Below are 144179 nucleotides of genomic sequence, written 5' to 3' on the forward strand. Positions count from 1 at the left end.
ATAGGCTATAATTTATGACGATCTGTGACAAACGAAATTTCACGCGGGTGAAGCCGCGGGCAAAAGCTAGTAACACAATAAATAAGTTAGCCATTTCTTAAAATGGCCTATCTTCAAGTTGCCCCACAACTTGCACCTTCACTGCGCAATACGAGGCAAAGTTCAGCTTAATGGAACAAAAAACAACAGATCTATAACAATAGTTGTTATCATTACGGGTAATGACAACAGCTTTCTATTACTACCATGATAACTCGTCGTTAGTTAGAATTGTCTTTGGACGTTCAGCATTTGGTATTTAGTTGTTTTGTAGATAATTGCAATTACAAGTAGGTACTTGTAACTCGGTGTTTCTTTACGAGATCGAATCAGAAATGAGGAGGTCCGTGAACGAACTAAAGTCGCTGACATAGCCCGACGGATCAGCAAGCTGAAGTGGCAATCGGCAGGGCAGAACTGACGGCCGATGGGGCAGCAAGGTTCTGGAGTGGAGGCCGCATACCGAAAAACGCAGCGTGAGACGTCCACCCACAAGGTGGACCGACGACATCATAAAGGTAGCAGGAAAGCGCTGGACGCAGGCCGCTACCAACCGGGTAACATGGAAAGCATTGGGGGAGGCCTATGTTCAGCAGTGGACGTCCTATGGCTGAGATAATGATGATGATGACTTGTAACTAGAATTATCTTTACAGTAAGATCTTTGTTTGACTCTACTTCGTTAATTAGAACTACGAATAACTATGTAGAGATTGTTGAGTATTGAATTGCTCCTTACGGGATCCAAACCTATGACCGTTGGGTTTTTTGTCTGAAATAGTATATTCTTAGTTATTAGAGTATGCGATAAAATAAACTGTCACTTCCCAGTTATCTCAGAAAATACTGTGTGGGCGTAAGTCTGTTTTATGACCACTTGGTTAATTCTTTGGTTATCAAATTACTTTTTTTGAATTAAGAACTTATATATTCGAATAATTTTTGAAAAAAATTAACAATAAGTATGTAGGTGTATTATTATGCATTATACATTTTGTGTATTTTTTACAAGTGAGCATACCTTATCTAAACTCATGGTAAGCACAATGTGTGTCCTCTACCTGTACTTGTACCTTTGTATAAAAGGAGAATAATTTCCCCAAAACTTTCCTATGTTATGATTCTTAGAAATACCCTTAATCAAATAACTGTAGTAGTCGCTAATGAGTTAAGTATAAAACAAAACCCGATATCTGCGCAATTTGCGACGTATCGCGTAGCCATTGTTATAATAATAATGTAAACATAATTGTTATTAAAGCGCTTTTTCGCTTACAAACACTCTGAAACGTAATAGTTCAGTGTTTATAGTAAACAGTGGAACTGCGTAATTAAATTATTAAAACGTAAGAATTACGTTTGTATTGTGAAAAAGCACATAAGTTGCAGGATTAAAATGTGATGCACAAATAAGTAGTTAGTTATTTTTTATTAGCATGGTTGTCTCCTGAAATTCCCTATACTGAGAAATTCTAAAAATATACATTAAGCAGTAAATTAAACATAAATCTAAATTAAAAGGAGAAACTGACTGACTGACTGGCTGACACAGCCTAAACGGCTAAACGTAGCCACTTGAAATTTGGAAGGGACGTAGCTTAAGTACCGTAGAGGTGCACTAAGAAAGGGATTCCCGAAATTCTCACGGGAACGGGAATTAGCGAAAAAATCCTTTTGTATGAAAAATCTAAACCGCTTAAGTTAGACGCTTGAAATTTGGCATGGAGGTACCTTAGTAAACTTAAAGCTTAGTTACAACAGGATATTGCAAAATTCCCACGGGGACGGGAATTCGCGGGAAAATCCTTTTGTATGAAAAATCTAAACCGCGTAAGATAGATGAAGGGGGGTAAAACGGGATCCACGCGTACGAAGTCGCGGGCGGCCGCTAGTCTGTTATAATTACGCTTTTTTTTCTACGTCAATCTCACTTTTACACAAAAGTACCAGTAACTATTTACTTCTCGTCTAATGTCATCCACTGCTGGACAAAAGCCTCCCTCATGGATTTCCACAATGACTACTGCCGCACCCAAGTGCTTACCGATACCTTCATGATCGTCGGTCTAACTAGTGGGATAAGTAATAACCATCAGTTTTTCGTCTATATTTTCACACTTAGATAAAAAAAGGTTAAAGGTGATTGAGTTTCTTCCGCCACTTCTTTCTTTTCAGCACCAGCCTATATGTTGTCCCGAAGTAGTGGTAGGGCAAGTTGTATTAGTTAAAACGTATGTAAGTTTCCCGAAAAGGGCCTAAGAGCACATAGTAATAAAGAACTTGAATATAATATTTAATTTCACTTTCATGTAAAGTGTATAGTCACCACAAAGTTCACTCATTTAGTAGTTTCACCTGGACAGTTTTCCAGGAGTTTTGAAAATTGGTACATAGATTTTGATGTACCTACTCTTTCTGAATTTTGTGACCTTCTATCGTTGCCGCGAGTGCTGCCATTTGAAAAAACAGCTCCTAATAGTAGATTTTATAATATCTTCTTCCCTATTCATTTAATGACAGATCCACCCTTTGAACTTTTGTAGTAAAATTACATCTATTACAGCTTCATAAGCTTTAGTATACAGCTTGATATGCCGTACATAATATTTTCCCCGCGTAACCCGTTGACTGCTCGCAGCGCGCACCGCACCGCATTTTATTCTGACCACCGTCCAGCGTTGGTAGAGCCCTCGCTCGGCCATTAACATCTGAAATACGAAACACACTGGTCAGTAATAGGTATGAAATCCTAACTTTTTATGGAATTATTTGGTACACTCGAGTAGCTTTGAAGCCTTTTATGAAATATTTTCCTATAAAACATTAATTGTAGCATTTTCAATATAGGTCACAGGTTTTTTAAATTAATTCGAAAGAAAATCAGCGTGAGATAATCTTCGAATAAATATTTTGAAATAAATCTTGACTAAGGAATTATTGATTTTTTTTACGTATGCTTAGCAGTGCAGAATATTTTTGTTAAATAACTAAACAAACATGGCCTAAACGTTATAAAATTATTATTTCAGTTGGTTTTTCCGTTTTAGTAATCCTACAGTTACTTTTTACCCGACTGCGCCAGAAGGAGGGTTATGTTTTTAAGCATTGAAGTCATCTAATACAATTCCTCTAGATTATTAGACTCTTATGTAACTAAAAAGGCGTCATTACTATTATTCCACTGAATTTAGTACACAACATCAAGTTTATCATGGATTTAACAAATGGAGTTGCAAGCGGTCTCCAGAGAGCTCAACTTAACCTGGTCGCCGACGGACTTTGACGATTCACAGCTCGCTTTGATTTAGTTTTAATGGCTCCAAGTTAAATTTACATGAACGATAAATCAATATGCAATGGTTAACTTCCATTTATGTGGGTTTTGAATGGGTTAAGATTTAAAGAAAGGTTTTCGGAGATTTTAATGGCGTTTAAAGTTCGGACCGCGAATGAGTTGAGACGATGAAAAAGTATTCTTAGCACGTTTATGGTATTACGAGTACTTCATTATGTAGAGATTCTTAAACTCAATAATTTTGTGTGTTAAAAAGTGAATTAAACGATTTAAATTCGTATTTTTCCGTGGTTAAATTTTTATTGCGGAATACGTAACGGTAAACGTTTATGCTGAAATCATTTTTATGGGATGATCGCACTAAAAAAATAACCTTTACAGGTTACCCACATCCACATAGCTATTGTAGGTATTACAGTAACAAACAAGTCTTACAATAATTATATTATTTAGTCTCTACACATACATAATAGCATTTTTCACTTGGTCTGTAATATAATGGTAATATAATTTGGCTAGAAGTTCAAACGCTGGGAGAAATCATGAGACCACAGAGAATTTTACAGAGTTAGAGACTTGATCACATACCAAATGTCTAACTAAAACAATAAACTAGATGACCAAAAGCTGTCTTCGTATAAAGTTTCTTCACAACACAATCAAATTGCATCTATGAACTTTCCGAACTCATACAAACGTGAAGTAAAACGAAATTTCTAAACACTCCACTCGATTTGCATACAGACAGATATCCCGAAACATAGTTATATGTTGTATTATTTTGTTAATCCACAAGATAATGCCATCTTCGTTCGCGTCTGCGTGTCGTATTTGCACAAGCTGCCGCAAAGTTTGTTTACGGCAGTGGTTCTCAAAGTTTGCTATATTAAAGGACTGAAGGCACTTTCAGTCATTCAGCATTCATGAAAAATGGACGAGTGTCCTTCCTTGGGGGCACACAAATATACATTGTATTGAGCCGAAAGACGTCCACTGCTGGACAAAGGCCTCCCCGCCGAGGATTTCCACAAAGACCGATCCTGCGCCGCTCGCATCCAGGCACCTCCCGCGACCTTCACCAGATCGTTGGTCGACCTAGTGGGAAGCCTGCCCACGCTACGTCTTCCGGCTTGTGATCGCCACCCAAGAACTTTCCTGACAAGTCAGGTCCGCAATCGTACCTTAAATTTTCCTTAAGACACGTTGTTCTCAAATTAGGTAACTATATCAAAAGTACCTAGTGTAGTATTTTTATCGTCGAGTGTACATAAAACAATGAACTGCTATGATACACATTTGATTTGACTCCTATTGACTACCAACTACGTAACAGTACACTAAACTCGACAATATCTATAATTATGTTTTTGCCTAGTGCAATTTCTGCACATAGTGCTCTCACCCACTTTGCACCCCACGCGAAAGTTTGAACACCGCTGCCTCCCAAATGGGGTAACGCCTCGCTTGTCGTATCAATTCCAATGCTAGCATAGTGCGTATTATAAATAACTGATATTGTCGTGTATGTAAATATTTGGCCAGAGGGACCGGTGGATTCAATTAAGAGACCGTGTGTTAGTAAGGGGAGCGGGTTTGAGTGTGGGTGTAAGGTGTATATAGATATTACTATATGTCACTACTATTGTGATTATTTTGATAGTCTATATAAATACTAGCTGGCCTGGTGAACTTCGTATTACCCCATATCTACAGCAATATCGACAGCAACGCCACCGGGTCCAAAAGTGTTTTCAAACTATCTAGGTACCCATTGATATATCAACCAAATCGGTCCAGTCGTATAAGAGGAGCAAAGTGACAATCACACGTATGGAGAACATTCTTATCAGTCAAAAAACGTCCACTGCTGAACATAGGCCCCCAATGATTTGCATATTGTACGGTTGATAGCGGCCTGCATGTAGCGCATTGCTGCCTTAATGAGGTCGTCAGTTCACCTAGTAGGTGACATAGTAGTAGTTTTGAATGAACAAATTACAGACAACAATACTAGTAATACAAGTACCCAAACAATTCCCAACAAAACAATCCAAACTAAATTACAACTGCTTGTACATTTCACATGGATCGCCTGAATCTCGGTCTACATAATAAAACTCAATTAGAGCCGACTCATACGTCGCGTACGTATTCTGGGACTAGAAAACTAAAGCTAGAACTAACTGGCTTAGATAAAAATGTGGGCAATTTGTTTTAAAGAGCCTTTATTTTGTTGTGGATTATGTGGTTTTATTTAATGGAATGAACATCGAGATAAGCAATGTGGTTGGTTATGTAGTTGTAATAAGTATTATGTAGTATTTTGCAACAGTTAATCAATCGGTCTATTCCACTTTGAGTGGACTCCAGGTGACACTTTGGGGTCTTTAATCACCTAGATCAAACTGGACTTCTTTTCCATAGATAATCAAAGGTCCGCTGCTACTCATATGTAGCCAGGATCTACAGCTTAACCGCCAATAAAACCCAGTTGCAGGTTACTTACAAATTGTCAAACTTTGCTCCTCTCTGGGCCCTTAGGTGTCTATTTTTTACCCTTCCAACCTTTCTTGGCAAATATTTAGCAAGTGCTGAGAAGAAGTATTTTAATAATTTTCTCAATAATACCAAATTTGTATGCCGATCTTGGGCCAAACATAGAGTTATACTGACTGCCTAATTTCTAACACCTACATATTGTTACCTATGCTTAACAAATAAACATTTTTGATTTGATGGTTAAAACTTGACCGCGATAACCTCAGTCATCGCCGGCATAGGTATGATAGTTGGAAGAAATTAATTAATTATGAATAGTCTAGCCAGAATACGGTCGTGCGAGGTGCTAATTGAAACGATCCTGTCAAGAACACACCTGCGTCTTGTTTTAGACTGGACGAGGACCGCAGTCTGGAGGAGCTCGGAATCGTCTGGATGTTTGCGATGGTTCTCTTTATTAATTGAAGAAATTGCGCTGGTGGTGGAAAGAATTGCTTGAAAAGAGGTTGATCTTCGTCTAGGACAAGTAGTCCTTGGCAGCAAAAGCTGGGCCACCTCCAGTTGCTTCCACCTATTTAATATAAGTTTTTTTTGTATCTAATGCCTTTTTTGTAAAGCAAGCAATAAACGATTTTTAATTTATTTATTTATCTTCTTTGGGGCACATCTTAATGTAGCCCACAATTGTCACCCCTTAATTATAGTATTTTGGAATTGTCTGAAATTTATTTATTTATTCATTTATTTATTTATTTAATGAGTCTGTAGTCTTTCAGTGTTGACTATTATGCCGATCTCTGAAGGTCCATCATTGTCATCAGTGTATTATTACCTACTATAAAACGATCGCGTCACATTTGTCCAACACGTAAGTAAACGCAACTGATATCAAATTTAAGGTGACGTAAAATCAATTTTAACATGTTCAAAACTATGGCACACATTTTACACACATCTGTGCATGGTCTCAATCTTATGTAAGACCACAGCTTCTATGACCTAGCTACGAGTAGAAGTCCACTTTTGAAGCGCACTAATCCAGAAGCATAGCTCGCGTTGCAAGCAATTAGATAACAACGATGTCCAACAAAACCCCCCGCTGCAACAAATCTCCGAAACAGTTGCAAGTCGTAACGAATAGCTGTAATTTCGAACCACTCTCTAATTCACAATTAATGTCCGCTCTAAACCGGTTAAGGCCCGGTTTAAACTGGTTAAGAGCCGGTTTAAACCGGTTAAGGAGCACCTAACTAATGGTTAGTTACTTACCGCTAAATTAAAACGGATTGGTGTTTGCAAAAACCCGCGGATTGTTTACGTTTGTTTGGTCGGACTACGAGAGTGGTAATGAAGACAATGTGTGTTTTGTTTACATGACTGTCCCAATCCAAATAATAAAAATGTAATTTTGTTACTCTAAATCCACTCTTGGAAGTTTAACAGTTTCAGTTATTCAGCTCTCAGCTTAAATAAGTACTTAAAAGATCTTCAGTATTTAACTACTCACGAGCTGGCTTCCATTTTAACTAAAATTACAGTTAACCGTAATTTTTATAGTTACTTAATTAATATAACATAATTTTTCGCTTTAGATGACATCAGAGCTATTGATTAAACTTAAAATAATTTGTAACTTGTCTCATTAAAGATTTCTTCGAAAATATCAGAGGATAAAAATAACAATTACATAATTTTTTAATTATAATTAATAATCTCTGTATAATAGTCGAAAACTGTATTTTTGGAAATCACAAACTCTGAGAGAAAAAAATGGGGTTTAAAACAGACTTAGAAGCGGGGTGCGCTAGTTACCAAAATTCTCATAGCAAGACATATTGGTAAAGCATAAATATTATATCTATAGGAAGGACAGTGGCAAATCTTCCCCAAATCAGGGAAGCTATGATCGATGGGGGTGTCGGGCTGGAATCTGGTGCTGTGATTGAAGATGCGATGGAAACTTATCCCTTGTGTAGGCTTTTCGGACAAAAGGCGTATGACATGAATTTGGGACGTATTCCACTTTGCACCCGCCCAAATAGCACTAGTGTGCTGTGTTGTAGGTGCTGTAAGTGAAATAAATCGTAAAAATAAATCTAATTTCTCTTAGAGCACCTGTACAAAATATCGATAGGTGCTCTAAGTGAAATAGGCTAGGCGCTATTCGTGAAGGTGCTATTTGAACGGGTGCTCAGTGGTGGAATACCTCGAATTTGGGATATAGGAAAAATATAGACTGCTAGCTTTTGCACGTGGCTTCACCCGGGATACCTTTCTATCACAAAAAGTCTTGTCACCCTTCCAAAAACCGGGATAAAAAGTATCGAAAGTTTATAAAAAGTATCTTGATACCAAATTGCGAGTATATTAAAATCCATTTATCCATCTATGTATTTTGACAAACTCAGTACTTAGTTTTCATTTGTAGAATTCGACTCTATGATCTTTTAAAAATAATTGACTGCAAAAAGGAATACCTCCGTCAATGAAAATAAGTTCTTTATTATATTGTTCAAAAGCACGCCGAAACCCATACTAAAGTCGCAACAACTTTGTTATTTCTTTCGAATACCATCCTTTGTTTTATTAAAAGCTCCTAATTGTAGTAACAAAGCTTTCAGGACAACCGTCACCTACAAAGCGGGGCTAATTGAGCCATATTCGGAATCCCCTGCATATTACTTGAGGCTTCGCGAAAATTAATCAAAGAGAAATATTCATGGCGACACATGCCATGAAATGATAATGAACTCGGATCGTGGGGTGTCGAGGCATGAGCGACAGCGTTTTATAAATAATCGCTAGTAGATATTTTTACATCAAGTTGATTGACTCGTGCGTGATCACAACCTCACCTGAAGAGGGAGTATAGATGCAATCTAAAGTTAAGCTTTAGAAAGAAAGAAAGAAAGAAAAAGTATTTATTCGATGCTAGTACAAAATAAAATAACAAATAGATATAACAAAACCAAACAGTAAAGTACATGCACCAAAATGGCATCTGCTCAGTATAAGCCGTGACGGCTGAGAGCGCGTCACGACCACTGGTATTCTGCGGATGCCAGTTGAGCAAAAGGGCGCAGCCCGCCCAAGAACAATCGGTTTACAATTAAGTTATTTTAAAAATTAATACAGCTTTGACAGGTAATTTAATTAAACAGCTTATGCGAAATTTTGATTATTAAATAGTAGCTTAGTTAGACAAATATTATGTAACAAAGAGTAGGTACAGCCATGAACAAAATAACTTAAGTAAAGAAAGTATGTAGTTCCTTCGAATATTTCTTTTAAAATTATGACATGATGGAGAATCCATTGAGTTTTTAATTGAAAGGTAGGTACTATTTTATAAATAAATTCCACATTATTATGTATGCTTTTGCAAGTTTAAAATATACTTTTTATAATTTAATTTAAAAGAATTCAATGTATTTAGAGTAGGTACTTTAAGGCTTTTAGGTGTCTTTAATTCAGGTAGTTGCTAATTGCTCATAAGATAGGCCCCCTTAATTTAATTTATTGTCCGTGGTGCATAATCTTTTCTTAAAGGTTTTAAACCTTTGTTTGTCACCTGTCATCCGCTTTGCAATGGAGGGAAGTCGAACCTTAATTTCGAACTGCTCCTATGTTCTTCTGATTAATTTCGTTGCGGGTCCAATGACAGTTTAACTTTCCCCCTTGACAAACTTGACCTTCATTGGTTGGGTTTTTGTGGCGGTCAAGCTGTAGATCCTGGCTACACAGGAGTTGCAGTGGTGGGAACGAGAGGCGGGAATAGTCCCGTTTTAGGTGACTTTAGAATCTTTGTAAATCATCTCATTTTCGTTCACGATCGCCGAACGGTGAAAGGGTCAAACAGGCCGACTCATCATTCGAGAAACGCGGGTTTTACTAGGAGCTATCGGGACTGTTAGTAATCTGTGCGAAAAACAAATTACTAATATTCTGTATAAAAAAGATAATACGTTTTTTTACTTTTTTCGTTTAGACAGCTGAAGACAGGTACTTTTCTGACCCAAAGACAAGATGAAATCACCTGCTTTAGATGAGATACATACAAATCCAAAACAAAATCCTCTATTGCTCTTGAAGATAATATCAAAAAAGATTTTTCAACAATATCTTTTCTAAAATTAAATATGATTACCAGTTACCACAAACTAATATTCTCAGAATTAACCTTACATTAATAAAATTATGCATTGTAAGTCAGGCTAAATTTTACCCAATGTCACTTGGACCACGCACCCGTCCGGAGTAGCGCGCCGCGTAAACAATACAGCGATGTGAAATTCCTCTGCTTCATTAATTAGTATAGAAACAGCACAACATATTCGACGATCCTGTTATAAAAGTGTCCTATTTATAAAATATTTTATTATAATCTAATTAACTTTGCTCGCAAGCTCATACTTCGTACTTTTTCTAATCATTTTGTCCTGTTAATTAAAACCTTTCATTTACATGACCCTGTGCAAGAATTTTGACCAATGTGGTTAACAGTCTGCAAAGTCCCTACTAATAGACAGGCAAACTTCTAAAGCTAGACTAATTAATATACATAATAATAAGACTGATTGACATTGAAACGAAACTTTCTAAAGCCCTAGTGTTTTGAGTGCCAATCACTCAAGTGAAATGCTGTCAAGAACTATGAGTCTCTAATTAAGTTTATTTATCGTTCGTTCGTTCGTTCGTTTCAGCCGAAAGACGTACACTGCTGGACAAAGGCCTCCCCCAAGGATTTCCACAAAACCCGGTCCTGCGCCGCTCGCATCCAGGCACCTCCCGCGACCTTCACCAGATCGTCGGTCCACCTAGTGGGAGGCCTGCCTACGCTACGTCTTCCGGCTCGTGGTCGCCACTCAAGAACTATGTAATTATACTGATAATGTATAGTCTGATATGCTGTCGACGGTACAAAATTGCTAACGTCTATAATAATAATAAATAATAATAATAAATTTATTTATTTCGACCACATACAGATCATAGTGTTAGTAAATAAGTACTTAAAAATTATATGGTTAGTAAGAGATACAGTTGGTTTGAGTTAAAATTTAAAAATAAGCATCAGCGGTCTGCCAGCACATGAATCATTGCGCAATGATTCAGGTACCGACAGTCAAACCTCGACGCAAACATGCTCAGCACGCTGTTGGATTGTTGTTGTTGTTCTATCTATATATTTTTTTGCTATGTACAATTGTACACTTGTATTAAAACTTTTCTAGCAAAGTCCACCGACGAAAGACTAACTTGTAACTGACTGAGGCAACCCCAGGTGCATTTTCTTTTGAAACTTTAGTTTCGTTTATCCTCTTAACAGGCATAGTGAGATAAAAATGTAGGTATATTTTTGGAACTCAAAATAAGTAATAAGTTTATAACAAATGGTGTTGCTGGCCATAATTTAGTTGGTTAATAATTTATGAATAAAAAGATTTATGACACTTGAAAAACTGTTAAACTTTTTTTAATTTCCAACTTACAATCGAACCTATTTTAATTTAATTTTGAAAAAAAAACCTGCTTTAATTGCTGCCTGCCAGTTATGTTCCTCTTTATAAAGCATAGTTAATTATGAAAATAAAGTAAAATACATACAAACAATCATCTATTATCTATGTAAAAAACGCAAATGCTAACACACTTCCTACACCTCTTTAGCAGATAAAGAAGCTAGACTAATTCGTAACAGTGGAGGCACGCAAACTATTATTAATTTTAAAACAACAAACTCTACATATTTCCTCATCAACGTCAGTTGTGATGCACCTTTACTGCAGCGCAGGGGCGAACTAAGGAGGTCTTACATTTCTGGTATCCAAGTTAGTACTTACCTAAAAATTTATTTATTTATCAGAAACTCAACTGGCTATTTTTTATTTTACATATTAGCTTAATTATCATTACGGAAACTTAAGCCAATCACAGTCTTTTAGATGCTTAATCAAAATCAAAATCAAAAATAAAAATCAAAAATATTTATTCAGTTTAGACCACAAGTGGCACTTATGAACGTCAATAGAAAATAATAAAAAAAGAAAAAGGTAGCCCTTATGGGGCACTTTACATGTCTCCTCCAATTAATTAGTAATACATTAATGCTTGTAGTAAGTAGTGTCTGCGTTATGGCATCACATCAATATTACGAGTATATCGTTACTCATTAAGTAGTAAACTCAAAATTACACTTTGGAAAAATAAACTTTTGCATCCAACTTACTTCTTCTAAGGCGGAGTTGCACCACCTTATTTTAACCGTAACAATAACCGGTGCATTATGTATGGAGTTTGACAGATTTTTGACATTTGTCAAAGTTAAAGTAAGATGGTGCAACTCAGCCTATGAATGGTCTACGAAATAATAATTTCGATCACATTATTCAAATTTTAAAGTCGTGACTGAATTGTACTCAATCTTTTTCAGTCATTGAATTTCAATAACGAATATAACGACCTAGCTTGTATATCCTGAATATACAGGAGTTGCAGTGGAAACAAGAAGCTATCGATATCATTTTGTACTTAGTGTACAGCGTCAAGATTTTTTTTTACCTTTTTCGGATTTACCTTTCGACATTAATCATCTACCTAAACAAATCAAAACCCCGTAGTCCCTGAGTCCGTCCCGCTGCACCTCAACAGTGAACAACACTTACTGAATTTAATTTAGCCGAGACAAGGACCCGGCGAGTGGTTAATTGAAAACGGCTGTCACCAGCGCCTCAGGTGCTTATTGCAGGATGACGGAGCTGGGTTACTGTCTGGAGGTATGTGCGAGTTTCGCTGATATACCTACCTACTTACTAATAATATAAATAGGACAGATAGTTGGGTATTTGGTATAGTTAGAGTTTGATACCTAGGGAAAGACAGGACAGCTTTTACTCCGGTTTTGCGATAAGATTTTCTGTGATAGACGAAAATTCACGCAGGCTAAGTCACAGGCAAAAACTAGTATATACAGGGTGGAAACGATAAGTGATCTCAATCGATTATTTCTAAAGTATACAAGATATCCAAAAACTGGTTACTGAACCTGAAAGTGCTTTACGAGCTCTATCCAACGGTACCAATAATAGATTACAAAATAAACTGGATCTATCTGAAAATTCAATGTTTCCAGCCTCCATACATTTAGTAAAACCACAGTATATTAAAAACTATACAAGATATCCTAAAACCCGTTACTGATCCTGAAAGTACTTCATGAGTTCTATCCAACGGTACCAATACTAAGTTATAAAATAAACTGGATCTATCCGAAAATTCAATGTTTCCAGCTTCCATACATTTAGTACTGCCACAGTCATGGCACTCATGTCTTAATAATATTATAGCAAGTAAAGCCTAAAACCAATGTTCTCTATTAATCATTTTAAATAAGAATGCAATTTACGAGTTAATTTTAAGTGTTTATTATCTAAAATAAAAAAAATAACACTTCTAATATTGTGTGGCTGGCATAGTGGCATACATTTAGTATGGAAGCTGAAAACATTGAATTTTCGGATAGATCCAGTTAATTCTGTAACCTATTACTGATATCGTTTGAAAGAACTCGTGAAGCATTTTCAGGATCAGTTATCAGTTTTTCGATATCTTGTATAGTTTAGAAATAATCGAGTGAGATCACTTATCGTTTCCACCCTGTATAGGTAACAAAACTAACAAGGCTTAGTTCTACCTCTTGTTCAAGCGTTAGCATAAAACGTCTGTCACCAGCGCCTCAGGTGCTTATTGCAGGATGACGGAGCTGGGTTACTGGCAGCGCTGCTGTCTGGAGGTTTGTGCGAGTTTCGCTGATCTATCTATGTAGACTGTATATTTAACTTGCTAATATGTATTAAAGTGAAAATATCTGAGGATGGATAGTTGGATGAAATATGGTACACAGATAGTTTGTGACCCAAGGAAAGATAGTTTGGCCATCGCACTAAATAATTTAATTTACACGTGTTTTCATGCAATGGCCAAGTCAATATATTTATGTAAAACGTTAATTAAAGATTTCCTGGCCTGGACTTGGTATTACATGGATCTCACAACTTTTTACCGTAGAACAACTGAGTTGCGAGACTTGGTTTTTTTGACAAGTATTGTTTTTGATGGGATCTCATTTCTTTTTGTATTTTGTAGACAGCAGTTATGTATCTAGAAAACTGGACCGAAATTGAAAAATTTTACTCGACTTGGCGGTTGCACTACCGTGCCCCCAAATATTTTAGTTTTTCCTTGATTCATACACCAAACACTACTTATATTCCAAATTTGAAGCTTCTAGGTCTGCTAGAAGTGCCTTAGAGTTTTGATGATCGGTGAGTCAGTGAGTGAGTCAGTGAGTCAGTGAGTCAGTCAGTGAGTGACAAAATTAAGTAACTTTGACCCGTTATAATTCTTAAACTACTGGTTCAAATTGAATGAAATTTTAAATATACCGTGTCTTTACAATGCCTGCATAGCTAATGAAAATTCAGCCTTCTAGTTTTATCCACAACGAAGTTACAGGCAGTCGAAAATGGCCTGAATTGCTACGAGAAAAGGATGGTACGGCCGTGCCGCTTTTTTGTTCGACTTGGTGGGGGCACTGCCGTGCCCCCAGATCACACTAATTTATTATAACAGTCAATAGCACACATCAGATTAATATAGTTTTTGCTACAAAACAGTTTCTTTTAACTACTTATTTGTCAAAATGTTTGAAAACTCAATGCAATATAGTGTGATTGGTCCAAATTACAAATTGAAAAACCAATCAAATGTCTCAATCAGTTGGGTTTTTAATGCGATCGAACTTTGTAGTTTCTCCCAGGCTCTATACTCTGAATGCTGCAGTATTGATTGTTTAATGATCATAGTTTGGGAGATATGTCAATTTTTATACCCCATGATTATTCCAAAATTTGTCACGTCTATTTGGATATCGCTCCTAGTAAATTCGATTTGTTCTTAGAACATTCCAGTCCCCTGTATTATAATTATGCTACAAAATCTTATATTTGTACATTTCTAGCCATCACCATTTTCGCAATCCCATTTAAACGCCAATAATACGCCTAATTANTAGTGGCCTACTTCTTCTTCTCCTCTATGGCTATTGTGTTTCCACGTTTGCCAATGTCACGTGAGCATAGCCATTACACGGTATAAAAAGTTATAAGGCCTAATTCACGTATTTTGAAACAGTCAAATTGTCGGTGACGTTTAGAAGTTGTCCTATTGAAAAACAGTTTTAAATCCATATTCACGTGTCATTTCGATAGAACGATTTGTCACTTGACGTTTAATCACTGGCACCAAACTTCAAGAAATGTAATAGGTGAATACCGCGGAGGCACGATCGAATACGCATAAAAACGAAATCAAAACAAAATCGGGCGATTACAGTGTGATTACAGTAAGTGACACATCGCTTGCATGTCGTTGAAGTTAGACACCTAGGGAAAGTCAGGACAGTTTTTACTCCGGTTTTGCGATAAGATTTTCTGTGATAGACGAAAATTCACGCAGGTGAAGTCACGGGCAAAAACTAGTATACCATTATATGTATAGGTAACAAGACTAACAAGGCTTAGTTCTTCCTCTTGTTCAAGCGTTAGCATAAAACGTCTGTCACCAGCGTCTCAGGTGCTTATTGCAGGATGACGGAGCTGGGTTACTGGCAGCTCTGCTGTCTGGAGGTATGTGCGAGTTTCGCTGATATACCTATCTACTTACTAATATTATAAATATTGAGAGGTAAGACAGACTGGATGGTTATTTGGTATTGTTAGAGTTTGACACCTAGGGAAAAAAGGACAGCTTTTACTCAGGTTTTGCGATAGGATTTTCTTGCTTGGTTACTGGCAGCTCTGCTGTCTGGAGGTATGTGCGAGTTTCGCTGATACATACTGATGAGGAAATATACTCAGTAATATTATAAAATATGTGACATTTTGAGAGGATGGATGGATTGATGAAATTTGGGATAGAGAAAGTTTGAGACCCAGGGATACGGATATGATTTTGGAAGGGGAATACACTTGCAATAGCGCCTGCACTAGACTGAACATCACGTGGGCTAAGCTACTCGTATGGGCAAAAGCTAGTGTACCTTATAAAACCTAGGTTGAGTTTTTGACATGTTTAGAAAGAAAGAAAGAAGTTTTGGCACTATAATATAAAATTAATACAAAAATTCGGCATTCACCTTCTGCAAACTGGCCCCGAACACACTTTGAAATAAGTGGTACTTAGTCCGATCGCATTAAGGTAGTAATTACACTTTATTGATTTTAAATTAAAGTGCGGCTCACTTGAAACCCGAATTCGTTGTAATTTATGCATTAGGTCATTGAGATAGTTAATTTTATCATTCGACAGGTGAGTAATGTTTCCAGCGTGTTCAATAATGAAATTAATTAATTTAATATTTAATTAAAGTAATGTTAACAGCTGGGCCAAATAAGTACTAAGCCGTAAATGATTCAAGTGCATCTCATGCATTTGATAATAGTATAAAGACTTGTTCCTAAAGTATCTATCACAATAATTACAATAACAATCAATAGCACATCAGACTTTACTGTTTTGTTACATAAATAGAACTTATTTACTGTTTTATTACGATCCACAATTTTTTTAACTCAATTAGATATCTGCCATAGATTTTGTCATGTAGTTGGTACAAGTATCGAAATTTTAACAATCAAAAGTCCAAAGCTGAAGAATAATTGACTGTTCAGCATCTTACGTTGTTGATTGGAATATGGGCGTAAAAGAATTACCAAAAGAACTTTGAAGTATATAACAATATAGTTACCCGAGCTTAGATTAAGGCTGGGTTGCACCATCTTACTTTAACTTTGACAAACGTCAAACATTTGTCAAATTCCATACAAAAGCACCGGTTACCGTCATAGTTACCGTTAAAGTTAGGTGGTGCAATTCAGCCTAAAAGCTGACATACAACTTTATTTACGCTTTTATCTTAATTACGCTGTAAAATCTTAGGATAATTTCTATTTCCAACTATTACTATTTGCGCAATCACATTTAAACGCCAATAATACACCTAATTAGTACTTCTGTTCGTCACAGCAGCACGTGCGTCATGAGTAAGCAACAATGTTGGCAATGCAGCCGACTCACACGCCGAATATGGGTAATTTTACTGCCCGCTTGAGCACCTGGTGGTCCCGTAATAAGGTACAGAGGTACAGATACTCAGTAAGGTAAATTGTATGATCGCGGCCATACGCTACACCTTATAAAAATTTGGTGTATATGTTACGGTTAATGTGATAAATTGAAAATTATTAATAATAACCGGTTATTATGAATAATTCCCGACAGTCGCGGTGAAAGTGATAAATTAATCACATTTAACAGTGATTATTTAATAATTCAACCTTAGTACTAACAAATTTCATAAAAGAGAACAACATCTTGTGTACGTGTTCGTGTACAGCCAAACTTTTGAACGTTTTGATATCATGTATTAATATAATTTGGCATAATGAGTTTGGAATGTTTCTTGCATAATATTACTTTTCCATGATGCCTTTAACATAATGTTTTGATTTAAAGTGAAAAATAGGTTAAGGTGCGGCGGAGGTGGCCCTTAGCCGCCTATTTAGTTTTATACACACATAAATGACCTCATATTAATCACATTTACCATATCATGCGGTAATTATTCATAATAACCGGCGATTATTCATAATTTTCACATTTATCACTTTGACCGTAACATATATGACTCTATCGGAGTCCCTTTTTCACTGAGAGAAACTCACATTTTTTTCATTCAAAACTCTTTAAGCGATTTTGGTGGCGAACATTCGTACAAAAATATTTTTGTTACTCGAGCATTACCCTCAGAAATAAGACAGTTAACAAGCACATGATCAATCTAGGGAGACTATAGGATCTGATCTACAACATTTTCACTTCTAAATATGCTAGGTTATGGAAATCAAACCCAAACCTTAAAGATTCTTAAGTTCCTCTAAAGAAGCTAAAAGTTGCCTGTTGTTCAGCACATACTACTAGTAGAGATAATAACGTCAAAGTTAGTTTATTATAATAAGTGAAACTACCGACCATTAGTATGTTATAAGCATCTTATTACTATATTCAAGGCTACGCGACGTATACTCATTAGCGATATATTGATTATGGTTAAAATAACTCATCACGGCTACGGTCAGTGAAGGCTGTCACTTGATCACATTGCCAAGAGAAGAATAATGAAGTGTGGCTAAACCATTTTGGTACTAAACGTTTGTACTATCTTGGCATTTTTTAAAAGGTGAGGTTTTGTAGATAAGCTCTAGATCGTTTGATTAGACTAGAGCGACAGTTCGCTCACTACTGTGTGCTTACCATGAATGAAATTACGTTAGATGTGCTCGCTAGTGACTGTATAAAAAAAATTAAATGTACCTACGACATATTGTGAGCTGCCCCTAGCGGCTACTTTCAAGAATTAAAATCTTCATAGATTTTTTGACGTACTCGCTAGCGAGCACACCTAACGTAAACTCGTGGTAAGCACACTGATAGTTTTTCAAACATCACACTATCGTAATGGTGCGTCCAGACTGGGCGAACGGGCTCGCGCGGCACACTGGTCATCCTGCTCACCCTGCTCTTGAGCGAGCAGGATTTCGAGTTCGCCCAGTCTGGACGCACCATAATGTGCATGTACACGTGCAAACAAGTAAAGTTCACTTGCCTTCTACTTATTAACACATTCATTTACATACAGGATTCAATAATATTTATTAGATATGAAGTAGTGTTGACTGCTGATTTATATATGACATCTACCTCTATCCATTTGAAGATTGTCAAAAACAAACCTCTCCTACCAAATCCCCCAAAAATGTGCATGTAAATTATTTAAGCCATTGCCTATTAGGGCGACTTCAGCGAAACACGTACCTGCCTAAATTATTCTGTGCATGTAAGTGAATTCTGTAAAGTGACGTTTAAGCAAAGCAGAAAGTCAAACAGCGCTGACAGCAATCAAAGTGCCCAGGACTAACGCGATTTGGGAAACGACAACATGCAACAACAACAGTTTTATCTGTTTGTTGTGGAGCCGGAGCTACGAAAATCTGTGCATGCACGTCCCTGTATTAAATAATTGTATTAACTTTAGTTTACCGTCACTTTTTATCTCCTATCGGTTTTAATAACTCCCTTAGAAAAGTCGCATTCGTGATTAAGTTGTTTTTATGTCAAAACTAGCTGACCCGGCGAACTTTGTTCCGCCTTAATGGCAATAAATAAGCAGACTTTTTTTATTTCGAACGGGATAAAAAGTATCCTATGTCCTTCTCCTGGCTCTAAACTACCTCCCTGACAATTTTCAGCTAAATCGGTTCAGCCGTTCTTGAGTTATAAGCGAAGTAACTAACACGACTTTCTTTTAACTCGCTAAAAACGCCGGAACGAAGGGATTTCAGAATTATAAGTGTCACATCTTATTTCGTCTAGGAGAGTTTAGTACTTAGTAGTATCAGACTTTGTGTTATAAGCCTTACCTAAGTATCTTAGGCTTAGTTGCACCACCTAATTTTAACTGTAACGATAACCGGTGTTTTTGTATGGAGTTTGACAGATTTTTGCCGTTTGTTAATGTTAAAGTAAGAAAATGTGCACCATCTTAGATATATCAAAGGCTGAGTATATTTCCTTGTCATTGGGTTTTGAAACATTGAGGTTGATTCAATCATGCTAACATCCTAACACAGGGAACAACAGATTTATCAATTTGTCCCTACCGGGAATCAAACCGAAAAACAAACGAAATCAAACCGAAAGTGCGACCAAATGGCAGTCCCAAAACACGCATGCCATACCGCAGATTTATTTATACCCTCCCCTCGGAATCCGCCATAGTATGTACAGTCGCGGAATGAAAAGGTTCGTCACCTTAGTATTGGTTTTCGCTTGCACTAGGTACTGTAAGAGTCAAACCTGCCAACATAACAGTGCCAGAAACAGTGCTGCTAATATTTAAATAAATATGACGTTTGCTAACGAATAAGGTTTTGCTTGTTTATTTTTCTATCCCATCAGTGTACCTACCATGAGTTTACGTTAGGTGTGCTCGCTAGCGAGTGTGTCAAAAATCTCTATGAAGATTTTGTTTCTTGAAAGTAGCCGCTAGGGGCGCTGCACAATATGTCATACAATTAATGTCATTTTTTACGCAGTCGCTAGCGAGCACACCTAACGTAAACTCATGGTAAGCACTAAGCACACAGTGCAATGCAATGATGACATTGACCAATTGACAATTTTTTTTTTCTTTAATAGAAATAATAATGGCAGCTTGAACCAACAAGAAGGTTTTACTTTATCAATCATAATAATCTTCTTGACAAGATAAATCGTCAAACAACTTTGATCTGAATAATTTTGGACTTTACTGACGAACAGTTAAAGATTATTTTCTTTAACTCGAGATTATTCTGTAACATAGTTTCAAAAGGTAATATTATGTGCTCGCGATTCGTTGAAGGAATCAATTTGAAAACTGACGAACCTTTTCATTCCGTGACTGTACATCCTGCTGTTCGCACCCTCCATGCTTCGCGCTCCCTGGTCCCGTGTCCCGGAAATTCCGTCCCCAATTAATTACAGGACAGCTTTGCGATTTAACTTGCAAGTGCATTGCTTATACTCGACCCGGGAGCTCGGGGGGAATTCCCGATGTGCGATTGTCTTTTGCATTGAATTAATATTTTGATTAGGCTTTTGGATTATGGTGATGATGCGTTTTTGTAGAGTACGTGAGCATTTAATTTTATCTATACTAATATTATAAATGCGAAAGTAACTCTGTCTTGCTTTCACGCCTAAACCACTGAAGCGATTTTGATTAAATTTGGCATAGAGATAGTTTGAGTCCCCGGAAAGGACATAGGATAGTTTTTATCCCGGATTTTGGAACAGGGACGCGCGCGATAAAGTTTTTCTGAGACAGACAAAATTCCACGCGGGCGAAGCCGCGGGCGGAAAGCTAACTATAATAGCAATAATGGTACAATTACACGTCATGCTCATAAAATGTCCCGCTTATTTTAGCATGCTTAAGACAAGCGTGCTCAAAAACTAGAAATGAGCATGCTTATTATTAGCGATGTTTCGACACCCTTGCTACTAAGTAGCGATGGCTCAATAGTGACATGCTTTCGTGCATGTGTCACTGTACCTTAACATGTCACACATAATAATGATACCCTCCCCTACTGCTCCTATACCTCAACCACTGACTAAGTTAAGTCTAAACCTATAACTGGAATGTGTCTGTGCTGTGCTGTATTATAAAATATCATTTAAACAGCTGGCAATAATCATAACCCATCTGGAAGCGACAAATGTTATGACCGCTTCGACTAGTACTAAACCAAATGACGATTGCTACTAAACTAGTTGTTTTAATGCGTTATGAGAAATTAAGTCATTAAATTCATAATCGTGGTCATAATAGACTAATAAACATAATGAGTTATGATGGATGGAACAAATCATAGCGTTTATGAATACAAATTGTATTTGCTAAGGTGGTTATTGTAACTTACATTTTAACAGGTATATAGTAAGTCGTACAAAAAACATGCTTTTTCTGATCAGGTACTATTCTTGAAATACATATCTGAAGGATGTTTACAGATCAATAGAGATGTACTCGTATACTGGTCCAAGACCAAGTTATTGATAGTAAATATTTATAAAGTGAGTGTCTGAATTCAATCTCCACTCCAATAAAACATTGTTTGGTAAAATATTTTTCGAGCCGGATGTCTATTATTAGACGCTTTGTTAATTTATGTAAGCTGCGTATTTATCCATATAGCTTTTTAATAAGGAATCCAATCTACACCATTCCGAAGCCCGACTATTTAGAATTGACCCCAGGCATGCACCCGAATGGGCCAGAAAGAAAAAACGTCTACGCACACATAGCCACCGCTGCACATGGTCGTACAAAAAACAAACTATGAACACGGTTTACGCTAATTATGGAGATTTACCAAGGGAATTTGGATTCAAAATTAATCAAGATTGGGTCGGATTTTGAGTGGTAGAGATAGTTGTGTTTATGATAAAGCATCAGCTGTTTAGACGGCTCTCGGAAAGGGCATGGAGGATGCAAACGTGTGATAATTTGGGCCAAACATTTGGACCGTGAGATGAATAGTAAGAGCTTAATTGGACCAAATGTTGGTGGATCTCCAGCACTAGATGTACTCGTGTAATGGTACATGCAGCACATGTTATGAATTAGTAAGCATGAGTTCCAAAATAAAAACAAATTAATAAAAAAAGCAGGTATCAATCTCACTGGTGGTGGCACAATGACCACATTCGTTTACCTATACGTTCTACCTATTATTATGTATTCAAGCCTGTTTCTCCATTATCCAGGATAAGTTTTGTTTTGATCGGTGCTAGGTAATAGGTAACTGTTTCTCAACTAATGTTCTATACTTTACAGTACAAAAGCTTTCAGTTTGTTGTTGTGAAAGTACTCGTAGATAAAGCTTGTTAGTTTCGTTTTCATTTTTAAGCTGAAATCACTGAACTATGTAGTTTTGGTGGGCCAACTTGGGTTTAGAGATTAGTGAAAGGATGAATGATAGGGAATTTTTAAAACCTACCTCTCAAAAATTTTCAAATTCACATTTAAAGTTTTTGGTAAAGAATAAAGACTTTCTGTGAAAGACAAAAAGCATGGCAAGTAAAGTCGTGGTTACAGCTATGTAGTTCAAATATTAAATCTATTCGTAGATTTACCCCTTTGCTTACATACCAACATACATACTTATAGCCCCCGGTTAATAGTTTGGCTTCTCCAAGCATAATAGCTTTGAGTTACAAATAATAACTATAAATTACACTTTAGAAATGAAAGCTGACTTCACAAATGACCTGATTGTAATTGTCACAGTTTGAAATTACCTTTACCCCATTGAGCGATAACAATTGAATGGCTCTTATTGCTTTGATTATAAAGTTGGGGATCGCTTGATGGGGAATTGTAAAGGTGCCATGTATGGGAGGCCGTTGAATGGAGTCGGACTCGAAACTTGAAGCGTATTGTTGGAGTTGGAACACTCTATACAGCTATTTACTGGGACGTAATGCTCACGTGTTGGGTAGAGGTGCGCGTTGGTTTGCGCGAGCATTTCCAGAATATTCGAGAACAGTTTCCTTTATGATGGGTATGTAATGTAATGTAATATACCTACATAATATCGTATATCGTAGAGTGACGACCACGGGCTGGAAGACGTAGCGTGGGCAGGCCTCCTACTAGGTGGACCGACGATCTCGTAAAGGTCGCGGGAAGAGCCTGGATGCGGGCAGCGCAGGACCGTGCATTGTGGAAAACCTTGGAGGAGGCCTTTGTCCAGCAGTGGACGTCATTTGGCTGAAACGAACGAACGAACGAATATCGTATACTACTTAGAAGATATAATATCAAATTATATTAAATCAGGCAGGCATATCACCTTTATCATTTATCCTTTGGGAATCCCCTCCCCCAAGAAATGCTACAAAACACGATTCCCCGATTTTTTGCCTTTAGCTTCAGCTTTTGCCTTCAGCCACGCTGTCAGCCATCTTCCTGATGTCGTCGGTCCATCGAACAGGTGGCTATAGATGGTAGATTATAGGCTAAAGGATTGGTTAAGAAGTTGTTAATTAAGATTTTCGAAATAACTACACGCAAACAAAGTCACACACGTCCGCCAAGAAATCTAATTTCCATTTATTAAATGCTAACCTTCCTACATTATGTTTCTGCGCTTTACTACAGTTCTATCTCACACTTTTGAAATATTAACCCTAGCCGCAAATGAGAAATTCCGAGTTCTATATTCCAAAAAATGCTCGCCTAAACCAACGCGCAGCTTTATCCACGTGTAAACATCACGTGCTCCGGCTTTGTGACCACTAACCAAACACAGGGAAATGCTTTAAGGTGACCCCTATTCGGAACAGTGCTGGTACTATGGAATAAAAGTACACCTCTAATAACGATCCTTACAACAAAATAACTAATAACTTAAGGTACAAAATATTTTGAGCACATTGACGACAAACCTTAGTTTTACAATTTTTCAATAAAGTAATTTCTTTAATTTTGATTGATGATAAAAGAAATGTAGTCACTTACAAGAGCAAAACACATTAAATTAGGTTCACATAAGATTGTTTGTACCTTTAATTTAAAAGTTTTAAAGCTCTTTAAGTTATTTTGTTCTGATTCTAAATACATACCTATTAAAAGAAAAGAACTGCTGTAAAATGCTAAGTTCATTTGTAAATTTAAAACCTTGTACATAAATAAAAATAAACGTCTATAAAGTATGGAGACTACAAGTTTGCTCGTAGACATTAGCGAGAAACTACCACCACTTGCTCTAAAAAGAATACATTATTGATTTCATACTCAACAAATTGTTTTCTCTGAAACCGAACTCCGGCAATTTCAGCCGGAGATTAAAAAAAAAAACCTACCTATATTTCCTTGACATCTTTTTAAAAAGACCAAGAAACATATCAATCATAATTCATACCTACTCAATTTACTTAAAGGGAATAGGTATTATAATTACATAGATTCGTTCTTGCTAATGGTACCATACAAGTAAAACGTTTGGTTTGTGAAAGGGTGAACACTAGAACATCATAGAGCGGCTCAATGATCTGCTACACAAGTAAATGCTCTATTATCACCTTAAGGTAGTAAAGCTACTGTCATCAGTCTGTATAGTCTAGGCTCTAGATCATCACCTTTAAATTAATCTGTCAAATTCTAACAACAAGATCGAAAGACATTAACACGTTCGTCGCCTACTCGCCCTGATCGATACCACTACCGACTACCGATTATTTATTGCTTTATTTTCACGAATATCGGCTCTCATAACCAAGAAACATCTCAACCATTCTCACATCTTAGTAAATTCACTGTTCTCAGCCTGTATAGTCTAGATTCTTTCATCACCTTTGAAAGTCTAAATTTATCCTGTCAAAAAGGTAGTAAAGTCACTGTTCTCAGTCTTTAATATATTCTAGAGATCATCACCTTTGGATGTCGAAATTCTGCCAACAAGATTGAAAGACATTAACACGTTCGTCGCCTACTCGCCCTAGTCGATACCATTACCGCCTACCGATTATTTATTGCTTTATTTTCACGAATATCGGCTCTCATAACCAAGAAACCTCTCAACCATTCTCAATCACCTTAGTAAATTCACTGTTCTCAGCCTGTATAGTCTAGATTCTTTCATCACCTTTGAAAGTCTAAATTTATCCTGTCAAAAAGGTAGTAAAGTCACTGTTCTCAGTCTTTAATATATTCTAGAGATCCTATCATCACCTTTGGATGTCGAAATTCTACCAACAAGATCGAAAGACATTAACACGTTCGTCGCCTACTCGCCCTAATCGATACCACGCCATTATTTATGCACACCGTAAATTTTACACATGCGATCGCCATGTCACTTGCAGTGGAATTTCGCCCACTGAATTATTTAGTGCCCGAGATAGACTATCATGAAATTGGAAAAATAATTAAGTAATGGAATTAATTTATAGGCAATATGCTTACACGCTTAACCTTGATCAAAATAGAGACTTAAATTCGCTGAATTCGATACTAAGTTTCTACTTAGCAATTAGGCTTAATACGTATAATACTCGTATACTGAAAGTTTAAACGTAAAGCTTTACAATCTTAACAGCAAATAGATACTATTTGCTGTTAAGTCATTAAGGTATTTGTGTCATAATAATAATAAAATTTTCTTTCAGATCTATGGAAAGACATTTCCGATTTTTTTTATTATCAATGAGTTAGTGGTTCAAGAATAATGAATGAACCTATGTTTTCAATTATTAGGTCTAATTTCAAAAATATTGATAACGATAAGTAAAAGCAAAGTTGTGTAGTCACTATTCATTCCATACACGTGGAGTGACCATATACGTTCTAAGAAATCACAGACCATTTCTAAGAACTACCTGTCGCTCGAAAAAAAAAAAGGATATCGTATAAAAAAATCTGCTCCAACCATACACGAGGTTTCATCTACAAATACAAAATGATCCCTTATTAGAACTGTGAAGAGTTCAAAATTGAGTGAAGTAGAAAAAAATGGGGCAGGTTTAAAAAAAATAGACAAAAGGGAAGATCGTTGGGAAGGCCCAAACGATTCAATAAATCAGTATGGTGTAACAAAAAAAAAACAAAACCATTAGAATTGAGAGTTATGCTCGCTTTTATAATTACTGGGAACAGCTAATAATAATTCGGATTGGAGAATAATTAATTAAAATAACATATTGATTTTACGGTACGGGAGGCTCGTAAGATCTAGTAAGAGGTTCCAGTAAAATAAAATCATTTGTAAAGTTTTTAAGTAATACACAAGCATTTTAGGTACACATACTCAATACTAGCACGAAAGCATGCCACTATTGAGCAAATTGCTACTTAGTAGCAGTTGATGTGTGTCGAAACATTGCTATTATTAAGCATACTTATTTCGACTTGTTCGAGCACGCTTGGTTTAAGCATGCTAATAAGCATGTCATTAAAATGGCCACGTGTAACTGAACCTTATAAACCTTTTACTTGCAAAATATGCTTGAAGCTTTAGAAAAAACCTTGGTCGAAAAGAAACATAAGAACTGAAAACAGAAAATAAGTTACTATAAACGATACCACAAAACCACACGAGTCCTTAAACGCCAATGAACGGCAAACGGCGAAACTAGTCGACTCCAAAACAAATAAAAGTCAACTTCTGCCGAAACTCGCTGGAACAAATCAGCACGAACCAACTTCGGGAATATTCAAAAAAGGTTTTACCAAATAAAATTTCATCTCACGACCAGTGCCCGAACTTGCCACCAACTCCTTCCAGTCTCCTATAAAGTGATGTAACATCTGTTGGACGAACGTTTGGGCAAACTTTTCGGTGCTATCACATTGGACTCTAACTTTAGAGCATAAATGCTATTTTCCTTTGTGCTGAACATGGTGTATGTTGGTCAAAACTAGTTCGGTTTGTGCTCTCGATGGAGTTGGAGCTTGTTCATAAAAATGAGAGCTACTTGCGAATGACTGAGACTAATATGAGTCTGAGTCGCATTCATCAATCAATTGGGTAGGGTTATGATTACTTTGTTAAAATATCAATTAAGATATCTTAGCCTTTAGGGGAAGTCTACAAGCAACGATAATAGCACGTGGTCTCTCAATAGGTCCCTTTTTGAAACTCAATTTATAAGTACTGCTCAAAACTCGTTTCTGTCTACAAATTTACTTTAATGCGACTTACGCCCGTATTCACAAACATTACTATGAGGTCTCACAGTACGCGTGGCCGCACAGGGTGACACACGAACTAATCACAGAGCTTTATTCAATGCTGTGCGTTCGATTTAATGCTTGACTTAAGTAAGTATCGTTTGTGAATACGCGCGTTACGATTAATCTTTGAATCTTTGCTAAAGCAAGATATTAAAATATGGCTTCACGAAACTCCACTTTTATTGTAAAGTAAATATAACTGGGTTCTAAACTGAAATCCGTCTGTAAGACGGTAAATTATTTCTTCAAACACTTCAACAGGTATTTTGGAAGTCTTAACATTTTCTCTTAATAATCTTTTTGTGTCAATACTTGTACAGATTCCCTTGTTAGTTTTTCTCTCAAACCTAATACTTCCTAAAGCATTATCCTAATGTTAAATACATTTCGCCGAACTCACACAATCTGATCCCCAGAATCCAATTTAGCTTAAGCCTCTAAGTCCATGGAATAAAGTCGATTATGGTCGAACTTTCTGGAAAGGACTCGTTTTGGTGTTAAAAAATATTTACCTGATCACTTTTTTTATTACTCGATGACATGGTATTTCAGAAATTATAATTTCTTACAGGAGCTCCTTGATTGCACTAAAAATTATATTAATATTGATTTTAAATTGATAATGAATAATTTGAGCCCTCAACAAATACACTTTTTTGCCATTTTGAGCTATAAGTCTACGGGATAGAGTTGTTATTTGCTTGAAGTGATTGCTTGCCACGTGCTAAATTACTTAAGGGAGTGGAATACTCGTTTTAATCGTTTTTCTATTAATTGTAACTATGAAATAATTCTCGTTTAAGAATTTACTTTACTTATAGAAGTAAGTAATTCGCCTCTGTGGTCTTTAAAATATGTTTCGATATCCTAAAGTTTTATTCCCACGTGGAAGAAATTGAAAACTACTCGACTGAGCATGGTAAGACATTACAAAAAGTAAATTTACCTAAATATTATTTTCTGAGAAGGAGACATTATTATGATTTCATGTCTAATACCTAAGTAGGTATATGAAGTCAGAAGCCTACGATGTCTCATAGAGTCTGATACCAGAAATATCATCTCACTTGTATTAACTTTCACAATGGATGGAAGTTTACACTTTAATTTCCATTGAATATCTTTTAAAATCACAATCGTACTCCATTAATTAAATAAATATCAATAGCCATTCATTTATCCCCTTTTTAAGTTGAAAACTTTAATTTAAACAATCGTTCCCCGGGCAATTACAACTGTTTACATTTGTAATTAATCGGCAACCAGAATGGCGATTAAACAATAAATACGACCTGTGAAAAACATGTCGAATACATAAATTTACCGCAAATAAATCTCTTTACTTTGTTAAAACTAGCACTGTCAGTTTTTTTCCTGGTAATTCGTTACGAAAATAACGAAAAAACACTACACTAAGTCTAGACGCAGACCATCGCTTTTTCGTCGGCCGATAGTTTAGTTGGGCAGTCGATCAGTATGAGCATGTATGGAAGTGCGCACATTACACCGATTTGATTTGGCCGATTCTTCATACAATTTAAAATCGGGCACAACTATCGGCCAACTAAAAATCGGTGGTCTGCGCATAGTCTAAACAGTGTTTTTGATGTGATAAATTAGGTGAAAACGATTAAACATACTAACATAAATAAATACCTAAGTAAATAGGTACAAACCTACTAACCTACATTCTTTAATATTGCCAAAGTTTATGAATTTCGATTTGCTTTCGCTGGATTCTAGCCCGTACCTAGTAGTTTGCGTATCACTCATCATGAAACGTCAAGAACTACAAGTCTCAAATTTTCCATGGGGGTTCCTCTTGGAGCGTAGGTGCTCACTAAGACGGGATTTTGAAAAAAAAAAACAACTCCTAAAGGGGTTACGCTAGTAATGCAAATAGGGCTAGTTTTAAAACAATTACCGGATAAGTATTATGGAAGAATCCAATCATTATGAACTAGCTGACCCGGCGAACTTCGTACCGCCTTAGCGTAGAGATTTTCTTAATATTTTTTTCCGTAAGAACCATCCTTGGACTTCCACAAACATTTAAAAAAAAGAATTATCGAAATCGGTTCAGCCGTTCACACGTGATGCCGTGACAACGCGAAACGGGTTTCATTTTTATATATATAGATAATAAGTTATTATCTATATATATAAAAATGAAACCAATAAAAATGAATATTATTAATAACTGTCACTTTCTTCACTGTCACCATTGATCCAAAGTTGTTCATAATCATGATCATCACACATGATGAAATCATGACGAAGTAATAATTTAAGTATTTAACTCATCTCCATTCCAAAAGAAATGCATGGGAACCGTACTGTTGGAATAAATTTCAGCTCTCAAACGGGTCATATCCCAAAAATGTAACACCTGTGGCTCTACATATGGTATGCAATTAAGTATTGAAAAGCCCGAGAAATGTCAGTAATTTCGGTAACCTTCTACAATTATGCACATAATGCATTAAAATGCATGCCTGAATTTCAATGGGAGGACTTTCGGTTATGTGGCAATTGTTGCTATGTAGTACGAGCTTGGGGACGAATGTAGAAGAAGGTTCAATATGGCATCTTCTATACATTATAATACGAATTACTATGATGTAACCTAACTAGATCAGTAAAGTCCGATTAAAGCATTGGATCCTTGATACATTATGTGCATGCATTATAAATGCATAACTTAAAACTGCATGCCTTGAATTTTAGTGTCTGGACTATGGTTTCGTATAATTTAATATCTATTTACTTTATAGACATGTACATAATCCCACGTTCAAACCAGCAACTAACTACTGGCATTCTAAATAACTACACATAGAACTTACATCAAATTATAAGTAAGAAAACTACAACAATACAAAATTTATTGAATCAGCCCTTTGGGAGTCGTTGCCAAAACGAAATCATCCAAAACTGTCACACACAAAATAACGTCATTCAGTTACAAATGCTAATATTAATCACTCGACAGGGACCCGATGGACGGACGGAATCATCAGTCAGACGCTATTATAGATAAGTAAGCGAATGCCAACTCACGTTGTGACGTTATTCTTTCGTAAACGACAGAATACAGGGTGTCTAAGTCCGTGGATCAAAAGATTACAAAACTAAACATGCTTTCAGAAGCTTATTTACAACTTGAAAATTTATTTGGGGTCGGTTTTTAATCGTCAAATAATATCTGCTGCTGAATAAGTTACACATATTAATTGACAAGATTTTCATAGACAATTTTATTTTTAAAGTTTCCTGGTTATCGAAAATCATTAGTAGTAATTTGCTTATGTTTTACTAGTAATTAAAATAAAGAAGGATGGGAGTGAAACGATTTATGTGTGAAACTAAATAATGTAAAACAATAGGTACGTTTATTTCTTACGGCAAAAGCTTAGAATGCTTGACATATTTTTATGATGTCGGTTATTATCTGAGAATGAATTCATATACAAAATCGCCCCCCACTAAGATAACCTTCACTTAAAATCAACTAGTAAGGGTCTCTAGATTTTGACAATATCTCATTTCACAATAAATTATTACAATTCAAATGATTTGTATTTTAACACCCTGTATATAGACAGATGATGCGTCAAGCAATAACGATAACGATCTAATAGGCTCATGTCGACTCAAACTTCAGAAGGTAACTGAAATAATAAATAAGCTAGAGTTAGAACAAATAACTTTAAGCCAAACACGGATTTGTAAGATGTGTTACGTTTTCGATAAAAGCTTATTGAGATTTAAAGCTAAACTTAAATAAGCTGCATTTTTTCTGAAATAGATAAGTATAATTTTACGAGATTGTAATAATATATAGAATCCATTATTGGCTGTAAGAACAAAAATACCTGTTTGTATTATTATTATAAAGAGCTGTGGTTTTCTGAATAAAGAAAAATAAAATAAATAAAATAAAAATTATAATTGTGGACCGACGACCTGATAAAGGTAGCGGGAAGGCGCTGGATGCAGGCCGCTACCAACCGTGCGATGTGGAAGTCATTGGGGGAGGCCTATGTTCAGCAGTGGACGTCCTGTGGCTGAAATGATGATAATGATGATGAATTATAATTGTGGGGATAAACATACTACGTGGTACACTTCTGAGTTGTGACGTCGACATGTTTTTAGAAATATATTTGTCATTCATTATGCTTGAATCATGCTCAGATCAGAGCTGTTTTTTTTTTTAATTTAAGCTTTACCCCAATGGTCCAGTGGATAGAAAAGTATTATATATAATACTTTAAGGTTTGAGACCCAGATGGGACACAGACCTCAGAAAATTTAAAATGACGTATATTGTAGGATTATTAACATGAACAAAATACTGAATGATGTAATAGGTATCCAATGCAGGAGCAATTTATTCATTCATTAATATTAATTTCAGTTTGATTTATATTTTAAGAATACTGTCTGTATCTCGTTACATAAATTGCAAAGAAGTTAGCCTATGCTAATCGTCAAGTTAAATGTGATCACTATCTAATATAGAAAAGTAAAAGGTCACTGACTGACTCACTCACACATCACGAAATCTCAGAAACTACAAGTCTCTAATTATTTGCATGGGGGTTCCTTTTAGAATGTAGGTGCTGACTAAGACGGGATTTTGCAAAATTCAATCCCTAGGGGGGTAAAATGGGATCCACGCGTACGAAGTCGCGGGTGACCGCTAGTTATTATCTTAACAAATCTTGTATTACTTTAATAAACCTTTTTCTATCATTAGGTACTATTATCGAATATGCACGACTTAGCTAATTGTAGTCCTCTAAGTGGCCCAAGTGTAGGTTACGGAGCCGATAGTGATCGAGGGGCATCTGTGGCTGTAACCATCCTCACTTGTTACTATCTTAAAATGGGTTACTACTACACGCAAACGAGAATGGTGCTCTTTGTACGGCACGACTTGACGATCGAATCGTGGTCATGTCGTAATGATGTAGCGTGAATCGAAACAAGCTGTAACGTCTAAAAGCAAGCTTTTTTATGAAGATTCTGGGTTTCTTGCAATAATAAAATCATTTTTAATAACTTAACTATCATAATTATCATAAGATTAAGTGAAATTAAAGACCATTTACGATATCTCTCGATCGATCCATCTCCAGCATCTCATCATGCAAGCAACTCAACCATCTAGGTATACATATTCTTCACATATCGGTTTTGGTATAATCGAATTTTTTTAAAATTTTTCTGAGATCTATGCTTCAATTAGTTTTCCGTCTCTATGTTATTACAAATTTTGGGATTCTGCAGTACCTAAATCTCGTATTCTGACGTAGGTACTTTATAACCCTATTTCATTGTAAGAAGAATTATGAAATATCGGTTTAATAGAATCGCTGTGTGGTCAAAAAATTGTTACGACATTAAAACAAAAGAATACTCTACTACTCCGGATACAACGAAGTCGTCCCGTCTCTACCGTCCTTTCCCGTTGTCAAGCAACGCGCGTGTGTGCGTGGGCGGCGATAACTTGTGTGCGTCTGTCAGGTAACATCAGCTGTTGCCCAGGCGCATCCCATATGACTTCAAGGACGCCCTGTCCGAGCCGTTTTTTGTCCACTTCTGGTTTCTGTACGAGTTATACAGACGGGGGAACTGTGAGCAGCTTTCTGAAGCTGTGACGCGTTCAGAATACAAATGAGACTCATTATGCACGATAAAATGTTAAGATAAGACTGTGTAAGACATACCTAATAACAATCTATTAGTTCTGTATTGACAGTGAGAAAAATACTTTGTATCATAATGCATGTTTACACGTGGTAATAAGAAAAATTGTAATTAAGTGGACGCGGTCACGATATCGATTTATCATTATTAAAGTTACTGTGTGAGTGGTATAAGATATTTTTTATTTATTTGCCAATATANCCGATATAATACAATGGTCTGGTGAAAAAGGGGCATACAGCGCCATCTGGTGTAGGTACAATTATTATAAACCTCTAGTAAAAAAATGGCTCAAGTACATATTATGTTGGTTTACGATAATTAAATATGGCCCTTATTATAATTTAAAGCCCTCGAATTGCCCTAGAATTTTAAATGAACTTTGAAAACATAATTTGATAGCAGATATTATGCAAACAGCAATATAAGTAGGAGGACCATGGTAATTGCAAAAATACTAAAAAAAGCTACTAATTCACCGATTCTCAGGGAGTGTTGCTTTCATTAGGATTAATCTATGTATGTTTCAACTACTTAAAACAATGGATAAATCTTCTGTACTGAGTGACATTACTTGCACTAAGTTAACTCTTTCTATACCTACTTTTAGGTTGGAACTTAATGATTTTAGTATTAACTCATCTTCTCTCTAAAACCCAAGCTTTAAAAATAGCATTACCTCCAGTGCCATTACTAATTCTATCACATCGACGGTCCCTACGTATAGTTCAGTATCTACCAGTTCCGTGATTTGCTGTTTTTGTTTGCAAAACCTTCAGAGCACCCAACAGTTTCGGCTCAGTTAAAAAAACATACAGTTTTTATTCAAATTGAACCTTAAAACGTCAAAAAACAAATCCCGCAACTACAAAATTAGAACGATTTCCGCAGTAAAATTGCATTAGTGGGAGTTAAGAAATTTTACGTTGGACCGCACGCCTTAATCCGCGCGCCCAGCCCCGCAACTGCCACTTTCATCCGCGCAGATCGAGTAAATTGATACGTAATTTATGAAGGAAATAGGTATAATTATGATTTCTGACTTAATTTATTTCAGTCAACATTAAACCAACGGTAAATTAATCAGTTAACTGTAGGCATAACGTAGTTGCGTTCTTTTACTCGGGAAAATTAAAGTTACTATTATAAGTAGGTGGCACTTACTTATTTTTACGTCGGAAAATTCAAGAATCTTCTAGCCGTAACTGCCACTATAAATGTTTTACTTTGGAAAAGTTTGTTTTATGTCTATAAGTTAGTGCCAGTAACGGTGTTTTACGCTGAGAAATTGTATTTTAGCAATATTTGGTGGACACAAAAGTGAAGANGTCGATAATTAAAATACTTTCTTTAATTTTTCATTTCAATGTGTTTGAAATCTTTAAGTGGGCAATAGCTATACGGTTTACCCTACGTACAATGGTCTGGTGAAAAAAGGGACATACAGCGCCATCTGGTGTACAATTATTATAAACCTCTAGTAAAAAAATGGCTCAAGTACATAATGATATTGGTTTATGATTAATAAATATCGCCCTTATTACTTTTAATTTAAAGCTCTCGAATTTCCTAAGAATTTTAAATTTACTTTGAAAACATAATTTGATAGCAGATATTATGCAACACAGAAATATCAGTAAGAGGACCATGGTAAGTACTTACAAAAATCCTAAAAAAGCTACTAACTCACTGAATTGCTATTCTCGGTGAGTGATGCTTTGATAAGGATTTATTTTATGTTTCAACTAATCAAGACATTGGAGGAATCTCGTGTACTGACTGACATCACTTGTACTAACGTACTTTTTTATGCTTTTAGGTTTGAACTTAATGATTTTACATATTAGGGGTTCACTTTTCTTCTCTCTAAAAGCCAAGCTTTAAAAATAGCATTACCTCCAGTGCCATTGCTAATTCTATCGCATATTGTACCTCCACAGTGAAAGATAAAAACTTAAAAGCAATATTTTTAGTCTCTATCTTCATTGCTTTCTTTCACACACAGTGTCAGGACAGTTACACACAGTCAGTGTGTAATCATTAAATGACTTGCTCATTACATATCACCACACCTAACCTCAAAATGTTATGGAAAAGTCTCTAACTTCATGATATTTTCACACACTGTGTCAGGGCAGTTACACACGGTCAGTGTGTAATTGTGTATTCATTGAATGACTTGCTCATTACATTATATCATCACAACTAACCTCTATGGGAAAAGCAACTTATTTTTTGAGTTTTTTTGTGAGTTTTACACTTGATGTATTAATGTTACATAAGCTAACTAAAATATTATGTATTGATCAACGTATGCAGCGATGTTACAGCCTAATCTATGCTATTAATATACGCCCGTATTGACAAATGATGCTTGCTTAAGTGAAGCAGCAAATCGAACGCACAGCCTTGAATAGAGTTCTGTGATTGGTTCATGTGTCACCCTGTGCGTCCACGCGCACTGTGAGACCTCATAGTCATTTTTGTGAATACGAGCGTTTCTCTGACTATAGCTTAGCAAGTAGCAACTGTGCTATGTATATTGTTTTTATAGATTTCGTTGGTTTTGCTTAGTACGGGATTGTTTTACAGTTACATCNACATATTGTACCTCCACAGTGAAAGATAAAAACTTAAAAGCAATATTTTTACTCTCTATCTTCATAGCTTTCTTTCACACACAGTGTCAGGACAGTTACACACAGTCAGTGTGTAATCATTAAATGACTTGCTCATTCATTTATCACCACACCTAACCTAACCTCTAAATTTAATGTGGAAGTTTTTGAGTTTTTGTGAGCTTTACACTAGATAAAATAATGTTACATAAGCCAACTAAAATATTATGTATTGATCAACGTATGCATCGATGTTACAGCTACAGAATACGCCCGTATTCACAAATGATGCTAGCTTTAGTGAAGCAACAAATCGAACGCACAGCCTTGAATAGAGTTCTGTGATTGGTTCATGTGTCACCCTGTGCGTCCACGCGCACTGTGAGACCTCATAGTCATTTTTGTGAATACGAGCGTTTCTCTGACTATAGCTTAGCAAGTAGCAACTGTGCTATGTATATTATTTTTGATTGTTTAATAGTTACATCAAAAATCTCGTTTCTTTTACTAAAGGATAAAGCATAGCTTACAGCTATATCAAAGTAAAGCTTTACGTGGCACTGCATCTATGCTATCGCCACATGCCTTCCGCAGGAACACACGCACACCACACGTGCTCGCCTTGTACAGATTTGCCAGCTGACTACGCACACATGCGCGGCGTGTAAACTTGTGTATATGTCGCAGGCAAATTGTATGATTCCGCATTTTACAAACGGCGTCGTCAGTTCACAAACGCTCGCTGTTCTATGAAATGCCGAAGGCAAAATGTAAATTGCCTTGGCACTTTATAATATGCCACAAAATTTGATAGCCAATTCAATCGCCGTTTACAAAATGCCGCGGCAAATTGAAGAATTTAGTTCTTTTTCTTACCACGCGAGGCGCTGCCAATCAAAACAAGAAAAATGGCGTCGAGTAGGTAGTGGTGTTGTGATACTGAAAAATATTGAAAACAGTGCAAATTCTACGTATTCAAAGGACTTTTTACAAAAAATACAACACTTAAGAAGATGCAGGGTTGTCCACGAGATGTAGATGTTAGAAATAGTATACAGTATAATAGTAATTAATTAATTACACAGTTACTACCCACAACAAAATGGAGAGGAGAGGAAATGTCTTGAAATAACCAATCAGATTTCCGAACCTGAGACGAGCGGAGAGGTTATGTGGAAATAATAATATGAGTGGTTATAAAAACAGTCATCTCTTCTTTGGTGGAAACTAGGCTTAAATACTATTTTGATCTTAAAGAACTTAAGCACCAGTGTCTTTATTATGTTTTATCGCCCTCATGACACAAGCATATTTTATCTAAATACTCGAATTAATAATTACAGTCCACCATCATACAACTCCAGTCCAAGTAAAGTACCTATTTGCCTATAATTATGTAGGTTTCATGACTGTCACTAATAAAACTTTTTTCTCGATACTAAAACTAAATTACTAAGTAAACTACATGCCTGAGGCGCAACTATAGAATTGTCATTTATACGAAAGCTCGTTTAAAAGCTAGATTTTATCGCCAGCCCTATCCGAGCCTGTAGTCGTAGGATGTTGACTGTTCGTAACGTAATGAGCGGGTTTCGAAAAAAATACAAGAGATGTGGGGTGGTGAGAGCAGGACGCCACATTAGCCACGTATGCACACGTCATAAGTGCGAGCGGGACCGCCTGCTTTTATTTTTGCGACGTCAAATTGTTCCTTTTTCGAAAGCCACGGGAGGCAAGGTGCGTTCGATTTTTAAATTGACCTGAGTGATGTGTGACGGAGTCAACTCGTTTTTTTTATCATACTGGCTGGATAGCGAAATGAGTTTCAATTCAAATGCATTTAGAGATACTGGCCACTTAGTTTAGTAGCCTCTTTTGCTGCATTTTGAATTTCTTTACTAAAAGAAAAAGAATAATTTCATAAGCCTAGATGCAGACCACCGACTTTAGTTGGTCGATAGTTAGATCAGTTGTTAATCAGTATAGAGATGTATGAAAGTGCGCACATTACACCGATTTGGTGTCGGCCGATTCTTCATACAAATTAAAATCGGGCCCAACTATCGGCCAACTAATAGTCGGTGGTCTGCGCCCAGGCTAAATATCAACACACGAAGCAATACACTGTTACTGTAAATCTTTAGTTATCGTAATAGTTGCTATTATGCAAATAAAATGAGTCTCAATGTGTGACTATTTTCTAGTAGACACCATTCACATTCGATATTTGTATTCGATTTAGTATTACCGTGGTAATGCGACGGTAATACACTTAGAGTAGGTAATTTTGTTAAATTCCGGCTGCTATAAACTTACTTATATTAAGGTTAATCGCTCGACTGTATAATATTGCCTTTTGCGTAGAATATACGTACATAAGTACAAAATATGTACGAGTAGCTACGAAAGTTATTTGTATGTAATGAAAGATTATTTTAGTTAATTAGGTCTATGTCAGTTAAGAATAGGGTTTCTGCTCGAGCTTTCTCGAACTCGAGAAAACTCGAGAAATTTGGCTTCATTCGAGACGAGAAAAAAATTACCGGAGCTCGAGAATTCTCGAGTTTTGATTTTGAAGCTTTAATATTCTTGAAAGCCGATTTTCTATTATTTAATAGGTCAACGTTGCTTTTAGACTAGCCTAGTCTTTCTTTTTTTAACTGATTTGATTTGTAAGTCATGATCTCAATCGAAACTAAGTAATAATGTTCACCAACGAGTATGCTATATTCATTATGTAGGTATGTTTAATCTGACTGAAAAATTTTGTTAACTAGACAGTTACCCTACCTAACAGATGTTAGGTTAGGTACTCGTGCCTCCTCGTAAAGTTTATTCAAGTCGTTATCTGTAAGAAATTTAAAAATTTATTAAAAAGTTTTTTTTTGTTCATAAAAAAAACTATTATTTATTTATTTAAGGACAGCTAACAAGACATACACAATTAACTGGAAAAAACATTGAAAACAATACGTGTTTATCGTGTAGCCTTAATTAAAAGCTGCCACGACATGTGCATAGATTGCGTGGAAGCGTGGTATCGACTAGTCTAAAATTTATTTATTTATTTATCGTAATTTTGCTATTTAGACTTTTGTTCTTTAGAAAACAAGTGATTCAATTGTAGCTCCAGATTTTTATTGTTATTTATCCTTAAAGTGCACGCGACTTTATGACTTTTGTTATGATTATTAGTAAAAATGTTAATTATGAAAGAAGATTTTATTTTTCTTGTTTATTTCCTTACCAAAATAAGTGGTACTAAATTCTAATATTGATTGTTGTGCATAAAAGTAGGTGTATTAGATTAAAAAACCTGTGTTTTTATTAAATTTCAACCGATTTCAGCAGTTTTCATTAAAAGACTCGAGACCCGAGAAAACTCGAGACTGGCCTCGAGAATTCTCGAAACTCGAGAAAAAAAATAGGTCGAGAAATCAGAAACCCTAGTTAAGAACCAGTTTTGAAAACCTTTCATAACGATCAACATACCTAATTTGTGTCAAAGATTTATACAGTCGTTTTAATAAAAACACCGCGAATACATACGACGTATAAGTCTTAAAAACTGAGGTCTCAAAGTCACAATACAACCATAATGTCAAGCTTTATCAGCATCTAATCGAGCCTTATAAAGCCTGGAATCATACTAATACGTTACCTAATTTTGGTGAATCGAGTTGTTTCAAACTTATCCTCATTGAGAATACCTAATCACAATCTGGTAGCTTATTAATTTCAAAACAAAAGCACATGTTCTCTCTAATCATTTTTTTGATAAGAGATGAAATGTTACTATGTAACTATATTCCACGTAGATCATCATGCAATAAGTGAGTAAAGACAATCCATGATGATGATGGTAATGACATTTTGATCAGTCAAAGTTGCGTAGGTATTACAGAACGAAGCTTAAAAAGCTCCATTCAATTTCAAGGCTAGAACGACGCTTGGTTGAATTTTAATTTTATAGGACAGATCTATGAGACTGAATCGACTTTAGTGCGTTGTTTTGTTGACTTTAGTGCCTTATTTTGCTATACAAATCAAAGAGTTGAAAAGCAAAAGTTTAAATACAGAAAATTACCAGTAATAAATAGGTTCAATCAACAACAGCACATCAGAAAATACATTTTTATTGCAAAATAACCTGTATGACAACGACATACAAATAAGATGCCACTGCTTAACTTCATGAGTTGTCTTCCATACACCAAACAATTTTAAAATTAGAGTGCACTAAAATGTGAAGTGAACAAAACTGTGATCAGACTTTTTCGATAGGTATCACTTATTCCAAAGTATTAAAACCCTATTTCCGTAATAAAAAGGCGTGTTATCACCAATTTCTCGATGTAAAACATCGGCCGTGACGCCGGCATTCCTGGCAGCTGTCAGACGATCAGCTGATCGCGTACACGGGCGCGTGTGTGCGTGAGGCAAAAACTTACTACGCAAGCTTGTGGTATCCGTTGGGGGCATAGAGTAGCGGGCAGAGCGGTCAAATAAGTTTTGGAATGTTATGCCTATGCTTTGAAAAACTTTAAGAGGCATTTTTTATTACATTCTAGGCTTTGCTATTAATTTCCTCAAGGTAACTGATCTTCAAAAACGGTCTTCTGATCATGGTGATAAATAATAATATAANGAGTCTCAATGTGTGACTATTTTCTAGTAGACACCATTCACATTCGATATTTGTATTCGATTTAGTATTACCGTGGTAATACGACGGTAATACACCTAGAGTAGGTGCAGGTATGTAATTTCGTTAAATTCCGGCTGCTATAAACTTTTTAGAAGGTTAATCCCTCGACTGTATTATAGTGTTTTGCGTAGAATACATAATATTATGTACGAATAGCTACGAGAGTTATTTGTATGTAATGAAAGATTAAGTTAATAAGGTCTGTCCAGATAAGAACCAGTTCTGAAAACCTTTCATAAATTTACATATTTGTGTAAAAGTTTTATACAGTCGTTTTGAAATCACCCAGTTGTTTTAACAACTGTAGTCTCAATACAACCATAATGTCAAGCTTCATCAGCATCTAATCGAGCCTTATAAAGCCTGGAATCATACTAATACGTTATCTAATTTTGGTAAATCGAGTTGTTTCAAACTTACCTATGCTTATTGAAAATAATCACAATTTGGTAGCTCATTAATTTCAAAACAAAAGTACATATTCTCTCTAATCATTGATTTAATTAACGATAAAAGTTTATGTAAAACCCCATGCAAGAAGTGGGTAAAGACTCATAATGATGATGATGGTTATGACATTTTGTTCAGTCAAACTTGCGTATCACAGAGCGAAACTTAAAACTCTACAAGCATAGAGAGGTTGGTTGAATTTCAATTTTATAGGACAGGTCTAAAAATTAAAATTGACTTTATTGGTGCGTTGATTTGCTACACACATCAAAGAGTAAAAAGCAACAGTTTAAATACATACTAGCTATATAGGAAGTATACCGAAATCGTTTTAAAATAGTGTCCTCATAAAAAATGAAATGAACAAAACTGAGAACTGGCTTTTTCGATAGGTATCACTTATTCCAAAGTATTAAAACCCTATTTCCGTGATAAAAAGGCGTGTTATCACCAATTTCTCGATGTAAAACATCGGCCGTGACGCCGGCATTCCTGGCAGCTGTCAGACGATCAGCTGATCGCGTTCACGGGCGCGTGTGTGCGTGAGGCAAAAACTTACTACGCAAGCTTGTGGTATCCGTTGGGGGCATAGAGTAGCGGGCAGAGCGGTCAAATAAATTTTGGGATGTTATGCCTATGCTTTGAAAAACTTTAAGAGACATTTTTTATTACATTCTAGGCTTAGCTATTAATTTCCTCAAGGTAACTGATCTTGAAAAACGTTCTTCTGATCATGGTGATAAAAAATAAATAATACTTAATATAAATGATACATTTAGGCTAGGTTGCACCATGTTACTTTAACTTTAACAAAATAGTATCAAAAATTTGTCAAACATACGAATAACACCAGTTATCTTTATAATTTCGGAATACTGAATTAAAAACACACACTTTTTTATCACTTATAAGTAAGGAGACTACTGAAATTTTTCATGATACCAGGTTCATTTCGCTGTTGTGTTGCATTTAATTTTCTTAGATTTCTATATAAAATATCAAAAATTACCTCATAAAAGATGAGATTGCAAAATTAAATAAAAATTCTGGAATTCGTTTTTCCATTTATAAAAAAAAGCTTAGATGGACAAAAATAATAATTTTCTAGTGCCGTTTCAACATTTTCTGCTTACTTCAATTAACGCGGACCCAATCTAAAACCAACATTGACCCTCGGCGGCTTTCCAACTGTGAAATGCTTATTCTATTAAAACCTTAGGCATAAACTGATTAAACAATCGCCCTTCTGCCCCCATAATCTTTGGCGTCTATTTTTTCTTTCCGACCCTATGTGAATGCCACATCGCATGCCCGAACCATGCCATACTGATTTCCCTTCGGACGTAACCTACCTGCTGGCTCCTTTCAATATGATGGGCTTGGAAGATTGAGTGGCTCAAAAGACCTAAAACCGGTAGTTCTTTATAGTGATTGATCGAGGAATTTGTAAAGATTGTGATGTATCGCCAAGATTGTTGTTTCGGGAGTAGTGCGAAGGTTTTCTAGTGTGACTTATGCTGGAAATAGAATATATTTCGTGTATTTTCAATTCTTGTTATTTAAATGTGACGTCCTTAACTAGGACTGAATAAATCGTAGAAGTATCAGCACTTATGCTGATTGAAAGAAACTAGTAACTAATTTGATTTTTTTTAACTTTACCTACTCCATGTTGGTAATAAAAAAATATTATGCTTTTTCCACCAGTAAAGTCTACCTACATTAATACTTAATATCTATGGTCCGTAATCAAGTAAGCCCTTTAGTTAGTGGATAGTGAAATAAGGGATATCACAGTTTCAGTTCATTTTATAACCCTTCAACGAGCACACTGAGAGAAAAGAATGGTCAAATAAATATGACAGGTATACGTTTTTGTACAGTATCTGCTACATACATTTATTTGTGCTAAACTTAACATTGTGACACGTGACGTGGTTGTAAATAGTGGCTATTTTGGAACAAGCAATGTACCATGCTTCCTTCGACTGTATAATGATTATTTGAAACAAAATATTTTTTTCATAATTCTTTCCATAAGCATTTACAGCACACCCCAGTCACCTTTCAGGGCCGTAAGCCTCTCAGTAATGTAGAACAATAATTTTAAATTAAAATTCTCACACCTACATTCTGAGTCTCCATTTTGACCCGGTGTCCCAGTGAGCTTTGGCGGGCTTTGCTCTAAAATACGATGGTGCGACACGCGAGCTTGCACCCGCATCTAGTAGAGATGTTCCAGGCAAGAAACTATCGATAGGACATCGACTTTTAGTAAAAAATCACCTTACGAACATTGTTGGTTATGAAAAACAAGAATCCCAAATAGCAGACGCAATAATAAAATTAATCTGGGAGTAAAAATAAAGACTTAGGCTGAGTTGCACCACCTAATTTTGACGATAACCGGTGCCGCTAAAACACCGGTTATCGTTAAAGTTACGGTCAAAGTTAGTAGTGCAACTCAGCCTAAGTGTTTTCGACCAAGAGTTAGGTTTTCGACGAAAGGTTAGGTTTACACCGGAAAGTTAGGTTTTCGACGAAAAGTTAGGTTTTCGACGAAGAGACAAATTCGGGTCATACCGGGTTGCAATCTCTAGTAGGATGTAACTAGATGTCTAGTAATGCTCGGGTCCGCTGGGTAGTACCCTAAAAGAGCACCGGGCCCGGGAAATAGCCGGTTAGCAATCTTTTGTCACACCTTGCCTTAAAATACCTCGATATCGATATTATTTTCTTTACCCAACAGATCCACATCACTACCTTTACATTGTTTGCGAAACTTAGGGAAAGAATTACAAGAAACCATTTGCTTGCAATTCCTAAGCCTTTGCCTTTTTCTTGTTACTGGGGAATCGCTGTTTGTTGCAAATGTTCACGTACGACGGATAACATTTTTTGTCAAGTATTCAAATACTCGTAAGTACATACTTTCGTGCTCTATCATGAAAAAACGCGTCAAGTTTCAAAATTTTGAAACCCTAAATATTGATTTTTTTATCCATAACGAGGAAGCTCTTGGCCGGTATCTCACCTGATGGTAAATGATGATCAGGCCGAAGGTGGAAGCGAGCTTCACCCGGAATCCTCAGGAGGAACTGGCTATCTTACCTCTAACTGCCGGAACACAACAATGCCGTTAACATTGTTGTTATGGCGACAAACTTAGGTAAGATGGTGGTAGCTAGCCAGGCGGACTTAGAACAAGCCCTACCACCAACCAAACCGAACAGAAAAATCTGCCCCACTGGGAATCGAACCCGGGACCTCTGCGTCTGAAGCAGGTGGTCTTACCACTAGACCACAGAGGCGGTTAAGATAGATAGGATACCAAATTATCATTTTATCTATTAGATAATATTCATTTACATGCTTAAACCTATATTAAATTGCGATGTAATGTTAAAATTCTAGTTACAGCCAAATTACTAGTTTCTATTACTATAATAATTCATCTTTAGAAGAACTTAAAAATAACCATCTGATCCTAGTATTCCTGACTACGTGCTATGCAGATGGTTCGAATCTCGGATAAACCAAAGTATACAAATATAAAGAGCTCCCAGAATGTATAAGAGTTATCCCACCAAAAACATTNCTAAATATTTTCATGGCTTTATTTAAGATTTGGATTATAAAAAATATATGTTTATGTAAGCAACTACTCGTATAGATTGACGAATCGTATGATTGGGCTTTATACGTGTCGTAGTTTTGCATATACGCCTATTTGCCTAAAATTTTATTTTGTATCTAATGGAAAAAAAAATTTTTTTTCTTACTGATGTTATAGATTAGAGCAAAGTGAAATCATTGCTTAAATAATTGGAAAAAGGCGTAAGCGGCAGTTTCGCCCTTATACGTAGGAGCCATCGATATTCACAAACGATGCTTGTTTAAATGAAATAGCAAATAGAACGCACAGCGTTGAATAGAGCTCTGTGATTGGTTTGTGTATCACCCTGTGCGTTCACGCGCACTGTGAGACCTCATAGTAATGGTTGTATGTACCTAAGTGTTTTCGACTAAGAGTTAAGTTTTCGACAAAGAGATAAATTACTCCCTATTGCGAACTGGGCCCGGGTTGGCAACGTCATACCTGGTTGCAATCTCTAGTAGTAGGATGTAACTAATGTCTAGTAATGCTCGGGCCCGCTGGGTGCCCTAAAAGTGCACCGGGCTCGGGCAATGGCCAGTTAGCAATATTTTGTCACACCTTGCCTTAAAATACCTCGATATCGATATTGTTTTCTTTACCTACATCCACAACACTACCTTTACATTGTTTGCGAAACTTAGGGAAAGAATTACAAGAAACCATTTGCTTGCAATGCCTAAGCCTGTGCCTTTTTCTTGTTACTGGGGAATCGCTGTTTGTTGCAAATGTTCACGTACGACGGATAACATTTTTTGTCAAGTATTCAAATACTCGTAAGTACATACTTTCGTGCTCTATCATGAAAAAACGCGTCAAGGGAAACTAGCAAAATTTTGAAACCATAATTATTGATGTTTTTTTATCCATAACGAGGAAGCTCTTGGCCGGTATCTCACCTGATGGTAAGTGATGATCAGGCGGAAGGTAGAAGCGAGCTTCACCCGGAATCCTCAACCACGGAGGAACTGGCTATCTTACCACTAACTGACGAAACACAACAATGCTGTTAACATTGTTGTTATGGCGACAAACTTAGGTAAGATGGTGGTAGCTAGCCAGGCGGACTTAGAACAAGCCCTACCACCAACCAAACCGAACAGAAAAATCTGCCCCACTGGGAATCGAACCCGGGACCTCTGCGTCTGAAGCAGGTGGTCTTACCACTAGACCACAGAGGCGGTTAAGATAGATAGGATACCAGATTATCATTTTATCTATTAGATAATATTCATTTACATGCTTAAACCTATATTAAATTGCGATGTAATGTTAAAATTCTAGTTACAGCCAAATTACTAGTTTCTATTACTATAATAATTCATCTTTAGAAGAACTTAAAAATAACCATCTGATCCTAGTATTCCTGACTACGTGCTATGCAGATGGTTCGAATCTCGGATAAACCAAAGTATACAAATATAAAGAGCTCCCAGAATGTATAAGAGTTATTTAGATAATTATCAACAAGATAATATTAAGAGGTATGATGGTATGCAAGACGGCACATCAAGATAACCACTGTAGCGTCCTATGTATATTGTAATAAGGTTTATTTTGCAAGAATTTTGATGTGCTATCGTGTGCACAGAAATTATTTTATTCAGTTACGATTACCATTCATCATTTTGAACATTAGTAATGCAAGTAAAACAATTAATTTTGTTTGCCAACTGAATTATAGCTGAAATTAACAAAAATTCTTATTTATAGCGCTGCTTCAGAATAAATTAGCTGCCATAACAAAAATGTTAAACCGAAAATGATAAGGTCTATAAATCAGCGTATCACAATTGAAAATGTCGTATAAATCTTGGAACAAAAGTGATCGCGCTTACGGAAACTATTACCATAAAACAAGTAATAATTTTAATGAGTGCATTAATTGTTATGCCTCCATTCGAAATGGCCGGCGGCGTTTTAAAACTATTGTATAAAAATACATAAAAACTATTTGGATTTAGTTATGGCTCGCGTGCGATAAAAAAGAGTTGAAATAAAAATTGTTACATTTTGTTTTTATTTCAACTCGATTCTAAAGCACACGATAGAAATGGAGCGTTTGTGAAAAATGGGTTATGATTTTAGCAGTTTTTTATATTGTTATTTAAATATTTACATTTACAGCCAAATGTACTGTCGAAAGTACATCAGGTTATACATTTTTGTAGCAAAATAGAACTTATTAACACTGCAAAAAATGCCGCACTGTATTTACTTAACTTGATTTGCCAGAGTCTATTGGTAACGACGATGGTTTTAAAACAGATCAAATATTTTGAGTGTCTGGGCTTGTGTAAAGCTTAATACTCAATATGTTTATTGCTTCCTTAAGTACATTTAGGTGTTACAAATATATTTGGAGATCATTAAGGACCCTGTTGGGCGCTGCAAGCTTGGTTTTCACTAAAGCGAAGAGGAGAGGTGATGTGGAAGGAAAAAAACGAAATCTTCAAATGCATCTCCTCTCGTCTCCTCTGTAAACTAGGCCTAATTTGTTTTGGTATTAAAAAAATATAAGTAATTTAAAAAAAAACCTCTTTTCATCAGCTTTTGAATGCAGTGAAAATTGATGACATCACGCAATACCTACACGTAAAATATGAGGAACTAAAATAAATAAGATATAATTAATTTTTGTGCTGAACTTTTAAGGGGTCACTAAAGGAGGTTTTAAGTATTAATGTGATGAACGATAAACAAATATGTCGTTTTGGTTAATTTACAGCTGAGTTTATTTGCATTTCAATTGTTTTATTTTTATTTATGGTGCTTAATGTTTCACTTTGGGTTTTAATCAAGTTATCTAGTGAAGTTTTATCATATATTATTTGGAAAAGTTGCAAGGCAACTGACTCATGTCATGATCATGACGATTTCATAATCGTATCTTAACATGTGTGTCAAAGATTTATTTCATGTTTAGTTTCTAGATAGCTCAAAATAAGCAAAATTTATATAATAACATTTGTATGAAGGTCATCAGACAGACATTATAATTATTTATTAGTTAAAAGTTAAACCGATACACTATGTACCCCAACCAAAATCTACTACACCCTACCCCATAACAACTGAATAGAAATAATTCAACTCACAAACCATGATATCACCCTTACATCAATAACTTTGATATAATTGACATAATTATTAAAGTCTCATTACTTTCTCATTATATTATAAGAATTATTAATAGTTATTAATAACTCACACTCTCCTCTGAAACCAAAGACGTGTTTACGTACGAATTATCGCATACGCTACGAGAACAAAATTTACTGTTAGTTTTTTTCTTCGTTTACTGAGGACATGTGGCTACCATGGAAATAGGTCGCCATGTAGGGTAAAAGCACTTATTATAGGCAATTGCTCTAATAACGTGTTACATAAAATGCTTAACCTTTATAAGTGAAAGGGCGCTTTAGCGACACGATGTTAAGTAAAACGTGATTCTTGCGTAAAAAATAAATTAAATTTTATATTTATTACAAACTGGACTCTACAGGAAAAAATATCTTGCATACTTAAATAAATCAACAATATTTAATATTCAGTATTATATTTTATGAATTAATAGGTTAATTATCATTCAATTATCTGTTTTCGTAGTAATTTTCATGCATCATGATACAAGACATTGACTTTTCTTACATAATAAGAAAAACACAAGTACTACAACAGTAACGTTTACCCGGCTCTATGATGTATAGGGTCAAAGCCCGCAGTTTTGTTAGTATTACCACATTAGTTAAACATTTGTGTGTGCTTGTGAGAATGCAGTTTTGTTACAAAAAAGAAAAATATACAGTGTATATTGTTGCAGTGATATCATTTGATAGCTTAATGATGCGATTATTGAACTGAATGGTTATTACATTGAAGAATTTAAATTATGTAGGTAATTAAAATGACAAAATAATAATTGAGACCATTTATTTTTGGGGTAGGCTCCAAAATCCAACATCCTACAACCCAAACAAACATTTTTGAGTCGAGCCGCCAACTTAACCCTTAACCAGGCTCAAAAAAATAAGTCATTACTTTTCACCCGTATCTTCACAGCATAAATTTCAAATTTATGTGGGCTCTATGGCTCTACCAGAGCCAGGTTAAGGGTTAAAGGTGTTATTTATTTAGATTTTTCGAACTATTTATAACTTTTGAAGTATTTCTTTCTTTAAAAATATTCCATCTCAATTTCGAATATTTACTTTTCTTCTTAAATAAGCACATCACTTCTAACAACGTCACACACACACCTCCAAAAAGCCGACAAATACCTATACTCATCTAAATCATCTAATTGTCCCCGATCGCATTGTCTCAAGCCTACAATCACGGTGCTTTGTCCCCATAAATAAAATATGGGGCAGTTAAAAGTGAGTTATGACTGGCCCCAAAAATTTTAAAGGAACACACAATAAGTTAGACGGGATAATGTAAACCCCTGTATTCTGGTGTGATCAGGGAGTTAAAATAATGTAAACAATACACACGCAGTCAGTCTTCGAGTGTGAATTATTAGTTTTGTAATGTTACCTAGTTTGGTTACAACTTTGCGGGTTTGAATCAACCTGAATGCACGAAAAGAAATATGATTCTATGCTTCAGTGTCTTAAAACAGGCAACCACGTCAGACTCGATAATTGCCTTTAGTCATATTAATTATAACAACTCCAGTATATATTAATATGTTATGTCAGCATTTTTGAGAATTTTAGAAGTAATAAAATAAAATTTTACAACAATTTTTAGAACGTAAAGAATTAACGAGTTAGATAACATGTAAGTATAAAAAATTAACTAGTCACCTAACTAAGCTTATTTTAAGCAGCCTTCAATTAAAAATTAAATTCTTTATTGCTTCATATTATTAATCCTACTAATTTCTGAGCTAAACTAAATACCCTAGACACCTAAGAAAAAAAAGATTAACAAAACTACTCTTTAAATCAGTTATTTATTAAAGACTTACTTATCCTGCCAACCAGCTGCTCGATACAAATTTCACTTTCATACAACCAGTAGAATAGATTTGCATCCATATCATAACTTGGAAACGTCTACTAAAGTCTGTTTAAAAGTGTTTATAACCACCATTAAGAGGCACATGTGCGTTTTTATACAGGGTGATTTCGTTATCAGTATCTAAATTTTTAGGAGCGTCTCAGAATCAGTAACTTAATCGATTTACGTAAAAAAAAACAATTCATTTTTTTTCATATTTAATTATTTTTATCCGCTGCTCGCGGTTTCAAAATTGACTCGCGTGGACAATTTGCTTCGTTTATAGAATAATACGTTCACACCGTTTACTACAAAGCTTAATGGATATTATTTATTATTTATATAATGGTACGCGAAAATAAGCCTTAACCTTTAAAGTTTAAGATATGGGCACCCGCAAATTAGATTTTAAATATGTTTTATGTGAAAAATACCGCGATTAAGAATAATTTAGGTAAAGTGGTATTTTTATTGTTCTATTAATAGAGCTTATTAAAAAAATTTGATACTGATAACAAAATCACCCCACCCTGTATCATTTGATAGTGCCCGATCGTTTTGAGATAATATTGTTTAAAAACCACGTAATAACTTAGCGACTGCAAGATGTTCGCTTAAATTGGCAATTTTTGCTGATATTTATAAAACTAAAGCCTATAAAATTAAGGCTTAACCTATAAAATTAAATAAGAGCTTAATAATTTGTTGTTGAAATGACAAACCCATTTTCAATACTATTTGGAATTCACCACATTAATTAAACCTGAAATAATTAACTTTTACTTGTTGGTTACTTACTCTATTTAAATAATGATAGTAGATACATTAGTCGTGTATTTTCTTTAATACGTGGGTTAAAGTACTAAAATTATTATTTTAGATTTGTTTTTTATTTACAACGAGGAAGATCTTGGCCCGTATCTCACCTGATGGTAAGTGATGATCAGGCTGAAGGTGGAAGCGAGCTTATTATTATTATTATAGGCATATCTTAACGTATAAAAGATATTCTTTTATAGTATAGTCTTCGAGATAGTAATTACCTATTAGATTTCTAGAATCGCCAGTCCGATACTACGTAGCCTTTGAGCTATTGTAGCATCAGCCAAATTATTATATTATTATCCAAAAATAATAATTATATAAAAGATTTTATCCACATAGTTTTTATACTGTCGCGGAAATGAGAACCGATTTTTCCCATTGTCTTTACTACAATCGTTAATAATGGCGTCAATAACCGTCACGTAGGTATCGCGTCGTAACACAAACAGTCAGACAAATCAATATGGAATTATTGGAAGCGGAAAACCGGAAGTCGGTGATTGCCCGGTCAGTAATATCCGCTGGGTTTTATGCGCCCGCCCGCCTCCAGCTATGTGGCTCATAACCGGGTGGTTTACCCTGTTTTTACCGATTGCAGAAAAGTGGGAGTAAAATGTGTGTGTGTAGGTAATTTTACGAAAAATCATCATTCATTAGTCCATGATTTTAATTGACTAATCGACATCACACGTTCTGTTTATTTTGTCGTCGTTTCAGAAGGCCTCCCCCAAGGTTTTCCATAATGAACGGTCCTGCGCTGCTGGAAGACGTAGCGTGGGCAGGCCTCCTACTAGGTGGACCGACGATCTGGTGAAGGTCGCGGGAAGAGCCTGGATGCGGGCAGCGCAGGACCGTTTGTTATATTATGTAGATAAAATCTATTACAACCTATGCTTAGTTTTGTGATTTGATGGAAAAAGGAATTCAATTGATTGATGGTGACAATTTATGATTTAGGCCCAGTTTCGAAATACAGCTTTCCACTTAAGCATGCTCATCTTATACTCAAGAAAGTACTTATTAACTTTTCATATTAAATTCATCCTTAAATAAAAGATGAGCACACTCAAGATGTAATTCTCAATTCAGAAACCGGGCCTTAATCTGATATAATTCGTAAATCTATTTCTTTGGTACTTGACCTTTGAATGACAGACATTCCAACGCTGCGCTTTATTTCAATACTTTTCTACTAACGTAATAGAATAGAAACGAGGCGATTCCTCGCTAAAAGCTTCGATCGGTGATGGATGGAGCCATCGGTCTTGCGCCGGTGACCGTCGACAAAGAGAAAAAAATAACGAATTTCAGGTCGAAAGAGAAGTAAATACATAGACTAAGGCTATGGTTACACGGTGTGGTGTAACGAAAATTGACGTGAAAATGCAGCAGTGTCATCTAAGTATGATAAATCAATCACGATAATCAATGATGATGCTATTACAATCTTTAAGGATTGTGGTATTAAAATTATACTAATTTATGTTTGTGTCTCTAAATAAAAAGTAAATAAAATAAATAATGTAGATTTATTCGATCTTAGAGTTGCTATCGATTTTTTATCATTGAAGGAGTTATTTATTTGTCGAATTGGTAGGTAGGTATGCCTACATATTTTTTAAATCGATGATATTGGATGGCTATACGAAATCGTTTTGTTTTTCAGGGTTGGTAACCTGAGACACAGGAATCTTCCTAGTTCAGGTATCAACCCACCAACATTCTTACTTTGTTTTTTTCTGATTGTTTGTTACATAATATTATCTGTTATATTGGTGAGAAATAAACATTACTTTACTATTATTTTACTTTTATAAAACTCAAATTAGAAATCTCAATGAAACCAGATTTGCGTATGATAGTCAGTCATCGACAGCTTACAAAGACTGTTATAAAAAAGTCTTATTCAATCCATAAGATAGAAAACCTCAATAGATCTATTCCATCATCTAAATAGACACCTCGGATGATGAGGTGTCTATCCAGACATTTGTGATGCTCAATCTAATTTTGTGGAAGTGTTTAGTGCAGGGGTCTCCAAACCACGGCCCGCGGGCCATAACCGGCCCGCCACTGTCATCAATACGGCCCACGACAGCTTAAGACTAAGCCTATGTTTGCATAGGTGGGCAGAAAAATTAAAATTGTTATGGCCCTTGCAATATACCGAAAAAAATATTATGGCCCCAAGGTTTCAAAGTTTGGAGACCCCTGGGCCCCGATTACGCTAAAAATTTTCATCTTCAACGTGCCCGGACGACGAACGAACATCAGCTGTTTTGACAAATCCATATCGCGGTGTCGTTTTGACACTAGTTGAAACGAAGCATAGACGGAAACGTAAAGCTCAATATCTCATGTGACAATGAAAATACTAGGAAGGTACGTCCATTACCGTGATACCGAATTTGCACCTCAGCTGGAATGAAAAACGGACCGCAACTGGAGAAGTAGCGCATATTAATTACTTATTATAATTATAATTATAAAACTTTATTGCACAATAAAATAGTACAAAAGGTGGACTTAATGCTATTTGAGCATTCTCAGCTAGTCGACCCCTGGGTTATGCAGAAAGCTGTGAGTGCATATATATTGGAGACGTTAAAAATTAGCGTAATCGGGGCCCCGGTCTAGTGTGTTCTAAGCCTAACAGCAGGTGCATCGCTATCTGGAGATCTAGTCGGCGCCAATAAATACGCCTGACAGCCGATATGCCTGATACCTGACTTGTTTATGACTTATTTAAAGATACCCTCAGTGACCGCTCAATCGGTATACGTAGCACATAACGAAATGTAGAGACGACCGGAGTAGGGAGTAACGTGATAGGTTTCTGTGTTGGTTTAGTTATAAACAATTAGATTTTCATTTGATACTTCTCTACACAAACCTTCCTTAGACACACGAAGGACATACCCTACCTGTGGGACACGTCCCAACACTTTTGAAACAGTGGAAATCCTTGGCCTCTGTCCAGTAGTGGACGTCCTTGGGCTGAAATCATGATGATGATGAAATTTTGAAACAGATGTCCACTTTCAGGAAGGGCTCTAGCTACTCATAATATTGATAAAAAATCTGCTGTTTCATACAAAAACTCTTAATTGATTGAACAAAAATATTTAGTACAGATTTTTTCTTACTGTAACGATTATGTAATCCCTTAGTAAAAGTAGTTGATAATCATGATTGACACCTTCCTGAAGCAACTATTATTATGACTATATAGGAAATAAATAAATTAGTAATTACTCATACAAAACTAAGCTTAACTTTTGTCTGTCAACTGCTGAAATTGTAAATATTATTTGCGATTGCAATAATGCTTACTTACCTACTATACTAGGTATAGTTTTTATCCTTACCATCCATATCGTGAATATATTTATGACACGTATAAAGCTATTTTAAACGAGCTAAGTGCATTTCCATGACGCGTTTTGGACTAACGTTACATCTTTTAAGTAATAAAATACCGACACAATTTCTGTTACGATTACTTACGTTTATGGCTTATAAAATTGTTATTATAAACTAGTTCGGCCACATGATTATGCTTACGCAAAGTTGTTCTGGAAAGTTAGCTAAAGTCTAGCGAATTTAGTTCTAAAGTTTAGACGTAACTTTTACTTATCCCTAAATTACGTATTTAAAATATTATGTACTAGCTTTCCGCCCGCGGCTTCGCCCGCGTGGAATTTTGTCTGTCACAGAAAAACAATATCGCGCGCGTATTACCTACCCTGGACTACTACAAACATTTTAAAACCAAAATCAGCTCAATCGGCCCAGCCGTTCTCGAGTTTAAATCAGACTAACGAACATCAATTCATTTTTATTTATATAGATTTATAAGTGGGTTTTGCGACCTTATAGAGTTAAAATTCATAAAGAGTGTATTCATAGAGATTGATGTTATAAATAAATAATAATTCTTTGGACAATTTCACACAGCGCCAGCTAGCCCCAAAGTAAGCAACTTAATGCTTGTGTTATGGGTGCTAGCTTAACGGATATACTACTTATATACTTTTTTTTTTTTTTAAATACATAAATATTATACATAGTCACACCCAGACCCGTCACAGAAATTAAAATTCATCATTTCAATTTCTGCCCGGCCGGGGACCTCTCGGCATAATAGTCCGTTCTGAACCACTACACCAAACGGCCGACTAATAATGATGTTATGAGACAGTTTCAATCAAAAAATTACACAAACTAATTGAGTTGAGTTGGGCGACCTCATAAAGGTAGCAGGAAGGCGCTGGATGCAGGCCGCTACCAACCGTGCGATGTGGAAGTCATTGGGGGAGGCCTATGTTCAGCAGTGGACGTCCTGTGGCTGAAATGATGATGATGATGATAAAGGTAGCAGGAAGGCGCTGGATGCAGGCCGCTACCAACCGGTCGTTATGGAAATCGTTGGGAGAGGCCTATATTCAGCAGTGGACGTCCTATGGCTGAAATTAATGATGATGATGATGAAACTGAGGGATTGCTTGATCTATTTTCTCTTGAAAATAATTCTGTATCGGGAACTGAACTGCGACCTTTCACTTGCCCTATCATTTGTCCTACCTGAGGCACTTGAAAATTACAAGTAAAGTCATGTTTTAGATATTATGCACTTAGCATTTGTAATGGCTGGTTGGTAAAAATATCATTAAAGTATAAATGATTTACTGAAAACTATCTATGTATTATCGACGACGACATACGACATCCTACAGGTAGCAGGAAGGCGCTGGACGCAGGCCGCTACCAACCGGGTAACATGGAAAGCATTGGGGGAGGCCTATGTTCAGCAGTGGACGTCCTGTGGCTGAGATGATGATGATGATCGATGTATTTGAAACTTATTCTGCAATCTTTGCGAAAATGTACGTTTTAGAATATTTTAATTTTAAATTGACTATATATCTGTTTATGAAATCTCAGTATAACTTCTTAAATAAAAACCTGACGATTCAGTTGCTATCGCGTGTGGTGACTACGAAACAAAGCTACAGACAGACAAATTCCGTTTTGTAATATTAATATTAGAAGGGATAAAACGACTTTTTATATAATTATCCTGCTTTCGCCTCCGNGGAACCAAACTGTAAACAAGACTTAGATTTTTTAAATTACTTCGTCCAAAAAATAATGTTTTTTTAATACCCGTCGTTTCGACGGATGGTTAGCTTAAACAGGGTACGCCGGAAGGTTAGCTATCTAGGGTTAAAACAGATCAAAACGATCGAAATAATATACGATCTCGCCAAAATGTATCAAAATATGTATTTTGAGTGTCTGGGCTAGTGTAAAGCTTGGTTTTCACTAAAGCGAAGAGGAGAGGTGATATTGTGGAAAGGTAAAAACGAAATCTTCTCTCGTCTCCTTTGTAAACTATGCCTAATTTGTTTTGGTATTCAAAAAATCTATACTTATAATAAATCTGTAGAGAGGTCATTTCTGTACATGAAATATCTTTTCAAAATAACTATCAGGGGGTGATTAGTGATCGATACTGATGCCAAAAATGCAATCAGTAAAATTTTTGTCTGTCTGTCTGTATGTTCCTTATAGAAACAAAAACTACTCGACGGATTTTAACGAACTTGGTACAATTATTCTTCATACTCCTGGGCAGGTTATAGTATACTTAGGAATTCCCACGAGAACGGGAATTAGCGGGAAAATCCTTTTGTATGAAAAATGTAAACCGCTTAAGTTATAGACGCTTGAAATTTGGCATGCAGATACCTTAGTAAACTTAAAGCTTAGTTACAACAGGATATTGCAAAATTCCCACGGGAACGGGAGTTAGCGGGAATAAGCATTTGTATGAAAAAATCTAAACCGCGTAAGATAGATGAAGGGGGTAAAATGGGATCCACGCGTACAAAGTCGCGGGCGGCCGCTAGTATTAAAATAAAAAAGTCTTTTCATTAGATTTTGTGTATGCAGTGAAAATTGATGAGAACACGCAATACACGTAAAATATGAGGAACAAATATAAATAAAATAAAGAATTTTTGTGCTAAACTTTTATGGGGTTACTAAAGGGGGTTTTAAGTATTAATGTGATGAACGATAAACAAATATGTCGTTTTGGTTAATTTACAGCTGAGTTTATTTGCATTTCCATTGTTTTATTTTTATTTATGATGCTTAAATAAATGTTTTACTTTGGGTAGGTAATCAAGTTATCTAGTGAAGTTTTATCATTTCAAAAAGTTGCAACTGACTCACTGATTTTATAATCGTACTATGTTAACATGTTTGTCAAAGATTTATTTTATGTTTGTTTAGTTTATAGATAGCTCAAAATACACGACCAAGCTTATTTTGAGGTTTTGTTATTACATATTAACATTTATATGGAGGTCATCAGACAGACATTATTTATTAGTTAAAAGTTAAACCGATACACTATGTACCCCAACTAAAATCTACTACACCCTACCCCATAACATCTGAATAGAAATAATTCAACTTCAAACCACGACACTACCCTTACATCAATAACTTTGATATAATTGACATAATTATTAAAGTCTCATTACTTTCTCATTATATTATAAGAATTATTAATAGTTATTAATAACTCACACTCTCCTCTGAAACCAAAGACGTGTTTACGTACGAATTATCGCATACGCTACGAGAACAAAATTTACTGTTAGTTTTTTTCTTCGTTTACTGAGGACATGTGGCTACCATGGAAATAGGTCGCCATGTAGGGTAAAAGCACTTATTACAGGCAATTGCTCTAATAACGTGTTACATAAAATGTTTAACCTTTATAAGTGAAAGGGCGCTTTAGAGACATGATGTTAAGTAAAACGTGATTCTTGCGTAAAAAATAAATTAAATTTTATATTTATTACAAACTGGACTCTACAGGAAAAAATATCTTGCATACTTCAATAAATCAACAATATTTAATATTCAGTATTAGATTTTATGAATTAATAGTTTAATTATCTGTTTTCGTAGTAATTTTCATGCATCATGATACAAGACATTGACTTTTCTTACATAATAAGAAAAACACAAGTACTGCAACAGTAACGTTTACCCGATTCTATGATGTATAGGGTCAAAGCCCGCTGTTTTGTTAGTATTACCACATTAGTTAAACATTTGTGTGAGTTTGTGAGAATGCAGTTTTGTTACAAAAAATAAAAATATACAGTGTATACAGTGTGAGTCACGTTAAAGTGTACATATGAAAATAGATGAAACTAGACCTATTTTTATCGACAAAAAAGAGGTCAAAAAATTTTTGAGATTTTTTTTAAATTTTTTATAGAATTTTTTGTCCTCCAATCACTTATTGTAAAGAAAACGTAGTAACTTTTAAACTAAGAGGTATATCCTGATAAAATAAAAACAGTAATAATGCTAAATAACAGGCAATACTAAAACAATACATAAAATACACAAAAAATGCCAACAAATAATAAAAAATGATACTTTTTGAAAAAAATCTGCTTAAAAATTCGTATTTTTTTGGTTATTTGATAAATTTCTCCAAAAAATGCCCCTATAACAGACGATTTTTATTACTTTTTATTATTCTCTATCGTATTACTTTTGTAAAACTAAAAATCGCATGTCTCTATCCCTATCACAACATTTGCTATGATCGTTTGAACAAAGGCCTGCCACCACATTTTTCTCCGCTACAGGTAGAGACAATTTTAAATTTAACTAAAATGTTTATTTTACTTCGGAATCTTTTGTTTTTATTTGAAATCTAACTTGTCTTTATCAAAATTACAAATCTAGAGTCACTTTCAGTTTCGTTGTTCACGAAGCGTTGAATGGCGCGCCCGGAGAGGCTTAGTTCAAACGATCATTGCAAACGTTGTGATAGGGATAGAGACATGCGATTTTTCGTTTTCGTTTTTATACAGGGTGATTTTGTTATCAGTATCCAAATTTTTAGGAGCGTCTCAGAATCAGTAACTTAATCGATTTACGTAAAAAATTTTTTTTTTTATATTTAATTATTTTTATCCGCTGTACGCGGTTTCAAAATTGACTAGCGTGGACAATTTGCTTCGTTTATAGAATAATACGTTCACACCGTTTAATACAAAGCTTAATGGATATTGTTTATTATTTATACACTCGGCATCAAATAAATCGCTCCTCCCGCGACAAGCACTTATCAAACGTATGCATCCCCACTTCCCACCAACATTGGTACCATTTGAAAACCTAGGTCTAAACTTCATTTCATTAAAGGAAAGGTTTTTACCCCAAAAATATGTCTTTACAAGGATCCAGAGTCACTTCTTCAAAAAATAGGTAGTTACGCTATAGCCATTTTTTATGACTATAAAACTGTTAAGTTGGGATTAATCGCTATCCATCTGTTAAAGAGGACACGTGAGATCTTTATTTGGTTTTATAACCATAAAAATTGGTCTAATTGATCCCAGAGGTGAGCCCAAAGTGAGGTCTATTTTCAAGTCACATTTATGGTAGGTATATGTTAATCATTTATTTAGAAATGAAATGTATTTTTCTTTAAGGATATTTATTGGGCTTTCAAATAACACCAATATTGTTGGGGTACCATGATTGTGTCAGAAGAAAATCTTTATAGTTCGCGTCGCGGAAGGTGCGGTTTATTTGATGTGGAGTGTATAATGGTACGCGAAAATAAGCCTTAACCTTTAAAGTTTAAGATATGGGCACTCGCGAATTAGATTTTATATATGTTTTTTGTGAAAAATACCGCGATTAAGAATAATTTAGGTATTTTTAAATTGTTCTATTAATAGAGCTTATTAAAAAAATTGGATACTGATAACAAAATCACCCCACCCTGTATCATTTGATAGTGCCCGATCGTTTTGAGATAATATTGTTTAAAAACCTCGTGATAACTTAGCGACTGCAAGATGTTCGCTTAAATTGGCAATTTTTTGCTGATATTTAAACTGAAAACTTAAGCCTATAAAATTAAGGCTTTAAGGCTTAACCTATAAAATTAAATATGAGCTTAATAAGTTGTTGAAATGACAAACCCATTTTTAATACTATTTGGATTTCTCCACATTTATTAAACCTGAAATAATTAACTTTTATTTCTAGGTAATCTATTTCAATAATGATAGTCGATACCGTAGTCGTGTATTTTCTTAACAACGTGGATTAAGGTACTAAAATTATTGTTTTATACCATAAGCTTATCTACATTGTATCTATTATAATAAATAGTTTTCGAGATAGTAATTATTACATTCCTGGAATCGGCAGTCCGATACTTATAGCCTTTGAGATAATATTATAGCATTAGCCAAATTATTGTCTTATTATTATCCAAAAATAATTATACGTATAAAAGGTTTTATCCAGATAGTTTTTATGTTGTTGCGGAAATGAGAACCGATTTTTCCCATTGTCTTTACTACAATAGTTAATAATGGCGTCAATAACCGTCACGTAGGTATCGCGTTGTAACACAAACAGTCAGACAAATCAATATGGAATTATTGGAAGCGGAAAACCGGAAGTCGGTGATTGCCCGGTCAGTAATATCCGCTGGGTTTTATGCGCCCGCCCGCCTCCAGCTATGTGGCTCATAACCGGGTGGTTTACCCTGTTTTTACCGATTGCAGAAAAGTGGAAGTAAATGTAGGTGTGTAATTTTACGAAAAATCATTATTCATTAGCCAATGATTTCAATTTACTTGGCTAATCGATATCACAGGTTCTCATGGTCAGTATTTTATTCTTACACAATTTATTACAAAAAATCTTCATTTTTCCATTAAATCACAAATCTAAGCATAAATAAAATTTAGATTAATTAAAACTGAAAAAATCCTAAATTAAGATTTTTTGAAGGAACGTGCTCATTTTCTAATCCTACTAATATTATAAATGCGAAAGTTTGTGTGGATGTCTGGATGCAAAAAGTGCTGAACGGATTTTGATGAAACTTTACAGTATTATTGATTGTAACCCAGAATAACATAATATAACGTATAGGCTATAATTTATGACGATTGTGACAAACTAAATTTCACGCTGGTGAAGCCGCGGGCAAAAGCTAGTCAATTATAAACTTTTCATATCAAATTAATCCTTGACTAGAAAATCAACACGCTCAAGATGTAACTCTCAATCAGAAACCGCCTACTTAGCCTCATATTCTAATATCATTCGTAAATCTATTTCTTTGGTACTTGACCTTTGAATGACAGACATTCTAACGCTGCGCTTTATTTCAATACTTTTCTACTAACGTAATAGAATAGAAACGAGGCGATTCCTCGCTAAAAGCTTCGATCGGTGATGGATGGAGCCATCGGTCTTGCGCCGGTGACCGTCGACAAAGAGAAAAAAATAACGAATTTCAGGTCGAAAGTAAAGTAAATACATAGACTAAGGCTGTGGTTACACGGTGTGGTGTAACGAAAATTGACCTGAAAATGCAACAGTGTCATCCAAGTATGATAAATCAATCACGATAATCACTGATGATGATACAATCTTTAAGGATTGTGGTATTAAAATTATAATTTAAGTGTCTCTTAATAAAAAGTAAATAAAATAAATAATGTAGATTTATTCTATCTTAGAGTTGCTATCGCTTTTTTATCATTGATGAAGTTATTTATTATTTGTCGAATTGGTAGGTAGGTATACCTACATATTTTTTAAATCGATGATATTGGATGGCTATACGAAATCGTTTTGTTTTATAAAACTCAAAATAGAAATCTCAAAGAAACCAGATTTGCGTATGATAGTCAGTCATCGACTGTTATAAAAAAAAGTCTTATTCAATCCATAAGATAGAAAACCTGAATAGATCTATTCCATCATCTAAATAGACACCTCGGATGATGAGGTGTTTATCCAGACATTTGTGATGCTCAATCTAATTTTGTGGAAGTGTTTAGTGCAGGGGTCTCCAAACCACGGCCCGCGGGCCATAACCGGCCCGCCACTGCCATCAATACGGCCCACGACAGCTTAAGACTAAGCCTATGTTTGCATAAGTGGGCAGAAAAATTAAAATTGTTATGGCCCTTGCAATATACCGAAAAAAATATTATGGCCCCAAGGCTTAGGCACTAGGTAAAACGAAGCATAGACGTAAACGTAAAGCTCAAAATCTCATGTGACAATGAAAATACTAGGAAGGTACGTCCATTACCGTGATACCGAATTTGCACCTCAGCTGGAATGAAAAATGAGCGCAACTGGAGAAGTAGCGCATATGTATTGGAGACGTTAAAAATTAGCGTAATCGGGGCACTGGTCTAGTGTGTTCTAAGCCTAACAGCAGGTGCTACGCTATCTAGATATCTAGCCGGCGCCAATAAATACGCCTGACAGCCGATATGCCTGATACCTGACTTGTTTATGACTTATTTAAAGATACCCTCACTGACCGCTCAATCGGTATACGTAGCACGTAACGAAATGTAGAGGCGACCGGAGTAAGAAGTATGTGATAGGTTCCTGATCTGTGTTGGTTTAGTTAAATTCGATTTTCATTTGATACTTCTTTACACAAACCTTCCATGTAGTACACACGAAGAACATAATCCACCAGTGGGATACGTCCCAATATTTTTGAAACTGTGGAAATCCTTGGCCTCTGTCCAGTAGTGGACGTCCTTTGGCTGAAATGATGATGATGATGAAATTTTGAAACAGATGTCCACTTTTGAGGAAGGGCTTCAACTAGTCATAATATTGATAAAAAATCAGCTGTTTCGTACAAAAACTCTTAATCGATTGAACAAAAATATTTAGATCAGATTTTTTCTTACTGTAACGATTATGTAATCCCTTAGTAAAAATTGTTAATAATCATGATTGACACCTTCCTTAAGCAACTATTATTATGAGTATAGATAGAGGCAATAAATAAATAAGTAATTACTTATACAAAAATTAAGCTTAACTTTTGTTTATCGATTGTCAATATGATTTGCGATTGCAAGAATGCTTACTATACCTAGGTATAGTTTTTATCCTTGCCATCCATATCGTGAATACATTTATGATACGTATAAAGCTATTTTAAACGAGCTAAGTGCATTTCCATGACGCGTTTTGGACTAACGTTACATATTTTAAGTAATAAAATACCGACACAATTTCTGTTACGATTACTTACGTTTATGGCTTATAAAATTGTTATTATAAACTAGTTCGGCCACATGATTATGCTTACGCAAAGTTGTTTTGGAAAGTTAGCTAAAGTCTAGCGAATTTAGTTCTAAAGTAGAGTAGTAACTTTTACTTATCCCTAAATGACGTATTTAAAATATTATGTATTTATAAGTGGACTAGCGGCCGCCCGCGACTTTGTACGCGTGGATTCGTACCCCCTTAGGGGTGGAGTTTCGTAAAATCCTTTCTTAGCGGATGCCTACGTCATAACATCTACCTGCATGCCAAATTTCAGCCCGATCCGTCCAGTGGTTTGGGCTGTGCGTTGATAGATCACTATGTCAGTCAGTCACCTTTGACTGTAACATTATTTAAATTTTGCGACCTTATAGGGTTAAAATTAATAAAGATTGTCTTTAGAGATTAATGTTATGGGACAGTTTCAATCAAATATTTACACATACTAATTGAGTTTAGTTGGGCGACACCATAAAGGTAGCGGGAAGGCGCTGAATGCAGGCCGCTACCAACCGTGCGATGTGGAAGTCATTGGGGGAGGCCTATGTTCAGCAGTGAACGTCCTGTGGCTGAAATGATGATGATGATGATGATAAAGGTAGCAGGACGGCGCTGGATGCAGGCCGCTACCAACCGGTCATTATGGAAATCATTGGGAGAGGTCTATGTTCAGCAGTGGACGTGCTATGATGATGATGATAATGATGAAACTGAAGGATTGCTTGATCTATTTTCTCTTGAAAATAATTCTGTATCGGGAACTGAACTTGCGACCTTTCACTTGCCCTATCATTTGTCCTACCTGAGGCACTTGAAAATTACAAGTAAAGTCATTTTTTAGATATTGGCACTTAACATAATGGCTGGTTGGTAAAACTATCTATGTATTATCGACGACGACATACGACATCATACAGGTAGCAGGAAAGCGCTGGACGCAGGCCGCTACCAACCGGGTAACATGGAAAGCATTGGGGGAGGCCTATGTTCAGCAGTGGACGTCCTGTGTCTGAGATGATGATGATGATCGATGTATTTGAAACTTATTCTGGAATATTTGCAAACTAATAATGTACATTTTAGAACATTTAAATTGACTATATATCTATCTGTTTATAAAATCTTAGTCTAACTTCTTAAATAAAAACCTGACGATTCAATTGCTATCGCGTATGGTGACTACGAAATATAGCTACAGACAGACAAATTCCGTTTTGTTATATTTAATATTAGAAGGGATAAAACCTTTTCATATACTCGTAAATAACAAGTGTTTTGCTCATCTGTTGTCCGCACGTTGCTTCTAATAAAAATAGTCATTACTGACTACAATTTTAATTATTAAAATTGTAGTCAGTAACTTTAGTGTCAGTCAATACAACTTTAATAGAGAGAAATAATTGTCTAGTCAATTCGTTTCATACTCATTCGTACTTATTTCATAGCTTTTACATTTCCAATTATTTAGATCTAACATGCTTTTAACAACTAACAAAATATTATATTTTTAAGAAGTTTGTCATCAACGATATTATGTAATAGTTTTTTCTGAGTTTCAGTTCTCAGCGCTTGCCATAAATGTTTGTCCCTAAGCGCTGGCCTTAAGGGCTACCNAGTGTTTTGCGCATCTGTTGTCCGCACGTTGCTTCTAATAAAAATAGTCATTAAATGATTAAAATTGCAGTCAGTAACTTTAGTGTTAATACAACTTTAATAGAGATAAATCATTGTCAACTCAATTCGTTTCATACTCATTCGCACTTATTACATAGCTTTTACCTGGCGTAGATCTAACTGACATGCTTTTAACAACTAGCAAAATGTTATATTTTTAAGAAGTTTGTCATCAACGATATTATGTAATAGTTTTTTCTGAGTTTCAGTTCTCAGCGCTTGCCATAAATGTTTGTCCCGAAGCGGCGGCTACCTTTTTCTTACTGTATTTTTTGACGTTAATAAGTGTGCCACTAGTTGTCTTACTAATTAGTAACTACCTTTTTTCATACAAACTTGTATAGTGAATAACTTGAAAAATAATACAGGAAAAACACCCCCTTTTGTGTTCTTTTTTTAACTTTTTTATGAATAATTAGAATATGTATTGGGCGGTCACTTGCGCTTGGGTGACATTTTATTATCTGTTTGTGTTAATATGGGTGTTTTCCACATAATAATCGTCTTACTCGTTGATTCATAGGTGCTTTACCTACTAAAGTAACTAAACACTGTAACGATCAATCGCTTTAACATTTAACACATAAACAGTCCACTAAATTAATAGTTCTCTTTGAACTGTATCAATAATAACACAAACAGCCGAAGTATGCAAGCAATAAATCCACAATAGTACTGAAACTGCGTGAGTCATGGCCGGTGAGTCAACGCGTGCGCAGGAAAAATTATGCTCCTAGAGTAAAGCAGGGCTACCAAAACTATACACCGTGTTCCTAAGAATAAATGGGACTATTCCCACCTCTCGTTCCCACCACTGGTAGCCAGGATCTACAGCTTGACCACCAATAAAAACCCAACCAATGAAGGTTAAGTTTGTCCCGGGGGAAAGTTAAACTGTCATTCTAAAGAATAAAGTCAAAAACATCCTTGGATATTTTACACGAGTTTGAGATGGTGAGCCTTTGGTAAATTAGAGAGAGTCGTGCTCCAGGATACCAAATGATCTGATGATGATAAAGAACAGGCTGAAGTTAAATGTTTAGATTATTACACTGAGTTTCTTGCGCCATTTCTTCTCAGGACTGTCCCGAACCAGTGATAGGGTTGGGAGGTGTAAAAGTGATCTTTAGGAACTCACTTGCATAAATTAAAGATTTGATTTGATTGAAATGAATTTAGTCTATTATTCACAGTGCAAGCTTTGCTTACTTTGGGAAAAGATGGCGCAGTATAAAATGAGTTAACTCAAGAGTTTTCGTGTACCTATACTCTTTGCTTTGGCGACAAGGGTTGTGCAGGTTTGCGTATTTGTCTTTCAATAGCCTTTAACAAAATCTACGAGAATAGTGGGATTGGTCTTATTCTGCTCTGTCAGAACCACACTGCCTGTTAGGTATTTAGTTCCATTTCATTCTTGAAAAGCAGTTACAAAGTCTGTCAACCCTTAAATTATGTCGTACTAATCTCAACATCAACGTTTCGGTTCTAATATTTACTAAATTCGTCACCTCTGCTTTCGTATACCCATCATCATTTAAAGAAGAACTTTAAAATCAGTCTTATTCTTACGCAACAAGATTCAATTTAATGACTCTACACTTCACGGCCTGAAATAAGAAAATGGCTTTATTTTACGAACGACTTTGAACCTTAAGAACTACAAGGCAAAGATGTGTTACATTTGTTGGCAAGTGTGAAATACTGAGCTTAGAATCAATATTGCCCCAACTACAAATATTGAATTTTTGAGTAACATCGAACGGTAGTCAATGAATTCATTTTGAAAATGTGCAAGCATTTTAGATTCAATTCAATTACAGTATTAATTTTGGAAAATAAAATTCCATACAATGTACTTTATGATATAAAATATAGTAACCAAGAAATCAAGCCTCTTCAACTCATATTAGAACCTAGAGTAGGTACTGCGATAAACATTTAGGGCCTTATCACAAAAAGTGAAGCGGGCGTTGAGCACTAAAATTCTTTAAAATTACATTTTCATACTAAATGTCAATTTTAACAAGTGTTCAATGCCTTTACCAACTTTTTGTAATAAGCCCTTTAAAGTGCAGCACAAAAATCTCAAATTTCAATGTACGCCACTATAGCTTCAAAGGTGTGAAATTTTAATATGACACATCAATCTCTTGTGTCTAATATGAATAGAATATTTAAATTGAAAGAGTAATACGGTTCTTTTGGGCCACGTGTGTGATGTATGCATGTTATTTGTATGAGTTGTATGGGTTGTATGACGCAACGACTATTTTGTTCTGTTAAAGTGTAACGCTTGATGGATGCGTGAGGGATAGAAAGCTTTATGAGATTGTATCATAAAATTTTGTATAATAGTAACTAGATGTGAATAGGTTTATTAGTTGCTTAGAGAGAACCGTAAAGTTCTAATACACTCGACATCAAATAAATCGCACCTCCCGCGACAAGTATTTTCAAACTTATGCATCCCCACTCCCCACCAATATTGGCACCATTTAAAAGCCTAGTTCTAACCTTCATTTCATTAAAGGAAAGGTTTTTCCCCCAAAAATGTGTCTTTAGAAGGATCCAGAGTCATTTCTTCCAAAAATTGGTAGTTACGCTAAAGCCAACTTTTATGGCTATAAAACTGTTAAATTGGGATTAATCGCTATCCATCTGTTAAAGAGGACACGTGGATCATTATTTGGTTTTATAACCATAAAAATTGGTCTAATTGATCCCATAGGTGGGCCCAAAGTGAGGTATTTTTTCAAGTCACATTTATAGTATATGTTAATCATTTATTAAGAAATTAAATGTGTTTTTCTTTAAGATATTTATTGGGATTTCAAATAACACCAATATTGTTGGGGCACCATGATTGTGTCAGAAGAAAATCGTTAAAGTTCGCGTCGCGGAAGGTGCGGTTTATTTGATGTTGAGTATATTTATCATAAAGGATGGACCTAGAAGATAACGGATCTCTATTCTTCGTACGGGTTACCTATAATGCCACAATTCCATAATTATAAGGATGTGCTAAATAACGAATCAATCCCTATTTTTTCGTGGGTTAATTGTTACAACAATTGTCTAATACTGCACTTATGAACTGTGACAGTTCATCCAAAATTTTCAATGACGCTCAATCGGACTGAAGTCTTTCATGTCTAAAGCAGAGTTGAAATAATTTTGAGATAATCAAGTTAAAACAATATCATAACCAAACGCGATATTGGACGTTTCGGCTGAACTGTCACAGTTCATAAAGTCAGTATTGTTGTAACAATTTATACAGGGTGTCCCAAAAAGTAGTTTCAAACCGAAGCCCAGCCCAGCGGTAGCCCCAGTGATTCTTTACCTTTGGGCTTCGGCTTGACACTACTTTTTGGGAGACCCTGTATACTAAGAAAGGTATTGATCCGTTATTTAGTAAAATAATGTGCCTGGTAAATAAACTCAGCACTTTTAAGCCAAAAGAGTTTACCGACCCAACCAATAGACTATGGAGGCTCATAAAGTTCAAAATGACGGACATTCAATGTCACAATCATCAAGATATCCACGACTGAGTCAGTAAAAAAGTGAAAATACCAATTCCCATTTTCCACCAAAGGTACAGTCCATAACATAATTCCCCAAAAGTGGGCTAATCTCAATAATCAAACGACTTTCACCCAAACCTTCGTACAGTTACGATCATTACCAGCGTCGTGGCCAGCTGACCTGTATGGTTATGGTTTCGTTTAATTATGTCTCTTGTGGGTTGAAAGAACCACAAAATGTCTTCTAGTGCCGTTTTTGAAGCGAGAATCACAAGGCATAAGTGGCCTACACAGTGGTAGCACCTATCTGTAGGTATATGTATAAATGTATGTTCAAAATAACAGCTCCTTCAAATTATACTCTCCTAAAGAGTCTTCCAGTGACTTGGCCCACTTTTAGCTTGGTCCACGGGCCAAGTCGTTGGATTGAATTTTTAAATAGGTTTTCTTCCAGCGATTGGGACCATTCTTAGATTCAAGCGCGGATTTTTGTTGGTTTTGTGTTTAATTTATTAATAAAAACATAAAAGTGGGGCCCAGTTAATGGAAGAATAAATATTTAAAAAATCAATCCAGCGACTTGGCCCGTGGAACTAGCTAACTTTTCAAAAGTGGTGGGTAAAACTGGAAGACTCCTAAAAATAGTAAGCCAATATAACTAAAAAAAATTGCAAGCATTTTCTTATTTTTATCATAATAAGTATGCATAATTGTTGCCATTTTCATTTATTACGAGTACACTAAACAAAAATCTCAGCAAAAGGTCATGGGATCAAAAACCCCAGTCTATTTTTTTCAGGTGAACAATCATCTCTGTTACGTAATCATCAAGATTAACTACAATAATTACGCATTACCGTCAGTAAAACGGTCAAGGCAAGTACTGACCGTATCGTAACACCATCACTACTTAATTATCTAATTGAATCATTCTATAAAATTCAGTTTGGAAGCGTAAAAAACGAATGTCCATTATTTGCATAGGAACAATCGAGTAACGGCCACATTTAAATCCACCGAAACGTAACGCATGGCAACAACAAACAATACCATAATAGTGATGGAGGTTAAACCATAGGAATGTAAAAATATCGATAGAGCTTTAGTGCCATCTTATCTGGTTACCTAGTCTTCTTCTTTGCCTGGCCTTTTCCCATTTTATTTGGGGTCGGCCCTCCGAATCATGCGTCTACCTAATTACCTAGTTCAAGATATCTACGTACCAACTGCATAGAATATGCAATATTTTAGTAAATGTTGAACTGTATGACTGAATTAAGATGGGCATAACCTAAAATTTCTTCAGCTGATTTAAAAAACGAGAAAGCTAGAAAATCTAATACCTATCTTTTTTAAAAACTGTTGCATTAGCCGTGACTCGATAGACTCGATGCAAATAGCAATTTATTCTATATGGTTAGGCTTTTTATGATCTGATTCAGTATTGATAGTAAATACCACGGACTATTTCTTTAAAAATCAAATTCAATTAATTTATTAATCTAGTTAATGAGGGATTCATTTACCTTGTACACTACTTCATCCAGAGACACATCGTTCGTTCGTTTCAGCTAAAAGACGTCCACTGCTGGACAAAGGCCTCCCCCAAAGATTTCCACAAAGACCGGTCCTGCGCCGCTCGCATCCAGGCACCTCCCATGACCTTCACCAGATCGTCGGTCCACCTAGTAGGAGGCGTGGGCACGCTACGTCTTCCAGCCCGTGGGCGCCACTGTACTAATTAATAAGTTATTGAATTTCTGATTACTCATGATATTATTGACGAAAATTTATCGATAAGTAATCCACCAAAGAACATCACTTAACTATCTAAACACGGTGCTATTACTAGCAATATAGACAGTTAAACATTTCCACTACTCTGGGCAAAAACAATCGGACAATAACATCTCACTTAATTCAATATTTTTACTACAAGGTTATTATCACGTAAACCAAATCGTTTTACGGTTCAAATTCAAACCAAAAATGTAATAATTATACCTAGGCAGGATAATAATTATTATATACTAGCTTTTGCCCGCGGCTTCACTTGCGTGAAATTTAGTTTACTTATCACATGTCGTCATAAATTATAGTATATATGTTATTCTGGGTTATAAACAATAACACTGTAAAGTTTCATCAAAATCCGTTCAGCAGTTTTTGCGTGAAACATCCAGACATTCATACAAACTTTACAAGCTTTTATTTACTTTCACATGTCTGGTGTAGGCAAATCTTGCAACTTAAAATTGACCAACTTCCCGGTTTCCCATTGAGCTGAAATTTTTAGTAGTATATTTCGTGGTAGTATGTTTGTAATACAAATAGCTTTTCACCATGCTATGTAGGTATGCTTCATTAAGGGCATTTAAAAATACTAAAATAATGTAGCGTCTGCCGATAAGTAAGATAAGTTTTATTTAAACACATAAAATGTAACTAGGTACGGTTATTATAGCTTTACTTTAATTATGTAAAGCGTTCACAACAGAGTGATATCTAGATGAAATGATCTCATTATTGTTAGTTATTAAGTAAAACCACTTTCTATACGTTTAAGTTAAGAACCGAGATCGACCTTACAAAAATTATGCCAGCAAAGATGAAAGGAAAATAAAAACTGAGCGATTATAACTTGTATCCTATTTGAAACATTCCATACACTTACATTAATTTCATCCAGAATTTCATAATAAGGTGCTACACACACATTTACCTTCCTAACCTAACCTGCTAATATTATAAATGCGAAAGTTTGTATGCCTGTCTGGTTCTGTTAACATGTTTGTTATTCTTTCACGCAAAAACTACAGAACGGATCTTGATGAAACTTTGCAGTACTATAGATTATAACCCAGAATAACACATAGGCTATAATTTATGACGATCTGTGACAAACTAAATTTTATGCGGGTGAAGCCACGGGCAAAAGCTAGTTCGTTAATAAGGATTTAATAGGCATAGCAAAACCAAGTCGTTAATGTAGTATTCAGTATATCGTTTGAGTTTATATCGTCAATGCCTGAGTGCGCAGGCGCAGTTCAGTGACCTCTGAAACTATGACCTTTGGTTTAATAGAGCTTAAAATGTATCCTGATGCTTTTAGATTAGATTGTTAAGTTATTATTATTTGGCTTTTGTATTTTGCATTTACTTAAATTACACAAGTGATTTAATTAATGTAATTTTCTATTTGGCCTAAAGGTTAACTGGTAGAGAATCCATTCTCTACCATTCTACATTCTCCAGAATGTCACACGGCATTATGTCTGCTTTTTGTATTTCGATTGTTGTGTGCGACGAGTTTTAGACAATTAATTAAAAGCACCTCTGTCAATTGATCTGTATTCAGTGGCGTCAACTACCAAATTCCTAGCAAACGAGCAAATAACCATCCCAGGACCTTTAAGTTGACACATCCACCCAAATACGTCATCTAAAATGACAGCGCTAATTGTTATGTCAACGCAAAAACTCCCATCAATTGGCAAGATCACCTGGGCCCACAGAAATGCGGTCCCATAACAAGTGCTAAGCATAGGGCCGAAGCCTTTAGTAGAGCCGCCATAATCAACATTAATTGCTATAACTGCCATAATGGCAAAAAAAGAATCACCCAATTAAGTATGTCGAGCGCTGATACTGAGCGCGTACTGAGGAGAAAAAACGCGAGACGTGCGCTCGCGTTTCGAAGAAACAACGGATTATTGTTGAACAAAAACTGTCATTGCTGTATTCTGATAATAAAAGAAATAGCTATATTGAAACAAACAATTAAACTATTGGTTTTTAACTTATTTCCTCTCCTCGTTGTGTGTCACTTTAGTGTTGTTGTCAATTAAAAGTTATATACCTATAAGTACAATAACGTATTTAAATGGAAAAGTATCATTCTCCTCTTCATATTAAATTCTTTATCATAAAATGTTATCAAATAATTGCAATGTACTAAAAGTAACCAAAAGTAATAACACAAAATAAAGACTGACATCTTTCAGTTATAAACAGTAGCTGGCGATAATAACCAATTAACATCCGATGGTTAATCTATCAGTAGGTTAGTAAGTGTGGTAAATAAAATATTATGTTCAAATCAATTTTTAATAAATGACGTCTTTTCATAGAACTGAAAAAAAAAAGTTTTCCCACTTATAAAAAGACGCGTTTTTGACGTTCAGTGTACATTTATCATTAGTTTGACAGAAATTATTAGGCTAGACGGTCACGAGCAAATTTAACGCCACACCGAAATTGGGCAAATTACAAAATCTAGACTGAAATTAGGTAAGATTAGAAACTAATTTAGTTTCTAAAAATATTCTGGTACAATTAAGCGAATCGTATTCATAATTTGGTTCTGCGTGTTTTTTAAGTCTACATCTAAAATTGCAATCTACTCAAGTTTCTCTTTATGATTGATATACAGGGTGTTAGGTAAATGGGTATATGAGCCGACACTAGCCCATGTTAACATTTTTTTTTATGCATAACAAGGCAGGTATTTGACCACAATCGCACCTGATGTTAAGTGGGATGCGGTCTAGGATGGTCATATAAATGGTGAAATCAGAAAATTGATATCTTCATTTTAATTATTTTAATTTGCATACAAATCAGATTTCATAAAATTTATTTTGTATGAAAATTAAAAAAAATAAAATGATGATATCAAATTTCTGACTTCACCATACCATTTATATGACCATGTTAACATGGGCTAGTGTCGGCTCATATACCCATTTACCTAACACCATGTATAGCTATTAAGTACATTTCATTCTATTCACATTTCACATAGTTTCTGAGTTCTTCTCAGCACTACCTGTTGACAGAACTTTACGTCAAAATAATGTGGGACATTTTATAGGTGTAAGATCACGTTAGTAGGAACTTATTGAATTTGTAGTCGACAGCACGTAAGAATAATTAGGTCATCAGTGCTTTAAAATAAATAACTACCATCTTTTTGGTTTATTAGTGACGTTGCATCCTCGTTTGTCGTTTTCATTTAAAGATTCTGGCCATATAGGAGTTCTACTTAACTCTATCCCCCAGACTATCTATGTACCCATGTTCTTAGTTCTACAACACTGTCTCTATTTTGATAATTATAAATAATATGAGAAAATCGAACTGCCTAAGGGAATTGAACCCACGACCTTTCGCTTGCCGAGCGACTGCTCTTCCAACTGAGCCACTGACACTGGATGAACCCGCCGAATTTTTTAAGTGTACTTAATACAATTTCAAGTTATTTATAATGCATATCCTTGGACATTTTTACACTGCGATTCTAGACCCAAACTAAGCAGAGCTTGTACTGTATTTGTACTTGTATAATTTTAGTTTGTAATTTTAATCATTTTCAAATTATGTAGTTTGAGATGCAACTCTTAACGCTAAAAATCAAATTACTGTCTCTACTAGACTATTAGTCTGCTGTACAACAGGTTTACTCGTTTTAAGTTGCTCTTTTGCGAGCCGCCTTAAAACAAAACAGCAATATTAAGTCGTTAAAATGCCGTCCATCATAACATCGCTATGCGCAAGCGCACCTCTTAAGTGACAGCTGACAAGGTGTTACATGTAATATTAATAATAGTAACTGGCAATTTGATAAATTAACTTGTCGTTTAGCAAGCAACGATATATTTTTATAAGCTTGAAATATTACAAATCTAAACAACATTTTTTATTTTATTAAGGCAATATGTTATTTGGCAGCTGCGATACAAGCGTTATCTTAGTGCAGAAGCCTCTAAAATGTTTATTGTCTTTACTACTTCCTACTAATTATTATAAATAAATGCGAAAGTTTGGATGTCTGGATGTTTGTTACTCTTTCACGCAAAAACTACTGAACGGATTTTGATGAAACTTTACTGTATTATTGTTTATAACCTGGGATAACACGACTATAATTATGGCAAAAGCTAGTCTTGGAAATAAATATATTATAATTATAATTATAAATATAATTACTTATTAATGGGCAATCTTCTACGCGCCAACTGCATTTGTATACATATTTTGCAAACAAATAAAGCGAACTTACATTAAATACTTCTACTGACCTTTCCATGTCCATTGATAGTAATTTAATGAATGTAATGAACTGGCAACTGTAATGATTTGAAGTCAGTGGGACACTTCAATCTCTGCTGCAGTAGATTTTAATTAATCGTCTCTTATCTAGTAAAATTCTATCTATAAAGTGATTTCGCTGCACCTCACTTAGGTGATACCATGAAAACGATTTTCTTTTAAAATGTATTTTTTTACAGAAAGTGTTTTTGTTCAATAAATGTGCTCTATATTGCATCCGTATTTTGTTATTTCACCGAAAGAATTATTAAATTAAGCAGTCCTAAACTTATATCATAATACCTACTGTGACACAAAATGGAGTATATCGCACTGACCTTTGTCCCTTAATTGTAAAGACCGCAATACGTCCGCCAGTTTATTGAAGCTACAATTTAATAATAAACCCACGCCGCAATTAGCACTGCGACTTAACTTAGTAACGTTATTGCTTGTTATTAGTAACGTTATTACTTGTTATTTTGCCAATGTAATTATCGGTGAAAGTGCCGATGGTCTAGAATACCGTAGAAATTATAAACATAATGGATGGAGATGAAGTAGGCTCATTTTAAAATGGTACAATAACAGCCTAATGATTTAGGGCATCGGACTGCCGACTTAAGAGAACGCGTTTGATGTGTTAGCTCAATCGTCTGATGGGGATAATAGATACTTAGACTTTTGTAGAAAATTCACTTTTATTATATCAACAAAATGTTTAGCTTACCTAGAGGGGTTAAATATAACAATGCTTTAAATGCTTTAGGGTATGTAAAGGTTTGTGTGCATAATCTATATAAAATAAAAAACAAATTTCCTATTTTAGTCAGTCTAGATTTGTTATCACCAACTGGCCAATCAGGATTTCCTGACGGAGATGTTTAGCGGTGAACGTCTTGTGGCTGAAGATGGTGATGATGAGATTTATTGGCTTCTTTTATGGTTAACTACCATCACATTATGAATGACGAAAGATTAAGTATCAGCTGTTAGTTAGTAGCTGATGGCCGATGGGGCAGCAAGGTTCTGGAGTGGAGGCCGCGTACCGGAAAACGCAGCGTGGGACGTCCACCCACAAGGTGGACCGACGACATCATAAAAGTAGCAGGAAGGCGCTAGATGCAAGCCGCTACCGACCGGGCTACATGAAAAGCATTGGGGAGGCCTATGTTCAGCAGTGGACGTCCTATGGCTGAGATGATGATGATGATGATGATGATGATGATCAGCTGTTATTTATAAAAGGAGCAAGCCTACTAGATCCAATTATATTGTGCCATAACTAGGAACAGTCAAGGTCGACCACACGAAAGTAATTAGTACGTAGCTGTGCGGAATTTCGCAAAATGTTGAGTCGGATCTTAAAATTAAGGACATTTTATAATGTAAACATCGTCATCTACCAAGGATTATAAACAGTTATTACTTTACCAACTGGCACTTAAGTATATTAGGTACTAGTATTTATTGATCGCCAGCAGATGGGTGATCATTCCTTTCATAACCATTCTTGTGGCATTTGTCTTTATAGAACTATCACTTTAGCTCTTTCCTTAAAGTTCACGACCAGTTAATTCAATTTGTTTTGGATGTTGTTAACACCCTTGGATTCCATTGGATTGGATGACCATTCCCATCATGCAGTGGCATTCGTCTCTATGATAATTGTTTCAGCACCTTGCTTAAAGTTCACTTAATAGCAATTTGTTTTGATTAAACCTAATAGGATGTCTTTGAATTATTTTATAATAATTGACATTAGGTTTAGCCACCAGCATGTGAAGTCAGCCATCTATAGCAAAATTCATAGAAATTGGTTCAGTATTTAAGGCATGAAAAGGCAATAAAAACAAATCACTTTCGTAAGTTTAGGATTAATAATAATAATTATGGTGTCAGTACTATCGGATTATATCGATTCAAGAGTCTGTAATTCGTATCCCGTCGACCACTGGATCATTATATTGAATCCAGTTCTAACTCTAGCATATTAACTTAACTAAAGGTGTTAACATGACCCAAAATTGCACTATCAATCATTAATCATTTCAGCCACAGGACGTCCACTGCTGAAGATAGGCCTCCCCCAATGATTTCCACATCGCCCGATTGGTAACAGCCTTTTTTTTCCCAGGAAAATGGCCTATCCATACCTACCGCCGGGGGACGGCAGGTTATGTGGGACTCGAACCCACTAAAAACCTGGGGTGTTCGTAACAGCCTGCATCCAGCGCCTTCCTGCTACCTTTATGAGGTCGTCAGTCCACTTTCTGAATTCCATAATCATTATGTATTTAAAACAGAAAAAAATAAACTGAATAATACATCACGAACATTAAAGAACTTAACGCAAAACAAAAACATTGTGTCAGTCAAAAACGATTGGATGTAACCGTCGGGCCTGCGGGTGACACAATAAAAACATTGAACGAGAAATTATGCGAAGCCAATCTGTTTAGGACACCATGTGAAACGCGAGAGCAGTGATTATACGAATTTCTGGACGTGTGTAATCAAATTGTTGAGATATAATAGAACAAAAAACAAATGACGACGCAATTATGGAATTAAAGGAATGACTAAATTAAAGCCGACTTTCTTTTGTCAAGATTTTTTTAATTTAATGGAACGAATTGGTGACGTCATAATCGCAAGTCAAAATTATAATGGCCGTATTTACAAACGATGCTTGCTTAAGTGAAACATCAAATCGCACAGCGTTGAATAGAGCTCTGTGATTGGTTCATGTGTCACCCTGTGCGTCCACGCGCACTGTGAGATCTCATAGTAATTTTGTGAATACGTCAGTCATTTATGTAGTTGTAAAATGTCTTGCAAAGATTTTGTGCCCATATCAAAATATTTTACTGATAGAATCTTCTCAGGTTCGTAGCTCAAAACTCGGACAAAAGCATAGATTTGAGGCCATGATTGGTTGAATTACCCTAATTTTTAAGGATCCCCTATGGTAACACATAACAGGAATTTTGTTTTCAAAGGGGTCACTTAAAAATTATGGATTGATGGTGAAAACGGGAATTATTTAGTCCAAGCACAGGACAGAAACTATAACTGAGATTATATTGAGCATTACTTTGTAATACAGAATAGGTATTACGGCCCTAAGACGAGTACATGGTCTAACTTTCAAAAAAATTGTGACATCAATTCCATTACCATCACACATAATTAAACAGAAAACTTAATTTAAAGAATAATAATATGAAGGTCCTATAATATCCTTTTAAATACCAGTATGATACAAGTAATTACACTATAATACAAACTAACTTATTACGCAGAACGCATGTGACTATAGTTGTAAAAGTTTTATTATAAACATAAAAATATACATATATCGCACTTTTATATGCGCGTATATCATTGAAAGTACTAAGAAAGTAGAAAAACGTCCCCATTGGGTGCAGCTGTACGGGCATGTGTGACTTTTATGCGTGTAATTTGCCGCCGGGAGTCGAACCCGGGACCAGCAGATGCAAGCTCATCGGTAATAGATAGCTAGTGTTTAGATTAGTTAGACTGGCGAAGTTATCTATTGGGGTTCCATTTGAAAAGGTGGGAGGACTTTTTGAGACCTAGTAGACTAATAGTAAAATAGTAGTAGTAGGCAGAAAGTAAATTTCAGTTTAAAAAAGAACAAAAATTAAATATTAATTGCAAAATATCTTTTCAAATGTATATTGTTTTTAAATGGAATAAACTTATGACTTATGACAAAAAGCCATTTTTCTACATTTAGGCTGAGTTGCACCATCTTACTTTAACTTTGAAAACGTCAAAAATCTGTCAAACTTCATACAAAAGCACTGGTTAGGTATTGTAATTGTTACGGTTAAAATAAGGTAGTGCCACTCAACCTTAGTAGACCAAACTCCTTTACTATGTTGCTGGCCACTAAGATTATTTAATTTAATTTTACTTCTTTAGTTGCAAATTGATTGTCAATTGTTTTACAGAAACAATTTTCCCGCTAGTTCTCACAACACGAATTTGTGATAATCTGTATTTATTTTACTATTTTTTTAATTTAGACACCCTTGACTGATCTATCGTATGTATATTCTAGATATATCAATAAATTGTTGTTAATGCTCAATTATGTAATTGTAAACTAATTATTTAAAAAGCTCTACAGCTATATTTAAGTAAATGGCACAATGAAGCACTTTTAAAATGCAAACCACCCTATTGAGCCGCCGTATAATTATTTAAAAGTAATTTCAATTGCTTTAAAAAACCAAAGAATTTACAAATGGCGGAACCCGCATACTATAAACATCACACACACCGCAATTTTATGCGTTTTGAATTACGTATTATGTCAGAGAAAAGCGCCATCTGCCATTGACGGGTAATCAAGGAGTTAAAAAATTTACATAAAGTTATATTTAACACTGGAATAAAGAATAATTTACTTGGATTAACCCTTCGCATGCATGTTAAGTGAGAATCGATGTGTTCTACTTTGTTGTCATAGTTCGAGAACTAGATAACAGCCAGTAATATGAGTCCTTATTAAGTAAATTAGTATGAATATGTACGCACATTACACTGATTTGGTAGCAGTCGATTCCTCATACAGATTAGCAGCCGCCAAATTATTTGCTGGAAAAAAGTCTGTAGTCTGGTTTATTTATTATTATTTTAAAGATAATAATTGAGGTAATAATAATCATACCTTAATAATTACATACCATGTTTGATCGACATAATTGAATCCTGAAATACGATTGTCTTAGTTAAACCGCAGCCCATACAAATAGCAACTTCTAGTTTCTTGGATGAAATCTGCATTATTTTTAAATTATCACCTTTAGGTATAACAACCCTATAAAACCCCATTACTCTGTATGGTATAGGGTTACCTCTATTTTATGTTTGGATTTTTAGGCTGAGTTGCACCACCTAACTTAGACCGAAACTATAACGATAACCGGTGTTTTTGTATGGAGTTTGACAGGTTTTTGACATTTGTCAAAGTTAAATAAGTTACACAAACGAAGGGTTATCTAAAACTTTATTCTAGTCTAAATAACTTAGCAACGCGATGTGGCAAATGACTGGAAGATGCAAAGTCAATTATTTATTATTTACTCTTTACCACCGAGGTAATTGGCTCGCAAACGCGAGAGGTTTGTACTTATTGGTTTTGCAAATTAGACTCTAAGCACTTCGATATCTTCTTTAGATTTCTAAAGAAATCTAAAAAGCTGTAACTGACTATTTAGTCAGTTACAGCTTTTTAGTACCATTCAGTAAATTTTTATTATTTTAAGATTTGTGACCGTAGTATTAAGGTATAAAAGATTCCATACTAATATCGTCTTAAACCTTATGTTAAAAAGACGCTGTTTTACGTTTGAATTTAATTAGATTACAATTTGATTTAAATTAAATTGCATTTTAAAATGCTTATGCACGTGACTCATAAGCTTGATTTTGAAAAAGCAGAGACGTATCAAGCTAAAGTATAGTCTAAACTAGCAACTTTACTATCACGGTTTTTCAAGGGTTTTTCTCGAACTGGGTTAAATAAAAACTTAAAACCAAACAAGAAGCTTTTAGGTTCTTAGATTTAGATCAACGAGGTTTCTACAAAAGGTTATGTTATGGGATTTAACGTTTTTATTTCTTTTTAATTTGTCTGTCTTTTCGGCAGTGTTGTATCGAGTGTATCAAGGTAACAGTGTGACTGAACCAGCGCATGTAGCGATCAGTATTCACGTTTTTATAATAAGTATGGAAGCCTTATGCATAATAGTAATTGACATCACCTCGGTCCAAGAATCATATTCACCATTCTTCAATCCTGTGTCCACAACTGTCACATTTGACACGTGGCAATTTCACCATTAAAAAAACAATGTTGGGCGAAAGACCGCATGCCATAGCCAACATTGGGTGAAAGAGGCAGACAGCGAACAGCTGATGCGTGCCCACCTGTCACAGGTGAGGACAAGTGCGTGCGAGTGTGTGCGTATGCGTGTACAGTGGATCAGGGTAGTTTGGATCTGGTCTATTTACCCGACTGCACAAGAGGAGGGTTATGTTTTTAAAGTCGATGTTTTTGAGATTACTCTACTAAAATGTAGCGATTGATTTGCCTTGAAGAAGATGAAGATCTTAGCTTGTTAGTTAGGATTTCGAAAGGTGGCACGGCATGCTACGGATATCGGAACTAAACTTTCAGAAAAGTATGTCCACGGAAGACCTGGGTCGTGGCATTATCTACAGAGATGCTACGACACCATGCTGAGTGGATACAGTATCATTTATCAATTACCTACTCGTTAAATATTTTTTAAGTATGGTTGTAAGTCAAGTATATTGTCGATGATACTGATTAAACATTTTTTTCTTTCTTTCTTTCAAAATTTAACCCACTATAAAAACTAGTAAATTTAATTTCTAAATATTAGTATTAATTGTTCACCATTTTCAGGGCACCTTACATGTCCTCAATAAAACGTACTCTACCAAAACTTCGATGCTTCGCAAAAGCTGAAAAAAGTGGCACAAAAAGCTTCAGTGCTCATTATGGACATATTAAAATAACTGTAGATATCATAGTCTAACACAAATAAAATGCACAAGATATTGTGTCAAACTCAAAACTTTAATTGATCATAAATAACAGGCACTTGGTCAATTTTGGGACGTGCGTGGGACGTCCACCTACAAGGTGGACCGACGACAGCGTAAAGGTAGCAGGGAAGCGCTGGACGCAGACCGCTACCAATCGATCAACATGGAAAGCATTGGGGGAGGCCTATGTTCAGCAGTGGACGTCCTATGGCTGAAATGATGATGATGATGATGATGATGATGGTCAATTTTCCCACACCTCCCCTTAACGTACTACCCGCCCGATGGGATCAGCATTCACAAATTTCGCAAAAACTAGTTTATCAGCTGACGCATTGGGGTAATTCAATTCAAAATAGTAAAACGGTAAAGCGTGATCCAGTTTCAGTTTTGGGAGGATTTTTAGTGTTGAAAATAAATGTAGTTGGACTTGGTATTGTAACATTTATACCAATATGATAAATAAATACAGTACACTCCAGTTTAAAATGTAATTACGATACCTATTAGGTATTATCTTTTGCCTTTTGCCATCAAGTGCGATATGTAGTACCTAGGGGACTATAATTATCACTTCATCAGACTGAAGATGTAAACCTAAGTAAATCAAAAGTGAATTTCTTTTTAAAAATAAAGTTAGTCATTTCACAAGTCTGCCATAGAGTATACATTTAGTCATACGCCTCAACTACCAAACCAAAAAGGGGAACCCTAAATATTATTCATGAATGGAACATTGTATGTTGCGCGTACGCACTCTTAATCCAGCAATCACACCCAATTTCCTTTCTTATTTCACCCACCGTAAGGACCAAAATTCAACCGACCCATCTGGACTCTACTAACGGTTCAAGCGCATCTGGTGGCCAGCTGATTTTGACGTTTCGTCAATGGATGCTGTCGATAACGTCACTATTATTGTAGGAAGTGTGGTCCCCATAGCACCACCATGTGTAATTGTGAAGGGTACAAGGTGACCTTGTTCACTGAGCTTAATATTAATTGATTTTCATGTTTGTATGAAACGCACGCGCGTGTTTGATGATCATTGTTATTCGATTCCACGGCAGCGGTCTTGTATGGAGCACGCTTGAACTAATTTGACATCTGTCTAACTACCCCCGGTTTTGACGGAAAAATTGCAGCTTTAAAGCTTGTCTGATTGGTTTGAAAGCGTACAATAGCTTTTATCGATCGGCTAACGCGGTTTTTTGCACTTACTCGTATAAAAGCCCATCATTTGTAATTCGTATTCTAATTACTTACAGCTGCATCTAGTTTTATAACTTAAATGGACTTAAATAAGTATAAATAACCAAGAGAAATAAGTAGCGCTCTCGTAAATAGATAAGAAAAAAATTATCGGGACTGTCTCTGATACAGATAATAGTTACTGCCACATATTTATGACAACAACTAACAAGTACTTACATAATAAATTATTGTATTTACAAAACATTCGGTATATGTAATTATGTACAAGTTTAGTTTGGATTTAAAGTTGGTGTGATTACATGTAGAGCAAAATTTTTAGTATTTGTTGTATTTACTGCCCAACGAATACCCTCATGATTCAGAAGCCATTGTAAGGATCCTGAGAAAACTGCAGAAACTTGTGGATCCTAATTTCAAATTATCGAACTTAGCACGTTTATCAATTCTCTCTCGGCCATTCTTTTATTAATTCAAAAATCGTGTCTGTGAAAGCCACAAAAATAGCGTTTACCTTTAATAGTACTTTACTAATTTTAGTAGCTTACTAGTTGCTGATAAAGTTGCATGGTAGCCTATACAAATGTTATCTGTCAGTCAAACTACAACTTTTAGTTCTAGAGGTCTTGGATAGAACTATCTCGCAGATAAAATCATCATAAAAGTAACATAATTGGAATCCTTAATTACTAATCGGAAGTATTATTTTAAAGAATCGATGTCTTGGAACTAATATTATAAATGCGAAAGTTTGTATAGATGTCTGGATGTTAACATGTTTGTTACTCTTTCACGCAAAAACTACTGAAAGGATTTTGATGACACTTTAAAGTATTATTGGTTATAACCCAGAATAACATTAATACTGTAAATTATGACGATCTGTGATAAACTAAATTTCACGCGGGTGAAGCCGCGGGCAAAAGCTACCTACATTCATAGTTCCCTATTACGAGTACCTATATCGAGGCACAAAAGCGCTTTTCTTATGGTTAAAAACTGAAGCTGTCATAATAATGACCATCTTAAAGTCCATGAAACCCTGAAATTTCGTGGCCGCACCACCTAATATTCTTTCGGAAATTATTTTAGCTGGATTGCCACTCCGGTCGAGTAGGCTCGCAGGATCTTTTTATTTCTTCCGATTCCGTTCCTTGAACGATATTAATTCTTTGATTTTACACAATCGCCCTCTCTCCTCTTGTTATAATTGAGGGGCGTTTGTACTTGTTGTGTTGATGCGATTATTTGGGGAACTTTTTAATGGAATTTCGGTGACCTATTATTGTATTAGTAAAGGAAAATGAGATGTTTGCTTTTGAACTGCGAGAGACTTAGGCCTATATAATACCCATTAGATTTGAAAAATAGGTAAATATTGTTTAATTTATTCAGTTTCAGCCAAATGACGTCCACTGCTGGACAAAGGCCTCCCCCAAGGTTTTCTTTTAATTTATTCAGAAACTTATTTACTTTTAATCACAACTTTTTAGAATTCCAGCCTACATTACCAAGACAAACTGGTATTTTCTCATAAAACTATCAGAGATTTTGATCCCGAATAAAATCCAAACTGCAGTATTAATAAAAAACAAAATACCTATTCGACTCTTATTAATAATTATTTATTTAATAGCAATGTATCTAAAATACCCACTCATAATGTTATGACAAAAAGAAAGATCAAACTAAAAGTGATACCGAGCTGCACCTACTACTAACGCCATCTATCGATAACACGTAGCACTAACAATGTAAACATTGGAACAAAATTATGAGAATAAACTCGAAACACAATAAAACACTATTTCAAAAGTACATACTATACCTTACTTATTTTTAGTATTATCTTAAAGTCGCTAAATAGTATTGTTTTCAGCCAAAAAGCTTTCTTCTAATCTTGCGCATACGCCGATTAAGACTCCTAACGCCATCTATGTTAAATATTAAGAACTATGGTCATGAAAATTATTAGGCTACAAAAAATTATTTTTTAGGAATTACAAGTTAAACTTGTAGACAACATTTTTACCCTATTTTCCTATTTTTCATTGTATGAGCCGATAATGGTTATTCACATAGAAGTTCCCACTTGGAATCGAACCTAGAACCCTCGTGTCTACAATTTCGCTATACCTCTCCCCAAATTGTCTATGACACGTGGCCTGTCAAGGCTTTATTCATGGTGTTCTACCCACTGATCCCATGACTTCGACTGTGCAAAATCATTTCAATACCCATTTTATTTGTTAGGAGAGATTTACTAGCATGAATAACATGCTGTCTTAAGATGTGTGAGAGAGATAGAGAAAACTGGATAAGACTCACAGATTTTATTGCAAATCTGCATTAGGGTTCCCTTTGAATATAAATTGTTATTTATTGACTGGATTTCATGGTGTTAATATTATTTTTCTCTCTTTTTTCTTTATTTGTCAGAAGAGAGAATAATACTCTCTAGAACATTTTTCCTCAAAAGGTTTAATTCTCAATTTATAGCAAAACCTTATGTTCAATAATTATAAATTATGGATGATAACACATCTTAAACTGTGGCATCTTGGTTAGTTAATTACTATAGGTGCTTTTTTGAAACCAAACTATTCTTATGTACGAATGTACGAAATTAAAGACGAAGTGTTTTTTTTTTGTTATGAAATTTTTCTAGACTTAATTTCACTTTATTAATGCTTTTGATTTAAATGATGATGCTTTTTAAAGCATGGCATTCTTTGTAGATAATAAATAAAATAATTTCCTATACTGAACCAAACTCGATTACAATTTCACCCGTGACAAATTGTCCCCGGTTCGTCACGGTCGTCTCGAGAATCGAGAAGGGAATAATCTATTCTTGTCCTTGGTAATTAAATCATGGCGATATGAAAGGCTATTGTTAGTGATTAGTCATGTACACAGATCACAGAAACTAAAGGGAGATGTGACAAGGGGGCGTGGCCGGTGCCGCAGCAAATGCCCAAAAACAGAACACATTGCTCGTGATTGCAATGATGACGGCGACGTCATAATGTAAACAGTTTGCATTGCTTGCGTAGTACTAAAGACTATTCGAACGTTGAGTACAGATACCGCAGTGGATAATGAGCATATAATTTTGATTACTACGTGTGTGTGAATTTCTAATGCGACACTAAGTTCCGAACTCGTGGCATCTCTCTATATCTCTATGGTCATGTATCAGTAGCACATCAATCTAAAGACTGTGGGATCTTAATGTGTTTGTAATAGGGTTCAATTTGCAACATAATGTATACTCTGAAGGGCTGTCAACTGTCTTATAGGCTGGCAGATGATGTTACTTCCATACAAATGCATCCCATTGTTTCCTTCCTGGATATTAGAAAATAGCGTATCTATTGTGCAGTTTGGGTTCTTTTAATTAAATGTATGAAAGAAAATTGTAAGATAGAATAGAAATAGGGCAACATGAGATGAGGTATATTATTGATTAAAGGTGTAGTTAATTACATAGTTGGTTAAGTTAGTTCATTGCGAGTCGACCTAATAAAAGCGTGTTAAATAAATAAATAATCTTTGGACAATTTAATACATCGCCATTAAAATGTATTAAATGTCACATTTCATGACACTAAACTAAGGGCAATGGCAGTAGCTAGAATTTATTCCAAGTTTTAGCAGTTAAATAAAATAAAGTAGAAGAATGTTGTTACAGAATTTCGGGGAAATCATTGAAAACATTCATTGTTTATAAAAATCATATCAATTTATGCATACAGAAGATGATGACAATATCATCAAAAGAAATACGTGGCCATTCATTAAAAAGTTATACATATCAAATTACGGACAGAACACAAAGGCGGATATTTAACGTGTACTCGTGGAGTGCAGAGAAGAGGCGCAGTCGTTAGCGCGTGCCCCCGGGCCGCTACAATGGCCCCGGCGAACCGACTGAGAGCGGAATAACGACAAATAACTGAGTTACACGTACATTACTGAGTCTAGAAATAACTAAAGCTCAAAAAAAGCATCATATTGGATTATTACTAAATGTAAAGACTGCAAATTGGGACTCTTTTGCTGTAGGACTGGCCACATCGAAAATGTACCGACCAATTTTAGAGCAGATGTAAGGAGAGGCGCAGTCGTTAGCGCGTGCCCCCGGGCCGCTACAATGGCCCCGGCGAACCGACCGAGAGCGGAATAACGACAAATAACCGGGTTACACGTACATTGCTGAGTCTAGAATTAACTGAAGCTCAAAAAAGCATCATATTGGATTATTACTAAATGTAAAGACTGCAAATTGGGCCTCTTTTGCTGTAGGACTGGCCACACTGAAACCGCATCGACCNTACATTATGGTATAAAAGATTCCATACTAATAAGATCTTAAACCTTATGTTAAAAAGAACGCTGTTTTACGGGTGAATTTGGTTTAAATTAAATTGGATTTAAAAAAAATCCTGCACATGTGTCATACATATGCTTAATTTTAAAAAGGTAGTTTTTCATAATAAGCATGTTATTGATAACCAACTACTAACTGAGATCACCTCGGTCTAAGAATCATATTCACCATTCTTCAATCCTGTTTCCACAACTGTCACATTTGACACGTGGCAATTTCACAATTAAAAAAACAATGTTGGGCGAAAGACCGCATGCCAAAGCCAACATTGGGTGAAAGAGGCAGCCAGCGAACAGCTGATGCGTGCCCACCTGTCACAGGTGAGGACAAGTGCGTGCGAGTGTGTGCGTATGCGTGTACAGTGGATCAGGGTAGTTTGGATCTGGTCTATTTACCCGACTGCACAAGAGGAGGGTTATGTTTTTAAAGTCGATGTTTTTGAGATTACTCTACTTTACTAAAATGTAGCGATTGATTTGCCTTGAAGAAGATGAAGATCTTAGCTTGTGAGTTAGGCGTTCAAAAGGTGGGACGCCACGGATTTTTTTTATGGTACAGACAGGAGGCGAACGAGCAGACGGATCACCTGATGGTAAATGATTACCGTCGCCCATAGACACCCGTAGTCCCAGGAGCGTTACAGGTGCGTTGCCATTAAGTGTTCACCATATTCAGGACACCTTACATGTCCCAAATAAAACGTGCTCTACCAAAACTTCGATGTTTCGCAAAGCTGAAAAAGTGTACATATTCAAATAACTGTAGATATCATAGTCTAACACAGATAAAATCCACAAGTTATTGTGTCAAACTCAAAACTTTAATTGATCAGAAATAACACGCACTTGGACAATTTTCCCACACCTCCCCTTAACGTACTACCCGTCCGATGGGATCAGCATTCACAAATTTTGCAAAAACTAGTTTATCTGCTGACGGATTGGGGTAATTCAATTCAAAATAGTAAAACGGTAAAGCGTGATCGAGTTTTGGTTTTCAGAGGATCTTTTAGTGTTAAAAATAAAAGTAGTAGTTATTGTAACATTTATACCAATATGGAAAATACACAGTAAGTACACTCCAATTTAAATAATTATGTTTGGCCTTTTGCTATCAAACTAAAGGCCTGTACGAGTATAAAGCTAAAGTACCTAGGTGTCTATAATTATCACTTCATCAGATTGAAGTTAATAAACCTAAGTAGATAAATCAAAAGTGAATTTATTTTTAAAAATAATGTTAGCCATTTTATAATACTGCCATAGAGTTCCATTTAGTCACACGTCCCACCTACCAAACCAAAAAGGGAACCCTAAATATTATTCATGAATGGAACATTGTATGTTGCGCGTACGCACTCTTAATTTCCAGCAATCACACCCAATTTCCTTTCTTATTTCACCCACTTTAAGGATCAAAATTCAACCGACGCATCTGTACTCTCCTAACGGTTCAAGCGCATCTGGTGGCCAGCTGATTTTGACGTTTCGTCAATGATGCTGTCGATAACGTCACTATTATTGTAGGAAGTGTGGTCCCCATAGCACCACCATGTGTAATAGTGAAGGGTACAAGGTGACCTTGTTCACTGAGCATTAATATTAATTGATTTTCATGTTTGGATGAAACGCACGCGCGTGTTTGATGATCATTGTTATTCGATTCCACGGCAGTGGTTTTGTATGGAGCACGCTTGAACTAATTTGACATCTGTCTAACTACCCCCGGTTTTGACGGAAAAATTGCAGCTTTAAAGCTTGTCTGATTGGTTTCAAAGCGTACAATAGCACGCTTTTATCGATCGGCTAACGCGGTTTTTTGCACTTACTCGTATAAAAGCTCATCATTTGTAATTCGTATTCTAATTAGTTACAGCTGCATCGAGTTTTTATAACTTAAATGGACTTATCCCAACTAATATTATAAATGCGAAAGTAACTCTGTCTGTCTGTCTGTCTGTCGTCTGTCTGTCTGTCTGTCTGTCTGTCTGTCTGTCTGTCTGTTACGCTTTCCCGCTTAAACCTCGCAACCGATTTTGATGAAATTTGGCATAGAGATAGTTTGAGTCCCGGGAAAGAACATAGGATAGTTTTTATCCCGGTTTTTGAAACAGGGACGAGCGCGATAAAGTTTTTCTGTGACAGACAAAATTCCACGCGGGCAAAGCCGCGGGCGGAAAGCTAGTTAATTATAAATAACCAAGAGAAATAAGTTGCGCTCTCGTAAATACATAAGAAAAAAATCATCGGGACTGTCTCTGATACAGATAATAGTTACTGCCACATATTTATGACAACAACTAACAAGTACTTACATAATAAATTATTGTATTTACAAAACATTCGGTATATGTAATTATGTACAAGTTTAGTTTGGATTTTAAGTTGGTGTGATACTACATGTAGAACAAAAATTTTAGTATTTGTTGTATTTACTGCCCAACGTATACCCTTATGAGTCAGAAGCCATTGTAAGGATCCTGAGAAAACTGCAGAAACTTGTGGATCCTAATTTCAAATTATCGAACTTAGCACGTTTATCAATTCTCTCTCGGCCATTCTTTTATTAATTCAAAAATCGTATCTGTAAAAGCCACAAAAATAGCGTTTACCTTTAATAGTACTTTACTAATTTTAGTAGCTTACTAGTTGCTGATAAAGTTGCATGGTAGCCTATACAAATGTTATCTGTCAGTCAAACTACAACTTTTAGTTCTAGAGGTCTTGGATAGAACTATGTCGCAGATAAAATCATCGGTGTGTCATAAAAGTAACATAATTGGAATCCTTAATTACTAATCGGAACTATTATTTTGAAGAATCGGTGTCTTGGAATGATAAATTAGACATTAGTTGATGGTAAATCATTCACAATTCCCCACTACAAGTATATCAAGGCACAAAAGCGCCTTTCTTAGGCGATTATCACACTGCACCGCGCTCCGCCGCGGTACGCGGGAGGACAGATTTAATCATTGTATGCAAGTACCTCAGTTTGTATAGAAAACACGCGCGGCACAACACACTGACAACGCGTTTGCGCGCGGGATTCGTTATATGGCGGAACGCGGTGCAGTGTGATAATAGCCTTTTGGTTAAAAACTGAAGCTGTCATAATAATAACCATCTTAAAGTTCTGAAAACTCTGCAATTTCGTGGCCGCACCACCTAATATTCTTTCGGAAATTATTTTAGCTGGATTGCCACTCCGGTCGAGTAGGCTCGCAGGATCTTTTTATTTCTTCCGATTCCGTTCCTTGAACGATATTAATTCTTTGATTTTACACAATCGCCCTCTCTCCTCTTGTTATAATTGAGGGGCGTTTGTACTTGTTGTGTTGATGCGATTATTTGGGGAACTTTTTAATGGAATTTCGGTGACCTATTATTGTATTAGTAAAGGAAAATGAGATGTTTGCTTTTGAACTGCGAGAGACTTAGGCCTATTTAATACCCATTAGATTTGAAAAATAGGTAAATATTGTTTAATTTATTCAGAAACTTCGTTCGTTTCAGCCAAATGACGTCCACTGGCCACAGGCCTCCCCCAAGGTTTTCTTTTAATTTATTCAGAAACTTATTTACTTTTAATTACAACTTTTTAGAATTCCAGCCTACATTACCAAGACAAACTGGTCTTTTCTCATAAACCTATCAGAGATTTTGATCCCGAATAAAATCCAAATTGCAGTATTCTTAAAAAACAAAATACTTATTCGACTCTTATTGATAATTATTTATTTAATAGCAATGTATCTAAAATACCCACTCATAATGTTTTATGACAAAAAGAAAGATCAAACTAAAAGTGATACCGAGCTGCACCTACTACTAACGCCATCTATCGATAACACGTAACACTAACAATGTAAACATTGGAACAAAATTATGAGAATAAACTCGGAACACAATAAAACACTATTATAAAAGAATCTAATATACCTTACTCATTTTTGGATTATCATAAAATCACTAAATAGGTATGATTTCATTGAAAAAGCTTTCTTCTAAACTTGCGCATACGCCGATTGAGACTCCTAACGCCATCTATGTCAAATATTAAGAACTATGGCCATGAAAATTATTAGGCTACAAAAATTTATTTTTTAGGAATTACAAGTTAAAATACAACATTTTTACCCTATTTTCCTATTTTTCATTGTATGAGCCGATAATGGTTATTCACATAGAAGTTCCCACTTGGAACCGAACCTAGAACCCTCGTGTCTACAATTTCGCTATACATCTCCCCAAATTGTCTATGACACGTGGCCTGTCAAGGCTTTATTCATGGTGTTCTGCCCACTGATCCCATGACTTCGACTGTGCAAAATCATTTCAATACCCATTTTATTTGTTAGGTACATCTCTAGCATGAATAACATGCTGTCTTAAGATGTGTGAGAGAGATAGAGAACACTGGATAAGACTCGCAGATTTTATTGCAAATCTGCATTAGGGTTCCCTTTGAATAGAAATTGTTATTGATTGGTTCCAGAGGGAATAAAACCTGAAAAAAAAAATCTGAGAAGTGAAGAGAAACTCTTTTCTCAGGTTTCTAAATTTTTTTAGGTTTTATTCTCAATTTGTAGCAAAACCTTATGTTCACTAACTATGGAAGATAGCATTAGCTAGTATAGCTACGTTAACATTGACATCTTGGATAGTTGTGATGGTGTTATTTTGGAACAAAACTCTTATGTACAGACAATAAGAGATCATAAACCAAAGAGAGTGTTTTTTTTTTCTAGCCAAGCTCACTAAATTTGTTTAGAAAAATTAGTTTAAATAAAGACGTTTCAATAAAGCATGACATTCTTTATAGACAAAATAAACAAAAAAAATCCTATACTGAACCAAACTCGATTACAATTTCACCCGTGACGAATTGTCCCCAGTTCGTCACGGTCGCCTCGAGAATCGAGAAGGGAATAATCTATTCTTGTCCTTGGTAATTAAATCATGGCGATATGAAAGGCTATTGTTAGTGATTAGTCATGTACACAGATCACAGAAACTAAAGGGAGATGTGACAAGGGGGCGTGGCCAGTGTCGCAGAATATGCCCAAAAACAGAACACATTGCTCGTGACTGCAATGATGACGGCGACGTCATAATGTAAACAGTTTACATTGCTTGCGTAGTACTAAAGACTATTCGAACGTTGAGTATATCAGTACTCAACATTCGAATAGTCTTCAAATTCAATTTGAATTTGAATTCAATTTGAATTTGAATTATCCACTGCAGTTGATACCTAATTCAAATTCAAATTCATCATCATCATCATTTCAGCCATAGGACGTCCACTGCTGAACATAGGCCTCCCCCAATGCTTTCCATGTTGATCGATTGATAGCGGCCTGCATGCAGCGTTTCCCTGCTACCTTTACGATGTCGTCGGTCCACCTTGTAGGTGGACGTCCCACGCTGCGTTTTCTGGCACCTACGCGGCCTCCATTCCAGAACCTTTCTGCCCCATCGGCCGTCAGTTCTGCGTACTATGTGCCCTGCCTATTGCCACTTCAGCTTGCTAATCCGTCGGGCTATGTCAGCGACTTTGGTTCGTTTACGGATCTCGTCATTTCTGATTCGATCTCGCAAATTCAAATTGAATGTGGATAATGAGCACATATTTTGATTACTTTGTGTGTGTGAATTTCTAATGCGACACTAAGTTTCGAACTCAGCGCATTAGTTGGCATCTCTCTATATCTCTATGGTCATGTATCAGTAGCACATCAATCTAAAGACTGTGGGATCTTAATGTGTTTGTAATAGGGTTCAATTTGCAACATAATGTATACTCTGAAGGGCTGTCAACTGTCTTATAGGCTGGCAGATGATGTTACTTCCATACAAATGCATCCCATTGTTTCCTTCCTGGATATTAGAAAATAGCGTAGGTATCTATTGTGTAGTTTGGGTTCTTTTAATTAAATGTATGAAAGAAAATTGTAAGATAGAATAGAAATAGGGCAACATGAGATGAGGTATATTATTGATTAAAGGTGTAGTTAATTACATAGTTGGTTAAGTTAGTTCGTTGCGAGTCGACCTAATAAAAGCGTGTTAAATAAATAAATAATCTTTGGACAATTTAATACATCGCCATTAAAATGTATTAACCTTTAACCGACGACGTGATTTTTTTGTCACGCCGTCTGCGACGTGCGGTCTGTGGGACCGCTATACTGTTTACTCAAAAAGTAATCATTTTTTGTATAAAAGTATGTTGGTTTTATATTTTTTGAGAACATTATAGTATTACAAATAAACGTACGTATAATTTATGAGGAATCAATGTATATTATTTATTTAAATATGGCTTAAACTTTTTTACCCTTAATTTCATTGAAATTACACTAGAGCTCTATAATACCTATATAACTTGTAAATTTTAATCAAAACAAGAAAAACTATACCCCTTCCTAAATATAGTGAACATAATGAATAAAATAAAAATAAATAACACGTACATTACATGCACACAAAAAAAAATGACGTAGGGTAAACATTAGGCACAATCAGGACAATTTTTTTACCGCATACCAAGCATTTTCGGTATGCATAGGTAACACCTGTAAGATAATTTCGTTTTCAATTTAGGTGGACTAAAATGTACGTCTTTTTTGCAGCTGGTTCAATGACATCAGGCTGATTTGGCATGTCAGAGCCTAGAATACATGTCACTGTTTGCTTTACCACCCGTTTCGCGGCATTTTTTTACAGACTACCTTCTTTTACATAATATTATGTCCAAATATCAATATATCATTAGGAAATGTCTTTTACTAGGTTGTGGTGGCCCAGGATCCATAATTTTTACGAAAAATGAGTCGTCTAAAACAAAAACGCAAGTTTTAGTATGGTACAAAAATGTCACGTAGTCTGCGAGGTGCGGTCCCACAGACCGCTGTTGAACTTTAAATCAAATTATCTTATTAAAACTGCCCTCATCGATGTAACCACTACCTGTGATGGCGTTTGGGCAACTAAACTCGAAGGTACTGAGACGCTCGGGACACGGGAGTAAGTAGAACATTGCAATCTAGAAATTTTAGAAACCGGAGCGGTCTGTGAGACCGCACGTCGTCGGTTAAAGGTTAAATGTCACATTTCATGACACTAAACTAAGGGCAATGGCAGTAGCTAGAATTTATTCCAAGTTTTAGCAGTTAAATAAAATAAAGTAGAAGAATGTTGTTACAGAATTTCGGGGAAATCATTGAAAACATTCATTGTTTATAAAAATCATATCAATTTATGCATACAGAAGATGATGACAATATCATCAAAAGAAATACGTGGCCATTCATTAAAAAGTTATACATATCAAATTACGGACAGAATACAAAGGCGGATATTTAACGTGTACTCGTGGAGTGCAGAGAAGAGGCGCAGTCGTTAGCGCGTGCCCCCGGGCCGCTACAATGGCCCCGCGAACCGACCGAGAGCGGAATAACGACAAATAACTGGATTGCATGTACATTTCTGAGTCTAGAAATAACTGAAGCTCAAAAAGCATCATATTGAATAATTACTAAATGTAAAGACTGCGAATTAGGCCTCTTTTGCTGTAGGACTGGCCACATCGAAACCGCATCGACCAATTTTAGAGCATATGTAAGGAGAGGCNCATCGACCAATTTTAGAGCATAATATGTAAGGAGAGGCGCAGACGTTAGCGCGTGCCCCCGGGCCGCTACAATGGCCCCGGCGAACCGACCGAGAGCGGAATAACGACAAATAACCGGGTTACACGTACATTGCTGAGTCTAGAATTAACTGAAGCTCAAAAAAGCATCATATTGAATAATTACTAAATGTGAAGACTGAAAATTGGGCCTCTTTTGCTGTAGGACTGGCCACATCGAAAATGTACCGACCAATTTTAGAGCAGATGTAAGGAGAGGCGCAGTCGTTAGCGCGTGCCCTCGGGCCGCTACAATGGCCCCGGCGAACCGACCGAGAGCGGAATAACGACAAATAACTGGATTGCACGTACATTACTGGGTCTAGAAATAACTGAAGCTCAAAAAAAGCATCATATTGGATTATTACTAAATGTAAAGACTGCAAATTGGGCCTCTTTTGCTGTAGGACTGGCCACATCGAAACTGTACCGACCAATTTTAGAGCAGATGTAAGGAGAGGCGCAGTCGTTAGCGCGTGCCCCCGGGCTGCTACAATGGCCCCGGCGAACCGACCGAGAGCGGAATAACGACAAATAACTGGATTGCACGTACATTTCTGAGTCTAGAAATAACTGAAGCTCAAAAAAGCATCATATTGCATAATGACTCTATGTTAAGAGAACGTGTAACATATTACTGGGTTTAGGAATAACTAAAAAGTCATATCAAAAATAAACATGGAAATGAGAATGATAAAATTCTGTTAGTAGATTTTAAACTTCAATAAAGGCCGTATATTATGGCTTCATTCTTTTACCGCGCAACTGGCCTCATTGAAACTCTGGCTACATGTAAGTACATTTTCTTTAAATAAAAAAAATATTTTTAATTCAATGTAGGCTGCATACTGGACTGGCTACTTCGAAACTATTTTTTTCTTCTTTTCGCATCGAATAATATTTTCAATTGTTTTTCACTATAGATTCTTCTCTCTACTGTGTCTTGAATTATAATTAAGTAGAAGATACATGTTACTTATGTGTGAATAAAAACAGCTTTCTTTCAGAATCTCCTTACATATTACAACCCTGACCATATTTTATAAATTAAAATACTGATTTTTCTCCAGAAATTAAGTAAAAGTAACAAAGAAACTAGATATTTGTATTTTTATTACAAGGTATATTTTTCAGGAGCGTCTCACAAGTCACAACGAATATCGTTTTCATAATTAAAACAACCAAAAATTAAACCTTACCGTATTTAAAACGGATCAAACCCTCTCTTCACTGCACCATGCATAGCCTTTTGGTTACAAAAGTACAGAAATTTTCCAAACTTCTATGCAGCGAGCAATGTATACTCGCAATCCGAACCTACCGCCGTATGCTATCGCAAAAGACAGGTACTTACAGTGTATGAGTGAACAATTTTTGTAAGTGGCTTCAGTCTTGCCGTCTCAGTTTTATTCTACCCTACAAACGTCTTTACATGTGCCCGAATGCATTTGGAAAATAAAATGAATTTTCCTGCATTGTCTCCTGTTGTTATTTAAATTCCCTCCTTCTGAAGATTCGTGATCATTATGAGACTTGTATGGGTATTAAGGTAACAAGGTAATATAATGAGGAAAATAATTTAACTAGAAATGAACTCAGAGTGAGAATAGTCAATACAATAAAATAATAAGATGACTAAGTTTCTTCCGCCACTTCTTTTCAGCACCAGCCCATATGTTGTTCCGAAGTGGTGGTAGGGCAAGCTATATTATGGGACGTGGTGTATACTTAGGTAAGTGCCCTGGAAAAGGCCTAAGTACTGAAAAAAATATGATTTAATTTGAATAGTAGATTTGTGAACTAGGTATTCTAATATGATATAGGTAAATTGTTTGTATATACAAAAGTGAAGGTATAAATCATCGCCTGGCAACAAAATTCAGATACTTTTTGATGGCCCTGCAGCGCAATGGCCTTCTTATAGCGATAAATTAATAGGTCCTTAAATGTATAAACAACGACTTTCTTATAGCAAATATAATAAGACCCGCACCTAATACCTACTTGACCTACACTTCAAATACAAAATACGTATAGGATAAGTGTGGTACCTATCTACGAACAAGATATCGATACCTGTTTAGGGTTAAAACGTCTAGAAACGTTTATAGAATAACAATTTACGTGTCTAGACCCAAATAGTGTTGACCCTAGTAATATAGGCATTTTCGTAAACACGTATAGGTACTTAAATATCGAGTCAGTAAACTGACATTAGTGTCACTGTACAAGACTTTGATGCCCCTGGCATACAGCTGCTATGACAGCAGTTTGACGTGACCATGACGTTTTGTTAAAATTTTGACAGTTATCGCCTGCTGTTAAAACTATAGTTCCAAAATACTGGACTGTCCTGTCGATGACATTGACAGTGGGGCGCCACCGTCAATACCGGATCGCTGGTTCAGATTTTTGCCATGTTGGAAACCATATAGTTGAACGATGGTAGCGCCCCCCTGTCATTGAGTTTGGCGGGACAGTTCAGCGTGGGTCATCTATACGCTACTACAGTTCACCCTTCATTGAAATTGGCATTCACTTGTGGAGATTTTTGGGCGATCAAGTTAAAGATCCTGGCTGCATAAGTGTCCCAACGGTGGGAACAAGTGGTGGGATTGATTAGTCCCATGGTATGTAATGATTTAATTAAAGTATGGAAACGTTGAGCCAGTTGTGTGCCAGAGGCTTTACAAGGTATTTGGATTTTTAATCTGTCACATAACTCTATGTTGTATTTATTTCCAACTAGCTGACCCGGCGAACTTTGTTCCGCCTTAATGTCTTGAGTTATAAGTGGTGTAACTAACACGACTTTCTTTTATATATATAGATTTCCCAGTAACCCTGTATAGATTGAAGCTTAAAACTATACCGTAAAAAAGGATATTCAATATTCATAGAAAATTTTCACAACATGTTAACACCATTTTAAAAGCGATATAGAATGGAAAGTGAGTAAAAATCCATTTCAAAAGTGAATCAAAATTTTATAGTCTGCATCAAAAATGCTTTTTGAAACTAAAATAATAGAATTTCTATCCATATATCCATGTAATATTTATATGTATGTATAGTAGTTACCGTCGAAATTTTGCAACAGAAATCTCAATGATGTGGTGTCCCTAGATTATGAAAGCTGGACAGTATGTAGGTATTAAGTAACTGCAAAAAAATCCCATCTTTCCGACAACTCCAGAAACTTTAATCCAGTAAAAAAAGAAAATTAGGTTAGATATTAGATTTTATGTTCAGAATGGAAACAATAATAATGAATGAGTATCTGAATTGAACTATGTGATAGTTATACCTAATGAAAAACAACACGAAACGAATCGCATACGAATTTTCACAGGAACTCATAGGCTGGCTTGCACCATCTTTCTCTAACAGACGTCAAAACTCTGTCCAACTCCATACAAAAAGCACCGACTATCCTTATAGTTACGGTTAAAGTTAAGTGGTGCAACTCAGGCATAATATACGAATTATTAGGTAATTTAGCTTTTCAGTTTAAATCATTATGCTGACAACGACGACTTCTGTTTGACTAATGTCGAAATTTAACCACTTTCCTTTTATAAATCTAAACATACCTACATTAGTAATAATAATATAAGTTAGTCTTTATTATTATACATAAGGGCACTAAGGATATCTCCGAACAACGCGCCGGCGCTACAAAGAAATAAGTGAGCAATTTTTAACGAACACCCGGAAAGTTAGAGTGGTTCTTGTTTGAAGCCCGCCTTGTTCTGTACTGCTACATGTTGTTATTTTATTTACTGAAGATCTAGGTACTTACTTGTAGATTTGAAATCTTAGAAAGTCTTCTATAGAATAGATCTGAGGCCTATTTTATCTAGGATTGAATGAAATAGTAATCTTAGGAGACCTATCAGGAATCTAATAAATAATAAATAAATATCCTTGGACATTTTACACTGCGCTTCTAGCCCCAAACTAAGCAAAGTACTATGGGTACTAGCCAACGGATATAAACATACTTAAATACTTTTTTTTGTAAATACATAATATAATAAACACAAATATGTTCATGCAAACAAATGTTTGTACTGTGCGGGAATCGAACCCGCAACCTCCGGAATAGTAGTCCGTTTTGAACCACTACACCAAACGGCCGATTAATCTAAGACTTTTTGATTTCAGTTAATTTCCAAAACTTTGGTATTGGTATTGTTACATTAATTTAGTCGCAATTTAAAATCAAAATACGAGTATAAATGCACTTGACTTACACGTCTCTGCTGGTGATTTTTCCCTTTAGTTAAGCTTTGGAAGTTTAAAATACTAATTTTTGTTATTATTTAGACGCTAGACCTCTACGCATTAGTAAGAAAAAATATTTTAACAGGCGCACAGCGAGCTGTTTTAATTGGAATTCGAAAAATACACGTAATGTTTTGAAATCTTGTCTTGTCTCTGATACATAAAGTTATAGAAATAAGAACTTGTATTTTAAGTAATTTATATTTACAACTTTTTTACATTTCAAAATATTCACTTCATGCTAATACATCGTGACTTCGAACACATGTAAAGTTTTGTTTTGCAATTAAATATTATAAAGTTCTCCCGCCCGCCCTACACGCCGCGCCCTAAAATTACGCCCTACTCGATTAACCGATTACTCCGCGTCCTAAGCGCATGTAATCAAAGTAAAATTGAGCGTTTGGACCCGTTCTCGCGTGACGTCACTCATTTATGACGTCACCTTCCATCCGGGCAAAGATTAAATATGTGCGTTAGTTGTCAAATTATGTTTGGAGCCTTTTTATCACGACTTTAATAACTGTTGGACAAATTATTTCATATATTTCGGGAAAAATACGGTCTATTCCATTTTGATCTCCTGAATTTGATCACTCAGGTGATCACCAGGTGACACTTTGGTGTCCTTTGATCACCCAAAATGATCTTATCCATTATAAGAAGTCCACTTTGATCACCAAGGTGATCTTATCCATGGGTGATCAGAGGACACCAGTGTCGCCTGGAGTCCAAATCCAGATGATCAATGTGGAATATACCAAAAATACTCAATGCAAACCATTAAGTCAGAAATTATAATTCCATGCAGTATGTTTAATTAAACTAAGAAAAAAAAATAGGTTCGAAAGTCCACTTTCAGCTCACTCAAAAATAGGTTAATAATCACCAAAAGTTAACACTCAGCGCCCGTTTTACATTCTAGACCTTCTGCACAATATTAATCTTTGCGCAGAGGTAAAGACGCACCCCAAGATAATATCCTGTCAAGTTCAGCGAGTTCAAAAACAGGCCTACTAATTTGCGCGCGTTAATTGTCGGTGATCACTAATTGAGAGGCAGAGAACACCGTAATGAGGGCATGCGTTTGGGGAATGGAATATTTTGGAGATACCTAAAGCGATTTAAGGTCGATACTCTATTTATCTAGAGTAAAAGTTAAAGAAAAACTCACACTTTAAAATTAAAGATTGAGAAAGAGAGAACTTTTGCATATTTCGCTGGTTTTTAACTTAGTTAAATCTTTGTCTCTCTATACCGACGTAAAAGACGTTTTACTATCAGACGCGATTTAAAAAGTGGATTTTTTTTTATCGTAACATATTATAAACACTTGAATGTAAGTCGTTTATATTTTCATAGACTTTTAAGTATTTTTCAAAAAAGCACCCCTAAAAGGCCTAAAATTCTGAAAATCATCAAAATGTCTACTACAGAATAATCTAAAACCTTATGCCGTTGCTTATGAATAACTTGAAATACATATTTTATTTAAGTTTAAACCAAAAATATTTGCTTACTATCATAAATCTGACAATGTATGATGTTCCTCATGAACCGAATTCCATGTAAATGACTAGTTTGGACTAATTTTAGTTGACTGTAAGAGTCCGTGACTAAAACAATATGTTACATCACTACTCTTCCAATACCATTTGACGTCAAACATTTGGACAAAACTTTACAAAATTATCTTTCTTTACACTTTCTCTGCTACTTCTATATAATTAGAGTTCAAATTCAATTGTTTTTTGTGCGCTACTTATTTTTGTGACAGACATTTGGTATGACCCTAACCAAAAAAACATTTGCGTCTACTGTTTCTGTATTGCTATCGGAATTAGGTTGGAATTCCTGTGTTTTAAAGCAGATTCGATGGATGATTTTGACAGATTAGTACGACAAAGCAGTAGCTCTCCCAGGACAGGTACATATGTATGAGTTTAAAGATGCCATAAATTAATAGTGCCGAATGACATAATGAGGTGTTTCGAGCGTTGTTATAATTGGATATTAGTGAGGTAAGAGGGCCGATTTATTTGTGGCACTCTTTGTATTTGGAGGGATAAAATATTGGGTGAAACGGAAAACGGTGGTGACAATGCTTTGATAGGAGAAATGTTTTTGATGTTTTGATGTCTCAGAGAAGAGAGATGGCTGAAAATTTAGTTAAAAGAAAAGGCGAATTATTTGAATAGACGAAATGGTCTGTTTTAGACAACTCGCGTTTTAACTATCAAAGAACTTGAAGAAGTCTCGTAAACTTTAGTTGTAAAAAGTGTTTTTAGTAAGAACAATTTACTGAAAACTTAACTGAAAATTAAGATGACACNATCTTCGATGAAACTACGCTACTATGCAGTTTACCTTTTATTAAAATTTGCATTCACTTGTGTTGATTTTTGGACTATCAAGCTAAAGATCCTGGCTGCATAAGTGTCCCAACGGTGGGAACAAGAGGTGGGATTGATTAGTCTCGTGCAATGTAATGATTTAAAGCATAGAAACATTTAGCCGGTTGTGTGCCAGAGTCTTTACAAGATATAATGCACTTAGATTTTTATTCTATCACGTAACTCTATGTTGCATTCATTTCCCAGTAACCCTGTATAGATAGACATAGATTGAAGCTGAAAACTATACCGTAAAAAAGGATATTCAATATTCATAGAAAATTTTCACAACATGTTAACACCATTTTAAAAGCGGTATTTAGAATGGAAAATGAATAAAAAACCATTTCAAAACTGAATCAAAAGGATGATGGGCATATTGGGCGTTAAACCAACAGAAACAAAAAGTATACTAAATTAAAGCTTAATACTAGTACTTCATTTCATAGTATGACAACAATCGTGAAATACGTGGGGATACGGAGATAGAGGTCGTTGATTAAGCAAAGTTTCCATAGTATTTTACATCACATTAGGGTAATAAAAATAGTATTAGGTCAATTAGATTGCTTTTATCGATCATATTGAGAGTATTGTATCATATCTTACTATCGATTCTATCGATTTAGTAAGTATGCATACCGAATAAATCATAATCGATTATTCGATTGCAATAATCGATTATATTGCTGATAATAAGGAATTGAATTAACAATCAAATGATAGTAATGATGGTAATCAATAAAATCGATTATTCGAATTGTTAATCGATAAATCGTTATTTGGCAATATCGATTAAAATCGATCCGTGATCGATTATGCGACAACACTACAACTTAACTGGCAGAAATCCCATTGAAAAATGACTCCTGAACTGTTGGACATAATAATGGATAAATAACATAATGTATTTAAAATGTAAGTAGATAAGTATATTAATTAATAATATTTTTTGTTTGCGCAATAAAGCACCTATTACTATTACACATTATGTCAATTTCCAAGCAAACCCGGGAGTTTTTGGTAGTTATTTATATGAAAATATATTTCTGATATTAAGTCCTAACAAATAATAGTAGTTACATTTCTGTTGATTTTACGCCCAGATTCCATAGGAAAGTGCCCATCATCCTTTATAATTTGCATCAAAAATGGTTTTTGAAACTAAAATAATAGAATTTCTATCGATATATCCTTGTAATGTATGTACAGTAAATAGATGCCAACAAGGACACATCGTTCTTAACACTGCTTCACTTAAAATGACGAAATTTTGCAACAAAAATCTCAATTATGTGGTGTTCACTGTATAGATTATGAAGGCTGCAATAGGCAGGCCTTCTACTAGGTGGACCGACGATCTGGTTAAGGTCGCGTGAAGAGCCTGGATGCGGGCAGCGCAGGACCGTTAATTGTGGAAAACCTTGGAAAGCCTTTGTCCAGCAATGGACGTGATTTGGCTGAAACGAACGAACGAACGAAAAAGAGTATCAACGAATTGAATCGTTTTAGGTATCAAAGTCAAAGTCAAAATTTCTTTATTTGTTTAGACTAATAAATAGTTGTTACAAATCGTCATTTTGCTCTTAAGCTCGTCATTAAACTCTTCTATCTCCAAAATATTCTATTCCCAAAACGCATGCCCTCATTACGGTGTTCTGTGCCTCTCAATTAGTGATCACCGACAATTAACACGCGCAAATTAGTAGGCCTGTTTTTGAACTCGCTGAACTTGACAGGAAATTATCTTGGGGTGCGTCTTACCTCTGCCCAAAGATTAATATTGGATAGAAGGTCTAGAATGTAAAACGAATGCCTGAGGATTAACTTTTGACTACTATTACCAAATTTTTGAGAGGGCTGAGAGTGGACTTTCGAACTTATTTTTTTCTAGTTTGATCACCCAGGTGATCAAATTGAACTCCAGGTGAGACTTTGGTGTCCTTTGATCACCCATGGATAAGATCACCTAAGTGATCAAAGTGGGTGATCAAATCCAGGTGATCAAAGTGGAATAGACCGTATTTTTCCCTAAACCGTGAAGGTTTATAGCATTTATACATCTATGAATTAAGTTGTCCAATTGTTAGTAAAGTCGTGATAAAAAAGGCTTCAAATATAATTTGACAACTAGCGCACATTATCTAATCTTTGCCCGGATGGAAGGTGACGTCATAAATGAGTGACGTCACGCGAGAACGGGTCCAAACGCTCAATTTTACTTTGATTACATGCGCTTAGGACGCGGAGTAATCGGTTAATCGAGTAGGGCGTAATTTCAGGGCGCGGCGTGTAGGGCGGGCGGGGGAGAACTTTATAATATTTAATTGCAAAACAAAACTTTACATGTGTTCGCAGTCACGATGTATTAGCACGAACTGAAAATTTTCGAATGTGCAAGAGTTGTAGAAATATATAACTTTAAGTTATCATAGCACAATACCATTTTTATTGATTTCTAAACATTACGCGTATTTTCAACACCTCGTTGAGCGCCTATTATAATATTTTTTCTTACTAACGCGGATAAGTCTAGCTCAAATTACTTATAACAAAAATTAGTCTTGCAAACTTCCAAAACTTAACTAAAGGGACAAATTAACAGCAGAGACGTTTAAGTCAACTCAAGTGCATGAATACTCGTATTTTGCTTTTAAATTGCGACTAAATTGACTTAACAATACCAATAGTCTCGTAAATTAACTGAAAGACTAATCAAATGTCTTAGATTCTTGATAGGTCTCAGATCTATTCTATAGCAGACTTTCTAAGATTTCAAATCTACGAGTAGATCTTCAGTAAATAAATAACAACATGTAGCAGTACCAGCAGAACAAGGCTAACTTGGCGGGCTTCAAACAAGAACCACTCTAACTTTGCGGGTGTTCGTTAAAAATTGCTCACTTATTTCTTTGTAGCGCCGGCGCGTTGTTCGTAGATATCCTTAGTGCCCTGCCCTTATGTATAATAAAGACTAACTTATATTATTATTACTAATCGTTTTTAGATTTATAAAAGTAAAGTAGATAGATTTGGACATTACTTATACAGAAAGAAATCGTCGTTGCGGCATAATGATATAAAACTGAAAAGCTAAATTACGTAATAATTCCTATACTATGACTTTACTGGAGTTGTCGGAAAGATGGGAATTATTTTGATGTTACCTAATACCTACGAGTACCTACATACTGTCCAGTGCCCACGCTACGTCTTCCAGCTACTCTATTTATCTAGGCCCTAGATTCTAGGGCAAAAGTTGAAGAAAAACTCGAAGTTACCTTTTTTTTAAACTTTCATTAAAATTAAAGAATGAGAAAGAGAGAAATATGTTGCGATTTTGACTGGTTTTTACCTCAAAAGCGTGTACTCTTTGTTAAATGTTTCTCTCTGTATGCCGCCGTAATATATATTTTACTATCATCATGAATAGGTATGAGTCGTTTATATTTTCATAGACTTTTAAGAATTTTTAAAAAAAGCACCCCTAAAGGCCTAAAATTCTGAAACACACCAAATTGTCTACTTCAGAATAATCTAAAATCTTTTAAGAATAACTTGAAATATTGAAGGTTCTCAAAAATGTCTTCTTACTATCATAAATCTGACAATGTATGATGTTCCCCATAAACCGAATTCCATGTAAATGACGAGTTTAGACTAATTTTACTTGACTGTAAGAGTCCGTGACTAAAACAATATGTTACATCACTACTCTTCCAATACCATTTGACGTCAAACATTTGGACAAAACTTTACAAAAATATCTTCTAGCACTTTCACTGCTACTTTTATACCATTAGAGTTCAAATTATATTGTTTTTTGTGCGCTACTTATTTTTGTGACAGACATTTGGTATGACCCTAGACAAAAATACATTTGCGTTCAATGTTTCTTTATTATTATTGCTATAGGGTTGGAATTCGTGTATTTCAATGCAGAATCAATGGATGATTTTGACAGATTGGTACGACAAAGCAGTAGCTCTCTCAGGACAGGTATGTATGAGTTTAAAGATGCCATAAATTAATAGTGCCGAATGACATAATGAGGTGTTTCGAGCGTTGTTATAATTGGACATTAGTGAGGTAAGAGGGCCGAATTATTTGTGGCACTCTTTGTATTTGGGGGGATTAAATATTGGGTGAAACGGACAACGGTGGTGACAATGCTTTGATAGGATGTTTTTGATGCTTTGATTTGTCTCGGAGAAGAGAAATGGCTGAAAATTGAGTTAAAAGAAAAGGCGATTTATTTGAATAGACGAAATGGTCTGTTTTAGACAACTCGCGTTTTAACTATCAAAGAACTTGAAGAAGTCTCGTAAACTTTAGTTGTAAAAAGTGTTTTTTGTAAGAACAATTTACTGAAAACTTAACTGAAAAATAAGAGAACAAGACACTATCCTTAATACTTTTCACTTAGCTATACTTAGTGACATTATAAACACAAGGGTACATTTGGTCAAAGTTACAATAGGTGCCCTGAAAAGAGTCGTAATTAAAGATTTTTTTAAAGATTATTAGCAATTTGTATTGCACAAATTACTAATAGTCCCATTAGCCCCTCGTGTGTTACGAGTGAGCTCACCACAATAGTCGAGCGGTGGTGGGATTCGAACCCGCGTTCCTTGGATCTTGAGTCGGCCAGTCCGACCCATTCACCGTTCGGCTATCGTGGCTATATTTTAAACTCAATTTTATGTATTTTAACCACAATCCTCCTTACTTACTTTGTGATGAAAACCCTCCCTTGGTATCGGTAAATATAAAAAAAACTATATGTATAAATTCCATCATTTCTACATTAATCTGTTTTCAGTCTTGAGATAGCTAATAAGCTAATTTAAACCTTAACCTGTGTCGCAGTTAAAACTTGTATTACAGAAAGTAAATGCCGTATCACATTTCAAAGCATTTGCAAAACCTTGCATTCAAAAATAGTTTTACAAAATAGGCCATAACTAAATGAGTCATCAGCTCTTCACAAAGACCGACCTGATTCCAGCGTTATGAGTCACCTACAATTTCATTATGCCATATTTACATTCTACTAACAAACTATTTGATTACTCACCGTAGAAAATAAAAGTGAAAACTGGTATGATTGTACTAGTTTAAGAAGCGTGTATAAAGTGGAGTTTGGTAATTGACTAGTAAATAAGAATTACTCATATGATTGTTAGTGACAAAAAAGAGTAAGGTTACATTTAGAAATTAGTGTAATAACGTCGTAGAATTTTCGTATGCACATAATAATGTAGGTATGTATTAATTAATGAATGATTTGCATAGAAGAAGATACAGTTTGTGATATAGAAACTTCTTCATAACTTGCAAAAATAAAAATAAGAATAAAAAGTTTATTACAAATTTTTGAAGATCAAACACTCGGGAATTTTGGAATGCGCATTTCAATTGTTTTTGCTAACGAAGAAATCACGCGTGCACGGTAACAAAGGAGTCATTTTAATTAGCACTTATGCAATTCCTAAGTCTTACCTATGCTTGGAATCAGAATTCTTATTAGAAACTACAGTGCCCATCGCAGCTATTTTATCAGTCGCGAAATACTCAAAAATATTTTTATGTTTACCTAGGCATTGAACTCGGGAGCTCAGACCAAATGGCAGTTCTCTACTCCCTATACCTTTCATACGATATAAACAATAAAAACATTAGTGATAAATTTTTTATACTGCTACAAACTACTAAATTCTGGATGCAGGCAGCGCAAGACCATTGTCCAGCAGTGGGCGTCATTTAGCTGAAACGAACTAACTGCGTGTGGCCGATACAGTATCATCTATCTACTTAATACTTTACTCCATTTCACACAAAATAGAGCAACTACAGCCATAATTAGTTCTAAACGTGCAACCGATACACAAATCGAAGACGATCATTAGGCTAACGAATGGTTAACGTTAACCTTTTGTGCGCCGTGGTTATTAGTTAGCATGATTGATGGTGCGCCAGATAATGTTTTAGTTAGTGTTTAATGTCACGCTTTAGACTAGGCCAGCGGTTCCTAAACTTTTTATAACAGAGATATATATGTAAAACTAGCGACCGCCCGCGACTTCGTACGAGTGCATCCCGTTTTACCCCCTTAGGGGTGAGTTTCGTAAAATCCTTTCTTAGCGGATGCCTACGTCATAACATCTACCTGCATGCCAAATTTCAGCCCGATCCGTCCAGTGGTTTGGGCTGTGCGTTGATAGATCACTATATCAGTCAGTCAGTCACTTTTGAGTTATTTAGTCCAGTCATTAAAGCATTATAGATGGAAATCCGTGGAACACAATTTCTGACCTGGGGACTTTATTTAGACTAGTTAGGAGGTGAACATAGCAAAAGTCCCCGCCCTTAGCCCTTGAGCCGGCGGGAAGAGGGGGGTTTAAAGTAGGGCATGCAAACCGGTTAACCGGATAACCGAAAAACCGGATAACCGATACAATTTGGAACTCGGTTTTTGTCAGTTATAAAACCGGGTTTTTCGGTTATTTCGGTTTTTCTTCTACGATTTTAGATAATTTAATAACTCATACAAGAACATGCTTCTTTAGTCATATCAATAAAGACAATTATTGTAATGCAATGTGAATGAGTAGAGTATAGTCTATGACTATGGTAATATTGTTAGTCATGTCACGAACATGAACTCTGCAAATTCCTATTGGTAAACTAAACAAATTAAATCCATATGAGCTCCCTTTTCCTTGGTTCCGTTCGAGATCATGACTAGGCACAGATAGGCAAGAGCCTTTATTTGCATTTTAAGAAACATTAATAAAAGATGGTTCAAAAATTTTTTTCTCACATTCAAAGTAAACAATAAAATTAAAGGTTTGTATTTTTCAGAAGGAACGCTATGTTGAGAACCACTGAACCAGATGATGTCATGGAATATGCGTTAGGTGCTGTAAAAGGCCATGTCAAAATTTATTTATGTCTAAATAGTTCTTACTCAAGGGTAATACAAAGTTCAGTTAGGTATTTAAAATCTAAAAAAAAAAAATAATGAAAACTAAGGCCTAGAACTGTTGTTAAAGTATACTATTACTTATTCTGTGGTTAAGGTATGTAATGACGGATATTTGGTCGCTGCATCTAGCTCCTGAAAGGATGAAAAACCAACGAACGTCAACGCCAATATAACTCAAAGGTTAAGGTTATTATCTTCTAATATAACTCAAAGGTGACTGACTGACTGACTGACTAACTGACATAGTGATCTACCAACGCACAGCCCAAACCACTGGACGGATCGGGCTGAAATTTGGCATGCAGGTAGATGTTATGACGTAGGCATCCGCTAAGAAAGGATTTTACGATACTCCGCCCCTAAGGGGGTAAAACGGGATCCACGAGTACGAAATCGCGGGCGATCGCTAGTTATTGTATAAATTATGCAAACCATCGTTTAATAACAGCCTTTATAACAGCTCTATACAGCTAATGCTCTTAGTTGCGCAATGCCAGTTTTGGTGGCGTATCGTTCGATTTTTCGACATCTGGCACTGTAATTAGACCTTTTCCAAACTACTTACAACTCTCTACTAATACACAGAATACAACGCTGCTTTTGAGCGTTCATTCTATTTGAAAATTCAAACTAAGTACGCAATGGATGAGAGGATTTAAAAATAACCGCGTGAAATGTTCGTCTAGAATCGCGACCACACGTGTTCATGATTTAACTTACAGTGTTGTAGTAATAGTCTTATTTCGAAAGAGTGAAAGTTCATTTTCGTTCATGAATACCCAACAATAATGAACCCTTTGATTAGATATTGGATGTTTCGTAATTACAAGCCTTTAGTTTCTCGGTTTTTATAGCCATGATTGGTTTAATTGCCTCTTTTGAAATTATGGAGTGTAATGAATATCGGGCTACTTGATTTTGAAACATGCGAGATATATTGGGGATATAAATAGCTATGAGCGCTGATTAATCATTTTGGGAATGAGTTAATGACTAGGTAGATTGAATGCATAAAGTGATATCAAGGTGGCTAAAGTAATAAAGGTTTACAATGAATCGGTAATTGCAGTTGGATTACGTAATTTAATATTCAATGACGAAAGCTTTAGAACGCGAAATCATTTATTTTCTAGTCAAGCGTATTTATTTATAAGTACTCACTCCGTTTGACCGCCAAAGAAACCCAACCAGTGAAGGTTGAATAGTCCCGGGGGATAGCTGACTGTCTTGAAATGGCTTAGTTTGTAAGTTCGTAAAGAGTTACAGCTCATAATCCGAGAAATCATCCGTTAATAGATTGGTGACGTGATACATAGAAAAGCTATTATCTACTACACAGTAACATTCAAAGGGGGACTTAGACCTAGGCGCAGACCACCGATTTTTAGTCAGCCGATAGTTGGATCGGGCTGTTGATTAGTATGGAGATGTATGAAAGTGCGCACATTACACCGATTTGGTATCAGACGATACTTCATACAAACTAGAATCGTGCTCAACTATAAATCGGTGGTCTGCGCCTAGGCTTACAAATAGTCAAATAGAGAATTGGACACTTTAGTTTCGATTACCAAATCTGACACTTATATTAGACTTACTTGGTGCATTTTTGTTACTGAATTAATTATGAGATATTAATACATATTACAGATCCGTTCAGATCCAACAACAACAGATCCGTGCTCCAAAGGATACGTTAAATGCTCGGCCAAATTATATTAGACTACCATAACAAATTTAAGGCCTGACCCCAGTGGTACGAAAATTTCGTAGTTTAGAACCGCGAAATCTGGCTAAATGTGTTATTTCTTCATTACCCCAATCAAAACAATAACAAAACCCCCGTAATAAATCCCATTCATAATACCATGTTATCATTATGTAGCGCCGACATAGACGTGGTCCAAATTTGGCCATAACGATCAATATCCTGCAACTACCGTGACAAATGACGCGAGGCTCCCCTGCTAAGTGCTGCCTTGTCGATAGCGATATTTCGATAATTCGATACGATCGACGATAAACGGATAAATTAGTCTTTCGCCTGCGGCTCTGCTCGCGAGCATTCGTCACAGCGGCACTATTCCGCATCTTTTAAAGGCGCAATTACACTATCCGGGAAATTGATGGAGTCATAGTGTAAATACGCAGTTCAGTACGTTTGGCCGTGCATCACCCATACTTCGGGTACGTGTTCGCGCTTCTATTCGATCAATTTAACGTATAGTGTAACTGCGCCATCATAGAAAGTAGAGTAGAAGAAACAATATCATGCTGCCCCTGACATAAAATTTACATAGGAATTTGCGATTATTGTATATTTAAAACAGCATAGATTAATGATAAGTATATAATTTTCACTTGGTTCCTGACTTCTTGGAATTTCATACATCATCATCATCATCAACAGCCCTTTACAGTCCACTGTTGGACTATGAGCCTCCTCCACTATGGTGGAGGGATTTGCCATAATCTCCACGCTAGGCAGGCGGGTTGGAGATCGCAGTTTAAAAGATTGATGTTTTTCAGAGAACGCTGCTGCCCATTCTCTGTTTGATGTGTAGTCCCTAAGTCGCCTCTTACGACACCCGCGAGAAGAGTAGGGGTTGGTGACAAATGTATTCTACTCTGCCGTCACCACACGGCACGGAATTTCATACACCATCTATAAACTTAGGTATTTACCACTACGTTACGTGTGATTTACCTCTACTTTAATTAGGCCAACTAAAAAAGCTAGAGCATAATATTAGCTATGACCAAAGAAGAGATCTAAAGTTAAGAAGTTGTCTATGGCTCCGTTTCGGAATTGAGATTTTGGGCTTGAGAGAACTTAAATTCTACTCGTAATCCATTAAGTAAAACTATTCATACCTACTTATTAAATTAATCTTTAAGCAGAAGATGAGCACACTCAAGCTATAAATCTCAATTCACGCCTATAGCACCTGTATGCTAATGCTATCGCGAGTATTTGGCACGAGTGAATCGCTGAATAGCTCTGAAAGCCTGTAGCCTTAAGGCCGATTCACACATATCAGTGAAGTCACAGTTCAGGCTCAGTACCGGCACAGTGCGAAATATTCTTTCATACAGTTTCTATGAACGCTTCCCCACTTGTCAGTGTCAGTGACAACACAGTGCTCTCAGTGTCAGTGCCGACACCATTTACTCTACGACGATATTTTTTGTCGGATCACGGACGCCGCCGCGGCATCAAAAACAAAATAACTTACTATAGTTTCTGAACAAGAATATTGAAACAGCTCTCTGACATTTTAAAATATTCAAAATATTTCACTGACGCAACACTGTAACACTGATACTGAACTAAGTGGACACTGTGACGGAACTATGGCTTCACTGACATGTGTAAATCGAGTTTTATTCACGCAACAAAACTTCTACGACAACAAATCGGTGAGTTGCGATCCTATCGACTATTCTATAAAAATGACCCTTGTGAATACGGATTTAGAACTGTTTTTCAATAGGACGACTTCTAAACCTCAACGAGATTTTGACTCTGTGGCTTAATTCACGTGCCAGTGTTTATCACGATTTTTTTCAACGCCATGTTCTCGAACAGATTGTCCCATCACTACCGCCAAATGCCTCTCCCTCGGAGGTGCCTCACCTCTGGCAAGAGGACAATAACTCAGCGGCCGAGTTTCGCGAAAAACAAAGGTGGACGCCACTAGCAGATAGTAAGGGTGGGGGCGCAGTGGTGGCGGGTGCGTTGTTTTTCATGTTTTTGATAAGTTTATTTTATATTAATCTCTGAATGGAACGCACTGCACTCCACTCTAATTACAAGCTATTTTTCTTTTGCTGCAATTTTAAGAACATGCCATTAATGAAATCTGATTCAATTAAAAATTTTACGCCATTAGAAATATATTTTTTATAGTGAAGGTGGATTTAAGCCCCATTACACTGACTCAAACGCAACGTTACAGGTTGGATTTCCATTAGCTACCTAACTGTAGGTGGATCCTGGCTACACAATAAAAAGTCGCAATGATATGCACGAGCGTCGGAAATTGACTCATTTACCCAACGAAATTTTAGTAAATTGCACATTGTACTATCTGGATGCGGGCAGCGCAGGACCGTTCATCGTGGGAAACCTTGGGGGAGGCCTTTGTCCAGCAGTGGACGTCGTTTGGTTGAAACGAACTATGGCACATGTGTCGCAGTGGTAAGCGCTCGAGAATGGAACAACTAGATTTGATTTGATTTTTAAAAAACCAATAAGCTTTTCAACCGCTAGCACTGAGTCCACGCCCTGATTGTAAGTGGAACACACAATAGTGTCTCATGAAGCGCGGACAGATCATGGGGCGACACCCTACCGACGCCTGTTACTTTTTGATTCTTTTGACGCAGAAATGAAGCACATTCCAGGGAAATTATTGCTATTTAGTCGACATCTGGGTGCGCTTGTGTAGTCTTTCAGGTTCAGATTCAGGAATACTTTGTGTTGGATAACAAAGGAAATGGTTCCAGGTATTTGCTAAGAGTGAAGAAAAAATAAGTAAAACGAACGGACTAAGCTCTTTATTTATTTAAAGACTTTATTGCACACACAACAATGTTCAGTACAAAAAGGCGAGCTTAATGCCATAAGTCATTCTCTACCAGCTGACCTTGAGCAAAACAGGTTCTTTTCTCTTTTTTCTTCACTTTTAACACTCCTGGAACGCGAATAAGTAGGTACGCCAGCGGAAAATATTTATTTGAGATAGGAAGAGCTGAAAACTGGATTCGGGCGCAAAAATAGGTAACGAAAGTTAGTTTTAATAGAAAACCAATCCTTTCAGTGCTATACTTAGGCTAACGCCCGTATTCACAAACATTACTATGAGGTCTCACAGTGCGCGTGGACGCACAGGGTGACACATGAACCAATCACAGAGCTCTATTCAAGGCTGTGCGTTCGATTTGCTGCTTCACTTAAGCAAGCATCGTTTGTAATTACGGGCATCAGTCCATCTTACTTTAACGCCAAAAATCTGTCAGACTCTATTAAAAAAATATCGATAATATCGTTATAGTTACGGGTAATGTTAGGTGGTGCAACTCGGCCTTAGTTTAATGATATGAAAATTTGCTTTATGTAAGGCTTTTAGTTAATAAATAGCGTGTCAGTATGACAAACCAAAATACGTGCAGTAAAAGCCTGGGCAATTTTAAGTTTGAAGCCTATTTTTTATCTATTTAGCTTAGTCTAAAAAACTGGTAAAAGGTGAATAAAGATTTCGAGTTCAAAGCTCCTTTGGGTCACTTTAGAAAACGACCTTTTTTAAATCGTCTCGTGTCTGGAAAACGCCCTTGGAAAAACGATTACCTACATCTTACTTATTTAGTTTAAGTTGTAATATAATGCGTTTTTTGGCTTACGACAGATACCTACCCAAAATTCCCGACTGGGCACAATTCTATAAATTTAATGCTTAGAGAAAAACAGAAAATACAGTCACATGGATAATAATTACAATTTCTTAGATAGAGAATAAAAAGAAATGCCATGAAACACTATGTACCTACTCGAATTTTTCTTTTTTTTTTTCTTTGACAGGAGGCAAACGAGCAGACGGATCACCTGTACCTCTATTACGAAAAACTTTCGAGTTCGTTTCGTGGGCGGCTATAATATAGGGGGCTCTGTTTAATTTTTCATACAAAATTTTTCGATGGCACTTTGAATACGCAAACGAAACGAACTCGAAAGTTTTTCGTAATAGAGGTACTGATGGTAAGTGATTACCGTCGCTTATAGAATTTTTCTTTCAGACGGTACTTTTTACCGTTTTATGCCAGGTTGCGAATTTTTGGTAGGTAAACGTTCTGTCACGTTCTGTCTGTCGTTCGTGTCCAATTGGGAACGTGGTCAGTTGGGAATAAGCCGTCTTGTCTTTTTCTGTTTAGCTCGAAGGTTAACTTACAGAGAGTGTCTTATAGTAATAAGTTTATTGGCATTAAATTAAAAAAATACTTCGCGGTCCAGCAAACATTTACGTTTATACATTTATTCGGTATCAGGAAAACACTCGGCTGTCCAATTCTAATTATATTTGCAGTAGATTTATTTCTTTGGGTCCGTTTGTCAATGTTCACGTTAAATTAATTAGGGTAGCGGGTTCGGATCCTGGCGTATTTGAGTGGTCATTCCGAACGAGAGCCGGGTGAAATATCTGTGACCTGCTCGATGGGGGATTGGTTAGGGGGTGGCCACACTTGTATTTGTAATATTGAGGTAGTGATAAAATAGCGCACCTAAATGGTCCTATTCAAGAATAAAACACCGGCCTGGTGCACTTAAATGGTCCTAAATGGTCCTATTTAAGAATAAAACACAATTATTATGTCATATTGTAAAATAACAAACGTAATGAAATTCAGTATGTAAGATGCAATTTTTGCAGTTTTCCTGAATTTTTTTGATGTCTCATCAAAATGCTTTCACTTTAGGAGTAAAATTAATAACTTATTCGCAAACGAATGTTGCCCCCAAAGAAAAGTGGTTTATTTTGCTAAACCATTCATTTAAACTAAAGGAATAAAGCATACTACATATTATCTTGAAATTGACATGCAAAACACCAGTGTATACTATTTGAAAAAAGACAACTGCTGAATACCTACTGTGCGTAAATCAAAGCCGTCCATGTGAAAACAATCTTACAGCAATTTTTCCCGAAGCATTAGTTGAACGCATCTGATGGTTGACATCATCCAACAACCATGACTAGAAATACGTTAAAAATTTTCATTTGAGGTTAGATTTTACTGTGAATTTAATAGTTATTTTGTGGCAGGTATTTTGCGGTTGGCTGAAAAGCTAAATTGATAACCCAATTAAATTGTACTGATGTTCTAAATAACTGCATTAATGAAATTCCATTGAAAACGAATGCACTGTTGGCTTTGAGTTCTATGAAAATGTTAACTGGAATGAAATTACATCATGTGTAAAAATAAATATATGAAATTGCCGTTTTATAAGCAGAATTGAACGAAAAGTCACTTTTCATTTTTGAGTTTTACTTAAGAATGACAAATCTATAAAATGCTGCGAGTACATTGAGACACCATTTAGCTATAGAAAACAAAGATTAAAAATTTTGATTTGCTTAATGTAAATATAAATATTTCAAATGTTTTCGATTTGAAGACGCCATAAAGAAAAACAGTTTTTTGAATATTTAATTTACTTAGTGAAAAATTAAATAATTAAAAACAATTCTTACTTTACCTTGAAATCAAATTGCTGGCAGTAAAATGAGTAGGTACTTTTAATTATTACTACAATTGTAAAGCCATGAATATTGAAAAAAACCTGCAATTTCATATTTCAACCCCTATTATTAAAATATATTTACCAAGCCGAGCATACAAGCGCAATAATTACGAATTGAAATATAACTATGAATAAAAAGCGCAGAGTGGAAGCCGCTTTAAAGGCAAACAAAAACATTGGGCTGCAAAAACGGCAATCGCCATCAATGGCGATATAATCTGTGTATGAAATATACCAAGATAAAATCGCGGCAGTTATCTGAATAAAGTCGTTTCCATTCAAACGTTCAGTGAAAACTGCGGCCGTCCATTTATACTGGACCTTTGTTTTGGTGCAAGCGATAAGCTTGAAAAGCTTAAAACAACTTAATACTGAAAAAGTCTGACGTCAAGTCTATCCCAAACTTAGGCCCAGTTTCTACCGAGGCGGAGAGTAGCGGAGAAGTGTTTTGAATAAACAATCAGATTTCATTCTGATCAGCGTGGTGGCAAAGTTGACAAAAAGAGTTCAGAAAAAGATTTTAGTCTCAAAGCGCACGTAAATGTATCGTCTTCAGAACAACTACACAAAATAACTGTGTTTAAATTAAACAAAAAAGAGTGTCAAGGACAAATACTGAAGTGACTTATGCCCGTTTTCACCATCAACCCCTAATTTTTAAGTGACCCCTATGGTGACACTTAGTATGAATTTTATTTTCATAGGGGTCACTTAAAAATTACGGATTGATGGTGAAAACGAGCATAAGAGTACCTTTTTACCTACATAGGTTAGTTTTTAGTTTACCAATTTACCGGTTTTTAATGAATTCGAAAAGTATCTTATTCACATGAATTAACAATCATTTTCCACATAGAATATCGTACATTTTGCTGAAAAAATCCAATATTAGTTTTCAATACAAGGGAGCATGCTTCGAACTTGTTGTTAAGTTCATGTTTCCAACCCAAAAACCGCTACATCTCACACCCTCCACCGCACCCCAGCTCGCGCTATTAAGGCTATACATACATTCAAATGTGGATTTCGATATAGCAGTTAAAGCTCGTTTACGAATATAGCGTCCGTAGCCGGAACGACTAGCAAAAATAAAAGACGCGCCGTTGTGAGCCAAATATGCAAAGGCAGCTAACTGACTTAGTGTTATTAAGTCGGGGAAGATGTATAAAAAAAGAGGTCAGCTAAAGCCCGGTCTGTGAGCACGTAGAATTTTGTCCAATGACCCCAAGCTACCCATCCTTATCGCTCGCGCGTAATTATATTGCTGTCGCGACTGTGCGACGGGCGCCCGCAGTGAGGTATAGGTAGCTTGGGGTCATTAGACAAAATTCTATGTGCTCGCAGACCAGACTATATACGAATACGAGAAATATTTTTGTAGAAATCCGCTTGAAGAGTAATCATTAGTAAATAGCGACACCTTTCGTTCTCATCATTTAATTACAATAGGTTCATTTATTACTCTACAATACAAAAGGAAAATCAAAACTTTCTTTTCAGCCAAAAGACGTCAACTGGCTGGACAAAACCCTCCCCAAGGATTTCCATAACGACCGGTCCTACGCTGCCCTCATCCAGGTACTTCACGCGACCTTCACCAGATCATCGGTCCACCTAGAGAGGGATAGGTACTACGTCTTCTGGCCCGTGGTCGCCACTCGAGAACTTATTTGCCCCAGCGGCCATACTCTTACTGCTTTCTATTAAATACAAAAATGTATTTGCACTTATGTTTATATTCATAGTCAGGTATCCATCATCATCATCATCATCATTTTCAGCCATAGGACGTCCACTGCTGAACATAGGCCTTCCCCAATGATTTCCACAATGCAATGGCAGGTTGGTGGCATCCAGCGCCTTCCCGCTACCTTTATGAGGTTGTGTGAGGTATCCATACTAGTAAGCAAAACTTTACTTTTAGCTTTGCTTAGTTTAGGACTAGATGGCGCAAAATGTCCAAAGAAGAAAGGAATTGACCTATTGATGACAATGATAATGATGATGATCATAACTGCGAAAAATTATGTGTTTGAATAACAAGCGTATATTAAAATAATCACCCTAAAGCTTGCTTTTATTAAATAAACTGCAAAGTTAAAGCGAGTACTTTGCATATACGAGTAGGAAGCGTTTTTAAACAAAATGTATGTTTTTATTTGCATTACGCCTAACGAGTTCGAGAGCGGGTATAATGGAAGCCCTTTATCATGAGAAGGCTTTTAAGCGAAATAATAAAGGTGGCAAGGGTGCATTGATTCTCAATAGGGGTTCCCTAGTGTCAATATTGTTCGATATGGGAGAATAACTTTGGTTTCAAACTCTATCAGCCGCTATGTTGGGGCTACAATTGAAATTATTTTTCAGACGGTCTATTTGAACGAGATTTGAACTAACTGAAAATTATCAAACTAAGCATTTTTAGCATTGTGTGCATCACCAGGGAATTAAACTAACTCTAACGACTAAACCACATATTATTCTAGTTACTTTATATGTAAGAAACTTTCATTAGGTACTACTTAAACGTCCATATTTTTAATTTTTACCTACGTCAAAAGTAGCCTACGAGCTTTTTAAAACCCATTATGTCTCCATATCTCTCAGCAGGTTAGTTGTGAAAATTCGTTTGAGTTTTCAAATAAATGTAAATCTTTAAGTTGAAAGTTACATTTAGTTCGTTCGTTTCAGCCGAAAGACGTCCACTGCTGGACAAAGGCCTCCCCCAAGGATTTCTACAAAGACAGTTACAATTATTTACTGTCATTTACGATAATAACTAGCTTTTGCTCGCATCTTCACCCGCGTTAATTTTGGTCTGTCACAGGTCTTATCCATCCAAATTCTACAGCCTATGTTAATCAGAAATAATGTTCTATTGGTGAAAGACGTTTACAAATCGGGTTAGTAGTTTCGGAGCCTATTCAATCTTTCCTGCTAATATTAATGTAGATAAGGAAGTTCCGATCACTTAAATGAGTATAAAACGGGCTCGTTCACCACCCAACGGATCTCCAAAGGCAAAAAGGAAGCAATAATGTTTCATCAAACACAATCATCTTTGCAAACAGCCGGATCGGTGGATGTTTTAAGACAATGCTTTGACGATCCGGAGCGCTGCGACGCGACGCGATGCGAGCGAAATGCAGTTATGGGATCGCGCATTTTTAAAATCAAATTGTCTGCAGGGTGAATTTTAGAGCTAACGGTAGAGCTTTAGGATTGTTTCGTCTAAATTTCGACTGGGTCGTACAGATTAAATTTCATGGTTTCAGGATGCAAGGGGTATTGGTTAAACTTATTTTTCTATCATGGGCTTAATCTATGTGCTATTTTTATAAATTGTACTTTTTAATCAACAATTTAGGGGACATTCCAACTGCTGTGATGTATCACACAACATTACAATTTTAATGTTTGCCTTTTTCGCCCTTTTACGATCTCTAATAGCAAATGAAAAACGTTTTTCATACCTCAGCCTATTAAGGGCTGATTTTTCAATCGCTTGATCGCTTTATATTTCCCATGCTATGTGCCAATTTTATTCTTCAGATAAAAGTTATCGGACGATTGAAAAATCAACTCTGACAGTTTCAGTATGGGATGTAAATCAAAATGTATTTTTTTTTTAATCAGCCCTAAGAAGAGTACGTTCAATGTAACCATTTTCTTATTGGTCTGTAATACAATTTCTGTAAAAAAAAACTTTTTTTGTAAGTCCACTTTGAAATACACGCATGAGTAAAAATCAAACAAAAGTGGGACGTTACATTAAAGGCCAAAACCTCGGGTGACAGCCTCCAATTTTTCCTTATCAACCGTTATTGTTGCCGCCATAACACCAAAATGGCGGCATACAAAGATTTTTATTGACATCCCTTTGATGATCCCGGCTGGGGAACTGGGGATTTAATATTGTTTAATTTACCTTGCTCAAAATTTGGAAAGATCAATCTGGTCTCAAGTCGGAGAATGAAATTGAAGTAGGTATAATATGTACAAATAAATTGCGCATTCATAAATTTTTATGTACTATGTTATGGAACAAGATTTATTAAGTATATTGTTAGATATTCATTTGAATCGACATCTGTTAAAACTGAACATTTACCAAACCTTTATTTGATAATCTGGATTTTGCTCGTGGCTTCGCTCGTGATTTCGGTGTGTTATTTTGACGTTACAATCATTACAAATACCTACCAACCTAACTACTACAATTTTATTGGCCTGCACAAATAATCTATACACTTCACATTTTTGTAAACTAGTCGTATTTCAGCTCAATCGAGCTTTGACAAGTGGGACATAAACCTTGTTAACTTTTTAATGTCTTTGATATTCTTTAACCCGAATATACATTAAACCTAGTTCGATGCAAGAACCACTCGACTAGCCGTCCTTCAAGAGCTATTTAAAGCTGTTTTATTTATTTCATGGGAAAAGGGTCCGCAAAAATGTAGCCGCTCAAATCGTCCTTTTGTCATTAAACGTATTACAAATACCAAGGACAAAGCCTCGGATAATCCCGGCCGGGTTCGGTATAATCTTCTATAAGTACATACTTGCATTTATAAGTATCGCGATGCAAGAATAATTTAGATTTTACTGTATTTTGTTTATGTTTACATCTACCATACTTAATTCTGATGTTAGGTATGAAACAAAAAAACAGTCATTCGGTTCAGTAACTGCATAGATTTTATAGAAAAAAATACTCCAACGAAACTTATAATTGGTTGGAGTATTTAATCTGCCGCAGCAGTTGCAGTCACAGAGCCTTTAATTATTATTTTATCATTGATGAAGATATTGTCGGAATATTCAAGGAAAAGTCTTTTTATGTATTACAGACTTGGGGGCAAGAGAATAGAAAATAATTACTGTGGAATTACGCCGAAGTTACACAGAGGTAGATGTGGCAAATGATAAAAACTTCCCAATTTCCACAGCCAAATTACATTCATGTTACATTCAAATTCATTCTCAACAATATTGTTGTTCGTAATTAATTACGTAATACATTACAATTCAAACTTCGAACAGTCAAAGATTCGAAACGTGCAGAACTCCTGTGTAGGCAAAAAACTTGGCTCATTGTGGAAGTTGTCACTCGACAAGGCGACGAGCAAAATATTGTTTGTTAAAAGTTCGCGGGCGCGTTGGTGCTCGCCGGAGCGAGTTCCAAACTGGCCTTTTGAGAGATGTCTGTCTCTTTGAATTCGATATTTTGTTCAAGGTAACCGATGTGGCAAGGCTCTATGGGATATTAAGAATTTTAACACCAATCGAGTATTTTACTTGTTCTGGAATTATCTATCAAGTTCTGATGAATTTCGTTTCGTTTTTAAACATTTTCATTTATTAATTTCTTGCATGATAAAGGATCTTCAAAAATGCTTTTTTTTTTAATAAAATATTGAAGCAAAGACATGTCCAGTACATCATTATCTAACTAAATTATAGGGATATTTATACTTGTCTTTATACTTGGCAGCTAATGTGCTGCGCTGTGCTGACCTGTGCTGAGCTGTGCTGTGCTATGAATGTTGACAAAACAAATAATTTGTCAGTAATTTCATTTGGTAAATAAATTTAAAAAAATGTATGTAAAATGCAGACAAAAATGCGTAACATAAAGCGTTTGTTTCATTAAAGGTTTTCTTTTTAATTGTTGGTGAAAACACAGATCGTCTTTTAACTAACCTAATTAATAAGCCAACAACTTTCGTAGGTACTAATTGGCTAAAGTAGCACTTTCTGTATTACATGTTTTCACACACACATTTCAGTAAATTAAAATCCTTAATTTTTAATATGTTTTTTCTTGGAAATCGTATTAAGCTGAAAAACCAAGCTTTTAATTTGCAGTTGTAAATAACATTTAATGAATTTGCCGATTTCATAAAAACGACCTAAAATGGTTTAGCCAAAACATCCGACGTTGGCCTAAATCAAATTTCTCATATTCCTCGGGAAGCCTGCGAAATAAACGTTTTTCCACGAATGGCGAAATCAACAAAGTTGCTTTAATCACCAGTATTTTGTTACTTTGTTGGCCCTCAGACAAATTAGGCCTGTGTCAGCTGTCACTACAGTGCGAGGACTTTCCACCCCAGCGAGAACGGCCTTTTGATCTAACACAATTATTTTGAATAGAAAAACTAACGTTATAGAAAAAGTAGCGCGGGCACTACTACTATTACCTACGATCTGGTGAAGGTCACGGGAAGTGCCTGGATGCGGGCGGCGCACGACCGGTCGTTATGGAAATCCTTGGAGGAGGTTTTCGTCCAGCAGTGGACGTCATTTGGCTAACGAATGAAATAAAATATTAATTAAACTATCTAATTTTCTTTTTTATCGCAATGAAGTATGTGCAAAATTGAGCTTCCTGCTGTGAAACTTCAGCTAATCTAGCTCAATCCAAGCTTTTGAAGGTAACCCTCAGACTGACACAATTATATATCACTCTTCGCATCATCAAGTTTACACTAACCTGCAATGCCATAACCAAACTAAGAGCAAATACAAAACGTGATTTTACACCATGCGATATGGGTGTCACAATAAAATTGGAAATCGAACTCTCCAGGATCTTCCATTACAGAAACCTACTCGTACTTGTGTGATGCTTCTATCGAATTCAGTAGTCTGTGCTTGAGGTCGTCCTTGTGAACGAAGAAATTAAACTGTCAAGTAACAATACGATAGCGAATCATGGGGATTGCGACCAAGTTTAATAATTACTACTTAATTTCTAATCGGTACCATACCCCAATTCACCAATTCCCGGTTCTATTACTGAATTCCGAGAAAAACCTTTCTAGCGTTTTGAATTAGCTCTAATGCAATCTGCTATTACTATGTCAAGGAGTCACAGTGCCAAAAATACTTACATGCAATTTTGAGAAATTTTAAATACTACTAAGAAATGTTTTGATTTTGATACGAGTAGGTTTTTGCTAATTGTCTGACTACTATTCAGGAATAGCTTTTTCTGTAGTATTCCAGTGAAATTTTGAACCTTAATATTTTACCTCGTGTATTACCGGACTAATCCCACATTTTCTTTCTACCACTACAACTTTGGCCTCCAAGGAAAATCATGCAGCTACTATTGAATTCTCCTAGAGGAACACTGACTGTCTTAAACCGTAAGAAACTTATCCGAAGAATATACATAGGTAGGAGTTCGAGATTTCAACTTCCTTTCGTTGTAAGTAACGTAGACGTAAGACAGATGACTGAAAAATTCCTGTGTGCTTACAATGAGTTTACATTAGGTGTGCTCGCTAGCGACTGCGTAAAAAATGACATTAAATGTATGACATATTGTGCAGCGCCCTTAGCGGCTGCTTTAAAGAAATAAAATCTTCATAGATTTTTTCGAGACAAATTATTGCGGAAAGACTAAACTTTTTAAATTTAATCTATCTGTATAAAACCGAAAGGTCACTGACTCACTCACTCATTACGAAATCTCAGAAACTACAAGTGCTAAGAGTCTGAAATTTTGCATGGGGGGTTCCCTTTAGAACGTAGGTAAGACATCCAATGTACCTACTACATGATGCAATGAATAAATGAATTATGACAAAAAAGATGGGATTTTGAAAAATTCAACCCCTAAGGGGGTAAAACGGGGTCCACGGCAGTTAGTGTATATTTCAAGATGACTAACGGTACAACAAAAACGTCAACTGTGTTTTGGCACACATAAACCTTAAAATATGGGGGACTATTAACCCCCCCTTACTGCTGAATATGCCTTTACAGGTACAAACACATTCACTGCTTTTACCTCAACTTGAGCAAGACATCCAGCATGTCATTGTCTCAGCTGATTACGATCCAGCAGTACGTGCCTCGCCTATGTTATTAGAGGAACAATTTTCCTATTAGCTTAAATAATATGTTGGCTTAATTGGCGGTCCAAGTCTTAGGATAACCGCTGATTAGATTCCGCAGAATTTAAAAAAGTTAGTGTTAGGCAGTCCAGATTTAAGAAGGAACTAAAACTTTGTTAATACATACTACCACCAGAGAAAATGGCATCTACGTCAAAAGTCATAAAAGTAATTTAATTTCATCAAGTAGGTAGGCTCTTAAAAAGCGCTAACTTTAAACATTAAATCCTACTGAGCCACGAATATATCAGTTGGAAAAAAGTCTACATAGCATAGTTGTATAGTTAGATTTTGTAATCACATTAAAAGAAGTCGTGGAGTTGTAAGCTATATTTACCTATAAAGACACATTTTTTGGTCTTGTCATCATTGCATGCATTACTTGTTTGTGTAAAGTGTGTTGTTGGTAGATCTTTGTCAATAAACAAATAAATAATAATAAGTCCACCTACACTAAATTTCGTCAGACACATTACCGCTGCCTCTCCCAACTCACATCTCATCAAAACTTCAAGCAATCCCAAGTTAGACGGCAAGTTGGGCGCGTATGCTCTTTACCGCGATGCGCCCCACCTGTATTATAATTAGTTTAACAAGGGCGGGGAAATCACAATTGAATCGGTTCTGAGATAACGCAATGCAATAAAACTCTCGATTTGAGTACGTATTTACATTAAGGGGTACAGGTAAACATATTTGTTGGAGTGTAAATATGTTTCTTGGCGGAAATCTTTCACTCAATTCACTTTACATGGATTGTATGTAATGAAATTACAGATTTACAGAGCTTGCGCTGAATATTGTAAGTTTTTACATAGCGGTTGTCTATGAAACCATTGCTCCTAGGTAAGAAAGGTCTTGTAGAGAATGATGAAAAACTTTTTCGCGAAAATAAAACTTATAAGAACGATCTAGTAGAGAATGATGTAAGTAGGTTACTTTTACGCGAAAATAAAACTTGAAAGGAAATAAGAGCCAATAACTATCTAGAATCAATGAATTTGTTATGTTTTTTGAAAACTCATTACTATGCTTTTGTAACAATAAATTAAAGTGCGCAAATCAAATCAAGTTTCTTTATTTGCGTAATATAAACTTTTGTCGACTGATATTAAAATACACGCAGACAAAAGTCGCGGGCAAAGGCTAATACGCTTACAGCTAATAATGGCATTTAAAATTTGGTCCAATTAGGCAACCGCTATGTACGAATTGCCAAACACAAAAATGCTTTAAATATTAGTGTTTCCATAATGAGGGAATTTTACGAAAGCTCATTAGCATAGCAATATTGTAAATCTGTCAGCTAGGTATACTAGGTGATATACTGCGTAGTCAATGTATATGTTACAGTCAAAACTCATAATCGGTCAAAACCACTTTTGACTGCAAAAATCAGTCAAAAGTGGTTTTGACCTTGGTCAATATCACTTTTGACTGATTTTTCCAGTCAAATGTGGTTTTGACCTAGCGCGTTAGTCAATATCACTTTTGAGTGCAAAAATTTTATTCATCCGATCAAACAAATTGATAATCTTACTTATCTTTTTTACCTGACGAATATCCAGATATCTTAAAAGCAGTAACTACCTAAGATAGGTGTGGTCATTTTGTATGCACAAATCACAAAAATGTTACACTTTAAAATGGTTTTAGAACAATTTTTTTATGATTTTCAATTAATTTTCACTAATCATTACACTTTGTATGAATTTTGACTGATTGGTAAAATTTTTAATCAGGATAAACGACTTATTGACTGATTTTTTGCACTCAAAAGTGATATTGACTAATGCGCTTGGTCAAAACCACTTTTGACAGGAAAAATCAGTTGGGCATATGGGCATCAGTCAAAACCACTTTTGACTGATTTTTGCAGCCAAAAGTGGTTTTGGCTGATTATGAGTTTTGACTGCAACATATAAATCAATCGATCGCACCATAATGGGCGGCGCGTGAAATGTACCGAAACCAGGATCATGTTTCACCCGAAATTATACCAATAATGATCGTTTGTCTGCCATGTTTGTTTGCTTTTGCTTTTTCAAAGCAATTTGCTTTGATTCTCGTAATGAGGTAAGCTTAAGCCTTTTGAAAGTTTGTTATTCAGTTAACAAAAGGGATATTATGTTTAACGTAGATAAACTTTAAGGGGAGAAGAGACAAAGTGCTCGGATTTGATCAATAAACCAAATTGATCAGTTAATTTAATTTAATCTTAAAAGCACAGAATGGCCAGTGGTACGAACTGCTTAATGGTTACGTTAAAGGAATTTTTTCCTTCAACCTGCCTGCTCATAAATTAATTTAATATACAGTGTGAGTCACGTTAAAGTGTACATATGAAAATAGATGAAACTAGACCTATTTTTATCGACAAAAAAGAGGTCAAAATTTTTTTGAGATTTTATTTTATTTTTTTATAGAATTTTTTTTCTTCCGATTACTTATTGTAAAGAAAACGTAATAACTTTTAAACTAAGCGGTATATCCTGATAAAATAAAAACAGTAATAATGCTAAATAACAGACAATACTAAAAAAATACATAAAATACACAAAAAATGTCAACAAATAATAAAAAATGATACTTTTTGAAAAAAAATTGCTTAAAAATTCGTGTTTTTTTGGTTATTTGATAAATTTCTCCAAAAAATGCCCTTATAACAGGTGGTTTTTATTACTTTGTATTATTCTCTATCGTATTACCTTCGTAAAACCAAAAATCGCATGTCTCTATCCCTATCACAACGTTTGCAATGATCGTTTGAACTAAGGCTCTCCGGGCGCGCCATTCAACGCTTCGTTAAGAACCGAACTGAAAATGGCTCTAGATTTGTAATTTTGATAAAGACAAGTTAGATTTCAAATAAAAACAAAAGATTTCGAAGTAAAATAAGCGTTTTAGTTAAAATTAAAATTGTCTCTACCTGTAGCGGAAAAAAATGTTGTGGCCGGCCTTTGTTCAAACGATCACAGCAAATGTTGTGATAGGGATAGAGACATGCGATTTTTGGTTTTACAAAGATAATACGATAGAGAATAATACAAAGTAATAAAAACCACCTGTTATAGGGGCATTTTTTGGAGAAATTTATCAAATAACCAAAAAAACACGAATTTTATAGCAGATTTTTTTCAAAAAGTATCATTTTTTATTATTTATTGGCATTTTTTGTGTATTTTATGTATTTTTTTAGTATTGCCTGTTATTTAGCATTATTACTGTTTTTATTTTATCAGGATATACCGCTTAGTTTAAAAGTTATTACGTTTTCTTTACAATAAGTAGTTGGAAGAAAAAAAATTCTATAAAAAATAAAAAAAAAATCTCAAAAAATTTTTGACCTCTTTTTTGTCGATAAAAATAGGCCTAGTTTCATCTATTTTCATATGTACACTTTAACGTGACTCACACTGTATAGTACATTCGACAGCACACCAAACTAAACCACAGTTCTTCTTTAACATACGTTAACTATACAGTACCTACATGAAAAAGTCATTCATTACGTACACCCAATAAAATAACCATCCATTAATCTGACGTATACGTACAGGTAATGCTATAGTTCTGTTAATTTTACAAGTTTAGAGCCATAAAATCGTGTGGAACCATAAACAAAAAGCCCATAAATAATGTTCATTAACTAATGTAATTGAGAACAATATGGCCGCTAATAACAGGCTGGAAAGAATGATAATTAACCGAATGTTAATTGCTTGTCAGTGCGATGTTGTCAAAACTTCGTGAATGAGTTTATTAGAGCAGAAGTTAATCACTAATATGTTGGTAATTATTGTAAAACGGTTGAGAGCTTTAATCGTAGTTCTTAAAAGCAGTGACGCAATTAAATTAAACATTAAGAACTGGTTTCATGACCATACTCGCCATAACTTAAACTTCAATATCTACCAAAGTATTCAAATTATTATCATTAAAGCAATTTTACTTTATACAAAATTGTAGGTATAATATTTTCAGTAATAGAAAACTTAAAAGAGAAATCAAATTGAAGCAGAAAATAAGTTTAGGATCAGAAACTTTATAATGCGAACAGCCAGAGACTGTCTTTCCCGAATATTATAATCCGGGCCTTTTCAAGGCGAGAGTGAATAGGCACTTACAGGGCAGATATGTACCATCCTAGACTGCATCTCACTTAACACCAGGTGCGATTGTGATCAAATACCTGCCTAGATTTGCATAAAAAAACTACATTTTTAGAAATATCAAAATAACTTTTCGACTTCTTAAAAGCGATGACTTATTTAAATAACCCCAACTCCAGCCAATCGTTACCTTTACAAGTCGTGCCACTGAAACTGCACAGACAAAATAAATAGAAACGCAACTCTCCACCTCGGCCGAAGTTCCACAATGAAGACGCCGACGTCGCCTGCGGACTGAATAGTTGAGGAACTCAATTGTGATCTGCCGCTACACGCTACACTCTCTGGAGGGAGCACTTCTGGCCAAAGTAATAGCCCCCTAGACAGAACGTTGGCGGAATAGCTGGGTATTTCTCATCGCCACGGTTCTCATCGTCACCTTCGTGGCGAATTTTATTTCTAACTTATTTGAACTTTTTGTAAACAAAAATTGTAGCGCTTGATGTGAGGATTGTATTCTCAGTAAATCAGTCAAATAGTGAGTCTCGTTTGGAAGCTTTAACGTTTTGAATTTTTTGATTCCACGAAAGTGATTCTGTATTTCCCAGCAATATTTTTTTCAAACTTTACTACTGTAAATGACTCTTAAGTGTTTATATAACACATATTTTGTCTTATTTTCATAGATAAATAGCAATAACATAACATAAATAGGTACCTACTTAAATACAAGATACAATTTTACCGATTAACTCATNGTAGAAAATATTGTTCAAGCAAGCGACGGTATGTCTATGGATAATCACAAAAAGTTACGTATTTTTTTCGCGGAGCGACGATCGACCTGTCTCACCTCCCCAATGGTCGAAACGCGACTGACGTTAACCGAATAGAATGCTGTGATTGGTTGCTGGTGTTCGGTTTAACGGCAATTTTGTATTATTACTCAAAATTTTAGGTACCTAAAATCGTGTGACCAACGTATTTCGCTTTCTCAATTCAAAATAATTATAAGAAGATATTTTTTTGACTGTTGTGTGGAAAGTATATTTAATTAAGATGATTTTAGTATATGATACACACAAATTGAATGAAAATTGTGAATGCAGTAACCAAATGTTTCATTGCAACCGAAGGTGTGACACGATGAGAACGCGAAAAATGACCCCGTTTTTTATCGTTTCATGTGATTTTTTCGTATTATTTTTGCTTCTATTACGATAAAATTTATCTTGTATGTAGCTAAATAGATATTTTATCATCTGATTTGAAAGTTATTGTTCTAACTTATACCGTTTATGAACTATTACTGTGTGACCATCAAATTTGAGTGTAAATGAGAAGTACCCAGCTATTTGGGATTGCAGATGACAAAAGCTTTTGGTGAATCACGGGGCTGGCTTATAAACTTCGGACCGGTGTGAAATTTGATGCACTTTAATTTAACACTACTAAAAGCGACATTTATTGTGTGTAATAAATTATTTCAACAGCAAATCTTCTTGATCAATCCTCTCCTTTGAGGTCATTATTTATGGCGTTTAGTCTTTTTTCAAATTCAAATTCAAATTATTTATTGCATGTCACATGGGTAAGGGTTGACAAGAACATAATATTGAACATGTGACGCCCAGTGAAGGCGTTGCAAAAACTTAAAAATAACATTAAAATAGATAATTATGTCAAATACACAAAAATAATCTGTTGTCTTTATTTAAGCCAATAATTTCGTAAGAACAGGATAAGATATTCGAAATAAATACGGAATCACAACACGTAGAGTAAAGGTAGCGGGGAAGCGCTAGACGCAGGCCGCTACCAATCGATCAACATGAAAAGCATTGGGGGAGGCCTATGTTCAGCAGTGGACGTCCTATGGCTGAAATGATGATGATGAACACGTAGGGTTATAAAACAACTTCAAATCACATCGCTTTACAAACTAAATGCACATTCGTCCTCTCATTTGCTTGCGACTGACATGAGGTAATGGATGGATGAATAGCCATGGACCAAAGTGAAAACCTTTGCGCTGGATCGACCAAGTGAAATCGGCAGTGGGAAACGGCGTATGTGACCGCACCAGACAGTCTACCAACAGAAAGAGATGGCGGGAGATCGTGCGGGGAGTTGTATCCGCCTCTACAACTGATGTGAACAACGCCTCAACGTGACCACGACCGCTCTGCCAAGAGCGAAACGAATAAGAAGATGAAAAAGAAAGTGAATCTCAGTTTAAGGACGTTTTCTTTAGTGGTAATAGAAATCTCTTCGCACAAATCAAATGATCAGTTTCCATGTCCGGCATTGTACAGCACTCGAAACAAGCTGAACGTGTGAGTCGCAAGTGAACAGTGGCCGCCGATTATCTGCTAGGGGACGATATCTCAAGTTTTGACTGCCGCTTTGTAATTGGGCCTTGTGCTGCAATTTTGAGGAGGTAGTTGTACATTAAATCTTCAGCTACCTTTATGTATTTATAGACTTATTTTACTACTTTATAGAAAACATGAAAACACTAGCCTAGATTGGGAATTTGGGAATTAAACCCACGACCAATAAAAATATCTTATCATTTGCTTCGCCTTAAGAGGTGACCACTGACACTGTGGATGACTGTGTATAACAAGGTGGTGATTACTCGCTTTGAAATTAGGTCGATTAAATTAATTTATAGCAAATGCTTACTTTTCGAGTAAAGTATTTAATCCTTCAAGGCCCGCGAATCTAGACACAATAGATAATCAATTGTTATGACATTAATTAATGCCGTCTGGGACTCAAGCGGTTAAAGCATGATGATAAAGTAAAGTTCGTGAGAAGTTTGGGAGACAATAAACCGATATTATCCTTTTAAATAAATCTTTATTTTTAATTACATCTGTGCATTCCCGCATCGTCCGAAGCGCGCGGGGGCGCTGCGAACTCACCGCGCAACTCTAACTCGCGTAATAAGTGAAACTGCTATATTGGGCGGATTCGCACTGGCGTCTGGGAAACGCTGCGTTTCTATTCTGCTTCTGTTATGTGGGTTCTATAAAAGTGTAATATTAACCAGGAAACTAGACAATAGAAAATCTAGAGTTAAGTTTGAAGCAAATCAATGAGCCGCGTGGCACACAACGTGATAAGAACAGACGTTGACGACAGAATGCACTTATTGTAAGGTTCATATCAAGTTCTGAAGATTTAAAGAGAAAATGGCAAGTTCTGTTCTAGAGAGATTTTAAGTTAGTATCTATTTACTAAAATTTTCAGAAAAATAGAGACCCAAGGTCAAAAAATAAAGTAAAGGGTTAATGACAACAAAACAGAACCAAAAACACTAAAGCTGAGTTGCACCACCTAACTTTAACGGTAACTATGACGATAACCGGTGCATTTTGTATGGAGTTTCACAGATTTTTGACGTTTGTCAAAGTTAAAGTAAGATGGTGCAACCCACCCTAAGGCTGAGTTGCACCACCTAACTTTAACGGTAACTATAACGATAACCGGTGCATTTTGTATGGAGTTTGACAGATTTTTGACGTTTGTTAAAGTATCATCAACCCAGCCTAACAATCTTTGTTATGTAGACAACAAATTTTCTTATTGTGAAAAGTTCCATGTATAACTTTAGTTTTACCGTATTTCAAACGCCAGTGCAAAACTTAAAATACCGTTTGAACTAGAATTTCCCAGTACAGACTATATGGAAAATCACAAGTTCTTTGCGTGAGCACCAATCTGAGTAAGCAGTTTGCAGTATTCAATACAACAGCGTAAAATAGCAAAAATACAACACAAAACTACCCTCACAATGGGAGGGTAGAATGTAGAGGTTATTTAATAAGCATGTAAAATAAAACTTATGAATGCATTTGCAAGTTTGTGGGTTAGAATAGAAGTTATGGTTTTGTTTTGTATTTCGTATAAAACGAAAATGCTTATGAGGTTTTAGAAAATTTAGAAAATTCGCAAACGTAGGTACTATGCAAAATGATAATAACATAGGGAATATTTATAAGTGGTTTTAGATTTGAAAGTAAAATTTAAAATAATGTGAAACCGACAGAGTACATTATCTTTTTTTTTTCTTCGGCTGAAAATTGCGTAGTCAATAATGGTTTTCAAAAGATGAAAGGAGTTATTGAATTATCACGAATTTGAAATAATTGAATTGCAAAAATGTGCTTGTATTAGTCTTGTTCTCTCTTTATTCCTCTACACACTACACTGTCTACCTACACATTTTTTTTTAAATATTTGATTATTCGTTTTTTATTGAATAATAAGAACGATTTGAAAAATTCTTTCACCATTAGAATTTTACATTACTTCTGATGAAGAACTAACTGAGCGGTAGGTACGAAGTTCGCCAGACCAGCTTAAAATAAAAAGGATTTCAGGTATGTTTATACTAGCTTTTGCCCGAGGCTTCACCCGCGTGAAATTTAGTTTGTCACTAATCGTCATAAATTGTAGCCTATATGTTATTCTGAGTTATAAACATTAATACTGTAAAGTTTCGTCAAAATCCGTTCAGTAGTTTTTGCGTGAAAGAGTATCATACATCCAGACATCCAAACTTTCGCATTTACGAGTATAATATTAGTAAGATTCGTTGTCTAGTACCTAAAGCTGTGTAAAATTTGAACAGCTGTTTCAAATCAACTCTAGGTGTGTTATAGTATATTTATGTCACAGTCAAAGCATTTTGGGGGCTAGGCCGATGATAATGGGCAATTCCACATAATGACCGGGTTGACCAGGTGTACACACACAGGCCAGAGTGGATGCCTCTGCATTATTAACGTTAATTATTGACTTTGGATTTTTATGAGCCACTAATTTGTGAGGGTAGGTGAAGGAACACGTTTTTATGGTTCGTTTTAGCCTGTACTGTTAATTACTTTTCCATACGATTAAATGTCTTATTAAATTATTATTATTTAGCGACTCTATATAACAATATTTTTGGTTAATTCTGCGTAATGAAGCAAAACTAATTGACTTTTAGAACTGAGTTAAGTTTTTTTTAGTAACCTAATAAGTTCTGGAAATAAATATTTTTCAAGTTGAATTAGACCTGTTTCTCATAGTTCATATAAGCTAAGAAAATTATAATGAAAGTGATATAGCAATATTAGCAATGCAATATTCTTTAATTGATGGCGTGATCATGGCGCTTGCAACAGTGCCTAAATATCGGAGACTCAAAATTAAGGTACATGGTAGCAATACCGTCAAATTAAAATTAAAATTGTTTATTACATGAAACACGGTACACTGTCAATAATGTTATTCTGATTGCGTACCGTTTAAATGATGTACCTAGATCGAACGACCGAAGGAAGACTGAATTAAACTGATAAAACAAAACCTTTTATCAGTAGTATTTGGTATCCTTCCGTTTGGCCAAATTACTTTTCGCCAAATTTCACTTCGCAAACAACTTATCGCCAAAGTATCATTTCCCAAATGAACTTTTAGCAACTGTTCTTTTCGCAACTATTTCATTTGGTCAAATTATCATTTGGTAAAATTTAACTTGGCAAATGTTTATATAGCAAATGTTTTATTTTGCCAAATATTATATCCCAAATAATTTGTTTGGTCAAATTGACACTTCACATAACTACCCACCGTTACCCACAAATCAAAGCATAAGGCACATGATCATGGTTTTCACAAGAATTTTATGTAACACAAAGAGATTTCAGAAAATAGTATGGTTGCAAAAAGTAGGTATTGCAGAAAATAGTAGGTTAGGTTAGGTTAGAACAGTGACCCTTAATACGCTAGAATCACCTCTCTATTGTAAATGAATCATTTGGAAATTTCCATAAAGAGAATGAAATAAGAAAATTAATTAAGAACAAATTTTATATTAACTACCCACTAAATAAAATAATAACCACAAGCTAATTTGTATGCATTCTATGCACCAATCAAATTATTTTGTAAATAGTTTATCGTGAAATATTTTTGCCAAATGAAACATTTGGCAAAACATACTTTGCCAAACAATAATTTGCTAAACAATAATATGCCAAAAACGACATTTGCGAATTAAATATTTGCAATAAGTTGTTTTGCCAAATGAGAATTTGCCAAATAAAAATTTGCGAAACGTTGTTTGCGATGTGATAATTTGGGAAACGTTTTTTGGCCAAACATTAGTAATCCGTATTATTTGCATGTACCTAATCCCCTCTTCCCATGATGTCCTGCGAGTGTACCGCCATTGTAGTAGACGTAGATCAGAGTAATATACCGGCTGACATGATAATCCACGCCAAATAGAGCGGACCGATTGATGTATCTATTATTGTGCCAGAACTAATTGCCCGCACGGGAATGCAGCCCAAACGTAGAGCTCATTGTAGGGACATCTATATGTAAAGACTAGCGGCCGCCCGCGACTTCGTACGCGTGGATCCCGTTTTACCCCCTTCATCTATCTTACGCGGTTTAGATTTTCTCATACAAATGTTTTTTCCCGCGAACTCCCGTTGCCGTGGGAATTTTGCAATATCCTGTTGTAACTAAGCTTTAAGTTTACTAAGGTACCTGCATGCCAAATTTCAAGCGTCTATCTTACGTAGTTTAGATTTTTTCATACAAATGTTTTTTCCCGCTCACTCCCGTTCCCGTGAGAATTTTGCAATATCCTGTTGTAAATAAGGTTTAAGTTAACTAAGGTACCTGTATGCCAAATTTCAAGCGTCTAACTTAAGCGGTTTAGATTTTTCATACAAAAGGATTTTCCCGCTAATTCCCTTTCCAGTGGGAATTTCGAGAATTCCTTTCTTAGTGCACCTCTACGGTACCTAAGCTATGTCTCTTCCAAATTTCAAGTGCCTACGTTTAGCCGTTTAGGCTGTGCGTTGATCTGTCAGTCAGTCAGTCAGTTTCTCCTTTTATATATTTAGAAGATATACGAATTAAACACTAAAACAACAATTGTATTGCTTGAAATCAAAACTGTATATCTTACGTGAAAATTATGTCAAAAGTCCACTATTGCATGCCATGGCAGCCTGTAACTAAGATAGCACCTAGTCCTAGGAAAAAATATGTATGTAAGTAAACCCCTCTGCTTGTACTTGTGTCTGTCTTGTTGGTTGTCCTAAATGAATAAAAAAATACAACAATTAACTCGCAAATTCGTAACACACTCGTAACGTAAGCGTATTAGCTTACCACGAGGGACTAACGAGAATCTTAAAAAAAAACATGTAATTTGTTTTATTTTATTTCACCAGAACAAACGAACACAATTTATCAATTTACTTATAATAAATATTGAATTAGGTATTTGGGAGAGAGGTAGGTATCAGCAGTGATCCTCTTATGGGTTAAAGTATGATGATCAAGACGAAGATTAAAATAAAATCCAAAAAATAATCATAAAATAAATTACACTATTAATAAAAGGGGAAACCAAATTAAAACTGTATTAGATCTTATGCTATAGGTACTTTATGTTTAAGTATTTAACTGCCAAGTCCACTTCTATGAAGCTCTTACTGATTTTTAAAGTTGTCATTAGTTAAAATTGAATTGAGCATTGAGACATTGAGTAAATCTTTACTAATTAACTAAATAAATGCAAAAATATAAAATTAAAAAATACGATCTTGCTTTTAGATTTTTCGTTCCTTCAAGGGTTCCAAATTCTGTTTTGATAACCCGGGCTAATTAATTTTAACTTTGTTGTAACTTTTGGGGCAGTCCATTTAAACTGCCTTCGGGGATGGCCCGTTTTGTCTATGAACAAGTTATTAACAATTACGAGTATTTTCGTTTCATTGTTTTGCTGGATTCAATATTGAGTTATATCTGACTAGAAAAGTTTGGATTTATTAACTCTTGTAGTCAGAGCTTCATAAAATATCTATTAACACGATGGAAAACTTTCAAATAATGTAAATAGAATTAATTTAAGAAATAGTAAAAAAAACAATATTATTAATTAATTAATATCAATATTATTTTATTCAACTCACGATGTTGTCAGTTTTAATTACATTTCAAAAATCTATAATTTTACAACAACATTATTGTTGTTAGGACACTAAAGTACTATGCATAACACTTATTTATGCTTAACTTACTTGAGCTTACATACTATTCTGATCAGGATGATTAACAATTTTTACATGTTTAGGCTATCACAAAATAACATATTATACGATGTTTTTCTCCTTCAAAAATCTTTCGCAGCCATAAGGGCTGGCTCACACAGGCCGTTTTTTAGCAACACGTTGAATATGTAACATGGGGCCTAAAGTATTACCCTGCGTAGCCCCGACTCTGGGCTCTAGCATAAAGTATGCGCGACTCTGAGCGGGCTGCCTTCAAGTCCTGATTTATAGCTGACTGTACTCTTTTCCAACAGAATTCCCCACATTTTTCAACAGAACCCTTAACTCGTTGGGGTAAAGTTCCATTTGGAATGTAAAATTTTGCAACAGTATTTCATGTATTGTATGGATGTAAGAATATGCCAGCGCAGACTCTGTTTTACTTGAATTATTTCAAGTTATTTGAAAATGACTTTTCACTTATTTTCTGATAGGCGAAGCAAATTAATCTTAATTCATGGACTTAGATGCGTATTTACATGCTAACCAAATTCAAATTCAAGCGTAAAATTATAGTCTGTAATGAATGAAATTTTACTTACACAGACTGGAATCTACTTTGGAGATCAAAGAGCCATTTCATTTTAGACCCGCCGAAGTTCACAACTAGTTACAAAAGATGAAACTCTTATTAAAAGACCTCATCGTATTTTTATATTTAGGGCAATTCTTAGGCTGAGTTGCACCATCTTACTTTAACTTTGACAAACGTCTAAAACCTATCAAACTCCATACAAAAAACACCAGTTATTGTAATTATTACGGTTAAACTTAGGTGGTGCAACTCAGCCTTAGAGTTAAACCATGTAATCCGTTAAGAGCCGATGGCCGATGGAGTCACCTTATAAAATGTGACAGTATTTTGGCAAAAAAATGTGAGGACTTTTCAACGAGATGTGGAATCTATACAAAGTTGCTTACAAGTTTTTCTATCCTTATTTTTGAGGCTTTTGCCCGTAAAGACCCAACGACCCCTAATCTTTTCTATGCTTGGAAAAGAAAAACCGCAATAATCTTGCTCAATGGCGTGAACCGAACGAAGCCGCGGGCAAAAACTACTCTGTAATAACGTATAAGCGAAAAACATTAACCCACTCAATTTAATCTGTGTCTACTAAGTTAAAACATAACGACTCCATCCAGTTAATATTACCCCGAATTACTCTCGCTTCCGTTAAAAAAGATACAACGTACAATTTGAGTTTAATTAAGAAATCCAATAGACGGCTGGATCACAGCCGTCAATTATAAACACATTAGAACGTGTATTAATACGATAAAGGCCGTATTAGAGGGCACAGTCCGCCGCAGAAACAAGTTCATGCTCCTAAAAGTTCAATATATCTATTAACTTACTTTATATTTATTTATTTATCTTATTTAAAGACTTTATTGCACACACAACAATGTTCCGTACAAAAAGGCGAGCTTAATGCCATAAGTCATTCTCTACCAGCTGACCTTGAGCAAAACAGAGATATTGGTGATTTATAAATTAGTTTGACTTATGCCCATTTTCACCATCAAATATCAATCCCTAATTTTTAAGTGACCCCTATGAAAACAAAATTACTGTTACCATAGGGGTCACTTAGAAATTAGGGATTGATGGTAAAATCTAATTTTTAAGGTTTACTGAAAAGTTTTTGCCCCTGAAAGTTCGATACTATCTAATTTTGTATTTTGATACTAAAATTAAATTTTCCTTCACTAAACTTTACTTACGGCTTTGCCCGCTTGGATTTCAGTGTGTATTGGTTTCCGGTTCACAGACAAACTAAGAAAGTTACTTTAGAATATAAAAGTATTACTTAGTACTCAACTTGCTTACTTTCTCGCCCAAAAAATGAAATTGTATTCTGCGTAGTTCTCAATCGCCTATTTCCAGTACTTATGTTCATCTCAAATCGCATGAGTGATAACGACAAATAGGTCCAAAAATTCTAAAAACGCGTCTGAGAGTTCCTGGGAATAAACTTGAAACTAGAAAACTTGCCTAAAATATACTCATAAGATTTGGTTGGCTTGTGAAGGAGTTATAATTTAAAACTGACTGATGCGATAAATTGAATGTATCTTTTTGCCTGACTGTACCTAACCGCAATTACAGTTCAAATCGAAGTAGGTGTAAATGTTAAGCCGGCGGTAAGTACACGTTCCCACTTAAATTAACAGGTTATTAAGAAACAAACATACCAATTATACCTACTCATCAGCTTTTTCCTTAACTTCTTTTAAAACGGTCAATTCCCTTAACAAACTTTTTTGACTGTTAAATTTTATAAATATTTAAAGCATTAGAAAGCAGGTATTTATAATGGCCGGCAATCATTCTATATTTTTCTTAGTACGTAGATGTTAACAACTGATTGATATTACCTTGTTGTTAAACTGTTTGAGCCGTAGACGTCGGGAAGTTTCGATAAGATCAAGTAAAATTAATATTTATTTAGTCATTCAATCATATTACTTTACTAGCATTTGCCCGCGGCTTCACCTGCGTGAAATTTAGTTTGTCACAGATAAATTATAGCCTATATGTTATTCTGGGTTAATAACATTAATACTGTAAAGTTTCGTCAAAATCCTTTCAATAGTTTTTGCGTGAAAGAGTAACAAACATCCAGATATCCAAACTTTCGCATTTTTATTATTAGTAGGATAAACCATGCCTGTACCAGAGAGAAATCAATATTCCAGTCCCTAAAACAGGACTCCTTACTCGTAGTTAGGGATTAGCAAATCTTCTGAGATACTTAATAATGTTATCACTTCTGTAAGAGTCTGCATTTGTTGCGTTAGCTATTGCCTACGACATCGACACAAAAAAGAAATGAAATGTGCCCGCGTTTTCGTCCACGCGAAATTCAGTTATTCACAGAAAGACCCACACACACTTAAAATTAATAAACTCAATATAATTCTAAATAGGCCGTATGATATTTTGAACAATAGTACCTACTGATAAGTGTCATCGAAATCGAATCATTAATTTGACTGTTATATTTTCTCACACCCCGTTAATCATTAATCTCGCCTGACCCACTACTACCACTGGCTCTGGAGGGTCGTATCGCAAGCTCCATCGGCCCCCGCGGTCCTACAAGCACCCCCGCGGGCGCCGTCACGTTGACACTCGACAACCGGACATGCCCGAATTAATGCACCGCTTGATTGACCAAGTTATTTTTATATTATTGTCCGTTTTGGTTGCAAACTCACACGGATTACATTCATGTAAGATAATCTTATTTAGCTTATTCTAGACATGCGAAAGTAATTTTGTACTTCTAGTCCAGTCAATGAATGCTTTAACGACGGTGTAGAGAGAAATCCATGGAACACNACAGAGTTAACAAGTTGTGTGACCGCATTTTCAGTACATTTGTGGGGCTGGAAACCAAATTGAGAGGCAGAGATGAGTTGTTTGTCAGTTAAGTAATGCATGAGACGTTTGTTAATTAGTTTTTCTAGTATTTTTGATAAAGATGTTAGGACTGCTATTGGACGATAATTTTCGACACTGTCTCTACATCCGCCCTTGTGAATGGGATGGATTATGGAGCGTTTAAAACATTGAGGGAAAATACCATTGTTGAAACAAAGATTGAAAATATGTGTCAGAATAGGGGTAATTGTTTTACTTGTAAGTTTCAGAAAGAACGATGGAATACCGTCCCAACCTGTGGCGGAGTCATTTTTTAGGTNCTATGTTCACCTCCTAACTAGTCTAAATAAAGTCCCGAAGTCAAAAATTGTGTTCCACGGATTTCCATCTATAATGCTTTATTGACTGGACTATTCAGGGAAGCGTATAAGGCTGATTGGTATTTCTTACCCGGCAAATGATGACAAAATTGGTATTAAAATTGTTTTCAGTAGGCCTAGGATGTACGCCACGATAAGCGTTTATCGCGCTATTTTATCGATTTGTAGAAGAAAAACTAAACTTAGGCCAATTCCTAGAAAATATATGTGCAAGAACATTTTGAGACTGAAATGAAAAATAATCAGTTTTTCTTGCTCCTGAAAAGTTTACCAAAATGAATTTATGCAAACGCATAACTCAGTCAAGATGATGGACATTTGGCCAGCTTAAGTTTGACCTTAAGGCAGACAGAAGGTGTCTTCAATTTCAAACAGCTGATGTACTTCAATGAAATAACATTTGCGAAATAACCTCTATGCTCGCGTACATACCGCACGTGTGTTGACTGAACAGTTGGTAGTTCCTAGGTGGTCCACCCACAAGGTGGCCCGACGACCTGATAAAGGTAGCAGGAAGGCGCTGGATGCAGGCCGCTACCAACCGTGCGATGTGGAAATCATTGGGGGAGGCCTATGTTCAGCAGTGAACGTCCTGTGGCTGAAATGATGATGATGATAATGATGATGATGGTAGGTCCTAAGTCAATCCTAGTTTATTTTAAAGCTAGAATATTTCCACGTCTTCTTACCCCAGCGAAGATGCTCGGTCCGTTGACCCGTACCCCCCTAAAGTATGTCAGTACGTAAACTGTATTTTCCTACCACTCCCCACCAATTACCATTACGCGCTCGCACCGATATGAAAGAAACTCAAATTAGTTTTAAGTACGAATTCCAAGGCAAGGAGAGCGATAGAAAATAGGAAAAATATTTCATTAAATTGCACCACCTAACTTTGAACGTAACTTTAACGATAATCGGTGTTTTTTGTATGGAGTTTGACAGGTTTTTGATGTTTGTCAAAGTTAAAGTAAAATGGTGCAACCTAGCCTTAATAGGTTTACATCAAGTTTTTTGGGGAATTCCTCTCTTTGGTTATATAAACTGTATTGAGAGGAATCCACTCTTTCGTCACATCCATTATTCTACCTTTTTATACTTACAATAAGTAATTACCCGATAAACCTTTGGATGAGTGAAAGATTGGTTACTGAAGTCGATGCGTACCTATTTGTTTTTTCGTTTGTTTCATAAATGCATCGATGCGCAAGCTTTTGTTTCGTTTAGCTCAGAGAATCGGTAGATCCAAATAAGTATGATTATGGACTACAAATAGAAATACACATTATTAGTATGTTATCCACCCAACAGCAGATGTTGTTTTATTTTGACTTGCTCTTAATAACAATTATATCAGAAATCACGATGTGATCTATGGAAGAGCGAGCATACCTACCAAGTAGAGGTACCTACTATTATGTAGGAAACGTGTCCGTGAAATACAATGTGAGAGTTATTTACTAGTAACTCCTATAATTATAGAAGCTAGTTTATTTCTTTGTAATTGTTTTCAGTTGGATATTACCTAGAAGTGTTTGTCATTCTTATTCTGTTGATATCTATTTCTTTTGTGCAAATATTTTTCTTCTGAATTGCTGCGACATCAACAATCTAATCTTAGAAATGGACCTTAATGATTATTGGAGCCGATTTCAATAGCTTTGTTACAGTACTACATTTGTTTAAATACAGGGTGACAGTGATACTCTTCCTATTCCTTGGGGTAATACTAGAGATTATTTATTAGCAACAAATAATGTCCGGTGAGATTAAAATTTTCTAAAAAATCGAAGAACCATCTCATCTCGATTACCATCCAGATTCGACGCGGTTCACTGGTATAACCCATTTCTAGGAATAGGTAGTATCCCAATCACCCTGTGTTAATATCTTTATATCGCTATCCTGCCTTATATCGCTATCCTGCCTTAAATCGCTATCCTGCCCTACACCACATGCCTTACTGTTAGTTATTTTGCGTGAGGGCACACGATATTTTTATTCATGGCGTTTAATAATAGAGTACGGTCGTGAACTATGGCTGACTACGGAATCGATCGCTTTATGTTTATCAATATTAATGGACGCTCGTTCCATCTGTGAGTACATAGGCCAAATAAAAGTGTTTATATAAATATAGCGAGTAATATTGGACGATTTTGCAACAAGTATTAGGCGTCTACTGTAGTACTTGTAGGATTTTAACACTTGAAATTAAATAAAGAAATGGGAGCTCAAAATTCGATTCGAACTTATAGATGCTTGATGCTAAGCTGACTCTCTGTCATCATCATCGTCATTTAGTGTCCACTGCAGAAGCAAGATCCCTTCTTATACACAGAAGGCAAACGGAGGATTTTACCTGCATTCCCTACGCATTGTATTGGGATATTTTTTGTATCATAGGGCTTCAATACATTCATTAAAGTCATAATTTTAAAATTGAGTAGGTATGGTTTCGTAATATGAACCTTTGTTGTTTATTCATGAGAACAAAAAGCTCTATGTCTTAAGACTGTCATTATTCTTTTATCTTTTAACAAGTACATAAAAACAGCAAATAAATAAATCTATGACTATCCTTTGTCCCATCGATGCAGCGCGTTATAGCAAGCTGTAAACGCCATCCAACTACGGCCTATTCATCATCACAACACTAATTGGCCCATAAAAGTTTGCACTATAAAGACGTCTGTAACACATTACCATACTGAGCTGTGCAAGAAAAACAATTCCTCAACACCAATTTACAGGCCAATAACTGTCGAGCTGAGCGAGCGAGCGAAATGAGCGCGTAACGACGTCTGCGCATCTAAAAATGGTTAACGAAGCTATAAATCAGGGGCGCACTAGTTCGCCGTTTGACGACGATGCGTTATTGAGTTACAGCCCACCAATCAGGCGAACGCTAAATGAGCGGAGTGCTGCACACTGGCACGTCAAAATAAAAGTTATTCATTATTCTGTCCAGAACATCATTTTCCGAAAGTTCATCTAAAGAAAGAAAGAAAGAAAAAATGTTTATTTGGTACTAAAATAATGATACACATTGACATTAAAAAGTGAAATAATACAATTGTTGTACCAAATTGGTCTCTGCTCAGTATGAGGCCATAACGTACTCGGGAGCACGTTACGGCCACTGGTATTCTGCAGAAACCATGAGAGAGGGGCACTTGGCCCACAGCGAATGTTACAACTCACAACATATTAAAATAAAGAAAGGAGAATAAGTAGGTGGGTACATTATTTGTGCTATTCTGCCCTAATTATTGAATTAAACACTACTTCACGTTACTCAGCTAGCTATGAAAAGGTCTATGCCCGATCATTTGAAAACAGAGGACCAAAATCGGTACTCTTAGTAAAAATCTGTAGCAAGCAAAAGTCAGGAGTCAGGACTGTAGAGTGGTCGAGTACCTTTATTCGGTTAAGGACAGATTCTGTTTAGGACAAAATAGGTTTACGACAGATTCTCTTTAAGACAGATTCGTTTTAAGAGAGATTTTGTACAGTCAATAACCAACACAACGTCTCATGAAAATCCGTTTTTGAATAGAGTTAACCGATTCCCCCTACTAATATAAAATTATGGAAAACTTCTTCTATTTATGTTACTCTGGTACCTACTGTGTATTACGCGACGTCTCGCCAAACGTAAAACGCCCCTGATAGGTGCGCTGGGCAGAATTTTAACCTACTACTAGTTTCAATGTGGTTCAAAATATGCTCCCCATATTTTTCTGCCAAGATTTTATCAAGAACTTTTCGTGTTTTGGAGAATACTTAGCTAATTTATTACATTATCATTAAGTAAAAGCGTGATTCAAATTTTTTAAAGATAAATAGTTTAATATAAATAAAGTAAACAAAAAACAATTTCTTTTTCACCGGAGTAAGATAAATAAATAATAGAGCCTCTTGAAAACTGAAATCACTTTGTTACATACCTGCGACTATATCCTTCACCATATTGTGTTCTTTACAACAAAATTCCACTGAACTAGTAATTCCATATCCTAACCAAACTCACATCTAATAATTGTGCGTGTGCAATTGCAGCTGTATCAAACGACGGCCACAGAACCTGTGCTTTTCCCGGAATATCGCGTTACGAAACCATAAATGCTGCCTGAAGGCTGCCCGAATTGTGCTCCATGTACCGACCTGGGATAATTATTGCGGGAATTCGAATACCAAGCGATAGCTGTGCGATATTGAGTTACATCCAGAATGTAGAGTTTGGGGATAATGATATCAAATATACCTTTGACTGGTCTGGACAGCGTTTGCGAAATGATTTCAGGTTCCAAGTAACGGTTCAAACGTCGAGGTTTGGTGGTTGAAGTGATGGAATCATTGGAACGTAGGTCTGGAGTTCAATTCCCGGAAACGGATAGTCCGGAGAGGTTTGATAATAATCGCTTTATGCGACGGTTTCCAGTTTAGGATTTTGAAGTCTTGAAACTACAGGATCATATCTCTGAAATATGAACTGAACGTCAGTCTGATTGAACTTTTTCGAAGACTAAGATTTATTTTTAGAAACCACTGAAAAAAGAAGTCTAGGTAGGCATTAGTACTTACAACAATTGCGACACTTATTTTACTTCGGTCAAAGGAAGAGCAGAGTACAGCTATAAGTCATATAAATATTTAGGCATATCAAAAGGCTGCTGACATTAGGAGCCAATTAGAAACCCTGATAACAGAATACGCATCTTAAATAAAACCTAAATCACTTTCCCCACTTACACATAACATTTTAATCGAACCAAATTATCCACATTTTGTAAAAAAAATACACAGAATCCAATAGTTTATTCACGTTTCGCATCCAACTTGATCTGCTCATATTTCAATTCGAACAATATTGAAAAATCCCTGTGAAAATTTCCCCCGAACCAATCTACAACGGGCCTTAAGCGGCGTGCACACGATCCGTTCGGAATCCAACCCGCGCGCTGCAAATTTTAATCGCATTAACCGGCGTGTTGATGTAATTCAATTAATCTATCGGCGGCTAACGGATACGCCTGTGTGTGCTACGCTTTACAATAGCACGGGGAGAGAAGCCGCTCCATTTGCTTGACTGCCTCTGTCACACTAGCGACACAAGAGCCAGTTGAAAATGTGAGAAGTCGCGAAGATGATGATTATGATACGATCTTTCAAAAAATATCTGAGTTTTTTTACTAATATTCACTAATCTTGTAACACAAATTGTAATGTGACATGCAATAAACGTTTTGAATTTGAATTTGATCTTTGAAATACACCATGATGAAAAATCTATTATGGAAAAAGCTCTATACCTTAAAGTAAGCATACAAACTTATCTTTAAAAGGACTGACTATAACAGCCGCATTTGCAAAACTGAAAAAAAATAAAGTTTTCTTAAAGGATCCAAGAGGATTAGATAGTAATTTACATAGCTTAGCTATGAAAAGGCTTTTACAATCAGTATTAGACTTTTCACTCTCATCTGGACTCTACTTTTAGAATCTTTCTCACGTCACATCTTAAAGCTAGACAGATGTATGGCCTGAGTCTACTGTTCTTCCATGGCTTTGGTCGAGCGTAGAACACGCCCACATACACCCGCTTTACATGGATCGCGGCGGTGTGCACGGCGCTTTATGTAGTCGAATTAACAAATTCCTTTTATGAATTTCGAAGTGCAACTGTTTTTGTACGTTTTACGATTCCAAAACC

The sequence above is a fragment of the Ostrinia furnacalis genome, unplaced genomic scaffold (assembly GCF_004193835.3).
Source record: "Ostrinia furnacalis isolate ACB-3 unplaced genomic scaffold, ASM419383v2 OfSCF0657, whole genome shotgun sequence".
NCBI classification, from domain to species: domain Eukaryota; kingdom Metazoa; phylum Arthropoda; class Insecta; order Lepidoptera; family Crambidae; genus Ostrinia; species Ostrinia furnacalis.